A 144,179-nucleotide genomic window follows, 5' to 3' on the forward strand; every position below is an offset into this window, starting at 1 on the left:
CTCTAGCGTCGATTCATGGCACAAATACTACAGTCAAACATATTATTTTGTGCATCATTGGTTTAAACCAAAGACAAGTGTACAAAATTTCAGTGCTCTATCTCAATTGATTAGGAAGATAGCGTGATTGCAACAAACGGACGTATATTTTACGCTGATCAATAAAATATATACTTTGGTGGGTCTAAAATGATTATTTAGATGTGTTACAAAAGGAATGACAAACTAAATATAACCTCCATCTTATGGAAAAGGACATAAAAAACAACATCTTCGTTATTTTGAGCTGTTCAAACAGCTGTTCTATAGAGCTTTGATGCTATATTTTATTTTTAATCACTACGCAAATGGTTGCATTGCCTTATATGTACAAATGTGTAGTTAACCAAAAATTATCCGATTTTTTATAATGCGGGTAAAAAAGTAGAAAGAAAAACAAAGTAAAAAAGTACTATAATTGCAAAAAGCTAAATAAATGGAAATTTGCGGCTAACTACGAACCATGATACAATAAAAAGGTAGCATTATCAGCCCAGCTGATGGTAACATAATTTGTCAATTGCATTGAATTTATGTCAAATTTTGACATCTTATGTTACCAAAAACGGCAGTTGCTGCTACCTTCTTATGGTATCATGCTACGAACAAAAGAATGCTAAAATAGTTGCAAAAATGGTTACCATTCATCTTACCTATGTAAATGTGTGCCCGCGCATCCCTTTAATTATTCTCAAGAACCTATTATTTCAAATTTATTAACTTATGTCGGGACGGCGCGAACGCCATTCCCGGCTAACAAAAATTACACGCACGAGTTATTCACATTAGGAATAATCGCGGAGGTCAACTCAACCGAAAGTGCAATGGCCAAGCCTCACTCCGGGGGAACCGCCTTCATGATCACGGTAACCCCTACGCCAGGTAAGTATGCTTTGCTTAGCCACAGCTAAACTACTTAGCCATCAACAAATACAAAGTGAATAAGAAATCTTTGGTACGGTGGACATCAACATTTGACGTAAATTTGACATTGAAATACAATTTTTAAAATAACTGCAAAGCAAATGACGGCAAACAAATACCCTGATAGAATTATTCCGTGAACAAATCTTTTTTTGAGGGCAAAATTGTGTATTGTTGGGGTAGGTAGAAAAAAATAAAGAAACAACCACTAAAATTTAGTGACTGGCAAGAATTTGGTTATGGTACATGAAATAATTTAAAAATTAAGCTACATTGTTTTATTAATAAATGCACTAAATGCTAGAAAATATTTTTTCGCCTAGCATCAAGTACATAGTATATTCTTCTTCATAATCTCTCAAATAAAACGCTTGCCACTTAATTTTGTCACCATTTTAATTTAAATGCAAGCGTTTTATTTGAGAGATTCCATCACAAAGAAGAATATACAACTTGATGCTAAGCGAAAAGTTATTTTCTGGCGTTCAGTGCATTTATAAATAAAACACTGTTGCTTATTTTTTAATTATTTTTTTTAACTTTTTAGTAAATAAAAATTTGTTACCACTGAGAACCCCATAACCAAATTACAGCCAATGTTGGCCGAAAGTGTAGATAAAAACTTTAAAATGCCTGATATCGGGTACCGATATATGGGGGCTATACCAAAACCTGGACCTATGTCCACAATTGTTGGTGGGTAAGATTCTGTACCATTGGAAACTCCAAATGCCAAGTTACAACCAATTCGGGCTGAGAATGAAGATAAAATTCTCAAAATACCTGAAATCGGGTGGTACCGTAATATGGGGGCTATAGAAAAAAATGGACCCATATTGGTGTCACAATCATGTATTGTCATCCATATCTGAAAAGTGTGCAAAGCTTTAGTTCAATTGGTCAACTGCAACTGTGTTAAAAATGAGTTACTAGATTTATACTAAACAGAACCTGCAAGAAGCTACTATATTTTACTACGATAACATTTTTTCCTTTATGTTATCGGAAAAAGTAGTAAAAATTAGTAGATTCTTGTAGTTGTGGAACAGACCAAAAGGAAAAAATGTTTTCGTAGTAAAAAACAGCAGCTTCTTCCAGGTTCTGGAACAGGCAAAATACGGGCAAAATGTGCCTCATCGAAATAATGGTTTTAGACCCCAAGTATGTTTGGACGAAATGTGTTTCAGACAATTTGGAGTTGATTTAGCCATGTCTGTCTGTCTGGCTGGAGCGCACGATTACTCTCGAACGGATCAACCGATTCGGTCCAAAATTTGGCTTTCGTAATATTCTGTCCAAACGTAGTTTAAGTTCGAAGATCGGTTATATCGGTCCACTCCCTCCGGTACCTCCCCCACAAAAGTTCGGAAATGTTCGGAAAATTTGTGCGCACGATAACTCTTAAAGGAAGTATCCGATTTGGTCCGTAATTTGCACATCGTGAAATTTCTACCAGACTTAGATGAGGTTCAAATATGGACTCAATCGGTCCACTCCTTCGTGTACCTCCCACACAAAATTTCAGAAAAGTTCGGTTTAGGACCTGCTCTCGAATCGCTTTGATTTTTGTTGATGCAACTTGCATTCGCTGCCTCAATTACAACATTAAAGTTTTTTCAGGGGTAAGTCCATACTCCTTTAGAAAACAGCTCAAAAGTTGTAAGAAAAAACCCCTAGTGGCTGGAGTGCTCGAACCGAATACTGCGTTCGAATATTAGATGAAATTCGAAGGTGGTGCTTATAGGTCCACTTCTTCCGATACCTCTCGCACAAAAGTTCAAAAATATTCGCTAAAAGGGTACGCGCGATTTCTCATTGACGTAGCAACCGATTTGGTCCAAACTTTGGATCTCTAAATATTTTCGAAACTTACTTTATGTTCAAATTTGGGCCCTATCTGTCCAATCCTTGTGGTACCACCCACACAAATGTTCAACATTTTTGTGTGGGTAAGGGTCTGTTCGAGGATCCTTTGGACATTTTTACCGAAGGTTTTCCTAGTGGCCCTGTTTACAGCGTTATTATGTTTTTCGTATGCTTGTGTGATAAAAAGCCCTATCTATCGTTATGCCCGCAAATTTTTGAGCTGGGTTTTACTTATTTTCTATAGCCCCCATATATCGGTACCACCCAATTTCTGGTGTTTTGAGGGTTTTTTTCTTCAGTTCTTGTCCGAATTGGCTGTAACTTGACATTTCGAATTACCAATTGTACAGAAACTCCCGCACCAAAAATTTTGGGCATGGGTCAGATTTTGGTGTAGCCCCCATACCACTCGATTTCAGGCATTTTAAAGTTTTTATCTACATTTTCGGCCACAATTGACTGTAATTTGTTTATGGCCTTCTCATGGATCAAAAAAATGTATTTACTAAAAAGTTAAAAATAAAAAATAATTAAAAAATTAAGTTTCAGTGTTTTATTTATAAATGCACTTAAAACTAGAAAATAATTTGTCGCTTAGCCTCAATAAGTATATTCTTCCTTATGATGGAGTCTCTCAAATAAAACGCTTGCATTTAAATTAAAAATGGTGGCAAAATTAAATGGCAATTTCTATCCCTAGGATAGAAAGATAGAAGACCGTTTACAGGATTTCTAAATATATGAAGCCTTCCAGAGGCATCCTACAAATGGAATTACAAAAGAAGATCTGTTTTCAGCTCTTCCATATGTAGAATATCTTCTTTAGATATAATACCATATACATACTCTATTAATATAAAACAAGTTCTATAGAGTTCCATTACAGAACTCCTATGGATGGAAACCCTCCTACATATTCTGTTCACTGTATTACCACGACCTACATTTTATTCCACAGAGTCGTAATATTCATTGTTACCTTTCATATAAAGTTTGGTGGGTTTGAATTGATAGCAAATTGTAAAATTTGTTTCCATACGTCGTATGCTTCTCAGAATCTATGCTAAGGTTTTGAGTAGAAATTAAATAAAATCTCTGCTTAGAATTTATTGGTATCATGGGCAACAACTGAAATCTTGTTTTTGAGATCAAAATTATAATAAAAAAAGAATGACTGGGTCATTGTTAAATAAACGACGACGACGACGATAAAGAAGAAGATACCGGAAACTCGTACTTGAAACTTCTTAAAAATCGATTTTTATTTCACGTCATCTTCTTCTACGTTTTTTTCTTAAGATTTATTTTTGATGATGTTTTATTATTCTTGTCAATCACTGAGAAACCCCCAATAATAAAAAATAGCAAAGAAAAAGAAACCCTACCGCACTGATTAATTATGATATTTTATTTATGATTCGGCTTTGTAACCGTTTTATGATTTTAAATGAAGCTTGATGTCGTTGACGCCGGTTGTTCGCACACACGAAATCTCTGTGTAGGTTCGTGTGAATGTTTGGTTATCAGGTGGTACGCATGCACATCGGCCGCTCAAAACATGCTGGGTCCAACGTACGGATCGATGGCGGTTGTCGTTTGCTTTGCTTTCAATCTCGTTTCGTTATGCTAATTTCTTTGACTTCGAATCATTATAAAAACATACATACATACAGACGCAGAAGAGACAAAGAAGCAAAAATGTGCTGTTATTTTCCATCAAAGGTCAAGTTCATTTCCGCGTTATCACCATTTGCTATCCAATGGTCTTTCGCTAATTTCTATTAGAAACAGTTTAAAGAAACTGGTAACAATATTTGGACCTACGTGAACCTAAACAGCATGCTCAAAACAAAACCAAAACAAATGTTTGTTGTTGTTTTATATATAGATTTTTTTTTGATTTATTGCTATGGTGACTTTGTTGTAAAAGATGTTTTGATTGTATTAGCTTTATTTAGCTTTTATTGATGTTATGACAGACCACTTTAAATGAAGACGTCATTTTGAAGTTCACATACAATGTGTAATTCTTGATTGACTGATTAGTTCTAAAGGAGTTTATATTCATGCAGACAGACTAGGGTTGTATAAGTCTAGTTCATTTGAACGACCTAGTTCTTTTTTTAGTTCAATGGACTCGCGTTTGTTTGTATTAAGAAATTGCGTATACGTAACATCACACGTTAGTTTGTGTGACGTTACTCACACTTTTTTTGAACTAGAACAGTAAACTATGCACTAGATTTATATAACTCGAATGCAGACATCAAGTTCCTGTGATTGTTTCGAATATTAAGAGCCAATTAATCGTCTGTGAATGGAGTGTGATCAGCGTTGCCCACAGTTTTTGATCGGAAATCGTCAACAAATTTTGGAAAATCGTCAACATGGTGCAAAATTAGGTTTGGTTACCGTTTAATGCGAGTTTTTCGCTGACAGTTTAGTCAATGAGACTGACAACATAAAGTATACAACCCACAGCAATAAATCTAAACCAATCTCACTTGGATACCGCTATAAAAACTGCTTTCTGAAGATGATAGTTTTCCCTATGCTTATCGAGTTTGCAGTAATGCAGCAAGGTAAAGCTGGGTAAAAATTGTCAGTTTTGAATGACAGCTTAGCTCAAATATCGCTTGCTTGACAGTGTGAACGTCCACGTTTGTCGGTTCACGTACATTTTGGTTGTTTGGCAGTCGGAAATCGATAAAAACTTTAATTCAAGACCGACTCACCGCTTACAGTGGCAGAGTAGGGAGTATTTTACCTCGAAAACTTTTCAAGGGTGATTTTCATCCATTAACAATTCGATTCTGATGTAAATCGTGATGAGGCAAAAACTATGAAAATACCTGTATTCCAGATGTGTTTTTAAATCTGGAAATTGCTCTAAAACATTAAAAAAGCTCATAAAATTTTCCTTAAAATCGTTCGTGAAATTTTGTTCAAAATATTGTTATCTTCGTTCATTTCATGCAATTCTGACTTACATGAAAAATCGTCATTTTGGACCATAAAATCGTCATTTTTCAATTTTGGGCCAAAAAATCGTCTAAATGACGATAAATCGTCGGCAACACTGAGTGTGATGCATATACATATGTAAGTCAAATTTTGTTTGCGGAATTCAGATGGTTTCCGATTTTCGTCATTTTGATGGTCGCGATCAAAGTTCGCATTTTTAGGTTTTCACGATTTTGCTTGGAAACGGCAAGTCCTATCGAAATGGGACTAAAGAAAATATTGTAGTGGATTTTCAATGCTACAACATTTTCTTTAGTTTCATTTCGATAAGGCTCGCCGATGAACTTGATCGCGACCATCAAAATGTCGGAAATCGAGTGGCACATTATATAGGGGCTTCAAAACGTGGATTTTACCGAACATTCTCAGCGGGAAAATTGTGTAACCCAAACCTCCCGAAAATCGGGAGGTACCTTCTATGGGTTTACCGATAATTCTTTGCAGGAATGCTATATGTCCCCAACGAAGACAAAATACCGAAAATCGGGAGCAACCGTCCTCTGGGGGCTATATGAAGGCGTTGACCTAAATTGGCAAATTTGATGTAGAATGTTTAATACCCCAACGAAAACTAAATACCAAATTTCAACCACAACCTTCAAAATACCGAAAATCGAGAGGTATCGTTTTATATATATAGACGTGGAAATATTTTTTGGTGGGGGTGGGACAAGTTTATTTGAGGGTGGGGTAAGAGTTCGTTCAACTTTCTCGAATGCAAGAAGAGTTTCACTCGCGAGTGAAATTCGAGCGAATTAGAGCGAGTATTCGGAGCTCTGAAATATACCGACAAATTTCAGGTGGAATGTTGTATACCCCAACGAAGACTAAATACCAAATTTCAACCAATTCAATGGTATATTGAGTTCACAACCTCCAAAATACCGAAAATCGGGAGTTATCGTTCTATGGGGGCTATGAAGGCGTTGATCTATACTGACAAATTTCAGTTTTAAAGTTTTATACCACCAACGAAGACTGAATACCACATTTCAGCCACAACAACACAAAAAACACAACTTTCAAAATACCGAAAGTCGGGAGGTACCGTAATATGGGCTACATGGTAGCGTGAGACTATACCGTTAAATTTCAAATGGAAAGGTTTATGCCCTCAACGAATACTAAATACCAATGTTCATACATTTACACAATAAAAATAATGTGTTCTTACGCGTGTCTTGTAGTACTCAGCTATGCTTCCCAGATGTGTGTACATCACATCTTCTCATTTTATAAAAGAACAGCGTCGCCCAATTAAAAGTCTGCATGGTTATATATTTTTACACATGTATACATAAGGGCTATGAATTTTTTATAACCTCATATTCCATTATCATATTTGGATAAGATTTTACCTAAGATTAGATAAAAACTTAATTATAAGGTGATTCGATAACAATTATAAACAGCGTTAAGTTCGGACAGGCCAAACTTGTCATACCCTCCACCACGAGTTGTATTGAAGTAAAATGGAACAATTAGTTTCCCTCGTTTATGAAGAAAACTAAATGCCACATTTCAGCAAGTTCGGTAAAACAATGTGGCTAACCTTCAAAATACCGAAGTTGAGGAGGTGCCGTTCCATGGGCGCTATATCAAAAGTCTATCTACGAGGGCAGTTCGGAAACTTCTTAGCCTATCAAAGAAAGAGAATAGTTAGTTTTTCAAAAATATTTTTATTTTTCAATATAATCTCCTGAAACTTCAATACACTTAGTCCAACGCTTTTCTAGCAATTCTATCCCTTGATTAAAATAGTTTTTCTCAAGGTCTTCAAAATAGTGGTTTACAACTGTAATTGCATCTTCATTTGAGGTAAAACGCTTACCAGCAGGGAATTTTTTTAGATTTGGGAACAAGTAAAAGTCACTGGGAGCTAAATCAGGAGAATAAGGTGGGTGGTCAAGCAACTCGTACTTTAATTCGTTGATTTTAGCCATTGTTAAAACACTCTTGTCCGCTGGTGCGTTGTCTTGATGAAAGATTTTTTTTTGTTGTAAGCCAGGACGTTTTTCTCGAATTTGTACATTTAATTGATCCAAAAGGTTGCAATAGTACTCTAAATTTATTGTTTTACCCTTTTGCAGATAGTCAATCAATAAAATACCTTTGAGGTCCCAAAAAACCGTTGCCATAACCTTACCAGCCGATTGAATTGTTTTTGCCTTCCTCCAGCTTCAGTCCACTGTTTGGATTGCTCTTGTCCATGTCTCATCAACAGTTATGAAACGACGCTTAAAATCCATTTTATTTCGCTTAAAACGATCCAAAGAAGCTTGAGAAATGTTCATTCTTATGCGTTTTTGATCGACTGTTAACAAATGCGACACCCATCTTGCAGAAAGCTTTTTCATCTGTAGTTCTTCATACAAAATTAAATGGACTCGATCATTTGAGATGCCCATGATATTAGCAATTTCACGCACTTTTATTCGTCTATCATTTAATACCATATCGTGCACTTTGGCTACAATTTCTGTTGTTGTTGCTGTTTTTGGACGTCCACTGCGTGGTTCATCTTCAATGCTTGTACGACCACGTTTAAATTCAGCAATCCAATTTTTTACTGTTGCATATGAAGGAGCACTTTCACCTAACACATTCACCATATCATTATGAATTTCTTGTCCCGATAAACTTTTTTTATGTAAATATTTAATGACAGCACGAATTTCTAATTTTTCCATTGTAAAAAAATTGCGGATGCGTCTTTTTTGAACACCTGTTTCTATATGAAGGAGTTGCCAGATCGAAACAAAATTTAACATGTGTTCATAACAGAGATGGATGTTTCCAAAACACTTAACTTTTTTCTGTTTATAACGCGCTTTTTGTGCTAGGCTAAGACGTTTCCGAACTGCCCTCGTACTGACAATTTTTCGCAGGGAGGTGGTTTACTATGCATTAAAAACTCGTGGCACCGGATTACAGCAAATTCGGTTGAAAAATGTGTTGGTAACAGTAAAATACTTTAATTCAGAATGATTCATTACATGCAACCACGCAACCTAAGGCCCCAATATTTTACTTAGAGTGTTTTTAGGCCACTATGACCCATTGAAAACAATTTCAGTTCGATATATTATTTAGAAGTATTTTTGTCACACCTTCCCATGTAAATGCCACCACTGTGGGTTCGCCTTAACTAACTTTAAATGAAAGGTGCTTACACCTGAGAGAAATGAGAAAAATCCAAAAAGGACAAAAAATCGCCGGAGGGATTTTGAAATAAATCGCGGTCAAAGTTCACATTTTTAAGGTTTTTTAGGTTTTCACGATTTAGCTTGGAAACGGCAAGTCCTATCGAAATGGGACTAAAGAAACGATTGTAGAGGATTTTCAATGCTTCTTAAGTCCATTTCGACAAGGCTTGCCGCTTCCAAGCAAAATCCTTAAAACCTAAAAAATATAAAAATGTGAACTTTGACCGCCACCATAAAAATGACGAAAATCGAGCGGCACATTATATAGGGGCTTCAAAACGTGGATCTTTACCGAACATTCTTAGCGGGAAAATTTTGTACCCCAAACCTCCCGAAAATCTATGGGGTAATTCATTGCAGGAATGCTGTACGTCCCCAACGAAGGTAACATACCGAATTTTACATATTCCTGTAGTATAATCTGACTAAAACCCTCGAAATACCGAAAATTGGGAGTTACCGTTCTGTGGGGGCTAAACGTGAAACTATACTGACAAATTTCTGGGGGAAAGTTTTTTGGTCCAAAAGAGAACTACGCTTCTCTGGGTGCAATATGAATACGTGGACCTATACTGAGAATTCTGTTCTGGAATATTTTATACACAACCTTCTAAATAACGAAAATCGGAAGCAACCGTCCTCTGGGGGCTATATGAATGCGTTGACCTATATAGACAAGTTTGATGTAGAATGTTTAATACCCCAACGAACACTAACCCACTGTTTTTGTAACTATTTTTTGTTCGTTCGTCTGTATTCGTAATAATTTGGGCATCCATAGCTCAGCCCCTAGATGACATACAGACCGTTCTATATATAGTTAAGAATTCCTCATTCAAAAATCATCGTTCCACATTTGCGCTAAGGCGTGTAAATAGATCTACAAAATTTTGACAATTCGTGTGAGAACAATGATTTTTTTTACAAAAACAGGGGGTAAATACCAAATTTCAACTACAACCTTCAAAATACCGAAAATCGAGAGGTACCATTTTATGGGGGCTATATATAGACGTCGACCTATACCGACAAATTTCAGGTGGAAAGTTGTATATTAAGGCCACAGCCTCCAAAATACCGAAAATCGGAAGGTACCGTTCTATGGGGGCTACACGCAGAGAAAAAATATGTTTGATCCAACAATATTCCAAGAGCAAAATATGTATTGTTAACATATTGTTGGATTCCTCATGTAGTATTGTAAATCCAAAAATAGTTTGTGTCAACTGAACAATATTTCTCTCTTTTCTTCGAAAATTTGTTTCTCTTCTCTCGCTATTCGATGCCGTGTTGAAAAAACAATTTTGGTGAGTTGTGGTGTTGTTTGTATGACATGCTGCCTTTACCTTTGTTTTTGTGTGTATGTACTTGTGAGACTCTTGTTTTTATTTGTTTCTGTTTTGTTTCATTCTTCTTTCCTTTTCATGTTTGTTATGGTGTTTAATTATTCCTTATGTTGTGGTGGGTTCTTGTGGCTTTTTGTTTGTCTTTGTTGTCAGCCAATGCAGCAAACCATGTATTGTGTTCATCAATGATTGCAATATTATACGCGCCATTTATATCCAAGTTATGCGAAAAGTGTATATGAGAAGTATATGCACTCAAATCAAAAATTTCTGGGCTGGTTTTCTGTATTGATAATACTTTTTGTAAACAAAATTAGATTATGATAGTTCCTACAATCGGTATTGTTAACGATTTTAACAATATTGCGGAAATTCGAAAGTTGTTTTTGTTTTCTATGTTTGGAACAAAAGATGGTATTTTTGGATTTGGATTACAATGTTTGAACAAAACAAATACATTTTTGGAACCAAAACATATATTTTTGTTCCAACAAAAGCGAAAAATATTTTTTCTCTGCGTGTATGAAGGCGTTGATCTATACCGACAAATTTCAGTTGGAAAGTTTTATACCACCAACGAAGACTGAATACCACATTTCAGCCATTTCGGTGGGATATACATATGTGTACGTGGACCTATATCCAAAAATTTCAGGTGGAAAGTTGTATACCCCAGCGAAAACTAAATGCCAAATTTCAATCATTTCGTTTGAATATTGAGGACACAACCTTCAAAATACCGAAAGTCTGGAGGTACCGTAATATTGGGCTATATGGAAGCGTGGGACGATACCGTCAAATTTCAAATGGAAAGTTTTAAGCCCTAAACGAAGACTAAATACCAAATACCACAGATCATAGTCCTTAAACCGTTTGCGGTTTGGGATTTTCTTCTTTTACTTCGTTCTTTGATAGTAGAATGTTTTTTTCTAGGGGAGGGTTACTGACCCGACTCCCAATCCCAAGTGTTTATCATTCTTAAGGGTGAACGGGCGGCACATGTTAGCTCACTACCTTTAAAGTGTGTTAAAAGCAGCTCCCAAGTTGACACCACGGGGAGCTCAGTGTAGACTAGAGATAAGAGAGGGACCAAATTAAGTCCTGGACTTTGCCATGTTGAAGCCGGCCAGGACCGTAGCTTGGTAACATTCATCCCCTTCGTTCCCACACAAAGCTTACAACTGCAAAATGCAACTACAAAAATGGATGTCTTGTTTGATTGCTGCTATAATACCTGCGAAGGAAGGCGTTCCCTTCCCTTTACGAGAATGGTCAAAAGGGTTCATTCTGGATTTCTTTAGTTCTTTTATAGTAGTTGGGTTTTTTCTTAGCGACGCACTCGTGTTCTCAGTGAATGTTCATACATTTACACAATAAAAATAATGTGTTCTACCCCCCGCCCCCGTCATTTTGATTTTGTGTATTTCGTACTTTTAACGTTCTCATAGATCAATGTATATATTAAAAAGACGCCAAAGACGCGCCCTTTCCAGCCATAAGTCATACATCCTCTGAAATTTATTTCTTGGCTTTCCGCCACTGGCCCAATCATAATACTGCAGGCGTGACTCGTAGTACCCAGCTATGCTGCCCAGATGCGTGTACATCACATCTTTATACAAGAACAGTTTCGCACAATTAAAAGTCAGCATGGTTAGACATTTGTACACACGTATGCATTAGGGTTATGACTTTTTTACAACCTCACATCCCTGTATCATATTTGGATAAGATTTTACCTAAGATTAGACATAAACTTAATTATATGTTGATTCGATAACAATTAAAAACAGGGTTAATTTCGGCCAGGCCAAACTTGTCATACCCTCCACCACGAGTTGTATTGAAGTAAAATGGAACAATTAGTTTCCTTTCGTTTATGAAGCAAACTAAATACCAAACTTCAGCAAGTTCGGTAAAGCAATGTGGCTAACCTTCAAAATACCGAAATCCGAGAGGTACCGTTCCATGGGTGCTATATCAAAACGTCGATCTATACCTACACATTTCTGGGGGAAAGTTTTTAGACTCAAAGATGACTAAATTCTAAATTTCCGATATTTCGGTAAAACCTTCAAAATACCGAAAATCAAGAGGTACGCTTCGATGGGGGATACAGGAACACGCGAACCTATACTGATAATTCTCTTCTGGAATATTTTATAACCGCATTGAAGGCTAAATAACACATTTCAGTCTTTCGGCGGTATATTGACGTCACAACATTTGAAATACCAGAAGTAGAGAGGTACCGTTCTATGGGGGCTATTCGGTTTGATAATGAGGCTAAAACCTTCAAAATACCGAAAATCGGGTGGTACCGTTCTATGGGGACTATACTAATGCGTAAATATATATCGACAAATTTCACATGGAACTGGGAGAAAGTTTTATACCCCCAACGAAGACAATGTACCAAATTTCAGCCATTTCGGTGTGATAATGAGATTAAAACCTTCAAAATACGGAAAATCGGGAGGTACCGTACTATGGGGGCTATATGAAGGCGTGGACCTATAGCGATAAATTTAATATGGAACGTGTAAATGAATACTAAATACTAAATTTCAGCCATTTCGGTGTGATAATGAGGTTAAACCCTTCGAAATACCGAAAATCGGGTGTTACCGTTTTATGGGGGCTCTACTAAGGCGTGGACCTACACCGATAAATTTCATACCCTTAAATGAAGACCAAATACCAAATTTCAGCCTTTTCGGTGGATTATTCAGGCCATAACCTTTAAAATACCGGAATAGGGAGGTACCGTTCTATGGGGGCTATACCAAGGCGTGGACCTATCTGGGGGAATGTTTTATACCCCCAACGAAGAATAAATTTTCAGTCATTTCAGTGTGATAATGAGGCAAAAAATGCCGAAAATCGGGTGGTACCGTTCTATGGGGGCTATATCAAAACGTGGACCGATATAGCCTATTTCCAAACATCCTAGGAGTAGTAGAAACTTCTATACCAAATTACAAAGCTCTATCTTAAAAATTACGAGCAGTATCTTGATTTTAACAGACGGACATGGTTATATCGACATAGAGTTTTACCTTGGTCAAGAATATATACACTTTATAGGGTCTCCGGTGAATATTCGATGTGTTACAAACTGAATGAACTAGTATGAATACTTTTTATTCAAAAAATGATTTTCTGTAGCAAAAATGGATAAAGTTTTGCCTATTAATGACTATTCAATTTAAGTATTAAAGCAGGCCACGCACAAACCACTTTGGAAAAAATGAAAAAGTACTATGAAATGGAAAAACAAATGATTTCATTTTCTTTATTATGTATTTTGTTGGGCTTTTCGTGGTCAGATTGCTTTATGACAATAAAAACGAGTTTTATTTCATTTTCTGCTCGACGTTTCGCTGGCTTTTTTCCAGCTTTTTCAAGAGCTTTTTATTGAAAATCTGGTAACAATTTAGGAGGAAATTTTAAAATTTTACATTATTTTTCACTTTAATTTTTTAACTTACATTATTTATTTTTCATAATTATCTATTATTATTAATATTAAAAACTGGACTGAATCTTCAGTATTCCATTGCAATAACGTAACGACACCTGTGATTTAGCTTTAATTTTTACTGTGATTTATTTATTTATTTTAATTATTTATTTTTATTATATTAATTATGTGTTGTGGAGTCCAGTTTTGAATATTAATAATAATAGATGATTATGATAAATAAATATTGTAAGTTAAAAAATTAAATTGCAATAGAAAAATAATGTAATTAAAATTTTAAAATTTCCTCCTAAATTGTTACCAGATTTTCAATAAAAAGCTCTTGAAAAAGCTGGAAAAAAGCCAGCGAAACGTCGAGCAGAAAATGAAATAAAACTCGTTTTTATTGTCATAAAGCAATCAGACCACGAAAAGCCCAACAAAATACATAATAAAGAAAATAAAAAATTACATTGGTCAAAAATATTAAACAGAAACAAATGATTTCATGTTGCACGAATGAACTTTTGCCTATTGTTGACTATAATAACTTTTATTCCATTTAAATATTGAAACATTTTAATTGATATGGTATATGGAATAAAATTATATGTGATATAAAATGATATATATGAATGTAATAATATGATGATAAATTTAGTGAAAAACAAAATGTTATACCATTTTGGTTGGGTCGTGTGTCTCCAAAGATTATTTTCAGTTATATATCGCTTATAGGGACTTTAAAAGTTTCATTAAAATATGATGCAGGGCTACGAGGTTGTAAAAAAGCCATAACCCTAATGCATACACTACATACTTACATATCGTCACCATAAATGCCGGAAGACGTAACCCACAAAACAAAAACTTTACCGGAGAATCAAAAAACGTTATAAAATGAAAAACAGTTTTATGGAATATCAATCTTAAGAGGGCGAGTATTTTGGAGTATTATCAATCATGTACGAATGGGTGTAAATAATGAATCTAAAACCGCGAAAACGCTTGGTTTTGGGATCCGTCATTACAGCAATATCTGCAATATTATCCCATTTTCCGAAATGCCATTTCATGAATAGGATCGTTATTTTTAAACGTAGAAGCTTGAAATTTTGCCAGATCATGTATTTTAGCTTGATGTATCAGATTCCATCAAAAAGCGAAATTCGATTTTCATGTGGGTTACGTCTTCGGGCATTTATGGTGACGATATGTAGATATGCGGTTGGCTATTACGAAATAATTTTGAAATATTTAATTAACATTTAGAATATAAAACGAAAACTATTTTTAACAATATTTCACGTACATTTTGCTCGACAATATGTTTATCACCAACGTGGCATCGCTGCCATGACGTCGAATTCAAAACAGACAATCTTTTTATTCGAAATTGTATATCAGACGTACGACATTAATTAAAAATTAATTGTTTTTTTAGAAAAAATTGGACGCACTTTATAAAGCCTATGCTTTTAGAATAAACAAACAAAAAGAACATGGAAATATTTTAGGCCAAGCCTGGACAATAAATAATTCAAGACATCAAATGTCTTTGTCGGATATAACAATTGATTTTATTGATAATGTTTTTTTTTTATTATGTGACAACACAATTAACTTACCAATAAAAATGTTGTTTTACAACAAAATAATTTAAATGGCTTAGAATTTACCATTTTATGCTGAAACCATAAATATGTATACATATATATACATACATATATCTTGCATCTATGGTTTTATTTCCACAATTTTACATGGCTGAAGCCGAGGTTCGCCTTTTTATAACATGCGAATTTAGTTAGATTGAATGTTATACAACTTGAATTTTTTATTTAATAAAGTTGACGGGTTTTAAAAACTGACTTATTAGTGGCCCTAAAATTTAATTTAATTAATGACTGCGACAAGATATTCGAATACCAGGACAAGCCGTGCAAATTTTCAAAAGGATGTAAGACCAGACTATAAAATGGATTAAGGGGTTATTTTGCAGGCGTTTGTGTGGGAGATATCAGAAACAGTGGATCATTAATTCCAAACAGTTTAAACTTACAACACGATACGAGAAATGGTCTTGAATATGATTTAATCCCAAATGTGATGAACTTTTATATGGAGACTAAACTTACAACACGATACGAGAAATGGTCTTGAATATGATTTAATCCCAAATGTGATGAACTTTTATATGGAGAGTGCCCATCATTGAATTTGAACTAAGTTTAAAAAAAAATATACCGATATGCAGCGTTTGGACAACCCAGAGTGGTTCAAAATCGTTTATCCTGGTCAAAACTCTGTAACTTTTGAACGGAGGGAGATATTTCAGCTTTTCGATGCATAAAAAACATTCGAAATCGCTGCAGTAGTTGCGGAGGAATTAAAGGTCAAAAAAGTTTGAGGATTTTTTTTATATTTTGCATCAATATGCTAGTGTTTTTGAGTTTTTCATATGTTCTAACAATTTAAAAAATATCAAACACCAATAAACATATCTTAAAAACACAAAAATAAAACATTTGTGTTGAAAAAAAGTTTTTGAAACAATTTTTAATTTTTTTTTCAAAAAAATTAATTTCCGGTATTAAAAAAATACTCTTTGGGTTTTCCTAAAACTCATTAACTCTTATAAAAACTCATATACTAAAAAATGTCCATTTGTGTAAAAAAGCTATAAATTAAATGGGAAAGGGCATAGAAAAACACAAATTTTTACAAATGTAAATTCAAAAAAAAAAAAAAAAAATTAAAAAATTAAAAAAGTGTTAAACGGACGAAACGGGACGGGTACAAAAGTATATATGGGCTGAAAGATGACATTCTCTGGCATCATTCTGTGAAAACGGAACATTATTCCATTGGAATTTCAGTAAAATTTAGTACCCGAGGAAAAATAAAATAGCTCACTTCGTGTAAACGCTACGGTAATTTATTGAAACGGTTTTTAAAGACAATAATAATAATAATGAACACAATATTTTTTATAGTTTCCGAGAAATAGGTATTTCTTTAAACTTTCAAAAATGACGTATTTTCCAAAATTGCGAAAAAAATTGTCGTCTTTAGAAGCACGCCACGCCCACACCTTCCAATATGTTGACCTAAGTTTTTGGTTTGCTTAGTTTCAATGTGTTTACTATTGAATCCCATATAGAAATTAACAATCGGAACAACAACAACCAGAATAAACGTAGCAAACAAAGTGCGAACAGACACAACACGGATGTTGGACATCGGTAAGCTGCACAACAAATAGCCACAGCATATTCCAATCAACTGGCCCAACTGCTTAATCAAAGTACTCCTCGTCCCGATAACATATCAGGACAATGGCAAAACATTGCCCACTCCATGCAAACAGCCGCAAAATCAGTACTTGGATACCAGGAGTGTCGTGCTGCTACCGAAGAGAAAAATGCGGCTACTTTACAATCCGTAGCAACGCGTAGCGCACGAGAGAGATATCGGGGGAAAAGGAGAGAGGGGAAACGTCTTTTCCGCAGGAAAAAGAGAGAGATGGAAAAGCGGGAGTGTGAAAAAATTGAGATGTACAGGAACCAGAATGAAGTCCGAAAATTCTACCAAAAAGTCAATCATCAAAGTGATGGCTTTGGCACAGGCACATCCTCCTGTAAGACCAGCAAGGTAATTTGGTAACTGATACAGATAGTGTACTCAGGATATGCAAAGTACATTTTTTAAAACTTTTGTTATCCAATAGCAGCGAAGACGATGAAGATACCACAGACCCAATCCTAGAAGATGGCATTGAATGTATACCGCCCAGCCAAGATGAGGTAAAGACAGCAATAAATCGGATGAAGAATAATAAGGCAGCAGAAGCCGATGGCTTACCAGCCGTGCTGTTCAAAACTGGAGGCGACACGCTGATAAGGTGTATTCATCAGCTAGTTAGCACAATCTGGCAGGAAGAACGAGTACCCGACGATTGAAACCTGAGTATCCTGTGCCCCGTCCACAAGAAGTGAGATACGACTGTATGCTCTAACTATAGGGGGGACTAGGGGCATAAGTCTACTCCCTATTGCCTACAATATCGTGTCAGGGATATTGTGCGAACGACTAAAGCCTATGGCCAACGAGATAATTGGACAATACCAATGCGGCTTTAGACCTGGCAAGTCCACCATTCACCAGATATTTACCCTGCGGCAAATCCGGGAGAAGACCCAAGAGATGCAGATCGACACCTACCACCTTTTTGTCGATTATAAATCAGCCTTCGACAGCCCGCTGCGTTCAAAGGTATTCCAAGCCATATATGAATTTTGTATCCCCGCAAAGCTCATCCGGCTTTGTAAAATGACTTTAACTGACACGAGGTCCTCAGTTAAAAGAAAGAAAGAACCTCTCCGAAGAGTTTTGTACCAAAAGAAGTTTCAGACAAGGAGACAGCCTTTCGTGTGACCTATTCAACATTTTTCTGGAAAAGGTAATACGAGATGCAAATGTCGAAAGAAATGGCACAATTTACACCAATAGCCACATGTTACTTTCTTATGCTGATGACATAGACATCATGGGACGATCATTTTAGTCATTCTCATTCTCATTTTAGTACAAAAAGTTGACATTAACTGTACATGGGCAATGTACCGTTATCAAGAAATCAACATTTAAATTTGATAAAAAAAATCAAAATTCTTAATATTTAGTAGAGCAGATCTTTTGATTGCCACCTATTGCCAACTTGGCTCCTGTTTTCCGTTAATTGGACATCTCTTCCAAATCAAAATGTGTAAAAACATTCTGCCCATCCCTGCAACCTTCTGAGATATATGGGTTCAGATTTTATATAGCCCCCATATATATCTTTTCCAGATTTTGCTATAACTTGGTCAATTTTAATCGAATAGCCTTCAAATTTGGCTCCTGAGTAGTTTGACCGATTTTAGCAAAAATCGGTTCAGATTTGGATATAGTCCCTATATATATCTTTCCCCGATTTTGCTATAATTCGCTCAATTTTTGATGAATAGCCTTCAAATTTAACATGGGATTCCCCAGGCCCCTGTTCAGTTTTACCATTGACCTGGGTTGATGAATGTTTGCACAAGTACTTATGAGGGCACAGGAAACATCCCATGTTAAATTTGAAGGTTATTTTTCAAAAATTGGCCGATTTATAGCAAAATCGGTGAAAGATATATATGGAGGCTATATCCAAATCTGTACCGATTTTTGCGAAATCAAATCAAAATCGGTAAAACTGAACACGGGCCTGGGGAAACGTCCCATGTAAAATTTGAAGACTATTCATCAAAAATTGAGGGATTTATAGCAAAATCGGGGAAATATATATATATATATATATATATATATATATATATATATATATATATATATATATATATATATATATATATATACATATATACTAGCGGACCCGGCGAACTTCGTCTCGCTATTAAGGAATAAAATTTCATACAAAAACTCAATTTTCGATTTTTCCAATTTTCCGACTTTTCCAAAGAGATTTTCCAAAATTTTCTTCCGTAAAGACCTTCTCCTCGAAAATACGAATAACTGACAAAAAATTTTACAGAAATCGGCCTAGCCGTTCTCATTTTATGAATTACTATACATTTTTTACACCATTTTTATATATATAGATATATACATATATATATATATATATATATATATATATATATATATATATATATATATATATATATATATATATATATATATATATAGGAGCTATATCCAAACCTGAACCGATTTTTACGAATATCGGTAAAACTACTCAGGAGCCTAAGAAAATATCACATACTAAATTTGAAGGCTATTCGATTAAAATTGACCGAGTTATAGCAAAATCGGCGAAAGATATATATGGGAGCTATATCCAAATCTGAACCGATATGGACCAAAGTTGATATTTTTCATTCCTGTGCCCTCATAAGTACTTGTGCAAAAATTTATCAACCTAGGTCAACGCCTTCTATTTTTGTCCACATTTGTATGGAAGCGGCAACACTGTGCGTCGTATGAACCACGAGCTGTATCTGCTATACAACGACATCAATATAGTTAAACGTATCGAGATGCACGATTGCGTTGGCTAGGCCATATAATAAGAATGATCGATGATGAACCCGCTAAAAGGCGTATAAATTCGAGCCACATGGCGGTGCACGCAGAATTGGCAGGCCAAAGAGTAGATGGCGCAAACAAGTGGATGAAGAGATGACAAGGCGCGGTATTCCAGAAAGCGAAGCACTAAATAGAGAGACTTGGAGATCTTTTCTTAGTTCGGTTTATAGAACAAATGTTCTGTAATGGGCCAGCTAAGTAAGTAAGTAGTGGAAAGCAATAATCGATTTTTCAATTTTAGTTTAAAATTAAAAATGCCATTTTTCGGTCTGACGATTATTTCAGTTGTCCCAAAACTCGACTTTCGACTTTTTAATAACCCCAGCAAATGGATTATTCGTCGATTTTCGAGTTTTCTTTTGAAACTATAAAACCGCCAAAACTGTAAAACCCAGTTTATCTTTGGACGGCTCGTAGCATAATTTGTATTGAATTTCACGTATATGGACTTAAAAAAATTGACAAAATGGCGGTGTTAAGTGTTCGGTTGGCATCCCACGTGTTTTAATTATCAAGGATTTATTCCTAAATATACGATTTTTTCGCAGAAGAGGACTTCGTAGCTCATATGTTCTATAAGCGACCTTTTAATCAAAGTTGTATTAATTTACTAAACGCAAATAATCGCCAAACTTTTGAAATATCGTTTTTTTGGAAAACTGGTAGACCCAGTCTACATACTTATGACCTCAAGGCAATTTCCAATTTAGTTGCCTTGAGAAATACGGGAGCCATTAACTCTTAAATTTGAAAAAAAAGTAAAACCGACAAGTCAAAAATCTGTGGGAAAACTCGAAAATAGATCACAAGATAATCGATTATGAGATTTTCCTTTCAGACAAAAGTCGACTACGATTTTTAAACTCGATTAATCGAAAGTCGACTTATCTATCCCTAAACAGCACTTTATATGCGATGGGTAGGAAAAAGTATGCATCTGTATGTAGTTGGTACATACCATCTCTTTTCTTGTGCACGGGACATAGCAGACTGAGGTTTGAGTTCGACAGGCAACCCATCAGATTCTGCTGCGTTATTGTTTTTCAGCCGACTATTGCTGGCTTGACCTCACTTTGGCTAGGTGACAAACACTCAATGCCGTTATATGAGATTGGTTCTGGGATATCTTCATTGCCGCCCATATTCGATTCCATGAGCTTGATGAAATGCTCCTCCCAGATCCTCAGTATGCTGTCTGTATCAGTTACCAGGTTTCCCTATTCATCTTTGCAGGTGAAGGTGCCTTCACCATACCCTTTATTCTGGTATTTTACACTATGGTAAAATGTTCAGTCTTCATTCTAAGTTTTTCTTGTTCCTCCTTTTTTTTTCCTGAAAATACGCTCTTCTTTCTCCTCTTCTCCGACAATTTTCCTTGGTGCTTCGTGTTGCTAGTGACTGTGACGGCTTGCAAATTAATTTTCGAGACAACGGTGATTGCACCACCGATTAAGAAAAACGATATATTTCCAAATGTCCTTAAATAGCGAGGTTCAACGGTCCATCAGCCTAGAAAAATTAAAACATATAAGTCTCAATAAGCGAGAGAATTCGACATAACCATTTTTTTTTAACTTTTATTATTAGATCGCTTTAGAATAAAGACAGGGGACATGGACGATAATAAATCCTAAACAGCATCAATGAGCGAAAAATGCGACAAAGTCCGTAAGAGAAAAGAAATAAAATAAATATAAAATCCTCCTCTCTTTGACAATGGACCGAAGAAGTGAGGTAGAAAATACCTATTTTTGAATTGTCAAGCAGTTCGAATGTCGTGCGTAGCTTTTAGACCATTTTCTCAGGAAGTATGGAGTTGCCACTGAAAAAACTTGCACCATCGTAATGAGGCCAGCGAATACAAGCTGCTGCAAAAAAATCAAAGCGAATCGGAAAAAGGTCTTAAATAGCACTTTCTCAAAACTGATGGGATAGTACATATTCGAACCTGATATATGTTTGGTAGATATATATGTTGTTGTTAGGCGGAATCGAAGAACACTCCAAATTATCTGCATAAAATCTTGTTTAATAGAGCTCATAATATTAGAACCAATAACATATAATAAAATAAATGGCTAAACTATTCTTCATGAAAATTTTATAGACCGTTAAATTGTGAAATATTGTTTTCTATTGTGATTGTGTTTTTCTTCTCAGAAACAGCGAACTATTTTTATTTCCCAACAAAAGTTTAGCTTCAAAATACCATACAAATGAAACTTGAACTCGTATGGTAATTAACTGTCAGAAATTTATTAAAAATAAATTTATAGCATATTTTTATCATTTACATTTTTTGATAATAAAATTAATAATGTTGTCATAAAGTAAATCATATTATTCTTAACGGATGAATTCTGACCATTGTCCCCAGAACACTAAGTATGAACTTGTTTGACAAAACAAAACATTGGTAATTTGTCACTCAATCTTCAAGTGACTTAAGGTGTAATTTAATGACAGCTTAATAAAATTCAAGTTGATATTAAATTTTATTGCAACTATTTCAAAGCTTCTTTGCACTCTCCAATCCGTTTATGAAAACAAAAACAAAGAATTATTAGGAATGACTTTGCCAGAAATAAATTCAGAATCAAATTCACAAAAAAAAGCGTGTCTTGCAATAGGAGGAGATGGTGAGGCACTTTTTATACCCTACACCACTATGTGGGGAGGGTATTATAAGTTGGTTTTGGCCAAAAAGTTTGTAACGCATCGAAATAATGGTCTTAGACCCATACATATATATATCAAAATGAATGTCTCGACGAGCTGAGTCGATCTGGCTATGTGTGTCCGTCCGTCCGTCCGTCCGTCCGTCCGTCCGTCCGTCTGTCCGTCTGTCCGTCTGTCCATCTAAACCTTGTAATCACGCTACAGGTCGCAATTTTGATCGGATCGTCACGAAATTTTGCATGTTGATAGGGGTCCCGGAGGGGAAGAAGCCTATTGATTTTGGTGATGGTCGGATAATATTTAGGGGTCGGAAAGGGCAAAAAACTTAGGTGGATAAAATGACAACGTTTTTTTCCAAAGCGAATATCTCAGCTTCTATACGGGGTATACCAAAAGCAAAACCTGACAATGAAAGAAGAAAATATCACCTTTCAAATGATGTAAAGCAGGTGCTCGTAGGTAATCAAACAACGAAGATATAACAATAGTAGCAAATAAAACCCCAATTTTCATTTTTGCGATTTTAACTATATTGACGAATATCACAGCTTTGGTTGAAAACTTTCCAAAAGCAAAGTCTGACTATGAAAGTAGAAGATCTAGTCTTTACAATGATGCAAACTAGGTCGGCTTAGGTAACCAAATAACGGAGATATCGCAATAGTCATACAATAGTAATACATCCCATTTTTCTATTTTTTTGTAAATCACGCTACAGGTCGCAATTTTAATCGGATCGTCACGAAAACTTGAGGGTTAATGGGAGTCTCACAGATGAAGAAGCCTATTGATTTTGGTGTTGGTCGGATAATAATTAGGGGTCGGAATGGGAAACACTTATTTGGAGAAAAGTCAACATTTTATTTTAAAACCAATATCTCTGTTTCTTTAAGAGGTATATCAAAAGCAAAACCTGGCAAGGAAAGTAGAAAATATCACCTTTACAACGATGTAAAATAGGTTGTCGTAGGTGGTCAAATAGCAGAGATATGGCAATAGTCGATAATGCATCCCATTTGCCGATTTTCTTGTAATCACGCTACAGGTCGCAATTTTGATCGGATCGTCACGAAATTTTGGGGGTTAATGGGGGTCCCAAAGAGAAAGAAGCCTATTGATTTTGATGATGGTCGGATAATATTCAGGGGTCGGAATGGGCAAACACTTATTTGGAGAAAGGTCAACGTTTTATTTCAAAGCCAATATCTCTGTTTATTTAAGAGGTACATCTAAAGCAAAACCTGGCAAGGAAAGTAGAAAATATCACCTTTACAAGGATGTAAAGCAGGTTGTCTTAGGTGGTCAAATAGCAGAGTCGATAATGCGTCCTATTTTCCAATTTTTTTGTAATCACGGTTTTTTTTGTAATCGGTCGCAATTTTCATCGGATCGTCACGAATTTTTTGGGAGTTGATGCGGGTCCCACAGAGGAAGAAGCCTATTTAGTTTGGTGATGGTCGGATAATATTCAGGAGTCGGAATAAGCGAAAAGCTTATGTGGAGAAATGTCAACGTTTTTTTATGCGAATATCTCCGCTTGTAGTATTCCAAAAGGAATACCCCTCAATGGCAGAAGAAAAGATCTCGTTTATATTGATGCAAAGTATGTTGGCGTAAGTGAGCAAACCGAGATATTGCAAAATTCAGTAATATACCCAATATTTCCATTTTTTGTAATCACGCTACAAGTTGGAATTTTGATCGGATAGTGGCAAAATTTTTGGGGGTAGATGGGGGCCCCACGGAGGAAGAAGCCTATTGATTTTGGTGATAGTCGGATAATATTTAGGGGTCGGAATGGGGAAAAACTCATTTGGAGACAAATTCAAAGTCTTTTTCTTTGTGAATATATCGGCTTCTAGTAGGGGTATTCCAACGGCAAAGCCTGTCTATGGAAGAAGAAAATATTACCTTTACATTGGTGTAAAGCAGGTTGGCGAAGGTGGTCAAACAAGGGAGATACCACAATAGTCGGTAATGCATCCAATTCTTCCATTTTTTTGCAATCAAGCTACAGGTCGTAATTTTGATCGGATGGTCACGTAATTTGGGTTGCTTATGGGGGTCCCAGAGAGAAAGAGGCATATTATTTTTGGTGGTAGTCGGATTATATTCCTTAAAAGAAATGTTTACCAGTGAAAAGCTTATGCACAGGGGTAGTGGTGTAGGGTATCACATGGTCGGCTCCGTCCCGACTATAGCCTTTGCTCACTTGTTAATGATTACTTTAGTAGTTTTTTTTTTTTTACAATACCTTGCTCACAATCGTATCATAAAACAGTTTTATTTAAACTAGTTTACATTATAGTGCAAAATGTCAAAGAAGCCGACAGTTTACATGTCTCATTTGCACATTTTTCAATGCCTACACAGAAAATAAAATATTTTTAATACCAGAAATCATCAAATGCTAAAGATAGTTTGAAGATCCATGGCCAGACAGAATTTTACATTGGCTGCAGGCGTAGTAAACAATCATGAATGTTGATTTATGTACATAATTTGGTTCGAACTTTTTATATCTTTTAACATGCAAAAAGTTCCCTTTGTGAGGAGGGTATTATAAATTGTTGTTGGCTCTAATTATTTTGGGAGTTATGGAGCGATTAAATATGCATCCCCAAAAACTAAATGGCATAAGCTTCAATGTGATCGTAATATCTTATAAAGGGTGATCCAACTAAAGGCACTTTTTCAATAGACTTTTTTTGACTGATCGCGTGAAATAGACTCTTAATTATAGCGATTTGGCCAAAATTCCGTATTGGACTCATGCTAAATGGTCCGATATAGACGATTATATTCAATTTCAACAATAAATAACTTATTTCATAACGATTTTCTATGATTATGGAAAACATAAAAGAAAAAAGTGTAATGAAAATCTTGAATGCAATCGGTGAGAAAACTATTTTAACGGTAGGTGAAAAGTGATAGCGCATTTCTTAATACTTTTCCATGCTCTACATAGCTACGTGGTGGTATTTTTGATATTTGCAAAAATGCAGAAAAGTTTTATTTCTTCAGTGGTTCGAATTTCCAGGTCAAAAATCCACTTTTTTTAAATTTTTTGAAATTACATGGGTAAAAATGTTTTTTCATACCGTTTCCCATATAAATTATAAATTTTTTAAATAAATTGCCATTTTTTAATATATGAGCTTTTATAAGAGTTATATGAGCTTTATGAAAATCTAAGTATTTATTTTAATTTTGGAAAAAAATTAAATTTGTTGAAAAAAAATTTTTGAAAAAAATTGTTAACTTTAAATTTTTAATTTTGACCTAGAATTCCTCTGCAACTACTAGACCGAATTCGAATGTTTTTAATGCATCTAAAAGCTGATTATGTTTTCTGTAGAACAAAAAAAAAAAAAAAAATGAAAATATCTCAACCCTATCAAAGTTACAGAGTTTTGACCAGGAAAAACGATTCTGAACCACTGTGCGACGCACAGTGTTACCGCGTGGACAAAAATCAAAAAATGTGATGTTAACTTTTACATATCTTTATGTCTTTTTCTTACAGTAAACACATCCGATACAAGGAATTTGAAAGAATTTTGTCGATATGTGCATCCATAATGAAGTTATAGCACTTTAAATATGAAACATATTTCCCAGGTAATCTAAGGCGATAATCATATGAAAATTGGACGACATTTAATTTTGATCGAATAGCCTTAAAATTTAGTATGTGTTATCTTCTTAGCCTCCTGAGTAGCTACACCAATTTTTACAACAATCGGTTCAGATTTAGATATAGCCCTTATACATATCTTTCCCCGATTTCGCTATAACTCGGTCAATTTTAATAGAATAGCCTTCAAATTTAATATGTGATATTTTCTTAAGCTCCCGAGTAGTTTCACCGATTTTAGCAAAAATCGGTTCAGATTTGGATATAGCCCCTATATATATCTTTCCCCGATTTTGCTATAATTCGCTCAATTTGTAATGAATAGCCTTCAAATTTAACATGGGATTCCTCAGGCCCCTGTTCAGTTTTACCGTTGACCTGGGTTGATGAATATTTGCACAAGTACTCATCCCATGTTAAATTTGAAGGTAATTTTTCCAAAATTGGCCGATTTATAGCAAAATCGGTGAAAAATATATATGGAGGCTATATCCAAATCTGTACCGATATTTGCGAAATCAAATAAAAAATCGGTAAAACTGAACAGCGGCCTGGGGAAACGTCTCATGTTATATTTGAAGACTATTCATCAAAAATTGAGCGATTTATAGCAAAATCGGGGAAATATATATAAGTGCTATATCCAAACCTGAATCGATTTTTACGAAAATCGATGAAACTACTCAGTAGCTTAAGAAAATATCACATATTAAATTTGAAGGCTATTCGATTAAAATTGACCGAGTTATAGCAAAACCGGGGAAAGATATATATGGGGGCTATATCCAAATCTGAACCGATATGGACCAAAGTTGATATTTTTCATTCCTGTGCCCTCATAAATTCATCGCCCTAGGTCAACGCCTTCTATTTTTCTCCACATTTGGGTGGAAGCGCCAACACTGTGCGACGTCAATAACGACATACTAATCTTTCTTCTACGATGAGAACTAGAAAACTATCTGGCCTAGGCAACTCGCAGTGTCGCCAGGTGTCATTTGATATTTTTTTAAGTGTGACAGTTTTTAGCCTAAACGTACTCAGGTCAGTTTGACATACGACAATGTGTTGGAATTTGGATACGACAATGTGTTGGAATGGAATTTACTTGTGAACATTTACGTCCGATCATTTTTTAGAACTTTCGATGTGGGTAATCACGGCAAGAGTGCATCGATCAAATTAAATCTTTTTATTTTTATTTGAAAATTTTGCCTATTAGGCGAAGGTCATTTTTTATTAATTTTTGTTAGTGTTCAGAACCAAACTCATAACTTTCAAAGGCTACGCTAAGCGTTTGTCATGAAAGCCATACAAAGATTTGAACAAAAAATTCAACTTTGTAAAAAAAAACTTGCATTTGAAAGAGGAAATAAGTTAGAGGATAGCGAAGCCGCCCCACAGTCGATGTGTCTGAGGAGCCTTCCTAAACCAAAGGCGAAACATGCATGTCACACAGTGGTGATTGTGTGGGTTCGTATCGTCGGCTTTCCTTTTTCAAAAAGCATCTTGGTCAGTAAGCTCGTCTCTAACGAGAAATTAATTAAAAAAATCTTTTTATGTCGATAAAGGACCATCCTATAGCACTAAAAAAAACTGGTTTAATGAATTCAATCGTGGCCGACACTAGCCAAATAACGAAGGTCGTGAGGGTCGCCCAAAATCGGACGTTGTGTCAAAAAAATTCGCGCGTGAATGGATAATGCAAGATCGCCTGTCATATACCGTGAGATAGAGGCAACCTTGAGTATTTCTTTCACCAACTAACATTTGATATTGCATGAACACCTGGCCTAGGAGCCCGAAATAAAACAGGAATCGACCGTTTGGGTTTTCGAAAGCGAGCTAAATCCAAATAAAAGTTGTTCATGGAAGAAGACCTTCGAAGCAAATGGTCGTCTGTATCATCGGCAAAACTGATCGTGTGGCGACTATACGGTTTGAGAAATGTAGGACGGTTAATTCTGAGTGTTAAGTTACAATTTGGAACGTGGAATGCGCTGTACAGCCCTTTCTGGGGATCCAACGACTTCATTTGATTGCAGCATATCAAGATAAAGAGGCGTGATCAAAGATTGTTGTCGCCAGAAGCTGCTGTACAACCGTTCAAAAACCATGTCTTGGAGGGGTCTCAATCAAGCCACGGTAAACAACCCAACACATTGTCGAATGTCAAACTGTCCTGAGTACGCTAAGGATAAAAACTGTCAAACGTTCCAAAAAATGACAAAGGACGCCTGGCGACACTGCGTGTTGCCTTGGCCAGAAAGTTTTCTAGTGCCCCTCGTATCATTTTAATTTCTAATTAGGGACCAAATAGAACTCCAATTTGTTGAACAGTTGTCGTTAAAATTGATGTTGGACAACTGGTAAACTGATGTTCATCATCTTTACTACTGTCGACAATAAGGAGATCGCCCTGTAGGATTCACCTCAGCTGGCATCCTTGACTGGCTTCAGCGGGACCACCCTGTCAACTTTTCAGGGTTCTAGTTCTATATAGGTAACTAACGATGGTTTGACAACACTTGTTAAATTCTCAACCCCGGATCCAGATGCTTAAGCATTGACATTGAGATTCTGCAACATCGCTCATCGTTAATTGTGGTGGTACCTCCTCGCCTTGGAGATCTTTTTTTATCCGGCGTAGCACACTTCTCTTCTAATCAGCTTTTTCATAGATCAGAAAAGTACGGCGGTCAGAGGTTGTGAAGTCGGGTTTACGGAGACTATAATCGGAAAATAATCTGAGCCAAGGGAAATGACTGGTTGCCATGACAAGTCATTTATCAGATCGGTGTCACAATTTTGATGTCTGGCTAGCTCTGGCAATTTCCTCTTAGCCTCATAGGAGCGTTTTCATTCAAAATATGGAGATATCAATGTGCTCGGCCACCGCTGTACCCCTGTCATTGCCTATGACAGAATACCAAAGCTCAGTGTGAGCATTGAAGAAGAGTTGTGCCAATTGAACTATATTGAACGACCTAGTTCACTATCTAGTGCAATAGACACCCGTCGTTTGTATGAACAAACTGCGTATATGTATAACACACGTTAGTTTGTAGTTTGTGTTTTTGAACGTTTTTGTCGAACTCTACATTGAAGTCCCCTATTGCCATCCTGTAGCGAACTAATGTCGGGCATATAACCCAAGGCACATCTATTCATCGACGGTATGTACACATTTAGCAACTCTACCTCGGCGATCCCACACTTTACTGCTACCTCAATATATTCCATGTATGGGTCAATAGAGTCAAGCTTGAGCGAGATAGGTCTGTACCTCCTACTCCGCTCCTAATGCGATCCTGCCGCAAAACGTTGTAAGCATCGCAACGTTGCAAACTACATGTGATGGTTCGAATTCGAATCATAAAGCCGTAACAATTGAATTGCTGCTCTGGCGCATCAAAATAACTCTTATCGAAGTAGTCTTGCAGGCGACTAAGACTTGATCAGCCTCTGAAGTGCCACCCATTTTCTACATCCATTACATTTCGTCGAAGTTGACATATGGTGGATGCGGTTCTGGCAAACGGAACATATTCATAACCCGGGGTTCTTCTTTATCCCGACACAGACCAAAAGAGCTAGGAATAGGCATTCAGCGATATATTGTCATGGGAACCATGGTGAAAAAAGTATACGAATACAAACACATAATTGTTGAGGTAACGGCCCCTAGTCGAAGATTCTTCCGAGTCAATCCGGTGCATAGAACCGAGCGCCGTGAGATTGCACATTATGACAATGCTGATCGGAAATTCATTTTTTTCAGTGGGTCTTCAATCATTTAAGAGCTTTTGGGTAGTCATTCAGAGTTACAGATAGTTCTTCGAATTCATCAGCGGGGCACATTGGATCACTGAACGAAAGATCAACCCATGAGTAAGAAATAAATGAAAAGATTTTACGCAACCAGTCCTGGGTTTCAGGCAACAGAATAAAATAATAGGTTGAATGGGTTTTCTTAATCACATTTTTAAACAAAATATTCAGGTAGCTCCCTCGGAAAAGTTCAACATTTTTGCTTAAGTGCAGTATATGGGCTGCAGTTGTTTATAAATTTGAACCGAAAGTATGTCTTGTGGTTCTGTTTACAGCGATATAATGCGTTTCCACTCTTCCTGGCATAAGCTCTAAAAACAATCCGCAGTGACCAACTAATAAGCCTGACAATCGAGACGAGTGATTGACATTGGATCAACCTTTGCGCATCGTAATATTTCTTTAACACTTACATCATGTTCTAATAGGAACTATGTATGTATATCGGTCTACTCATTCAAAATTTGTCGGAAATGTGCTGCGAGTCCTCAATTTGTTCCTATATTTACACCTCGTAATCGTTCTTCCAAATTTAAGTCAAATTCAAAGACGGACTTCTTTCGGTACCTCTCCCATAGAAGGCTTAAAACAAACCATACTGGGTTTGCTTGGGTTTGTCATAGGCTGATGGTTTATATCACTCGGCAAAACCTACTGATATTATTTTACTTGTTTTCTTTAACTATTGTCACTCGTAGAAGTATATTTTTCTGAAAAACTCTTCGAAAAATCCACTTTTTCCATCAACTCCCCTTTTCATAAACAGATACTATATTTTAGTTTTCTATTACACTGCCAATGACCCAGACAATACAATTTCTGTTGTGGCTAAAATCATATTCAATTTGTCACAATTACTAATTTGAACTTCAATACAACTACACAAACACTAAAACAAAACCAATACCAAAGCCAATAATAAAGAAAAGTTTTCAGTAATTTCAATGTGGCAATGCCACAATATCCGTAACCGGTTTTATGCTCACAAACGTTGGGGCAAATGTTAACGACGACGACCACGAGAGCAACAACATCAGCAGCAATGCTTGAGATGAGAGCGCAATTTGAGCGCATGTGTGCTGCTTCCAACGGGCAGACAACTACAACGACAGCAGACAGCATCATCACAGCGTTCAAGACCAACAAAATTCCAAAAAAAAAAAAATCGCTCTAAAGAAATGTTAAAGACTTCTTTTAAATTTTTATGCAATCGCTGAGCGGTGGTTAGTTGACATTCGACCAGCATAAACGAAGCAACAACAGTCACGTCGTGCTAGTTGTTTCGTATGATAGCACGAAATTTCAAATAGAAAAGTAACGAATAAGAAATTTTTGAAAAAAAACAATTACGGACCGTGGAAAAAAATAACGAATTAAATTGAAAAACTATTGAAAAATTGAAAACAAAATTAAGTGACAACAAGGCAAAATTATCAAATAAGAGTGTTTTTTTGGGAATAAAAAATAAAACTAAACAAAAATGTCTTCCCGTGTAATAAGTTCGTTAATGGCTGAGAGTTTTCTGCTCTCAAAAACCGTTAAATACATTTCCGGCTATTCACCAATAACCGTGTTCCTAGTCGCTGCCATCGCCATCATAACTGTGGTCTATAATCGGCGACGTGCCCGTTTGGTGCGTTTGATAGAAAAAATACCCGGACCAAAAGCAATGCCCCTGCTGGGCAATGCCGTGGAGATGAGTGTCGATCACGATGGTAAATATCGAGTGAATGTTGATTATTTCAAAATAATAGTAAAACAGCAAATCGTACATTGCAAATGACCTCATTACTAAAGTGTTGAGAAAGTGTAGAGAGTACCATGAAAAATTAAAATTTATCGAACGAAATATAAAATTTGTGACGTTATGAACAAAGTTTTTTGACCCCTACGTTGTGGTGAATTTTCGATATAAATTGAATGATTAAATAATCGCTCAACAGGGCCAAAAGGTGTAAACTATTTTAACCCTGAATTATTCGGTGTTTTGTGATTGAATTTCCCTTCCTCTTGCTCAAATGTCTTTAATTTCGGATAAGATTTGAAGCGGACCGCACCGCACTACATAAATGAAAGTGTTAATTAATTACTTAAATTTGTATCACTTTTTTGTGATTTGTAATACAACAACAACGCATTAAATCCGAGGAATAGTGGTAAATTGTTACTACACAATAGGGGATTATGGATTAAGTTTTGTTTGTAAAAAATAACAAAAATGTGAAAACAAATCATCTTTGTTGGGAGTGCGTGATGAATGATGAACTATTTCATAGATTAGTAATTGCGAAACATTTTTCCTAAGTTCTGGACAAAATACCGTGATGGCAAGAATATATGTTCTCATTTAAATAAGAAAGATAAGAATTGATAATACCCAGCATTACAAATCGACGTGTGAATCCATTACTATAACAAGGACGTGTCAGCAGAAATAAGTAGTTATTTTGTTTGCCACCAAAAATCTACGAATAAGTAGTGCAATAAATAGCTATGACTTTTAGTCGCCAAAGAGTTTACTTGTCGACTTTTAGTGACCTAAAAATAACTAAATATTTCTGGTGACATGACGTTTTAAAAATAATGAGTTAGTCGATTTGAGTTTTTTGCTGGGTAATAAATCCAGATCAAACATGCCCTTTTCTTAACTTTACTATGAATATTGTTACAATTTAAAGACAAAAACGATCATTCCCAAATCCTTTAATAATCATTTATTATCCTTTGGCATTTCTAAGCTCCCAAAAGTCAAATATGTGCCTTGGGGACTACCCTAACAATTAAAACAGAAATCTCAATTTAGCTTAAATCCTATGAAAGTATTCTGCTCTTATATAATAAAATTGTTCCACAGACATCCCAGAAGGGACAAGAGAGACTTGTCTCATATCAATGAGTGCACCCCGATTCATATTAGCTTAATGAAATGTGACCTACTTTTATAGCCGAGTTCGAAAGGAGTGTCTTACGACGCCACTTATGCAGAATTTCTTCGTGACTGAAATAATCAGGAAATATCGCCAACATTACACTGAGGATTATTTTTGCCACAGTTGAAAATTTTTATTGTATTTTATTTAATTTATTTTATTGAACCACGGTGGCATCCATTTAGTACTCCTTAATACTTGGAACTTTCTGAGTCCGAAAGGTACCAATTACGGATATACTATTCAGCTATTTTTGTTATAAGTAATTCCGATCTCTATCAAAGGTGCAAGCCAAAGCCAATAACAAGCATCATAAAAAGGTGAAAATGGAAGTGGATAGGGCACACATTGAGGAAAAATAAAGATGAACTATGTTGTCAGTCCCCAGATAGGAATCCTCAAGGTAGCAGAAATAACAAAGACCTAAAAACTTCTGGAAAATCATGGAAAAAACCATCGGAAAATCATGGAGCGAAATAAAAGCAATAGCAAATGACAGATCAGCCTGGATGATTTTGGTAGAGGACTCCTCAAGCAGTCAAGCGGAAAAGAAGAAAATTCGAATACTTTAATAATTTTCCAAAAAAATAGAATCCATTGAATCTGGGTGCTCCTGAAGTCTTTAAAAATCCGTATTTTAATCCTCCTAAAAACTTTGGAATTTCTAAAACTGAAACAAATTTTATTGGCGCTATCTCAAACCGTTTTATAAAACAAAATCTAAGTTTTTCGATGAAATCCTCCAAAAGGCTGCTTTTCTTGTTTTGTTCCTCCTCACGGTGCGACTTAACTAATTTTAAATGAAAGGTGCTTACACCTGGGAAGTTTTTGTGGATTCTGAAACTATAAAAGATGAGAAAAATCAAAAAACAAAAAAAAAAAAAAAAATCGCGGTCAAAGTTCAAATTTTTAGTGCTTTGTTATGTTTTCACGATTTTGCTGGAAAACCGCATGCCCTATCGAAATGGGAAATCTTGTAGCAGTGAAATTTCTCTACAAGATTGGTCATTATGACTTTTTCCTAGGTTTGACAATTTTTGAGATATAGAAGTTCTAATTAGGACAATGCACTGACAGTATCGCCTCCGTATAAAACAATGTCATGAAGAGTGCACCTTAACTAACTTTGAATGAAAACCGCTTACATCTGGGAAGTTTTTGCGAATTCTGAAACAGCAATGTTCATAGATGAGAAAAATCCAAAAACAAGAAAAATCACTGGACGGATTTGTCATCAATCTTGTAGAGAATTTTCACTGCTACAAGATGTTATCTAATCCCATTTCGATAGGGCTTGCGGTTTCCGAGCAAAATCGTGAAAACATAATAAAGCACTAAACATTTGAACTTTAAACGCGATTTATTTGAAAATCATTGTAGTTTAAGAATCCGCAAAAACTTCCCAGGTGTAAGCACCTTTCATTTAAAATTAGTTAAGGCGTACCGTGTCCTGAGATAGCCAAATGCATTCTTTTGAATTTTTTCCACATTTTTTTTTTTATTTTGTATCAACTTGACCCATTGAAATTTTAAAAAATTTACTATTGTTGTACTCCTTAAAAAATCCATGATCTTCCTCGAAAAGACATAAGGAGACTTCGCTTGTTTCGATCAGTGCAGCCGATTTTATGTTTATCTACTTTTTTAAACGAAGCCGAACCTGGTGTCGGGCATTTTAAATGACACACTTTGATACGATGACATTGTATTTCATCGAAATTATGGTTTTAGGGTCCAGCTATGGTCAGATGAAATCAGTTTCAGATAAGTTGGATTTGATTTAGCCATGTCCGTCCATCTGTATGACGCGCACGATAACCCTCGAACGGATCAAGCGATTTGATTCAAAATTTGGTAATCGTAATATTTTGTCCAAACTTAGATCAAGTTCAAAGATACTCATTTTCGGTCAACTCCCTCCTGTACCACCCTACAAATTTTCAACATTCGCTAAAATGTTGCAAACGATAACTCTCGGATTTGGTCAAAAATTTGTCCCGACATAGATCAGGTTCCAATATGGACTATATCGGTCTACTCCTTCGGGAACCTCCCACAATATTTTATCAAAGTGCAGTTTATGGATATTTTAGGGACTTTACAACAGTACATTTTCTTTATTGGGGGCAAGGATAATGGTCAAAAGCTCTAAAAAAACCTGGGCAGCACCAAATAAAATTTCTGATATCATGTACTGGACAACACCTTCGGCTACCCCCTTTTAAAAGTTCAAATTTTTTGCATAAGTGAAGTTTAAGTGCTCTTGGAGTACCGTTTTGGAATTTACACTGAAACTACTCCTCTTGGTTCTGTTTACAGCGATATGTTTTTTATTCGCTTTCTGTCATAATGGTCCAAACGGTTGAAATAATCCAACCTTTGTACATCGAAATATTTCTCTCAAACTTAAACCAAGTTCAGAGGTAGACAATATCGGACAACTCCTTCAGCTACCTCCCTCGCAAAAGATTTAAATTTCCGTTTATATTCAATTTAAGGGTGGTTCGAGAATATTTTTTTCGCGGGCAAGCTTATATTTCCAAGTTTTCTAAGTTACCGTAAGAATGACTCCCAAAATTAGATCCACATTTAAAAGGACGTCATTCCTTCAGGTACTTCCTCCCCAAAAGATCAACACATTCAAGCATTAAGAAAATTTGGAATCGATTTAGCATGTCCATCCGTCTGTCTGGTTGGAGCGCCCGGATCAAGCGATTCTGTCCAAAATTTGGTTTTGTCCAAACTTAGATAAAGTTCGAAGATGGGCCATATCGGCTCACTCCTTCGGGTACCTCCACCACAAAAGTTCAAAATGGTGCGCACGATAAATCTCGAAAGAATTAACCGATTTGGTTCATTCTTTGTACATCATAATATTTCTACAAGACATAGATCAGCTTGGAATATCGGTCCACTTATTTCGGGTACCTCCCACACAAAATGTCAAACATTTTGGGAAAAGTGCAGTTGAAGACCTGCCCTCGAATTGTTTTTATTTTTCTTGAAACATGTTGTTTTCGGGGCCCCTATTACAACTGAACAAGTTTTTTAGGGGCAAGTCCATACTTCCTGAGTAAGCCGAGCCCGAAAATTAAAAAAAACCCTACAGCCGCCATGTAACTAGGGTTGCGTAGTTGATCCATTCATGGAGTCCGACTTCGGAGTCAACTTTTTTCACGACTCCAGATTCCAGAGTCGACTCGGAGGGTAATTTTCAATACCACTCAAAATGAATAAAATATGTACAAGTTTCCAATTTTTCCTCTATGTTGGCTTTTTCATAAGATATTTGAAACAATTCGGCTTGATAAGAATTCTGTGACGAATTTAAAATATGTAACTTAAAACTCTGTATTTAATTCAACAGACATACTGACATGGCAATATAGACATAGCAATTGATTATGGTGGAGCTCTAATGATAGTAAATATCCTATGACTCATCCTCTAACTGAGTATAATATAGTTTTTGCCTACATATTTTCATAGTTTTCTTATAATATGAATAAACGGGTCAATAAAATGTTTTGTTCGAATAATTTTTATATACGTATAATTCAAACCCTGTGTTAGCGACGGCGGCGCACGACAACTTTCGAACCGAATACTGCGTTGGTAATATTTCTCCGAGACGTAGAAAAAGTTTGAAGATGGTGCTTATCGGTCGACTTCTTCCAGAACCTCCCCCACAAAGGTTCCACATTTTTCACCAAAATGGTACTCGCGCTATATCTGTTGAATGAAGCAACCGGTTTGTCCCAAGCTCTGGATCACGTAGTATTGCGCCCAAACTTATGTAGTTTAAGTTAGAGAACGGGCCATATTGGTTCACTCCTTCCAGTACTTGTCCCACGAAAGTTTAAAATTTTTTGCTGAAATGGTACGCGATATATTTTTTGAACGGAGCAACCGATTTGGTCTTTACTCTGGTTCTCGCAATATTTTATCCAAACTCTTTTCAAAATGTTGGTCATATCGGTGATTTTCTAGGTTTTTTTTACCTCACAAAAGTTAAACATTTTTGTTTAAATGCAGTGGAGGATTCTTTGGAAATTTTTACCGAAGTTTCTCTTTGTGTTTACAACGATATTATGTTTCTCGTGGACAAGTCCATACTTCCACATATAATGGTGCAAAAGCTTTAATCTATACTGCGACGAACTAAAATGACTGGTGGGCGCGATATCTATTGAAAGGAATGACTCCCAAAGTAAGATCTACTACACTGGACTATGTCGGTCCATTCCATCCAAATCCATATATTTTCTGAAAGCCCCCTAAATACACATTTTGGGGTAAGGATTTTGGTGGTGTAGCCGATATTCGATCTGTCCATAGATAAAAGTTTCAATTTACACAGGCTGAGGGTAGGTATTAGGGTTATTACTTTTCGAAATTTTTTCTCAAAAATAATTTCCTGTAGCACGGATGAATAAACGTTTGCCTATTAATCACTAAAATCACGTTTATTCCCTTAAAATATAAAAGTTCCCGCACAAATCGATTTAAAAAAAATATATTTTTGAAAAAAATGTATGAGAGGAATTTTTTTTTCAAAAATTATTTTTTATTGCACGACTGAATAAACTTAAGCCTATTTATAACTAAAATAGCGCTTGTTTCATTTAAATATTGAAAAAGGTCATGCACAAACCACTTTAAACTAATTTTGAGTTTTTTTTTTAATAATATTTTTGAAAAAGCTTTTACGACACTTTTATGATGCTTAGAATTAAAGAAAATGATTGAAAAACGAATATTGTGTCAATTTGGTTATCTCGTGTGGCTCTAAAGTTTATTTACAATTATATATACATCTGCTCACAGTGACTTCAAAAATTGCCCATAATTCTGATAAATTCAAATTTTAAAATCATTTTGTGCGTGAGGTTTTCTCGCCGAATAATCTTATAACTAAGTTTTTTATGTAATCGTATGTAGAAACTCATCACTTTATGATACAGGGATATGAGTTTGTAAAAATGTCATAAACCTAGTAGGTATATTTGTGTCGCAAAGCCGACTGATACTCTTTACTTGTTTGCTTCACCCAATTTACGTTGCGGTCTCTAATTTTGTCTGCATGTGGGATTTCTCGTGCCGAGAATACATATATCATCTGCGCAATCTGAACAAAATATATTTCCCCACAATTATCCCTAAAGCGGAGACTTTTCTCATATTAATGAAAAGTGACCACTTTTTTATCGGCAAGTCCGAACGGTACACAGTGGTTCAGAATCGTTTTTCCGGGTCAAAATTCTGTAAATTCTCAACGGGTAAATATATTTTCATAATTGAATTAATTTTTTAATTAATTAATTGAATTAATCGAGCTAACATGGCCTAAGGACTTTTGTATTGAAAAACGAATTCTAGCGAAATACCACACACTCAAACATTACGCTGCGATCGTTTCGCTGGTGGTTTTATTAGCCAGCTCATCAGGCGTATTTAAGTGTTAATTGCTAGAAGACAAAGGCTGATTTTGATAACTTCTATTTATACTACCATTTTTACAAATTTGAAGATATGAAGTATTTTTGAAGTCTTTTTCTTTATCAAGTCACCCTAGTGTCTTGTCTAGGAATCATTTTCTCAATACATACACATTAATTTTGGTCGACAGATAATACAACTCCTCATAACGGTACATTCGAATTTTAGGTATTTTGGCTGCATTTTTGTCCGAACATTTGACATAGGCCAAAAATTGTCGACATAGGTCCATATTTTGATAAAGCCCCCCACATCACGGTCCCTCTAGATTTAAAGTATTTTTGAAGATATTAGTGAATCATATGAAATTTGGAATTTCTGAAAAAATGTGGGCATAGGTCCTCGTTTTGCTATGGTCCCATAAAACGTTAACAAATATTTAAAACCTACTCCTTCAAAAATTGTGGACAAAGATCGGCCGATTTCAATTATTTTTAGGTTTTTTAGCTGACTGCGTTAGGGATTCCCAGTGATAAAAAAAAAACTTCTCCACGTAAAATTGTGGTCATTGGTACTTTCCTAACACAAAGAAAATGATTTTTCCTTTATTAAGTTAGTTAAAGTTCCATTAGTTCTGAATATTTTGTGGTGGAGGGTATAAAAAGTTCGGTCCGGTTGAACTCAGCACTTTTTAAGAAAAATTGGTATCTTAGGAAAATTTGTTTTTTTTTTCATTTATTCTACGATTTTTATTATGTTCCCGAGTTTTGCCATTATGTATTTCATTAAAATGTGTCCGTCCTCTTTAATATCACCGTAATACAATGGTTGGCATGCCCACTTTTCACACCGATTGTCTCGGTTCGAGTCTTATGGAAAATATTTTAAATTTTTTCTGCGGTGGCTATAAAACTCCCACACCTATATCACAGTATTTCGGCCATAAAAAAACTTATCATTAGGTGGTGTTGTACTTTGTGCAATGCTCTTTTCGGACTTAGCGATTAGGAGGAAATCTTGAATCGAGCTGCACTCACTGGCATGAGAAAATTCCGAGTATTGTTATACCTTATCAAAGTATTAGAATTTATATATCTAATAGTAAATGATATATAAATTCTAATACTTTGATAAGGTATTACAATACTCGGAATTTTCTCATGCCAGTGAGTGCAGCTCGATTCAAGATCTCCTCCTAATCGCCAAGAAAGAAAATATTAATAAAAAATAAATTAATATTTTCATGACAATTAAACAGGCTTTTGGTGTGCGTTTTAACTGTCAGTCATGCATATCAATATTGTTTTTTATAATTTTAACACATAAAAACAATAATAATATTGTTATTAATAATACAATAGCATTGTTTTAATGATTTGAATAAAAAAATTGTTTTACATTTAAACAAACGTCAACACAAAACGCTAAACATTTATACAGCATTTATTTTTTCACACGCATAACCCCTGGAAGGGAAGGCAATTAAACTTCATAAAATTATACAACAAAATTATAAAATAGTAATAAAAACACACAATATTGTTGAAAAATAAATCAACAACACAAAAATAAGTCACCCTAATCGGCGGCAAAATTATAATTTCTGCATGTTCAAGAAATTATATTTCAATTATTAATATGTTTGGTTTTTATCTTCCATTTTCAATCTTCGCCATAATTTTCTCAGGTAGTTGTAATTATTATTGTTGTTGTTGGTAATAAGACAAAACAATTTTAACACATTTATGAACGTGTGTGTATGAAATTGAAGATGTACAAATAATTAGTTAGATTAATTTAATATTAGTAATTAGTAAAATTATTGTTGGAGACCTTCGTGTCAAGAAAAATGTCATAGGCACTGATGTACATATGTATGTCAAAGGAAATATTTAAAGTTTTCACTTTAATTAAAAACAATGATATGAAATTATTATTTTGAGATGAAGATGACAGTTTCCGTTATCATGATTAAAATCTTAAATCGTATTGTAATTTATTTTGGTCAGTTTTTAAATTCATATTTTATTATTAAAACATGATGATGAGATGGGGTTTCTTGAAGTAATGAAGAAGAATGTATTATGTACTATGAAAATATTTCAAATCGAGTGTTGTGGTTTTAGACCCCACATACAAGTTTCAGACAATTTTGAGTCGACGTGTCCATTCGACTGTCTGTCTAGTTTGAGGGCACACTAACACTCGAATGGATTACCCGATTTGGTTCTAACTTTGTAGAACCTTATATTTCTTCCAAATGTAGTTTTTGTTCGGCGATGGATCATATCGGTTCACATTTCGATATAGTTCCTACATAACTGTAACTTCGGATTTCTAGTATTTTAAAGATTTTAGTCACTTTTTCTGTTCGAAGCAGTTGTAATTATGGCATAGGTCAATTCTTTCCTATATAGTAGCAATTGCCGATTTCACGATGGTTTAGCCACGATTTCCAACTGAATTATTTGTAATTTGACATTTTGAGTTCTATAGAATTTATTAGCAAAGGTCTAGATTTGTTCTAGGTCTAGATTTATTTCGTATGTTTCAGAAAGTCCTATATGTTTTCGGCAGGTAAATATTTCCCAAAAAGCCACAAAATTCTGAAAACCCCCAAAAATGTTAAAAAAGTTGAAAAATAAACAATTGGCTTTAGCGACAGCTGTGACTGTGACAATAACAGGAGTGGTGGACCTAAACGTAATATGAACATATCCCTAATTTCAAAAACAAATATCACCTTCGTAGGTGACAAAAAAAGGTTTAGAAATTTCCGGCGTAAATTTTTAGGGGTTTGTGTGGGGTAAAAAAAAACAAGTAAAAATGTATCAGTCTGTTTAATTTGAAATTATTCGCAAAAAATTTTTTTTTATTTAGGGGGTTTTCAAAATTTTGGTCGTATGAACCGACAAAAATGTGGATTAGTATTAATGTTCAAAAGTGTTCCGGAGGAGGTACTTAAAGGAATGGACCGACATACACTTTATGGAAGTGGATCTTATTTTGGGAGTAATTTCTCTTCGATAGATATCGCGCCGACTTGTCATTTTAGTGGGTCATCGTATAACTTTTGGACCAGTTTGCAGAAAACATAATATCGCTGTTAACAGGACCACAACGAACAGCATCGTGCTCTCCAGCCACAACATATGGTGTCATAGAGGTTTTTTTACAACTTTCCGGCTGTTTTCTCAAGAAGTATGGACGTGTCCCTGAAAAATGTCTACCGTCGTAATTGCGGCAGCAAATGCAAGTTGGAGGGCCTTATCGAAAAGAGTTGTATCAAGGAGTGACCCTAAATATTGGGACATTTCGGAGTCCGTATCTCAGGGTGTATTAGCTTTCCTTAACAAAAAAGTATAGCACGATCGGAGAAGTGGTCTTAAACTGGATTAAGGCGCAAAAATGTTGAACATTTGTGTACATTTTTGAACTGGATCTAATTTTGAGAGTCATTCATAGGAGTCAGAATCATAGGAAATATATATAAAAATGGTGTAAAAAATGTATAGTAATTCATAAAATGAGAACGGCTAGGCCGATTTCTGTAAAATTTATTGTCAGTTATTCGTATTTTCGAGGAGAAGGTCTTTACGGAAGAAAATTTTGGAAAATCTCTCTGGAAAAGTCGGAAAATTGGAAAAATCAAAAATTGAGTTTTTGTATGAAATTTTATTCCTTAATAGCGAGACGAAGTTCGCCGGGTCCGCTAGTAGGAAATATATTTGACGAAGATTTCAAAACAATACTCTAACGGCCCATAAACTGCACTTAAGCGATAGGTTTAAAAAAATTGGAGGTAGGAATCCGAAGATTTTATCCGATATAGACCGTCTTGGAATATAATGTACATACGTTTGGAAGAAATTTTACGATGTGCAAAGTTAGTTTGTGCTGCTAGGATTTTAGTCCCTTTGGGACATTATCCCTAGGAGTATGGAGTTGTCTCCAAAACTGTGTCATTTTAACCGGAGCCGCGAGGACAACCTGCTGCAAAAAAAAAAAAAATGAAGGAGTAAACCGATAAATTCCATATTCGAACCAGTAGTCCGATTCTCTAACTCATTTTTCGAGTTACCGGCAAAAATCGGTGAAATTAAAATGTTTTTTTTTTGAAAATTTTGCTTTTTTAGGCGAAAATCAGTTTTAGTATTAATTTTTAATTAATTTCTCGTTGGAAATCGAGCTTAATGATCAATAATGCATCTGAAAAAGGAAAGCCGACGACTCGAACCCACACACCCACCACTATGTGACATTACATGTTTCGCCTTTGATAAAGAAGGCTCGTCAGACATATCGGATGTGGGAAGGCTTCTCTATCATCTAACTTTTACTCTTTTAAATGCTGATTTCATAAAATTATTTATATACGAAATTATGTCAGTAGCAGTTAGGAGAAGTTTTACCATACTACGGTATTCGACGAAGACAGTTTGTATACATAATAATTATTTACATTTTTCAATATAAACATGTAAATATGAATTTTATAATTTTCAAAATAGTCTGTCTTAATCCCATAGTCGTTGTTTGAATATTATCCATTAGTTCATTCCGAAATGATTGAACTCCTTAAAACCAAAGAAATCCCAGCATACACTTATACCCCAAAACAACTTAAACGTACCAGATTGATTTTGAGGGGACTTCATTACAAAACAACCTTAACTGATATAAAGAGTGACATTGAGTTTCTAGTTCCAAATGTTAAAAAATTTTCAACTGAATATTCTAAAAAAAATAATATTGATACTGGACTTTATTTAATTACACTTTTACCTGGAAAATCTGTAGATGAGCTGAGAGCTCAACGATATATTTGTACCCAATGGGAAACCCCAAAGTCAAATCTGAGGGTTGTCCAATGTTGGCGTTGCCAACAATGGGGTCACATCTCAAAAAATTGTAGCAGATCATATGTCTGTGTTAAATGTGATCAAAAACATGCACCAAAAGATTGCAAATTCCTTTCAAATGATGAAAATAAACCTTATTGTGCAAACTGCAAGCAATTTGGGCATCCCTCAAATTATCGAGGTTGTAATGCATACAAGGAGTACTTGAAGAAAAATAGCAAATTAGAACCGCAGCTAAAGAAAAAAAGACAATAGCTTTCAAAAATGTGTCTAATGTTTTAAGCGGTTTCACTGTTATTAACCCAAATAGAACATTCGCTAACTGTTTTGAAGATTCTCAGCAGATTCGATCTAAACCTACAATCATAGAGGAGTTTATGAAAATTGCTAGGGATATTTGCCAGGGTGAAGTATAGAATAGAAACTTTTCTTAGGTCTTATAGAACACTTTCCAAGGAACAAGCAAAAGGTCAATGTTTAGAACTTTTAGAGGAAATCAAGCGTCAATATGGTCCATAATTCGCTAAATTTTCTATCTTTTAATGTACGATCACTCATTGAGTGGAGTCGGCGAATAGAACTATCCAAGATTTTATATGCAAATAAAATTGTTTTCGCATTTATACAAGAGACTCACTTACGAGATGCTCATAGAGTTTCTTTAGAAAATTACACTTTCATTAGGGACAATAGCTCTCAGGGCGTAGCAGTTGTCTTAAAAAAATTCTATAAATTCAGAAGAATTTTCATAAATGATTTTGTTTTTCCAAACCTCTTTTTAAGTATAAGTATCGTTTTAAATGGTATTGAACAAAACATTTTAATTGGTTCAAGCTATATACCATGCATTGCTGATCGCACTCAGTATATTGCTAGTTTGTCATCTTTAAACAATGCTTCCCGAAATTACTACGGTTTAATAATTGGTGGTGATTTTAATTCCAGACATTTGTCTTGGGGCGATTCAATGAACAATTCGAATGGCAACATCTTAAGCGCGTGGCTTCAACAATCGTCGATAGAATTTTTGAGATTGTCAGATTCGTCCCGTCTTTCCCGAATGGAGCGTCATTCCTTGACCACTTTATAGTAAGCACAAAATTAGTAGATCCCATTTCTCATAATTTTCAAATTAGTACCTTACCAACCTTTTCTGATCATTTCCCCCTAAGATTAAACATACATTTTCATCTTTATCTATAGTCGTAAATCCTCCCAACTGTTACACCTTCTATAAAAATACAAACTGGGATATGTTTAGAGTAGATGTTCAAAATGATTTGCTGAATACCTTTCCTGATCCAAAAAGGAATCTTTCAAACTCTGAGATTGATTTTCACATAGACAATATGTCGGAGGCGATAAATAATGAGCATTCCAGACACTCAGAGATTAAAAGTATGTGTAAAAAAATTATAGTTTCTGATTCAATAAGGAACCTATTCAAGTTGAAGTATACTTGGCAGAGGGATTTAAAAAGGCTTTTTAACAGGACTAGAGATAGATCAGATTCAAATTATCGCTTATTATGAAAGCAGATACAACTTTTAGGAATTATTATTAAAAGACAAGTTGAAATTTAACAATCTATGTTTTTTTTTCGGATAGGCTTAAGAAAATAAAACCGGGTCCAAGGGCACATAAACAGGTCTATAACATTATTGGTTACAAAAGGAAGGCTGGTATAAATAAATTATCAGAAAATGGAGTTTTAATTGAGAATAACGCAGTTGCATGTGATAAATTCAAACAATATTTTGGTAACATTTACAATCATTTAAATGTAAATGAATCTCTTCAAAACATGGAACATTTAGTTCTTAATGCAGTTTCAAATAATGCCAACATACTTTCATTTAACGAAATGGAATCGTCTTTAAACGTAATGGAAAATCCTAGACTGACAACTATGGATGAAGTAATCAGCCATTGCAAAGAGATTAACAACAAAAAATCGTTTGGGTTGGATAACATATCTAACTTTATAATAAAAAAAAAACTTCCTGCTAAAGCATTTGAGTACCTACCCATATTATTTAATAACTGTTTGAATAACGCATATTTCCCTGATAGATGGAAAATTTCTAAAATCATTCCAGTTATAAAAAAGCCGAACAATTCAGATATTAATAGTTTAAGACCAATTTCTTTGCTTTCCAATTTTGGAAAATTATTTGAAAGAATAATTCGTGTTAAGATGGACCACGGCTTAAATACATCTTATATACTTCAGTTCGGTTTTAAAAGAGGTCACTCTATGACAGATGCACTACTTAAATTTCAAAATGATATAGTATGTAATTTGCATGAAAGGAAATGCACTGTAGCTCTTTCACTTGATGTAGAAAAGGCATTTGATCATGCATCGCACTTAGGAATATTATATAAAATGGTTCAACTTAATTTTGATCCCATTATTATAAAATTGTTCCATAGCTTGTTCTCAAATAGAAAATTTTGCGTACAATTTCAACACGAAATTTCCGAGCTCGGAGACGTTAGATGTGGAGTCCCTCAAGGATCAATTTTATCACCCCACCCTATAGTATATTTATGTACGATTTTCCACATACTGCGGTCTTCTTTAGGCAGACGATTCATTGTTGTATGCACACGATGAATCGCCACATACGGCACTTTACAAAGGCGATGTGATTGACATCGGTCCAATCTTTACCATTCGCAATATTTCGTTCACACTACTACTGATACCTCCCACAAGAAATTTTTCGCAAATGTCCTCCCGCCCTGTGGAAAAGAACATTAATGGAACCGAATTAGGACAAAATATTCAAAAAATCCTTATTATATTTGACTGAATAACGTAGCTTCAGTCAAAATGATACTTCAATCACATCAAATAAAGATTTTGGCTATTTTCTCGAGCATAGTAGGGGGTTAATCATAGGGATAGGGAATGGAAAGCAATAATCTATTTTTCGACTTTTCGATTTTAGTCTAAAACTAAAAAATCCTCTTTCAGTTGTCTTAAAACTCGACTTTCGACTCTTTCATAACCGCAGAAAATCGATTATAATTGACTATTCGAGTTTTCTTTTGATATTGTAAAACCGTCAAAACTGCAAAAACGCCAAGTCAACAATTTATGGGCAAACTTGAAAATCGATCATGCGATTTTTCCTCCCGAAAAAAGTCGACTACGATTTTCCGACTTTTGACTGTAAAAGTCCATTAATCGAAAGTCGACTTACCAATACCTAGATAATCAAAAATAAGTCTGTCTGGTTACTTTCCAAGCAAGAATTGCCCAGCAAGAACTTTCTCAGAGAGTAAGGGGTTTTTATTCTTTTTTGCTAGAAAATTGTAAAAAGTAAACAGACACCTTCCCGGCAAAAACCAGCAAGCAATCAGCTGGCTTGCCAAAACAGAACAATTTGTCCACCAATAAAGGAAGCAAACATGTTGTATTTTATTAAAAATAAAAAGAAAATGAAACAGAAAAGTATTTTTCCACTTTACAAATTTGTTCTGCATAAAACAATACAATTAGACTATGTTATTTCCACAATAATATTGTTTTTAATTTTCACAATTATAAATCAACAAAAAACTAAAAACAAATGATTGACTGTTTTCAGGAAGAAGAAGACTTGCTAGTTCTTGCTAGAAGAAATTTGTCCAGCACGAATTTGCAAACTCTCAGTGAAAGAACTGTCAAAATGTCTCTCTCGAATCGCTCTCTTTTGCTGTTTTTTTTTGTGTTAACAGACGACTTCCAGCAACAATTGGTACAAGTTGTTACAAATTTTAGGGTAACCATACAGACCTAATGTCAGCACGCTATAATATAATACACTCAACCCAAAAGGAACTTTGACCACTCAAATATTGACTTCCATTTTGTGTCACGGTGTATGTAATCAGTAGGATTTCCCATAGAATACCACAGGATTTTCCAAAAGAGTGCAATTGGTCCTTTAATAGAAGACAAAAACTACTTCTCTTAGAAGGCAGGATGAGAAGTCTAGTAAACTTTTACGAGAAGACCAGCAGGTCTTTTTGGTGTAACTGTAATTCGATTGATACACCATTCACTGACAAGTTTTTCTATAGCTTTCTTTTAAAATAAATAATCATTTTTGGATAAATGTCTATAAACGTAGGAAAAATGTTTGCCGGAGTCGGAATCGAGTTTTTTTCACGACTCCGACACGAGCAAAATTTGCTAGACTCTGACTCCGAAACCCTGGTTATAACAGTTGTATGGTAAAAAGTCCGTTAAGTTTTGTATCCGGAATAAAAACTTAAAATGGGTTTTTCTCGAAATGGCATTTTTGAAATCGGTGTTCACTTTAGCTCGAACAAAAATGAATCAAACTTCTTTTCTTTTTGTGGCCTTTTTAAGTACATAAAATCCTTGCCTTTAAATGCGGGTTTTTGTATTGATCGTTCGCAGCAGAAATACTCATTACAAAACCCCCTGTTAACCTATTATTTTAAAAAGGACATGTCGCGCCAAATATGGTATTTATTTGATGTCCATTTAAATAAATAGATTAATAATTAGTCACGAATTTTAGTTACTTCTTATTTAACTACTTATTTAAGTGGCCAAACATAAATAGTTATAATATTGGGTTTTGTAATAAGTATTTTTGCTGGGTTATATGATCAAAGATTCTGCTGTTAGGCTTTACACTTATAACTCGTTTAAGTGCATTATCTCGATTTATCTGACATATATTGTATGAAAATGACAACTTAAATGAGACTAGATTTGCAAAATCCAGCATAGTCTAAATGGGTAATTATAAAACGTCGGTTTAAAATCGTCAAAATTGTTTTAAACGTCTTGCCCTTAATTCTTGGTACTCATGACAGTCATGGCATAGCCTTGACTTTAATGAAGATCTTCTGAATTAATTGAGATTGATGTTTAGATTCTCGCAAAAGAAGACAGTCTTCTTTCATAGATTTCTAGATAGTCTTCTATCACATGTCGTAAATTAAAAAAAAACAAATCAGTTGATTAGAACATTATAAAGTTAAACCTTAAACAATACGACCTCAAGCACAAATAACCACAAAGAATAGAAGAAATAGAATACAATACGAACATTGTGAAATAATGAAAATATTCTATAAAATCACATAATAAACAATCGACAACAATGAGAATCCCACCTAAGGGCCGCAAAAACAATAAACCAGTCATTGTGAATTTGAAGTTTAAAATTCGGCCTTAAACTTAATGTTTGTTTTTAATCCACAAACACTATGAATATTTTACACGATTCTCATAAAATCAATGTTACATTGGAAAACCCGCACCATTTTAAGCTTGCATAATGGAATTAGACCACAAAAACAAAAATTTGTTAGATTATTTTACATCAAAAGAAGAACACATAATTTGATAAACAAACAAAAAACTTGTTGATGTAATTATTGTGGTTTTCATTATTTAAATAAATTGAAAACAATGGCAAACAAATTTCATTTAACCCCAATTCAACTCGATCAAGGTATTGATTGATAATGGACCAATCACACCATGCTGCTTATTGACTTGCTGCTGTTGGTGCGATGCTGCAGACTTTGTCTGCATCGTTTGTTTAAAATTGTGAATACGAAAAAAAAAATGCGGAAATATAATTCTTTTTTATGATAAATGTTTGAATACTTATTGAGAATTTGTTGGGTCTGCAATGGAATTCTTTAGCTTAATGTTTGTTTTTCGATTTCTTTGTTTCTTTATTTATCTCATCATATCTCTCCCTCTGTTTCATTCATCGATCATAAAACAATAAAAACAACGAAAATCCCCGATTGAGGAAGTTTAAATGACCGTTATTAAACGTGTGATAATTTTATTTTAATATGTATGTATGTTTGTTTTTTCGTCCCATTAAGATCTAAATATTTGTTTTTGTTTTGATTTTGTTTTTTCTACTTCTTCTTCTTCTTCATAACCGTTGTCTGTGTTTTGTCTGTGATTTTTGTATTTTTATTTTCGATACATTCTTCTATTTCCGCTTAGCATTAAATTAAAGTGAGTGTAAAGACCGGACATTAGCGCCAAGTTCTGTCATAAATCTAATAAATAATTAAATCTTCACAAAAAAATAGTTCGATTCTTGTTAATGAAGATCATGGCCCAATGTTTAGCATAAAATTTTGCCATGTCATTATTGGCCAATGAAGACATCTGTATGAGGAAATACATTGTTTGCTAACGAACATAAAATTACCAAGAAGAGCACGGATAGGCTTATTTTACGCATGCGCATGTTTTTTTTAGTTGTAGATTAAAAAGCCATGGTTAGAGATGTTTTACAATTTTGTGATCTATGGGACATAAAATGATATCTCTATGGTACGCATGTATATGGATAATCAGCTGAATTGATCTGCAACCTTAAATAACTGTGGAATAGGTATATTGTAGAAGGTTGGTGAGGAGAGGTAAGGCCAAGACTATGGAACTATAAAAATGTGACAATATAATGTAAAGAAAAAGGTCTGGATGAAGGTAGCTACATATCAAATTATAGGTCACATTTTGCTTCAACTTTGCAGGTCATCCATAGATACGACCCAGATGACGGTAATAAAAATCCAGCACACATTTTTGGGAGCCACATGAGGCTTTTACATTACCAATTATTAAATTATAATTACAATAATATAATTGTTCCTTATTGTTCCTAATTGTCCTCTCATACCAATGAGTCCACTCCGATTCATATTAGTCCGATCGGCGTGTCTTAAAACACCACTTGTAGAGAAGTTTTACATGAATGAAATACTTATGAAATGTCGTCATCATTACAATGACGTGGATTTTGTCACCGTTGAACATTTGATATGGTCTGGGAATCACGTTCAAGGCGAGTGTAAATTAGGGTTATGATTTCTTTCACAAAAATGATTTCCTGTAGCAAGAATGAATGAACTTCTGCCTATTAAGGACTAAAATAACGTTTATTCTATGTATTTAAGTATTATAACAGGTCAAGCAAATTACACTATTTTTTTTTTTGAAAAAAAGGATTCTTTCTCAAAAAAATATTTCCTGCAGCACGAATGAATGACCTTTTACCTATTACTGACTATAATAATTTGTATTCCATTAAAATATTGAAAAAAGGACCCGCACAAACCATTTTTCATTAACATAATATATAAGAAATAAAAGTATACATGATATAAAATGATATATGTAGTATATGTTTCGCCTTCATATAGCCTACATAGAACGGTACCTCCGGATTTTCGGTATTTTGAACGTTGTGGCCTCAATATTCCACCGAATTGGCTGAAATTTGGTATTTAGTCTTCGCCCGACATTTGTCCGATCCACGCCTTCATGTAGCGCCCATAGAACTGTACCTCCCGAATTTCGGTATTTTGAAAGTTAGTCACATTGTTTTACCGAAATTGGTGGAATTTGGTATTTAGTCTTCTTCAGAACGAAAGGAAACTAATTGTTCAGTTTTACTTTAATACAAATCGTGGTGGAGGGTATAACCGTGCCGTGCCGAACTTAATGCCGTTCTTACTTGTTTACAATTATAATTAAGATTTTATCTAATCTTAGGTAAAAACTAATCAAAATATCATAGAAGTTTACGAGGTTGTAAAAAGTCATAACTCTAGTATACACACTTTGATACGATGAAAATGTGCCTTACCGAAATAATGGTTTTAGAACCAAATTGGCTATATCGATCAACTCCTTTGAGTACCTACCCTACCTACTGTCGGGTACGTCCCAAACAAAATTAGTCCTCGCGGCTGATATTACGACTATATAATAAGCAAATTATGTTGTAATAGGAATTCTGGGTTATTTGACATTTTCTCACCTTGTGAAAACTGATTTAAGTCTTGTTAGTCCAGATTTATTGCTGTGGCGGAATATCTGGAGAGTCTCAATAACATAATAATCTGCAAAAAACCATGTTAAACGGCAAAAAACTTAATTTAGAACACATTTTGATTACTTTTCAAATTTAATTTGATGATTTTTGACAAAAAAAAAAAAAAAATGGTTGCATATTTTGTGCATATGCAAAAAAATAAAAAATATGAGCCTGTCATTGCATTCAGTTTTTTTCAAAACGAATTTTGGTCCAATCAGAATTTTCGTATCTTTATTAATAAAAAATTTGCAAATATGCAAAATCCGATGTCTATTGATAAGAAGGCCAACAGGGGTTCTATAATTGCTATTCCTGTGGTGATCTATATGAGAAAGAGGTGAAAACGAGACTGAGAATTTACCTGATGGTCTTTTATAAAAACACCGAGTGATCCCTATAAAAAGACCAATGGCCTTCTATAAGAAAACCAAGCGATTTTCGATAGGAAGGCCAAGTGTTTTACTGTAAGAAGACCGGTTGGTCTACTTATAGAGGGTCATCCTTGTCTTGTTATAGAAGACCACTTGGCCTTCTTTCAGAGAACCACTTCTTATAAAGGACACTTGTTCTTCTTTCAGAAGACATATCTGGTTTTGGTCCTCTTATAGAGCACCATTCGGTCTTCTTATGGTTTTCACATAAATGACCACATTATCTTCTTATAGAAGACTACTTTGTCTTCTTATAGAATACTTATACATAACCAAAGGGTTATCTTATCCAATCGACGGGTCTCCCTAGAGAAAACCGATTAATATTGGTATGGAGCACCAGTAGATCTGGAAAACCATTGGTGGAGAACTGTAGTCTTCTTATGAAAATCCTGTAAGTCTTCTTATAGAAGTTAACGCGGTATTTTAATAGAAGATCACATCTTATACAAGACAATACAGATCACAAATTATTCTCCTTATAGAAGACAAATTCTTATAGAAGATCATTTATTCATTTATTGTTACTCCGCGGACCCCTGTTTAAACCAAGTCTACGGCTTCTAGGCCGATGTACATATATGTATACCTTAATTGAAAAATAAAACTACCTTTCGACTCCAGCTTGAGACAAATATTCAGACATCGACTTTGACGACTACTACTCGAATCTGCATCCCTGATTTAAAAAGAGATTACTCCCATTAGATTGGTGACTTTTTTCAACCTCGTATCCTTGTATCATATTTTGATGAGTTTTTATTTAAGATTATATAAAATCTTACATTAAGTTGACTAGATTAAAAACTAACACACAAATGATTTGAACTTTTTTTATTTATTAGCATTTATTAGCGAAGTCACTGTAAGATATATAACTGAACACAAGCTTCAGAACCACATACAAATACATTAAATATGATCATCAAATTCACGTTGTCATTGAAGAGGATGAATCTCAGTGAGGGGTTGTCCTTCTTGAGTCAGGAGTTGTATAAGTCTTGTATAACTTTGATCGCTCACTCACAGCACTGGTTGCTTCGGACAATGTTGATTGGTGATTGATCGTTTTTTTCCATTGGATCATCAAGCACTTGAAAGATTTTGGATAGTTATTCAGAGCTACAGATAGTTTTTTAAAATCTTCAGCGCGGAATAGTTAACTACTGAATCACTGCTCAGCCCATGAGTATGAAATCTATGAACAGATTTTATACAACGTGTTCCGGGAATCAGACCAAAAAATGGCATCAGAGTTCCAGCGCGAAATAATGTTTTCTGCTGATGTTTGGGGCCTTTTGTGTCTCCAAGATTTTTTTGTTTCAAAAATAAAAATCAAATGTTACTAAAATTTATTTTTATATAATCGTACAATAGGAATTTACTTTTTACTTTTTGGTTGTAAAATAGATCGACTTTTCAAACCATTCATTCTTAAAAGTTCTGTGGAAGTCGTAAGAAGTGTGAATTTGTAAATAAAACAAGTAGGAAAAGCGTTAAGTTCGGTCGGGCCGAACTTTTTATACCCTCCACCCCAAATTTCAGCCATTTCGGTGGATTAATGTGGCCACAACCTTCAAAATACCGAAAATCGGAAAGTACCGTTCTATGGGGGCTAAATGATGGCGTGGACCTATACCTACAAATTTCTGGGGGAAAGTTCTATACCCCAACGAAGACTAAATACCAAGTTTCAGCCATCTCGGTGTGATAAGGAGGCCAAAACCTTCAAAATACCGAAAATCGGGAGATATCGTCCTATGGGGGCTATATCAAAACGTGGACCTATATAAACATTTTATAGTTGAAATATTTCTTAGCCTTTGAAAATACATAGTTACAACCGATTCTGTTGTCAAATGGCACTAATACATTCAAAATATATTAAAAAATGACGCGTACTTTATATGGGGCGTTATATGGGGGCTATACCAACTTTGGTAGGAATGTTTTTGGCCTCTGGAGACACAAAATACAAAGTTACAACCAATTCGGTGGTAAAATGAGACAAATATCTTAAAAATTCCTTAAAACGACGACGCGTCACGCGTCATTTTGTATGGGGGCTATACGAAAGCGTAGGTCCACATAGCCCGCTTTCAATAAAAAAAATCTTACATACAAATAATCGATTTTCCCAAAATTTCATCCACCTACGTCAATCCGTTCGGACGCTAGAGTGATTTCCACAGACGGACAGACATTGCTATATCGATGTAGAATGGCACGCTGATCAAGAATAATATAGTTTGTTTTTGGAATGACAAACTTAATATACCCCCATCCTATGATGGAGGGTATAAAAAGAAAAGAAAAACTATGAATTGCGTATTGGAGTGCATTAGATGTTAGTATGTTTATAAGATAATTGAACCCAGCAAAAAGTTTGCATCCGCGGATGTAGTTGAATCACTACAAGTGTACAGTACAAGCGCCGTTGGAGTACATCTTTTTCTATGAATTCACTTAAGAATTTTACAAGAGACCGCGCAGCTAGGATGTACTCGTTTTTCCTTCCACAGCACACAGCAAGGATGCACTCCTTTTTCGATCCAAATCACAGCTTTCGATGTAGTGTTTTAGAAAGAAATTAAAGGCACTCTTCTGATTGTGTTTTTAATCAATCTAAAGATGCAATACAAATGCAAGCCATTGCGAAATATCCCAGAATAAATAATTTTCATTTTTTATTTGTTTAAAACAAGAATATTAAGAACTTTATTACATTAGCACAAATTATAAGAATTATCCATTAAATTTGATCGCAACTGAATCTACTTCCTCCTCCTCCTCTGCATTTTATACAATCCCAACTGGTTTTTGGTTCATCATCCAAATCATCCAAAATGCTAACGCTGGATAGGGATCAACCAACTGTTTTTTGTAGGGATTTCTAAAGCAACTGCTTATAAAATGTATCGAACGGAGTGCATTTTTCATAATTCTGTCGGACTACATCGAAAGATGTTGTGAAATCATAACTCCAATTGAACAACTTCCAATTTTTTTGCTGGGAAATATTATAATAAACAAGTAAAAAAGTATCAGTCGGCTTTGCCGACAGAGATATACCCTCAGCTTGTGTATATTGAAACATTTTTTTGGGCGTTTGAACCGACAAAAATGTTGATTAGGATTAAAGATCAAAAGTTTTGCGGAGGAGATACTAAAAGGAATGGATCGACATTCAGCGTTATGGAAGTGGATCTCCAGGCACAACATATGGTGCAATAGGGGGTTTTTACACTCTTCGGGCAGTTTGCTCAAGAAGTATGGACTTGCCCCTAAAAAAACTTTTACCATCGTAATTGAGGCAGCGAAAGCAAGTTGATTCAATAAAAATCAAAGTGATTCGGTATTAGGTCTTAAAGTGAACTTATCAGAAATTTTGTGTGGGAGGTACCGGACGGAGTGGACAAATATAGTCCATATTTGAACCTGATCTATATCTGGTAGATATATTAGGATGTGTAAAGTATAGACAAATTCGGCCACTCCCTTCAAGAGTTACCGAACGAACAATTTTTCCGAACATTTTTGAACTTTTGTGGGGGAGGTACCTGAAGGAGTAGACCGATATGGCTTATCTTCAAACTTAAACTATGTATAGACAAAATATTACTGAGGCCATATTTTGGACCGAATCGGAAGATCCGTTCGAGAGTTATCTTGCGCTCCAACCACCACACACGGTGTCATAGGGGTTTTTTTTTGCAAATTTCAGGCTATTTTGTCAGGAAGTTTGGACTTGCCCCTGATGAAACTTGTACCGTCGTATGGAGGGCAGTGAATACAAGTTGCTAAAACAAAAATCGAAGCGATTCGAGAGATGGCCCTAAACTGAACTTTTCTGAAATTTTGTGTGGGAGGTACCCGAAGGTGTGGACCTATTGATATCATATTGGAACCTCACATTACTCTGGTAGAAAGTTTACGCTATACAAAGTATGGACCAAATCGGTCACTCCCTTCAAGCTTTCCGAACATTTTCGAACTTTTGTGGGGGAGGTACCGGAAGGAGTGGACCGATGTAGCTCATCTTCGAACTTAAACTAAGTTTGGGCAAAATATTACGAAACCCAAAATTTGAACCGAATCGGTTCATCCGTTCGAGAGTTATCGTGCGCTCCAGCCAGCAGGACAGACAGACAGACGGACGGACGGACATGTCTAGATCGACTCCAAATTGTCTGAAACACATTTCGTCCAAGCATACTTGGGGTCTAAAACCATTATTTCGATGAGGCACATTTTCATCGTATCAAAGTGTATATTAGGGATATAACTTTTTGCACTTTTTTACAAATATCAAAAATACCACCACATAGCCGTGTAGAGCATGAAAAACTATTATGAAATACGGTGTCAATTTTTCTCTACCGCGAAAAAAGTTTCCGCACCAAATGCATTGAAGTTCTGTAATGCATTTTTTAATTTTATCTGTCATAACAACATATTTGCTTTTCATTAATTTTTTTATTTTTTTGTAATCTAATTTAAAATCATTATCAAAGCGTTCTGGACCAATTTGTTCTCAAATCGCGCCATTTCGGACCATATTAGGATTTTTTAACACTATTGCAATTTTTGGTTTTTCTTTAAAAACTCGTGAATTTTATGTTTATATATTTTTAACCTATCGGACAAGAGAATATGGGATCATTTGCAAAGAATTCGCGAAAGTTACAGGCTGTTTTTGTTGACTTTGCCTGTGAGAATTGTATTTTTTTCTATAAATATTTATTCAAACAAAGCAAATTTAAAATTATAAGTAGAAAAAGCATCAAAAGGGTTTTAGTAATCAAAGTTGGTGCGGAGACTTTTTTCACCGAATCGATCTTAGAAACGCGTTTTCATTATTAGGACAAAATTCCCCACATGGTACTGGTGTTGCATTTTTGTAGAAAACAAATACGAATCTCACAAGCAAAGTCAACAAAAACAGCCTGTAACTTTCGCGTATTCGATGCAAATGACCCCATATTCTCTTGTCCGATAGGTTAAAAATATATAAACATAAAATTCACGAGTTTATAAAGAAAAACCAAAAAATGGAATAGTGTCAAAAAATCCTAATATGGCCCGAAATGGCGCGATTTGAGAACAAATTGGTCCAGAACGCTTTGATAATGATTTTAAATTAGATTACAAAAAAATAAAAAATTTAATGAAAAGCAAATATGTTGTTATGACAGATAAAATTAAAAAATGCTTTACAGAACTTCAATGCATTTGGTGCGGAAACTTTTTTCGCGGTAGAGAAAAATTGACACCGTATTTCATAATAGTTTTTCATGCTCTACACGGCTATGTGGTGGTATTTTTTTGGTTATAGCCCTAGTGTATATACCCTCCAGAGGGTATAAGAACATATATTATGAACTGATAATAAATTGAAAAAGCCATCAGATTTTTTTAAATTTCTCTAATGGCTTCTTGACCAATGGGTGACTAGTCCAGATTTGTATGGAACTAAAACTGCTGTGTCGACTATGAAGTCCGACTTTCCATAAGGACAACAAGTAAGAAAGTATCAGTCAGCTATGTCGACAAATATGAAGCAAACACAATACTTCTCACGGAAAAACTTTGTCGTCTTAACTAGTGCCGCAAACACAACATGTTGCCAAAAATTGAAAAACTGCACTCTTTCCGAAATAGTGGTCCGATGTGGTCCAATAAGATATACAACGTTTGGACCAAATCGATTTCTCCTTTCGAGGGTTATCTTACCTACTACACAGTTTAGTTTGTGCCGGCAGGTCTTTCTGAAGTTTGTGAGCCATTATCACGGGAAGTATGGACTTGTCCCCGAAAATTGCGCCGTCATAACAGGGCCTGAAAGTAAAACTTTTTGGAAAAAATATCAAAACGATTCGTGACGAGCTGTTATACTGCACTTTTCCCAAATGTTGTGTGAGAGGTACCCAAAGGACGATATTGTCCATACTCCGACCTGATACATAACTAGATGAAATAATACGACGTGCAAAGATTGGACCAATCAGAAACTCCCAGAGAGAGTAATATTGCGGATTTACAATTTTAGTTGGTACCTTCTAGGTTTCTTGGAACTTTTAGGCCATTATCTCAAGAAGTATGCACTTGCCTCCGAAAAAATTGTACCGCCGTAAGAGGGCCGCAAGGACAACCTGGTGAAAATATTTAACGATCCGAGAACAGCTCTTAAACTTCACTTTCCCGAATTTTGTTTGCGAGGTACCCGAAGGAGTGAACTGATATAGTCCACAGTTGAACCCGACCTATGCCTGGAAGTAATATTACCATATGCAAAGTTATAACCAATTCAGATACTCCCATCGAGAGTTATAGTGCGCTCCATTTTAGCGAAAATTTTTGAACTTTTGTGGCGAAGGTACCCGAAGGATTGTACCGATATGGATCATCTTCGAACTTAAACTAAGTATGGACAAAATATTACGAAGGTAAAATGTTGTACCCGATCGGTTGCTTCGTTCGATAGTTATCGTTCGCACCAGCCAGACAGACAGACGGACGGACATGGCTTAATCGATACTTGGGGTCTAAACCCATTATTTCGATTAGGTACATTTTTGGTCGTATCAAAGTGTGAGGGTATAGTGAAGCCTATAGAGTGGATAATCGAATACGGGTCTGCCTCTAAATGCAGTTCTTCATAAGAATTCTATACAAAACATAACTTCACATAAAACTGAGCTTAGATAAAGGCTTCTAGTTTGGAAGCCCCTCTAAAAAAGGGTCACTAAGGCATATTTTTTAAGAAGACCCTTGAGAGAAGACCACGTAGTTTCTGCAGAAGGTCAAGAATTTTCTTAAAAAAAAGCCAAATAGGATTTTTAAACAGATAGTATTTTATAAAGCAACAATGAGGCGACCTTCCAGAAAAAGCGCTTCGTGGGCTTTAATACATACTATTTTACAATTATGTACTTTAAATGAATTTCGTAAAGAAGATTTTAACAATGATTACTCATTTTCTAGAGTAATTTTTTTTTTCTAATAAATATTTCTTAAGTTTATTAATTCGCTAATAATTATTTTCTTTTCATTTTAGGTAAGTTTCAACACAAACATATAAAGATGGTCCATGTAAGTTAGATTTAATTTGGACAAATACCATTACACAAACCTGAAAAGCTGTTTTCATTGCTGGGACCCGTGAAACAGCCTTTGAACTTGAAGTCGTATAGATATCGTTAGCTTAAGGCTATGTTATTTCAAACTGAACAGCCATTGTTCTCCTAAATTACAATTCATTAAGGCTCTGATGAAAATCTTTAACAAATCTCACGTAATTTAGGTGCGCTTCATAGTTGATAGTTTGATATACGGTAGATTCATTTATGACAGTTATTGTTTCCGCACCCAAAAAACTTGTTCTCTTCTTCTTATTCGCGTTTTTGTACTCAGGGCACATAATAAGATCTATGCTACGTTTCTGGTATGAAATAAGAATTATTTTCTGTTAATTTAATTTTTTGTTCTTTTGTTTGATACAACTGACGATCGACCGATCATTGAGTACCTCATCTGAACGTTAATGCGCCTCTGCTAGTGTCGGCCAGCCATTCGAAGTCATTAAGATTCTTAATTGCAAATTGGTAATTTTGATCAAATTATCTGACTGGCATTGAGAATGAGGTGCTAGCGCATGGCTGCGCGAATAAACATTGAATGTATGTAGTGCGACAAATTACTTAGTATTTGCACCAATGACGTACAGAAATTAACAATACAGCATAAATTGGAAAGAAGTGGGTTGTTGTGTCGGCAATGACCATATTGAAGATTAGTGACGATCCTTATGAAATATCATTATGACTATTATAGCAATGGACGGCCATGAAAGAACTAGAGCTACATGTATCCTTATAGAAGTCCAATTGTTATTCTTACAAAGGATTAGCATATGTCCCTGGAAGAATGGGCCAATAGATCTTCTCAAGGCCAACTAATCTTCTTTTCGATGAAAAAGAGATCATCTTATAGAAGACTAGTATTTGCTCTTCTAATAGAAGTCCAGTAGGTAATTTTTATAGAAGATTTCAATACAAGACAAACAAGTATATTAATGGGAGACGAAGAAGGTTTTCTAAAATGTGACCTAAAGATCTTCTAATAGAAGACAAAGGAGCTTCCTAGCAGCATATCAAGCGGTCTCCTTGTGGGATAACTGGGGGTTTCCTAGTAGGAGACCGACTGGTCTTCTATTGGAAATCAAGAGGTCCCCTAGTAGGAGACCAAGAGTTCTTCTAATAGAAAATCAAGAAGAGTTATAATAGGAGATCAATATGTTTTCTAATAGGAGACCAAGAGGTCTTCTTATGGGAGATCAAGAGGTCTTCTAACATAATACCAGAAAAAGTAAGATATCAATAGGTCTTCTAATAGGAGACCATTAGGTCTTCTCATAGTGGACCAAGAGATCTTCTGATAGAAGATCACGATGTCTTTTAATGGGACACGGAGAAGACTTCTAATAAGAGACCAAGAAGGCTCCTTATAGGAGATCAAAGAGTCTACTGGTAGGAGATCTGGAGGTTTACTTGAAGGAGATCATGAGGGCTTCTAATAGGGTACCATGAGGTCTTCTAATAGCAGATTAAGAGGTCTTCTAGTAGGAGACCAAGAGATTTTTTAATAGGAGGTCTCCTTGTAGTAGATCAGGACGACTTCTAATAGCAGATTGAAAGATCTCTTAGTGGGAGATCAAGAGGTCTTTTAAAAGGATAACAAGAGGTCTTCTGATAGGTGAATAATAGGTCTTCTGATAGGAGAACAATAGGTCTTCTTATATGAGATCAAAATGTATTCGTATAGGAGACCTAGAGGTCTTCTTATAGCAGATCTAGAGGTTTTCTTATAGAAGAACAAGAGGTCTCCTAATGGGAGACCAAGAAATCTTATAATAGGGGACCAAGATGTCTTCTAAAAGAGGACCAAGGGATTGTCTTATAGGAAACCAAGAGGTATTCTAATGGGAACCTAAGAGGTCTTCTTTTAGAAGATCAAGAGGTCCTCTAGTAACAGACCCATGAGTCTTCTAGTGGGAGATCAGGAGTTCTTCTAATAGGCTTTCGAGAAATCTGTTGGTAGGAGATGAAGAGGTCTTGTAATACAGGAGATCAAGAGGACTTCTAATAGGAGACTAAGAGGTCTCCTAGGTGGAAACCTAGAGGTCTTCTAATAGAAGACAAAGAGGTCTTCTATAGAAGACCAAGAGGTCTTCTAATATATGCCCCAGAGGTCTTCTAATATATGACCCAGAGGTCTTCTAATAGGGACCCAAGGGATTGTCTGATAGAAGATCAAAAGGTCTTCTTATGGGAGAACAAGAGGACTTCTGATAGGAGACCAATAGGTGTTCTTATAGGATACAAGTAGGTCTTCTAATAGGAGGACAAGAGATCTTCTGATAAAAGATCAAAGTGTCTTTTAAAGTGAGACCAAGAATATCCTTATAGGAGATCAAGGGGTCTCCCAGTAGTAGACCAATATGTCTTCTAATAGGAGATCAGGACGTTTCCATGCAGGAGATCATGATGTCTCCTAGTAGGAGACCAAGAGATATTTTTAATAGGAGACCAGAGGGTCTCCCTGTAATAGATCAGAAGGTATTCTAATAGCAGATCGAAAGGTCTTTTAGTGGGAGATCAAGAGGTCTTCTAAAAGTGATTAAAAGGTTTTCTAATTGTATACCCAGAGTTATTCTGATAGGAGACCAAGGGGTCTTCTAACAGGAGACCAAAGGGTCTTCTAACAGGAGACCAAAGGGTCTTCTAACAGGAGACCAAAGGGTCTTCTAACAGGAGACCAAAATGTCTCCCAGTAGGAGATCAAGAGGTCGTCTAATTTGAAACCAAAAGGCCATTTAATAGTAGACCAAAATGCCTTTTTATAGCATAGCAGACCAAGAGGTCATTTAATAGGAGACCAGGAGGCCTTCTAATAGGAGAACAAGAGACATTCTAATAGAATACGAAGAGGTCTTCTAATCGGAGACCAAGAGGTCTTCTAATAGGCCAATAGGTATCCTACTAGGAGATCAAGAGGTCTTCTAAAAGGTGGCCAAGAGGACACCTAGTATGATGTCATGAGGTCTTCTAAAAGCTGACCATGAGGTCTACAATGGGAGTTTAAGTTAGTCTTTTAATTGGGACCAGTGCACAGTGGAAAAAAGTACCGATTTAGCACGCCAAAAGTACAAATCTATGTTTTATTGCATGTTTGCCGATAAATTCGATATGAACAACTATAAATTGACAATTTTACTTCATTTATTAATATATTTGGTAAATTTGTATTTTTACCGTAGAATGGTACCTATCGATTTTCGATATTTTAAAGATTTCTACCACATTATCCAATCTAACCGCCTAGGATTTGCTATTTAGTCTCCGTGGGGGTTATGCATACACTCCTATAAACATTTTCGGTATAGGTCCACGTTTTCATATAGCCCCCATAGACCGGTACCACCGATTTCGGTAATTTTTGAGGTTTTAGCCACATTATCCAACCGAAATAGCTGAAAGTTGACATTTAGTCTTCGTTGGTGGTATAAAGTATTCCGACGGAGAATTTTGGGCACAGGTACACGCATTGATATGGCCCCCATAGAAAGGTACCGCCCTAATTTCAGTATTTTTACATAAAAAATACTATTAATAAAAATAGTAATAAAATAAAATGTTGCAGTTTGTTGCAGCTAAAATTTTACAAATTGGTTAGGAACTATGTGTACTAAAAATAAAATAAAAAATCTGCGCGCCATCCCTCGACACTCCTTAGTAATAGCTTTAACAAAGTGCACAATTTGGAAAAAAATCGGACGTCACATGTTTTAAGTGTAAAATCCGAGTTGCAATAAATAACATATTATATTCAACATTTTTTAAATCACCTGCTTCACGAAATGTCAAATTCAGTAAATCTTTAAAATTACTTTGTAGGAAGAGTGCATGCGACGATCATAAATTTACTACTAAACTATATTATGAAAACTACTTCAAAAAATGTCAACCAAAAATGGACCGTTATTCCGCTTAGACTGATGCAAAATAAATTATTTTAAATGCCGTTGCATTCTGTGGACATCTTAGATTAATACTGCAATAATAGTTTTTAAATTTGCGTATGTGATTTTTTTTACTTTTGGCGCGCTAGATCGGTATTTTTTTCCACTGTGCAGTGGTCTTCTAATATGAAGCCAAGAGTTCTTCTAATACGATACCAAGAGGGCTTTTAATAGGAGACCAAGAAGTCTCCTAGAAACAGATCAAGTGTTCTTCTAATAAGAGACCAGGGTATCTTCTAATAGGAGACCAAGAGGTCTTTCAATAGGAGGCCAACATGTACATATTATAAAAGGAGACCAAGTTGTTTTCTAATAAGAGAACAATAGGTCTTCTAATAGCAGACCAAACCAAGTGGCCTTCCAATGGGAGACCAATAAATCTTTTTCTGGCTTATTAATAGAAGAGCTGCAGGAAATTAATAGACAAATCAGTCAAATAATAGAAGACCAAAAGGTTTTCTAATACCAGACCAATTTCGCTTATTATGGAAACCTGAGGTCTTCTAATAGGAAACCTATGAACTTCATATAAAAACAATTGTAGTTCTCAACAAGTAAAAAAAGTATCAGTCTCGGCTTTGCCGACAGAGATATACCCTCAGCCTGTGTATATTGAAACAATTTTTTTCCCAAAATACGTATGTATTTGGGGCGTTTAAACCGACAAAAATGTTGATTAGGATTAAAGATCAAAAGTTTTGCGGAGGTGATACTGAAAGGAATGGATCGACATTGACCGTTATGGAAGTGGATCTCTAGCAACAATATATGGTGACATAGGGGGGTTTTACATTCTTCGGGCTGTGTGCTCAAGAAGTATGGAAGTATGGCAGCGTATGCAAGTTTCTTCAACAAAAATCAAAGTGCTTCGATTGCAGGTCTTAAAGTGAACTTATCCAAAATTTTGTGTGGGAGGTACCGGACTGAGTGGACAAATATAGTACATTTTCGAACCTGACCTATACCTGGTAGATATATTAGGATGCGTAAAGTATGGACCAAATCGGTCACTCCCATCAAGAGGTATCGTGCGCACAAATTTTCCGAAAATTTTTGAACTTTTGTGGGTGAGGTACCTGAAGGAGTGGACCGATATGGCTTATTTTCAAACTAAAACTATGTTTGGACAAAATATTACTAAGGCCAAATTTTGGACCGAATCGGCAGATCCGTTCGAGAGTTATCTTGCGCTCCAACCACCTCACACTGTGTCATAGGGTTTTTTTGCTACTTTCAGGCTATTTTCTCAGAAAGTATGGACTTGCCCCTGGTGAAACTTGTACCGTCGTATGGAGGGCAGTGAATACAAGTTGCTAAAACAAAAATCAAAGCGATTCGAGAGATGGCCCTAAACTGAACTTTTCCCAAATTTTGTGTGGGAGGTACCCGAAGGAGTGGACCTATTGAGACCGTATTGGAACCTCATATTACTCTGGTAGAAAGTTTATGCTATACAAAGTATGGACCAAATCGGTCACTCCCTTCAAGAGTTATCGTGCGCACAAACTTTCCGAACATTTTCGAACTTTTGTGGGGGAGGTACCGGAAGGAGTGGACCGATGTAGCTCATCTTCGAACTTAAACTAAGTTTGGGCAAAATATTACGAAAGCCAAAATTTGAACCGAATCGGTTCATCCGTTCGAGAGTTATCGTGCGCTCCAGCCAGCAGGACAGACAGACAGACGGACGGACATGGCTAGATCGAATCCAAATTGTCTGAAACACATTTCGTCCAAACATACTTGGGGTCTAAAACCATTATTTCGATGAGGCACATTTTCATTGTATCAAAGTGTATATGGCGAATAACAAAATTCCCTTACAATTCCATTTGAAAAAAATTAAAACATTTTTTTACGAGCACATCTACGATTTTTGGTACAGAGGTAAAGGAAAAAAATCCGGTTTCAAATCTGCTCGCGTTCACGAAATTGGCCAATGCGCGCAAAAGTTATAGCGGTTTTTATTCTCATATAAAGAAAAAATATTTAAAAATATATTTTTTGTTGTTATGAGAAAATGTATGCATAAATCGTTAACAGCAGTCCATATCTATTCGTAGATGTTTAAATAGTTAGTAAATTTATTATTATTTTCGCGGAAAGTCAACAAATAATAAAAAAATTTTGAAGTAAATCCAAATTATCCTGTCCCAGAATCCGTACAAACCCTCAAAAAATAAATTAAAGAATATATGCGGAATCTAGACAATGCGTAGAAAAATATGATACCAAATTTATAGAGATTGGGTACATAAATTGCATATTATAGCAACAACAAAAGAGAAAAACTTATTGTTGGAAAATATTGTTGCAAATATTTTTTTTGGTTTGATTCTAAAAATTAGAAAAAAATATTTGGGAGTTCTCCAACTATTTTGCTAAAATCCCATAGAATAATGAATGTATACAGTTAAAACTTCATCAAAACATATGGTTTACCATCGCGAGAGTTTAACTGATTACTGTGATAACGTATAAGGGTAGGAAATTAAGAGTAATATTGAAATTACAATCATTCAATTAATATTATAATTAAAAAGCCTGTTATTCGCGAATTAGTTAAAGTCGGTTGATGCGCATCCGTTTTTGGATACAGCGAATCAATCTCTGTCAAAATTTATGCATATTTCGATGTTTCACTCAGGGGCCATTGTGTGCCACCAGTTGCATCATACACTGCAAAAAACCAAAGTCGCGCAATGTGCATACGATTTTGATGCGCATCCGGTTTCGTCAGCGCCTATCAAAAATACGTCCAAATATACCAATTTTAATTAGATTCTTCAAGAACCGCGGATGTGCCTCCACATTCTATTTTTGGTGAAAAACCCATATTACACGCGAATCTCTGTAATTTATGACACGCGTTTTCGCAAATATTATAATCGCGTATAAAGGATTCCATTTACGTAAAAAAATTTCAAGAAAATCGCGGTTTAGTACGCGGATTTGTCGAAATAATTTTTTGCTGCTTTTCCTATTTTCTGGGTATCTATATCCGCGGTTTTAGTGGATGGATTCGATCGCGGAAGGTCTCATTAGATCCGTCGCGTAAAAAAACTAAATTCACGAGGGGTACAAAGGAAATTGAATGGCACTTGTAAATTTTAAACGCAAAAAATAGGTTTTTTTAAAAAAAATCACGCATCAAATATTGGCCTTTAGACTCCAATTACTACGATGCTGTAAGGAGCACACTCATGAGATATGCATTAAACGACGTAGAATCACGAGTTTTATAATCCTAATGTGAGTTTTGAATATTATCTTGTTGCGCGTCCGAATTATTAAAACAATTCAAAAAACCCCGAAATTCCGGCTTCAAAATGTCAGCATCAATTTGAGGTGGATGCAGTGGATATATCGAAAAATGATACACTAGTATCATATTGCCCATGAAGTATTCTTTGAGTCTTTCTTTGGGCATATGTCTATAAAATGTAAGGTTAAGCCTAAAATCGGAAGGGAGCATAAAAAAACTTGTTGGCTTCAACCCATTTTTACCTATTTTTCTACATTGATGCCAACACAGCTTCCACGTAAATTAATTTTAATGGTCGACCTTATGGGATTCCTCCTAAAACACTTCAGTTTAAAGAATGTATATCATACTATATAGAATATGTTAACAGTTCGCGAATTCTGAAAGGGTGAAACTCGGATTCATCGATTGTAAAAAATTTTTGTTTTTCGCCATATACCCTCCTTAGCCTAAAGGCTGAGGGTATAAAGAAGATCAACAATTCTCTTCATGGAATATTGAAAACTCTTCTTGAAAGGCCAATAGTTTTTCATAGTCTCCATAGATGAAAAGTGGTCTTCTAGAAGAAGACATTTGCTTATTAAACAAATATGTAATGGAAAAATTTAAAACTTCTAATCAAGTTACAAGTTAACGATACATTAAATACCAGTTTTAAGACATAATTATAAACTAACCAAGAAAATATCTGTAATCTATGGTCAAGACGAAAATGAAACTTGTTTTTGGCCAATAACAGTCGCAACAGCATTATTCAAATATCTTTTTGATTACATTTGATTTTCAATCAACGCATTCAAGGTCAAATTGAAACGGTGCAATGATCTTGCTTCGTAATTTCGATGTAACATAAATTACAAACATACATATGTATGTACATACATATTAGAAGGCTCCACAGGCAAAACATGCCACAACACACCTAGTCATTAAATGGTGTAATTAAATGCCCGCCAACACATAATAATTTGGACACGTACATACATACATACATACAGACGTATATGATTTATTTGATTGATTAGTGACATGAAGTTGGTTAACTGGAATTGGCCTGCGGGAATTCTGAAAATAATTGGGAGGGTATTTTGTCGGGATCACAAATGAGCCCAGCTATTATATTGTTGAAATAATGAGCCTAAGCATTGTATTACATTACTGATGACCCGATTACAAACTCTTTTTTGTCATGATCCATAACACTGACTCGCCGAAAACTATCCCCAAAAAATGCATTATTATCGTTGTTTGTATTTGTAATTCTGTCCCAATATCCTCCTGTCATTAGGCATTAAAATCAATTACCAAGCATTTTCAATAGATAAACATCGGAGTTTTATTTTGTTCAAATAAAAAGTTGTTCAATACCATAACACAAATATACTTACACATGTATTTTAAACTTGCGTGTATTGGTGATCTTCAAAAAGCGATGCGATCGATGAGCATTAACACACGTTCGACATACCACAGAATGACAAACATTATTTGTTCCCAGCTGATTGCTGCTGATCAATAGCAAGTAGTTCGAACGATGTTATCGATGCTGCTGTTTAAATGTTTTGTTGTTGTTGTAAGTTAACAATGTTTAAACAGTCAATAACTTATTTTATGGAGGGTACGTAGAGTACAGTGGTATGGAAGTTGAAATATTTTGTAAACAAAAAAAATTAGAGGCTAGTCTGATTGAAATCTCAACGTTCCCTGACATAAAGAAATCCTGCAGTATTTTTTTCTGGTATGCAATGCCGTAAAAATCTTTAATAGAATGAACATAAACTTCTATAAGAAGATCTACACATGTCTATTACCTCTAGAACTTCTGCTAATACTTGCTTACTTATTAAGATGATTCTAAGGGGAGCATTCGCTCTATAAGTCAAACCAAGAATAGTCTAAAAACGGTCTTCTAATGGAAGGGGCTTCTAATGGCAGACAAAAAGTCTGCTAAGATGAGACTAAAGGGTCTTACTATAGGAGACCAAAAGCCTTCTAATGAGTGAGCAAGAAGTCTTCTAATGTCTGACCAAGAGGACTTCTAATAGGAGACCAGTCGCTATCGAGGTGCTGGATAAATTGTCGGCAAAAAATGCGTGCGCACATCTTGGGATCTGTCATAGCCCCGCCGTTATATGGCGACCAGCAGGTATATGGCGAGCGGCTGCATCAGTGACGATGTTTCGGAAATTCCTTTCTGTTACCCGAACATCAGACGAATTGGGCAGTTCTCTGAAGCATTGGTTAGAGAATTCTCTGAATAGTTGCCATGGTTAATGAAAGTACGGCGCACATAGGTTATGAAGTCGGATAGGGAGATGGTCCGACTCAACGGGCTGCCAAGTCACGTCGTTCGTCAGACCAGGGGACATGACGGATATGTCAGGCGAACAATGACATTCTCCTGTAATCCTCGTGAGCGCTTCCTCGTTCACAGTGCAGAATGTGGAACTATATATTCGCTCAGTCAACTCTATGCCCCTCTCGTCATTCCCTACTGTTGAATGCCTTAGCTCATGATGCGCATTGAAATCCTCTAGGACCAGCCGATTATCACCGTCCAACAGTGTCCTGATGACTAGCGAATAACGCGGATCCTAGCTATTAATCGGCGGAAAATGAAATCGCAATACGTGGCACTGCTGGAGAGATTGCGGGGTAGTCTCATAATCCGACGACGATGACGAAGACTCACTGGGGATCACGTTGACGCAACACGAAGCAATATAATCTCTATCGTAATACTCCTTCAGGAAGGTCAGGCCTGAACAGTTCATGAAATGCACCCATCCACGGCACACGTGGCATGTCAGCGACACCGACCTACGGCGAATGAGGCGCTGACAAACGCTGCAAAACCATGATGCGGGGTTACCTTCTATCGCGGCACGGACTAAAAGAATCCGGAGCAGGCATTCCGGTACATATCCCTCCCAAAATAAAAACCAGTAAGGAAAGGATTAAAGTCGGGAGGGACCGACTATATGATACCCTACACCACTGTGAATATGTAAACTATAAATCGGAGCTATATCCAGATCTTCCAGACCGAATTCAGTCACACATTCCAAATATCATTGAAATCGGACTTATATAGCGTGTTTGGAGCAGCAAATACGCGAAATCGGCCGAAAATATATATGGGTGCTATATCCAAATCTGAACCGATTTCGATATTATTTTGGCACATTTATTTCTAGACTGAATTCAGTCACACATTCCAAATTTCATCGAAATCGGAAATATATAGCGTGTTTAATACAGAAAATACGTGAAATCGGCCGAAAATATATATGGGAGCTATATGCAAATCTGAACCGATTTCTATATAATTTGGCACACTTATTTCTAGACCAAATTCAGTCAAATATTCCAAATCGGGCGAACATATATATGGGAGCTATATCCAAATCTGAACCGATTTCGATATAATTTGGCACATTTATTTTTATACCAAATTCAGTCACACATTCCAAATTTCATCGAAATCGGACATATATAGTGTGTGTGGTACAGAAAATACGTGAAAGCGGCCGATAATATATATGGGAGCTATATTCAAATCTGACCCGATTTCTATATAATTTGGCACACTTATTTGTAGACCGAATTCAGTCACACATTCTCAATTTCATCAAAATTGGACGTATATAGCGTGTTTGGTGCAGCAAATACGTGAAATCGGGCGAAAATATATATGGGAGCTATATCCAAATCTGAACCGATTTTCACCAAAAGCAATAGCGTTCTTCCTATGGCTAAAAAAGTTGTAGTCCCCAATTTAAAGCTGAATCGGACAAAAAATGCGACCTGTACGTTGCGAACAAAAATACGTGGACAGACGGACAGACGGACGGACATGCATAAATCGACTCAAAAAGTGATTATATGTATATCCCCAAAAGGAACTATGGGTCCATTTCGTTTCCTTTTGTATGTTACATACAAATGCACAAAGACATAATACCCCTTACCACTAGGGATATAACTTTTTGCACTTTTTTGCAAATATCAAAAATACCACCACATAGCCGTGTAGAGCATGGAAAACTATTATGAAATACGGTGTCAATTTTTCTCTATTGCGAAAAAAGTTTCCGCACCAAATGCATTGAAGTTCAGTAATGCATTTTTTAATTTTAGCTGTTATGGCAACATATTTGCTTTCAGTTAAATTTTTTATTTTTTTGTAATCTAATTTAAAATCATTACCGAAGCGTTCTGGACCAATTTGTTCTCAAATCGCGCCATTTCGGAGCATTTTAGGAATTTTTGACGCTATTGCAATTTTTGTTTTTTCTTTATAAACTCGTGAATTTTATGTTTATATTTATTGTACCTATCGGACAAGAGAATATGGTGCCATTTGCAACAAATTCGCGAAAGTTACAGGCTGTTTTTGTTGACTTTGCCTTTTTTGTTCCGGTAGGTACAAAAAATATAAACATAAAATTAACGAGTTTATAAAGAAAAACCAAAAATTGCAATAGTGTCAAAAATTCTAATATGCTCCGAAATGGCGCGATTTGAGAGCAAATTGGTCCAGAACGCTTTGGTAATGATTTTAAATTAGATTACAAAAAAATAAAAAATTTAATTAAAAGCAAATATGTTGTCATAACAGCTAAAATTAAAAAATGCATTACTGAACTTCAATGCATTTGGTGCGGAAACTTTTTTCGCGATAGAGAAAAATTGACGCCGTATTTCATAATAGTTTTCCATGCTCTACACGGCTATGTGGTGGTATTTTTTTGGTTATAGCCCTACTTACCACTGTGTGGTGTTGGGTATAATAAAGTCGAACACGAATATTTAGTTGCTGGGGTGACGGCACCTGGCCGAGATGTTGTGGGGTGTTCTGTCTATCATATGGTGATTAGGATGGCTCTCACCCTACGTGGCTTGGACTTCTTATTCCTGAATTCCATGTACGCCTAGCGTCCACAAATATATTGATTATACATCTTTTCAAAGTTGGCCGAAGGGTAGTCCGCCACAAACAACGTGCTGTGCTTGACAGTATCGAAAGCTTTTGATACGTCGAGCGCCACCATCACTGTTCTATCTCAACTGAGTAGCTATTTCTGTTGCTGGGGAGATGTAAAGAGAGTCTTTGCTACAACAAAAACGAAATCGGTCAGTATGATTCACCTTTGCAGGCATTTTAGCCTGTCATCTTTGCCTGACTTCAGTAGCGGGACCACCCTGCCCATTTTCCAGACTTCGGCAACGAATTGGATAGCCAGCTATTTCAGCATTACCATGGAGATTCCATCAATGCTTTACATGGTTTAGCGTTCCTGATGGCAGCACAATCCATTGTAAATTGTGGTGGTTCCTTCTCGACAGGAAGAGATCTAATGCGACGTAGTAATCCTCTCTTTGCCCTGTCACTCCTGGAGTGCTCGACAAACTGTTGATTAAAATAACTTGCGCACCTCTTCGAATCAGTCAGCGTAACGTTGCCAAACGTGACTGAGGTCCAAATTCCTTCTTTCCAGGGTTCGAGATCGGCTTCAATGTTGCAACTCTTCAGATGATTTAGTCATTTATTCCGCTTATGCTCACCGACCAACCTGTTACTTTCAGTGTCAGACCCCATTACTCTGGGGTTGCTAATCACGTCGCCTTTGCTGGGAATTTGGTCTCACTTCGTGTATTCGACCAGTGGGCATATCTCGAGCGGCAGCAGTTGTGATGATGTCTCGAAACGTCCTCTCTGCTATCCGAACATCAGAAGGATGGGGTAGATCTCTGATGCGGTGATTAGTGAACTCTCTGAAACTAGGCCAATTAGCTTTCCCATAATTAGTGAAAGTGCGGCGTTCAGAGGTGATGAAATCGGGCGTTCTCTTCATGGACACAATTATGGAGAGATGGTCTGACCCAAGAGAAACGCCGAGTTCTCAGGTGCCGTCATTTGTCGGACGAGGTGAAACGATGTTATTTCTGACGAACTGTGACATTCCTGATAATTCTGGTAGGGGCGTCCTTATTGAACGAGCGAAGCGTTGTGCTATCTATCTGCTCCGTCAGCACTATATCCTCTGGTCATTTCCTAGTACCGAAAGCCACAACTCATGAGGAGCATAAAAGTCCTCCAAGACGAGACGCTATGACCTTCCAAAAGCGTGCTAATGTTGGGCCTATAACCTGCACTATTGCTATTTATCGACGGAATGTATACGTTAAGCAGCTTTACCTTGGCAGTTCTACACCTGACTGCTAATAATTGTTCCACAAACATCCTATACGGGACAAGGGAGACTTCTCTCGTATCAATGAGTGCACCCCGATTCATATTAGCTTAATGATAAGGGACCTACTGTTTAGTGCCGAGTCCGAACGGAGTGTCCTAAGACACCTCTTGTAGAGAAGTTTTACAGGACCTTTAGCGTGCAAGGCGGGTGTGCATACCATTGCACCACGGTGGCACACCTGACAGCTACTCCTCTACATTCCATGTACGGGTCGGTCAGTAGACCCATGCTCAACAGAGATAGGTCTGTTTAATACAGGTTGGTGCAATAGGACAGCCAATCCCCCACCTCCACTTCTGGTACGATCCTTCCTCAGTACGTTGTAACTAACACAACGCTGTACGCGTGCACCGCCACGACTCGTAAAATCCACTATTTCCTCGATCTTGCCTCGGAGTCCATTGCAATTAAATTGGAAAATTGCAAAAAGGATGCATTGTCTGGGACTGCGAAGTAGTCTCGTATTCTGACGAAGACGCACAGTGTATATTTTAAAATTTGTCTGTTCGACAGATAACACAATCAGTTTTCGGATGCGTCAAATACGATCAAATTCTGTCTAGTAGTTGCTGAGGTATTCAAGGTCAAAGTAAACATTTTGCATTTTTTTTCATATTTTGCATAAATTTTTTTATATGTTCCATTCTATTAAAAAAGATCCAATAAAAAATATAGAAAAATACAAAAAAAAATATTTTTTGTAAAAAAAATTAAAAATATTTTTCGTAAAAAAAAGATTTTAAATATTTTTTATTTTTCAAAAATTTGTTTTTCAAAAAATTTGTTTAAAAATTAAAAAAAAATCTTCCTTGGGTAAAAAGAATGACCATTTGTGTAAAAAAGCTATAATTAATATAGGAAACGATATGAAAAAACACACATTTTATCCATGTTATTTTAATTAATTTAAGCAATTGTAAGCGGACGGAACTGTGAGTGTGCAACAGTAAATAATTGCTGAAAGAGGACACTCTCAGGTACCCTTCTGCGCACGCGAAACTTTGTTCCATGCTGTTTCCTAAAAGTTCTAGTCCACTAAAGTTCGAATTTCACTAAAATTTAGCACCACTTCGTGTAAACGCTACGGTTATTTAATAAAACTGTTTTTAAAGGCATATTTGTTATTGTTTCCCCGAAATTGCTATTTCTTTCTCCAGAATTTGGCAAAAATTACGTATTTTCCAAAATTGGGAAAAAATTGCTGTTTTTAGGAGTGCGCACACCTTTCAATATTTTGGCCCAATTTTTTGGTTTCGTTAGTTTCAACATGTTTACTATCGAATCGAATATAAAAATTAGCAATCGGTGATGACAAAAATTGGGGTTTTGGCCAGAAAAATCGATTTCTGAACCATTGTGCGACGAACTAGGGGCTGGTTTCATGTGTTCACATGAACGAGTCCAGAGCAACCCCTGAACAACATTGAAGAAATACAAATTTTCATCAGACCCAAAAGCGATCCTTAAAATTGGTGTTGATCTCTTCAACTACTTCATACCACCTAACGATTAATTTCGTAGAGTATGCGTGCGTAACAACACTTTGCTTTGTACTTTCATCTTTATTAATGGCCCGCGGGGATGCAAAACAAAAGAAGACAACAATGAAAAATTAGTCGAAAATACCGGGTGCAAATTATTTATTAACGCATGCATACCAAGATTTTGTTTAACAACATAAACAACATTTACCATGGAAAAAATACATTTGAGACACCTGTAAATGAAATGTTTGGACATAGAAATTTAAGGTACGTGTAGGTATATACGTATATACTCGAATATGTACAACATACATATGTACATATGAATGGCTCCAACATAGGTACAAGAAAGCAACTACAATAAAATATTTGATGAATTCATTACATAAACTACAAAAGGCATACACACAAACATACCACCCATACTTACACCATTTTATACTTCCGAAGCAAACAAAAGATGGAGCAAAAGAAACGGAAACTTCACTTGATGGTTCATGTCATCTCACCCATTATCATTTGAGTGGACGGCTCAATAGTTCGTCTGTCTATAAGTTTGTCCATTTAAATTTATGTACTTGTAATAGGTTCTCTGTATGTAGTCGAGAAACTGAAGCTACTAGTTCGATGGAAGCTTGTCTTTATGGCTTTGTTACAGATTAAAACAATGACGAAGCATCAGTTTGTATGAAGTCTAAACAAAGTCTCTATAAAAATAATCTTAAAAAGCAGACAGTCATTCCTATTGCAGGTATCGTAATACGAGTAACATCCATATGCGAGTGTATGCGTGTGGACTTATGATTTGTATATTTGTTTAAATGTGTCTGGCTTCCACCGGTAATAGTAGTAAAATAAACGTCAGATCGCAAAGACCAAAACAAATAACACGATCAGATGATAAATTGTGTTAACGCTGGTATTCAAAACTTTAAAAGGCAACAAAGAATTTGAACCTATTTATTTATAGTTTACCCCATTTGAAACCACACTTCCGAACCTTTGCGGAAAATTGAAACTTATATATTTCATGCCCTATGTGACGACATTGTTATTGTAACCTCAAACCTGTCGGTTTTTACCAAACATTTGTTAGTATGTACGCATCTTTCTCTATCCGGCCCGTTAAGATTTTGTAATTTTCTTATTTTTATTTTGAAGTTAGCGTGCAAAAAAGCCGGTTTGTAAAGCCTGGCATTTCAAAATATTTTATTTCATATAATTTCAAAATATGCTAATATTTCAATTTCGTTTACAGACATTTGTTTTTAAACAGAAACTAATGTTTATTTTAGGTCTAGTTTTGTTAGTATAATTAGGCCTATTTAAAATGTTTAATTTAAATCAATTTAAACTGTTTATTAGTCATATATGTACACATTGGCAAATTTGTTTAATCCGGTCGGTTATGCTAATAATTCGGAAATGTTGTCAACGATTTGATGAGTAAAATGATGCACAGTGAATCAGAGGAGTTTTTTACGGGATCGGTTCAAATGTTCAGGAATTGCATATCAAAAATTTCGAAACGAATCGGTATTACCTTAATTTTGTAGTAATTATGTTTATAAAGCTTTGGGCCTGTAGATCATAAAACAATGGCATTTTGTTGCAGAAATTTGCAGACGTGACTGCTTTGGTCCATACAATGAAGCAGTTCCTCCATAGCAGAATTCGATAATGCATATTCTGGTATGATGTTTGTGCGGTGCCGAGAGAGATGAAGTAATTAAATACATCAAAATCGTACTTACCAATTCCACAATTGCTCCGAGTATAGTGGGCGCTATTAACATGATAAGACAATTACTGCCAGACACACTTAACATGATTAATTTGATTAGGTCAAGAATGTGCCTCATCGAAAAAATGTTTTTAGACCAAAGGATGTTTGGACGAAATCCGTTTCAGACAATTTGGAGTCAATTTAGCTCTGTCCATCTGGCTGCTCTTATGGCTGGTGCGCCCCATAACTCTAGAACGTATCAACCGATTTGCTCCAAGCTTTGAAGCAAATTCATACTTTTTCAGAAAAATGTCCCAATAGCTCTCAAAATCATTCCGATAACAATTAAAACAAGCAAAAAATGTATCAGTCGGCTTGGCCTCAAACCTAAAGAAAAAAGTAACTCGTTTGGAGAAAATCGGTTTCTCCCTTCAAGGGTTATCTTACCTACTACCGAGTTTAGTTGGTGCCGCCAGGCTTTTTGGAGCTTTTGGACCATTATCTCAAGAAGAAAGGACTTGAAAGCGAATACAATTTGCTACAACAAATACAACAGCCGATTCGGCTGATCCGTTCGAAAGCAATCGTGCGCTCCAGCCGCTACACATGGTGCCACAGAGACTTTGTTACACCTTAGGGACCATTTTTTCAGGAAGTATGGACTTGCCTCTGAATAAACGTGTGCTGTCGTAATGGGGACAGCAAATAGAAGTTACTACAAAATAGCACGCCTTAAACTGCACTTTTCCCATTTTTTTGAGAGGTACTGAAAGGAGTGAACCAATATAGTCCGTATTCGAACCTGATATATGTCCCGTAGAGATATTACAATATGAATAGTAAGGACCAAATCGGTTTTGAAATTTTGTGGAGCAGGTATCTGAAGGAGTGGACCGATATTGCTTATCTTCAAACTTAAACTAAGTTTGGAAAAAAATATTACGAAGGTCAAACTTTGGCAGATCCGTTCGAAAGCTATCTTGCATTCCAACCACTACACACGGTGTCATAGGGTTTTTTTTTCAACTTTCAGGCTATTTTCTCAGGATATTCACCGTCAACGCAGATTGTTCCATAGATCTTTCGAAGAATTTTTCTCTCAAACACACCAAGCACTGCCTTGTCTGCTTGCGCAAGTACACAGCTCGTGGTTTATACGACGTCGATATTCACCGTCAACGCAGATTGGTCCATAGATCTTTCGAAGAATTTTTCTCTCAAACACACCAAGCACTGCCTTGTCTGCTTGCGCAAGTACACAGGCTTCGGAACCATACATCAGCACGGGTAGTATCACGTGTTTTGTAAAGCGTTGATTTTGCTTGACGAGATGTGTGCGCTCCAGCCGCTACACATGGTGCCACAGAGACTTTGTTACACCTTAGGGACCATTTTTTCAGGAAGTATGGACTTGCCTCTGAATAAACGTGTGCTGTCGTAATGGGGACAGCAAATAGAAGTTACTACAAAATAGCACGCCTTAAACTGCACTTTTCCCATTTTTTTGAGAGGTACTGAAAGGAGTGAACCAATATAGTCCGTATTCGAACCTGATATATGTCCCGTAGAGATATTACAATATGAATAGTAAGGACCAAATCGGTTTTGAAATTTTGTGGAGCAGGTATCTGAAGGAGTGGACCGATATTGCTTATCTTCAAACTTAAACTAAGTTTGGAAAAAAATATTACGAAGGTCAAACTTTGGCAGATCCGTTCGAAAGCTATCTTGCATTCCAACCACTACACACGGTGTCATAGGGTTTTTTTTTCAACTTTCAGGCTATTTTCTCAGGAAGTATGGACTTGCCCCTGATGAAATTTATACCGTCGTATAGGGACCAGCGAATACAATTGCTACAACAAAAATCAAAGTGATTCGAGAGCAGGTCCTAAGCTAAACTTTTCCGAAATTTTGTGTGGGAGGTATGTATGGACCAAATCGGTAACTAACTTCAAGAGCTATTATGCGCACAAATTTTCCGAACATTTTTGAACTTTTGTGTGTGAGGTACCGGAACGAGTGGACCCATAGAATCCGTCTTCTAACTTAAACTTTCTGGTATGCCGCGCCTTTTCATCTCTTCATCTGCTTGTTTGCTCCATCTAAGATTAGTCCTGCCAATTCTGCGTACACCGCCATTTTTAGCGGGTTCATCGTCGCTCATTCGTACGATATGGCCAAGCCAACGCAATAGTTGCATCTCGATACGTTTATCTATACGGATGTCGTTGTATAGCAGATACAGCTCGTGGTTTATACGATGTCGATATTCACCGTCAACGCAGATTGTTCCATAGATCTTTCGAAGAATTTTTCTCTCAAACACACCAAGCACTGCCTTGTCTGCTTGCGCAAGTACACAGCTCGTGGTTTATACGACGTCGATATTCACCGTCAACGCAGATTGGTCCATAGATCTTTCGAAGAATTTTTCTCTCAAACACACCAAGCACTGCCTTGTCTGCTTGCGCAAGTACACAGGCTTCGGAACCATACATCAGCACGGGTAGTATCACGTGTTTTGTAAAGCGTTGATTTTGCTTGACGAGATGTGGTTTGTTCTTAAACTGCTTACTTAAGCCAAAATAGCATCTATTGGCCAATATAATTCTTCTTTTCATTTCACAACTGATTTTGTTTGTGTCGAAGTCGAATTATAGGAACCAATGTCAACAGTTGATGCTATCTCTATGGACGCATTGTACGTCGACACCATCAACCTGGTCTTCTCGCCGTTTACCGCCAGACCCACTTTAGCAGATTCCCTTTCGACTTTTGCAAAGGTACCAGCTACTTCCTTTACCGATCGACCCATGATGTCAATGTCATCGGCATATGCAAGTAGCATATGGCTGTTTGTATATATTGTGCCGCTTCTTTTGACCTTCGCAGAGTAGATGGCCCATTGGGTCGTCTACTGTAGAGTAGGTGGCCCATGGGGTTTTCTACTGTAGAGTAGATGGTTCCTTGGGTCGTCTACTGTAGAGTAGATGGTTCCTTGGGTCGTCTACTGTAGAGTAGATGGCCCATTGGGACGTCTACTGTAGAGTAGATGGACCATTGGGTTGTCCACTGTAGAGTAGATGGACCATTGGGTTGTCTACTGCAGAGTAGATGGACCATTGGGTCGTCTACTGTAGAGTAGATGGCCCATTGGGTCATCTAATGTAGAGTAGATGGTTCCTTGGGTCGTCTACTGTAGAGTAGATGGTTCCTTGGGTCATCTAATGTAGAGTAGATGGCCCATTGGGTCGTCTACTGTAGAGTAGATGGTTCATTGGGTCGTCTATTGTAGGGCAGTTGACCCATTGGGCCCATTGGGTCGTCTACTGTAGAATAGATGGCCCATTGGGTCGTCTACTGTAGAGTAGATGACCCATTGGGTCGTCTACTGTAGAGTAGATGACCCATTGGGTCGTCTACTGTAGAGTAGATGACCCATTGGGTCGTCTACTGTAGAGTAGATGACCCATTGGGTCGTCTACTGTAGAGTAGATGACCCATTGGGTCGTCTACTGTAGATTAGATGGACCATTGGGTTGTCTACTGTAGAGTAGATGGACCATTGGGTTGTCTACTGCAGAGTAGATGGACTATTGGGTCGTCTACTGTAGAGTAGATGGCCCATTGGATCGTCTACTGTAGAGTAGATGACCCATTGGATCGTCTACTGTAGAGTAGATGGCCCATTGGGTCGTCTACTGTGGAGTAGATAGTCCATTGGGGCGTCTACTGTAGTGTAGATGGCCCATTGGGTCGTCTACTGTTAAGTAGATGGCCCATTGGGTCGTCTACTGTAGAGTAGATGGCCCATTGGATCGTTGTACAATTTTAAAATGCCTATGAAATCTTGTAGCAAAGTTTTGTAAATTAGATTTCTCCAAATCCCGAATATGTCACTGGCTAGTATAAAAATATGCCATTGGAAGTTAGAACAGTCTTACACAAAAATCTCTTCAGGTTGTAACAGAATTCCATTGTACACCTCAATTAAAGTCTTTCGAACACGTGTTTGTACTTCAAGCAAACTTAAGAAAAAATTACGCTCTTGGCTATTGGCATAGCCCTGAGGCGCCTCAAATTCTAAGCGATAAAGATCTTTTAGCGTGTAAAGTTAATTATTTGACAGTTTAAAAGAGAATTAAAGTTTACAATAAATTGGACAGAAAATGAAGCAAACTGTTTGTTTGGTAGTTTGTTTATTTTTATTGCCCATTGAACAATTTCATGGGTATTGACATTCACTGTGGTATATAGACGAGACATGTTGACACTGCTTCAATTTGCGGTCAATGATTTGTAACGAAATTGGGCAAAATAATCAACAGATTTTGGTAAAGCGAGTATTCACTGGCTTAGTTATTTTAAAGTGAGAAAAAAAATTAAAAACGTAACAAAATTAGGCAGTTGTTTAAAAAAAATTAAAACGAAAGACTTAGAACACAAACTTGAAAGACATTTAGTGCGGTTTTTAGCAACGTTTGTATGTAAGCGCGATGCAGCAACAACTATTACCACAAATGGAGTTCAAGGCAAACATGACCACCAAAACCACAAACCATGTCTTGTGGTTAAAATTCTTAAATTTTCAAGCCATATTTGTAGCCATAATTTGAAGAAAAACAAAATTACATACATACATATATTGTAAGAAGGGAATTAAAGAAACGTTTCAATCAAACTGGAATATGTTCCACCACCCGTTTTCCTCTCTAATACATACGTTTTTGAATTTTATTTAAATGCACTTGAGCTTTTTTATTTATTCTTGTTTTTTTTTTTTTGAACACTTGAAATAAAGTTCTTAAGTTGAGGCAATGACATCACAAAAACTGCAAAAAAAAAAACAAAAAACACCTAAAATAATAAACAAATTCATATTTTGTTGGTAATTTTATTGTTAAATCACCACCTCGCACACAGGGGGCCATAAGCCAAGCGGCTGTTTTAAACCAAGGTCATCATCATAATATTTTGGCACTACTTTATGGCTTAGAATTTTTGTGTGAGATTCGTCTCAAATGCGGGAACCCGTCAGCTGCAGTTAAACAATTGTTCGTTTTGTCTAAAACTATCGGCTGTAATTGAAGTTTTTGCAATGTTTTGGCGACTGTTGCTGCTTTGTGATTGGTAATAACCTGAATATCAGTTGTAGTTTCTTCTAAAAGCTGAGAACATTTGTTATCTTCTTGTTGTTGTTGCTGCTGTTGTTTGTCTAATGACATTTTAATTTTTCTTTTCACACATTTTGATCGGAAATTGCTTGGAAACTGTGTTTAGTCATTCTGCCGGAATTTTTATTTTGTTTGCTTGATTGCGGTGTTGCCTCTAGAATGAAATTAGCCAAGGTATGGGTGAAGATTTTTCACAAGAGATATTAATTATGGGAAAATGTTGTGGATCTTCATGCAAAAAAAAAAAAAAAAAATTATTATGCATCAACTTATCAGCAATTTAGATGGTGGTAAGCAAAGTTATTAGTAGGTGGATTTTTACCATAGACCTTGACACATTCGATAGAGTATAAAGTTTAATATACATATGTACATTAGTATGACCAAAACAAACGAAGTCAGCCTCGAAATTTTTTTCCATCGGTTAACGTTAACCATATCCGTCGATCACCCTTTAAAATAATAAAGGTAACATGCTTTTTGGGGGATGGAAAATAAATTTTCGGTATGAAATCGCTTTGTGATTATATTAAGAACGCAACAGGAAATAGGTAAAGTTTCTGAGTTATGTCGTGATGAATTTTGTGATTGTCTCTCTATAATGCGTGAGAAAAGGGGTTCATATCTCTGTTTGGCCTTATTTTAGCTTAACTTTTATGATTCGTGTCTTCAGTCAAATTGCATGGTGAATATTTTTGTGTAACATTTCGTCCTTCTAATTCAAATCCTTCCATGCCCTTTTTGTCCTTTTTTCCTTGAACCATAGTGTCACAATTTGATATTTTTTAACGTTCAAAAATTCTACAAAAATTTTGCTACGAAGATTTTAGGTACGGTTCGAAAGAAAACTAATCGTTATTGTCACAAAAAGTTTTATATATTCTAAATACGATGGAAATGTAAGCCAAATTTACGATTTGGGATTTAACTATTTTTGTTTTGCTGGAAAAACAAACTAATGACCATCAGTGTTCATGGCGGAGTCATATATTTACCTTACAGCAAATGCGATCGAATCTGGCGAATAGGTGTAATGAAATGAGACACGATCTAGATAGCCCCGTCGAAAAAGACGTGCTGAATTTTGGTGGAGAGCTAGTGTTTACCACTAGAAGCAACGTCCTTAAAGTCCCCATCGATCCCACGTAGGCAAAAAAAGTTATTCGGGGTCAAATGTCATTTTTAGAGGCATTGTTCATTTTTTTATTTTTCTCAAAAACGGTAAGACTTAGCAAATATCAGCTAAAGTAAAAGTTGTAGATTTAACAATAGTGTACAAAAATGGTCTTTACGATATTTAAAAAAGACCCACAATTTTTGAGATATCGCGATCTAAAAGTCAGCGTAAGTACCACACTATCTGTTAGATATTTCCATAAGCTTTCAAACGACATCCACTTTGCAGTAATGGGTTCAGTAGAACTAACCCGGTTTTAAATCTGGCCTTTCGGGTCAAATAACCGGCGAACCGGATCCACCACTCATGAAAATTATATTTTTCCATAATCAGCGCAATCATTGCAACAAACCCTACCTTCGGACAAAAATTCAAAAAAATCGAAGAGTTTTCGTTGGGGTCGTTCCCATTGGGCTTTCGATTACACATGTGGGTTAAATGGGCTACTTTTGCATAAAATGCCTCTAACATGGAATAACTCTACTAAACACGCTCCGATTTTGTTGGATTTTTATACCCTCAGCATTTATGCTAACGAGGGTATATACACTTTCATACGGGCAAAATGTGCCTCATCGAAATAATGGTTTTAGACCCCAAGTATGTTTGGACGAAATGTGTTTCAGACAATTTGGAATCGATTTAGCAATGTCCGTCCGTCTGTCTGTCTGTCTGGCTGGTGCGCACGATAACTCTCGAACGGATGAACCGATTTGGTCCAAAAGTTGGCTATCGCAATATTTTGTCCAAACTTAGTTTATGTTCGAAGATGGGTTATATCGGTCCTCTCCTTCCGGTACCTCCCCCCCACGTTTTTTCAGGGGCGAGTCCATATATCTTGGGAAAACAGGTCGAAAGGTGTTTAAAACCCCTATGTCACCATATGTGACGGATTCAGGTCACCTAAAGACCATAGGTGAAAGTTTCACTTCACATTGGCTGAGGGTATATATCTGTCGGCAAAGCCGACTGACACCTTTTTACTTGTTTTTTAAAAGATAGGCATAATTTCGCTCTTCAAGGAAACATACATTTGTTGGGGGGCAGACCCGGTTACTTCGGTTATTTTAGCCGGTTCTTCTGAATATGTGCATATTTCCCTTATATGTGCATAAAAATTATGTATTTTTTAGAACAGCTATATCTCAAGAATGGTTCCTTCTAGGAAAAATACAAAGACCAAACTTGTAGATAATTTTTCTATCTACGATATTTACTTTAGTCACATCTTGATTAGATCAACCGTTTTTAAAAAATAAATCCGAAAACCTAAAAAACCCTTAAAATGTTCCCTTTGACCCTGAATAACTTTTTTTGCTTCTAATGGCAAACCCTAGCTCTCCACCAAAATTCAGCTTTGTGGAATTTTTGCTATTTCAATGTCTATTTTGACTGGGCTATAGAAGTTTGGGTTTATAGTAAACCACAGAATTAAGACACTGTCAATTGATTAACGCCACACAGTTGTTCACTGGTCAAAATTCTGTAACTTTTTAACGGAAAGAGATATTTTGATAATTCTTTTTTTGTTCGACATTTAACACAATCAGATTTCCGATGATTAAAAATGAGTGTTTATGTGTTTTTCATTTCAATGGCCAAATTCCAAAGAAAAAAATACTAAAAAGAAGTATTTTTTAAAATTTGTTAAAAAATTGCAAAAATACTTCTTGGGTTTTCATAACACACATTTTTACCTATGTAATTTCAATAAATTTAAAAAAAGTGTTAAAAGGACGGAATGTAACGGGTACGAAAGTATATACGGGCTGAAAGAGGACACTCTTGGGCATCTTTCTGTGAATACCGAACCTTATTCCATATTATTCCCTAAAAGTTCTACTCTACTAAAGTTGGAATTTAGTACCTGAGGAAAAATAAAATAGCTCACTACGTGTCAATGCTACGGTAATTTATTAAAACGTTTCTTAAAGGCAACAATTCTAACTACCTTATAAAAAATAATGGACACAATATCTCTTATAGTTTCCGAGAAAAAAAAAACTATTTCTTTCTCCGGAAATTTGCAAAAATTATGTTTTTTACAAAATGGGAAAAATTTGTCGTCGCGCCCACACCTTCCGATATTTGCCCTATTTTTTTGATTTTCTTAGTATCAATATGATTACTGTCGAATCCCATACAGTAATTAACAATCGGGGTAAATTCGAGTAAAAGCCAAGTTCATAATTGCATATATATGCGAAGGTGTTACGGCCGAAGACAAATATTAACACTATAAACGACTCGTGAGTGGCTTTAATTTAAAGCAAAACATGAAAGGAAGGTTGTTTGTCGCTCTAATATACAAAAGTTTGGTTTTCATGATGAAACATGTAGTAATGTATTCTGGTCTCAAGCTCCATCCCGGCGGATGAAAGAGCCCATGCCCTCAACGAAGACAAGGACGAACAGACTAAAGATATATTTTACGAGCGATTTTAATGCTAACATTGGATAGGAGAATATCTTTGGTCTAACAGTCGGAAAATTCAGTCAAGCTGATAGACTTCGCAGCAACAAAACACATGGTAGTTAGCAGCACCAGATTTAAGTATCTCGATATTCATGAGGGCATCTGGCTGTTACCAGATCAGAAAACAAGAAACCAAATTGATCACGTTGTGATAGATGAACCATATTCATTGAGCGTGTTGGCTGTACGATCGTTCCGAGGAACAAACTCGGATCACTACCTTGTTGTCGCAAAGGTACGTACCCATCTAAACCAGACGTGACCAAAAAGAGAACAGTCCAAAATGTGAATGTATTCAAACTATTGGCAACTTATGACTGTGTGTTAGTGTGTTTTTATGCACGCACGCTACAAAACAAAAACAAATCAAAACATTGTCTCTTTTTCGTACGCTCTTTCTATGCATTCGGTTCATATGTGTGTAAATTGCCGAAAAACTTCGGTGTCAAAGAAGAACACATTTGATCTAAACATGGCAAATAAAGTACGAACAGAAACAACATGGAAGTTGATGATCGGTAAGCTGCAAACAGATAACCACGGCATATTCCACTCAAATAGCCAAATTGCTCAATGAAAGCACCCCTCGTCCCAATAAACTATCAGCACAGTGGCAGATAATTGACGACTCCATTCAGGTATAAGAGAGATATGGAAAAGCGGGAGTGTGAATAAATCTAGATGTAAAGGAGCATGAATGATGTTCGAAAAACCAAAGTGTTGGTTTTGGTACAGACACATCTTCCTGTAGAAACGAGCAGGGAAATCTGGTAACAGATCCGGATAAGGAAATACCATTTTCGAGACTACAGGTATCCAATACTAGCAAAGGCGACAAAGATATCACAGATCCAGTGCCAGAAGATGATATTGAGTGTATACCGCCCAACCAAGATGATGTACAGACAGCTGTAAACATGCTGAAGTATAATAAGGCCGCAGAAGTCGATGGCTTACCAGCTGAGCTGTTTAAAACTGGATGCGACACAGGTGTATGCATCAGATAGTTAGCACCACCCAACACGAAGAACGCGTATTCGATTGGAACGTCAGCATCCTATTGCATATAAAATAGTGTCTGTGAACGACTAAAGCCTATAATCAATGAAATAATTGTCCCATATCAGTGCGGCTTTAGACTTGGCATAACCACCATTGACCATATATTTACCTTGAGACAAAGACACAAGAGTTGTTGATCTGTACTTTTCTAAGATGGCTTTGTGAGATTACATTAACTGATACTGACACTCTCCGAAGAGTTTAATACCAAAAGAGGTTTCAGATAGGATACAGCCTTTCGTGTGGCTTATTCAACATTCTGCTGGAAAAGGATTACGAGGTGCAGATGTTAAAAGAAATCACACAATTTACAGCAATAGCCACATTTTACTTGTTTATGCTAACGATATGGACACCTTGTGTGTAAAGTGGATCTGGTAGTAAACGATGATAAAACCAAGTTGATGGTTGGCGTAACACGCCAAAGACTTCGTTTACCTCGCACCGTCGCACAGTGTCACTACCGTGGCCAAAATGGTCAAAACCAAGTACTTCGGAATACAAATTTATTGATGACAATTGATAGTAAACATTTCAATTTGAAGGAATTTGAACTATGGTATTGATTTGTTAAGTAGTTTTGTCCATGTAAAGGTTCAAATCCAATAATTGTTGGAAATATGAATTTTTGTCTATATTTAACTAAAATTAATAAATTTTATTATGCTCCAATATTTTAATATTTAAAGTAATTTATCGTTCTAAAATAAATGTTTACAGTTGCTTTGGATGTAGTAAACGTGGATTTACTTTTGTTTGGAACTAAATAGTGATCATATGGTGTTTACAGCTACCCAAGTCTGTAGTACTTAGTACATCGATTTTGTGAACCAAGTTTGAAAATTAGAAACAAATTGTATAAAAGTGTATATCGATATTTTTTGCTGTTTGAGTTGTGAATGGTGAGTACTTCAAATGTATGATGGTGCCAGCTGCAGATGTTTGCAGACGAACATGTTATATCTCGTTTTCAGTGACCACCTCATTAGGGACCCAGCAAACCAAATGTCGTCCGAATTTTGTTCCGATTTCGTTACGATGTCGCACAGAGGGGAAACATAGGCCTAAAGTTGCTCAAAACTCAAAATATGAAAATCGTTTATTATGCAAAAAAATTTGATAAACGGCAACCAGACTCTTTTCTACATTTGCTATAACCATCCTCGACTTTGTAAGATTAACCAATTCAATGCAGCAGTCGATTGAACTCAGCCATACTGAAAACAAAAAGTAAATTTTCGAAAACTAAGAAATTAGGTGAACATTAAAATGACATTATTTTCGCGAACATTTATATTTTTCAAGATTTATTGTTTTTGTACAGTCTCCGAACAAGATTAGCATTTAAAATTTTCAGATTGATTTTACATCTTTGCTCTTTAATAATGGTGATACATATCCTCTTTATGAAAATTTTTTATGATAATTTTTAAGATTATTACAATTTCAATAGTGAAAAAGTCTATTTCCCCGTCGTTTCCCGACCATAGTTTCTTCTAATGATTTATGCGCTTGAGTCTCAAATATCAGATTCAATCATAAAAAATTGCGCATATTTGCGCCATTCCGAAAAATCTAATTTTTCTCAACTAAAATATGAAATATTTTTATATGGAATTGCAAGGTTTACTCACACTAAATTTTGTTCCGCCGTATAACCGGGACTCTTATTTATCAGACTAAACCAACACCTATCAAATATGTTTGCATTATTCAGAAACATTCACGACTTTTCTCATGTGGATTGAGAAAAATTTAATTTAAGTAAGTTTCAAAAAATAAAATTTGGAATGAAATATATGCATATAAATCTGTACCGATTTGTTTGAAAATTGGCTCAATGTTTTTTTAGGCTAGTTCAGGTTGCATGTGTCAAGTTTCAGTGATTTTGGTGCATTTTTATCTCACATCAGACGCGAATATATATGGAAGCTGCATCCAAATCTGGACCGATTTTCATTATTTTCTATAGGATTAATCCTTGTACAGAAGATATGCTTTGTGCAAAATTTTATATCAATACGACTATAAATGAGCTTTCTAGGGCTTTTGATCAAATTTTAACACAAATTTCCCCTCTGTGTGTCGGTACGATTGGTTTGCCTGGGAGTTAAGCCCTTTTTATATAAATGTTTTGCGGTGTCCACTACAGCTCGAAAACGAATGTACCTAACATCTTATATTTTTGTGGGATTATTAAGTACCTAATAATCTTGCGTTTGGACGAGAGACATTTAAAAATATCATTTTTTTTTTTAAAAGATGGTGAGCATCCAAACTAAAAATTAGATTTTTTACAAAAATGTGCCGTTTTTCAGCACTAATCGGTCAAAAAACGTTCTTAAAGTAAAATGCTCGTAAAAAAGACATGAGTTGGATGCATTCAATAAGCCCATAAAAATTTCAGTCATTTCGCGTGGATATGGAAGCCACAACCTTCAAAATACCGAAAATGGGGAGGTACGGTTATATGGCTGCTATATGAAGACGAGGACCTACACCGACAGATTTCAGGTGGAAAGTTATATACCCGCAACTAAGACTAAGTACCAATTTTCAGCCACTTCGCTGTGATAATGTGGCTAAAACCTCCAAAATACCGAAAATCGGGACGTATCGTTCTATGGGGGCTATATCAAAACGTAGACATACACCCACAATTCCCTCTTGGAATGGTGTTGGCCAACAGATGCTACTTTGGGCTAAGTAAGCAGTCTCCTCAAACAAAGCTAACTCTCTACAAATTACTGCTACTACCCGTGCTAATGTATGGTTCCGAATAGCGACGTCTTATGAACCACGAGCTATATAGCCTATATAGCCGTTAAATTGTGTCACAATTTTTAATTTTAATGCAAACGTTTTATTTTATAGATTCCATCATGAAGAATATATTACTTGATACTAAGCGAAAATTTATTGTCTAGCTTTTAGTGCATTTATTAATAAAACACTCTAGCTTAATTTTTTTAATTATTTTTTATTTTTAGCATTTTAGTAAATGCAATTTTGTTCAACACTGAGAACCCCGTAACCAAATTACAGCCAATGTTGGCCGATAATGTAGATAAAAACTTTAACATGCCTGAAATCGGGTGATATCGTTATATGGGGGCTATACCAAAACCTGAACCTATGTCCACAATTTTTGGTGGTGGGGGAACGGAGCTAAAGATAAGAAAGTGTTATACAAAGCCATCCTGGACTTAGTTACAGCAAGTATAAAAGAAAAAATTGGACTGAAAAGGAAAGATGAAACACGTATTTTCAAGAGAAAACACAAAGTAGAAGAAAAACGAGGACGTGAACAACTGGGGATATAGAGAATTCAAAATGGCTATCGAAATATTTATCAGAAAATTAAACACCAGTCCGATGGAAAACTAAGACGAAAACTTTTACAAAGGACGAGTAACATATCGTATGGCTTACATTTCCATGGAAAACTACTCTTAAAGTGGTATTATGGTTGTAAATTGCTCGATACTCAGATAGACTCGATGGTAAAAATTTAGTATTGTGTAGAGTTGTGTAATCTAGTTCCTAGATTGGTGGTCCAGGGACACGTTCACACCACGAATTAGAGCCATTAGCTAAAGATAAATCACGGTGCTATGATAAATCTAATTCCGTAACAATATTTTTTTTCAATTTAATAATAATAATCAAATAAATAAACACGGTGTGCCTTAACAAATTTAAATGGAAGGTGCTTACACCTCGGAAGTTTTTGCTGATTCTGAAACTACAATGCTCATAGATGAGAAATATCAAGAAACAAAAAAGAAATCGCCGGAGGGATTTTAAAATAAATCGCGATTTAAGTTCACATTTTTAGGGGTTCTTAAGCTTTGCACGATTTTGCTAAATGGGCCTAAGGAAAGTGTTATAGCTGTGAAAATTCTCCACAATATTGGCCTTTATGATATTTTCGTAGGTTTTACCGTTTTTGAGATATAGAATTTCAAATTGAGACAATGCACTGACTGTATCGCCTCCTTATAAAACAATGTCATTACTGCAATTTCCCAAATTAAACGTATATATCTTGAAAATGGTACAACCTAGAAAAAATAAATCATCCAATCTTGTAGAGAATTTTCACAGCTTCACTATTTGCTTTAGTTCCATTTTGATATGACTTGCGGTTTCCAAGCAAAATCTTGAAGACTTAAGATAAAAACCTAAAAATTTCAACTGAACCTCTATATCTCAAAATGGTAAAACCTACGAAAAAACCTAAAGGTCAGTCTTATAGAGAATTTTCACAGCTACAACATTTTCTACAGACTCATTTCGATACGACTTGCGGTTTCCAAGCAAAATCGTGAAAACCTAAAAATCCCTAAAATTGTGAATTTTGATCGCGATTTATTTAAAAATCCCTCCGGCGATTTTTTCAACTTTTTTATTTTTCTTATCTATGAACATTGCTGTTTCAGAATCCGCAAAAACATCCCATGTGTAAGCGGTTTCCATTAAAAGTTAGTTAAGGGGTACTGTGCATAAAATTGTTTTATAAGGGGACGATACAGTCAGTGCATTGTCCCAATTTGAACATCCATATCTCAAAAACGGTAAAACCTACGAAAATATCATAAAGGCCAATCTTATGGAGAATTTTCTCTGCTACAACATTTTCTTTAGACCCATTTACATAGAACTCGCGGTTTCCAAGCTAAATCGTGAAAACCTAAAGAACCTCTATGAGCATTGTAGTTTCAGAATCAGCAAAAACTTCCGAGGTGTAAGCACCTTCCATTTTAATTTGTTAAGGCACACCGTGTAAAACATTTTCTCTACCTGTAAGACAATTTGATACTTGTTTTGTCAGAATGAAGCAATTTACACCTTTACTTATAACTTATTTTTTCTAATTTGTTAAGCTTCTAAATATTACGTTATCTGTGTTGGTGAAGAAGGCTATCTAATCAAAAAATTAAAAATATGGCCTGAGGCTAATTCATCATTCATCGGCATTTACGGAAGTTTTACAAAAATATGTTTTTTTCTAGATTAATTTGCATATATTATTCTGATCATTGTTTTCTTTTTCTTCTTGACTAAAATTAATTTATTAAATGACTGATAAATAACCAAAATATTTGACGGCTTTGGAAATTCTTTTTTTTACGGCGTGACATTTAAACATTAAACATCTTTACAAATGCCAATATATAAATTATGCAAATATTTTCTTAATTTCGCATATGCGAAATAAGATTTTAACAATGTTTTACGTTTCAAAGAAAGGCCTAATGAAACTGGTTTGGTTATTAATGGCCCATAATCTGTTATTTAAATGACTATAATCAATTATAAATAAATTATTATTTTCCCCGTTAACAAAAATATTCTTTGTCTTTTTTAGAGTTATTCTCCCGTCTTACTGGCTCCCAACGTATGTGGGGCACACGCATTGGCATGAATAAGGCCTGGCAGGGACAAACACCATATGTAATGTTATTTGATCCTGAAACAGTTGAGGTAAGGATGTTATTTAATGAAATAAGAAACAAGATGTGCATATATAAGTTATGATCTTTCACATTAACACCATGTGTTGTCATTATACGAAGAGACTTAAATTTCTTAATTCAAAGTGTTGGGCCAATCATGCCATTAGTCTATTTAACAATATCTACGATCACCTCAACAATACAAATATTTAGGAGACAGCTTTTTGATATAGTGTTGGTGAGTTTAGTTTATGTGATTTTATCTTTGAAATTTTTACTTGCACTAGCATTATTGTTTGTAATGTTTGCAATTCTTCTTTATGGTTCTTTGGCTAAGTGAAATGTGCAAGTGCTTTTTATTTACCTTTATATTCAACACTTGTTGAATATATTCAATGTAGTATATGTAATGATTATTGGACGTGTACATCTTCAATATAGCATACATACTGCAGACATTTCCGCTTTAGTTCCCAAGGGCACATATACACAAATAAAAATATTTCATGAATTTTTATATATTTCGTTCATGATGTAGTTTTTTCATACTGTACAGGTACCTCACATAACATACATGTCGAGTATCTTATATCCTTCCGAAAGCCACTATTTTTTCAAAAATATGTAAGATTATCATAAGATGCAAAATCACTTTCCTATTTTTCCCTACATTCCCATTATTTGCTCTAATATTTCCTCGCTTGTTTGGTAAATGCTCTCAACTTTGTTATCTTTTTCTTTTGAATGGTCTCATTGTGTCACCATCACATTGAAACTGTATCAAAAAAACCACAACACAACAATCTAAACGCTTTACGCAAAACTACCACCGTCGTCAAACACCTACAGTGCGTTTGTTGTCGAAAAAACAAAGTGATTGGTTGTACGATATAGTTCGCAACTACATTTTTTTAATTTCTTTAATATAAAGACAACATCTAATATGTGAACCTAGTGCTGATAGACTCAACATGTATGTACATATGATTCATATTGCTCTGCTATGCTCACAAGACGATAACAACTACAGTGTGAAAATCATTAAAAGAAACGGTAAATTACAATAAAACTAAATAATAAAAGCATTATAAAAAACAGCAGAACTTGTCTCTGGTTTGGTTGGTGTGGTGGTTGGTTAGTCAATAAAAACAAAACAGCATCCCAAAATGTTTTTTTTTTAATCTTTCAGAAGAAACCAGTATTTTTTGCTTTATGAAAGACGTTCATGAAATGTAGAAATTTGAACATTGGCAAGACTTTATGAACACTATTCTTAAAATGCAGTAATTTTTTTGTGTACGCACATGTCATGTACGAGGGCTGCACGAAAACTATCTGGACTATGCAACACCGCGTGTTGCCAGGCGCCATTTGAATTTATTTTGGACAGTTTGACAGTTTTTAGACTATACGTACTCAGGACAGTTTATCATACAGTGACTTGAAAAAATCATTATGCAAAAAAATGGAATTTACTTGTGAACATTTTCGTCCGATAATTTTTCACAACTTTCGACCTGGATAATCACGGCAAGAGAGCATCGAACAAATTAAATCTTTGTATGTTGATAAAGGGACATCATATAGAACTATGAAAAACTGGTTTAATGAATTCAGTCGTGGCCGACACCAGCCAAAAAACGAAGGTCGTGAGGGTCGCACAAAATCGGCCGTTGTGTTAGAAAAAAATTAAGCTGTGCGTGAACGGATAATGCAAGATCGCCATGCTATATACCGTGAAATAGAGGCATCCTTGTGTATTTCTTCCACTAACTAACATTTTATATTGCATGAACACCTGACCCCAAAAATGGATTAGTCTCGTTAGATCCAGAAAAATTTGACAGTCGCTCAACTATATTGCTTCAGAAATGTAGGACGGTTAATTATGAGGGGTACACTACATTTTGTTTGTCAGAAGTCTCCTGAGAAATTCGAAAAACGAACAAGAGAAGGCGAATCATTCTGTATCATGACAACTCGAGCTCTCACATTCAAACCAGCGCCTGATTTACCGGACAAAACGAGGAATTGATGGGTCACCCGTCGTACAGCCCTGACTGGGGATCCAATGACTTTATTTGATTCCAGCATATGAAGAAAAAAGGCGTGGTCAACGATTTTCGGAGCTAGAAGATGCTGCAAAAGCGTTCAAAAACCATGTTTTGGAGGTGTCTAAATCAGAGTGGGAAAATGGATTCATCAATTTGTTTGAGCGCATGAGAAAGCGTATAAATCATGTTGGAGACTACTTAAGAAAACAATAAAACTATTTTTGATGGTAAATATTCGCGTTTTCATTGATAGGAAAGACAGTTATCGTTCAGCCCACGTAAGAGGACTCAAAAGCTCACCGATTGTTGTTTCATCTGCGCCTTTGCTTGGGGCGCATACCGTCGAGTGGCTCATATTAAAATGCCTCTCTGGTGGGGGCATCTTTATCCACTCTACTCACATGGTCCAGCCAATGCAATCGTTGTTGTTCGATATGTTTTACTATGACGATGTAGGTCGGCTGGTATAGCTCGTGGTTCATACGTCGTCGGTATTCACCGTCAACGCATATTGGTGCATACATTTTTCAAAGAATTTTTCTCTTAAACACACCTAGTTTTCCTCATATGCTTTCGCAATACCCATGATTCAGTTCCATACATAAGTAATTTGCACAAACCGTCTTGTCTCCTTTTTTGTGTAAACAACATAGCAGACTGAGGTTCCAATCGTTGGGTATGCATTCTTCCAGCCAAGTATTGCTTATCAATATTTCAATCTTGAACAGTTCGGCGGGAAGTCCATCAGCTCCTGCTGCTTTATTGTTTCTCAGTCGATTAATTGCTATCATAACTTCGCTTTGGCTAGGTGGTAGACATTCAATGTCGTTGTTTGCGATTGGTTCTGGGGTATCTTCATCGCCGTCTATATTCGAAACTAAGAGCTTCATGAAATGTTCCTTCCAGATCCTCAAGTACGCTACCTGTATTAGTTACCAGATTCGCTTTATCATCTGTGCGGGAGAATGTTTATTTATTTATTTAATTTGATAATTTGATAATACCTACACAACAAGATATAATTCTTATAATTACAGTGCAGGTTTATAATATTAAGTTAAAGTCCTTTTTAAGGTATTGAAAAAATTATAAAATGGAAAAATATTGACAAATTAAAATATAAGTATAGCGAAAAAAAAATTAAACATAATGGTAATAACTAATGTTTTCATTTGAAAAGGAAAAAAATTATTGAAATTATTAATAGTACTGACAGTGATATCATTAAAAATTATTGAAAATGATTAAAAATTTAATTACTAAGGAAAGTGAAAAGCCTTTTCTTAAAAACTAACGCGTTGCTGATGACTTGAATGTTGTTAGGTAGGGTATTCCAAAGACGTATGGTACTGATATAAAACTGTCATTCAGAAACTAGACTTCTTCGTCTGAATGGAGCCATTTTCTTGCCTCTTCTTGATCGAGTAAATCTCAGTCTATCGTAAAGATAATTCGGTTTTGGTGTCACAACGATTTTATGTAAAAATAGTAAAGATCTAAAATTGAGTAGAGTATCGAAACTGCAACCATAAAGGGAACGCGAAAATTGAGAAATATGCTCAGTTCTTTTTACCCCATTCACATACCGTATAATATTGTTAAATTCTACGTTCAATTTGCGTTTGGATGAAGTGTCACAATTGGCAAAAAGTTCACATCCATACATTAAAACAGGAATCAAGAATGTTTTTGCCAACAAAATGCGTATTTTGATGGGTGTGAAAGAGTGCGTTATCCATAACGTTAATGATTTGTTAAAAATCGCGCCCAAATTTTTGGCGTGGGAAACAACATCAATTTTTTTTATGGTTTATAACGATTCTCAAGTCACCAACTTCTTATTTTTGTGGATAACCAAACATTTAGATTTTTGTGGATTCAGTACCAAACCATTTGCTGCTACCCACTTATAAATTTTCGCACAATACCCTTCATTCTTGGTGTTTTACATTCTGGTAAAATGTTCGGACTTCATTCTGACTCCTGAACATCTCGAGTTTCTCACACTCACGTTTTTCTTGCTCTTTCCTTTTTTCTCCTGAAAATACGCTCCTGCTCTCTCCTCTTCTCCCGTTAATTTTCCTTGGCACTTATTGTTGCTACTGGATTCAGGGTTGCTCTGTACGTCGCGTTCTTCTCTTCAGAAGTTTTACGACACTCCTGATCGTACTATAGATTTTTAGATGGTGATTTTGTTACTCAAGTATGGATTTTGCGGTAATCTGAAGAGAGTGGGCTATTCTTTGCCACTGTCCTTCCATATTGTCGGGACAAGGAGTGCCGTCTCCCAGCATGTGGGTCAGTTGAGCGAAGTAGGCTTGTGCCATCGCAACATTAAGACGAGTTCGTACCTTGGTTGCATCCGAATCGATGTTCGCTCTTCGAATCGAACAAACTGGACGTGTGTCTTGCGTCTATCACAGCATGATTAATCTGGTTTCTTCTTTTCCCATCAGGGGATATCCACGTGGCCTTGTATATGTCGTGGTGTTGGAACCTGGTGCTGCTCACTACCATGTTCTTTGCAGCTGCAAAATCGATCGGCCTTAATCCGCTGTCGGATTCCTTCCACACAGATAAAAATATTTCAAGAATTTTTACATATTTTCGTTCGTGATGTAGCTTTTTCACACTGTACAGGCACCTCACAAAAGATACATGTGCAGTTTCTTATATCTATCCAAAAACCACAATTTTTTCAAAAATATGTAAGATTTTCATGATTTTCCCCACTTTGCTCTCATATTTGCTATCTTGTTCGTTAAATCCTCTCAACATTGTTCTCTTTTCCTTTTGAATGGTCTCGTCGTATCACCAACGCACCATACCTCAACTACCACTGGTGGTCGCCACAAGTATTGTTACTTAACTGACAAGCCAAACAACTACAGTGCGTTTGGTGTCGAAAAGTTCGCATCTACAATTTTTATACCCTCAGCCTTTAGGCTAAGGAGGGTATATACACTTTGATACGATGAAAATGTGCCTCATCGAAATAATGGTTTTAGACCCCAAGTATGTTTGGACGAAATGTGTTTCAGACAATTTGGAGTCGATCTAGCCATGTCCGTCCGTCTGTCTGTCTGTCTGTCTGTCTGTCTGTCCTGCTGGCTGGAGCGCACGATAACTCTCGAAAGGATGAACCGATTCGGTTCAAATTTTGGCTTTCGTAATATTTTGCCCAAACTTAGTTTAAGTTCGAAGATGGGCTATATCGGTCCACTCCTTCCGGTACCTCCCCCACAAAAGTTCGAAAATGTTCGGAAATTTTGTGCGCACGATAACTCTTAAAGGGCGTAATCGATTTGGTTCATACTTTGCCCATCGTGAAATATGTACCAGACTTAGATGAGGTTCCAATATGGACTCAATAGGTCTACTCATTCGGGTACCTCCCACACAAAATTTCGGATAAGTTCAGTTTAGGACCTGCTCTCGAATCGCTTTGATTTTTGTTTTAGCAACTTGTATTCACTGCCCCCCATACGACGGTACAAGTTTCATCAGGGGCAAGTCCAAACTTCCTGAAAGTTTCACAAAAGCCCTATGACACCGTGTGAGGTGGTTGGAGCGCAAGATAACTCTCCAACGGATCTGCTGATTGGGCCTTAGGAATATTTTGTCCAAACATAGTTTAAGTTCGAAGATAAGCTATATCGGTCCACTCCTTCAGGTACCTCCCCCACAAAATTTCAAAAATGTTCGGAACAATTTTCGTACGGTTACTTTTGAAGGGAGTGGCCGAATTGGTCCATACTTTACACATCTTATTATATCTACCAGATATAGATCAGGTTCAAATCTGGACTATATTTGTCCACTTCATCCAGTACCTCCCAAACAAAATTTCGGATAAGTTCACTTTAAGACCTGCTATCGAATCACTTTGATTTTTGTTGAAGCAACTTGCATTCGCTGCCTCAATTACGACAGTAAAAGTTTTTCAGGGGCAAAACCACACTTCTTAAGCAGACAGCCCAAAGGGAGTAAAACCCCCCTATGGCACCATATGCTGTGGCTGGAGATCGACTTCCATAATGGCCAATGTCGATAAATTCCTTTAAGTAATTCCCCCGCAAAACTTCTGCTCTTTAATCTTATCAACATTTTTGTCGGTTCATACGTTCAAAATTTTTAAAACCCTCTAAATACATACGTTTTTTTGGAAAAAAATTGTTTCAATATACACAGGCTGAGGGTATATCTCTGTCGGCCAAGCCGACTGATACTTTTTTTACTTGTTTTAATTTCTTTTATATAAAGGCAACATCTAATATCTCAACCTAGTGCTGATAGACTCAACATGTATGTACATATGGTTCGTGTTGTTCATGGCAGTCGTCATATGATACCATAATTCCAATACCTAGCTCATGTTTCGTTTCATGGCAGCAAAATAAAGTGCGTAATCGTTTCTGATCTTTACGTCTGCCCGATTCCATCGCACATCCTGTAGGGCTAAAATATCAGCTTTGTACATAACAAGTAGATTCGCCAGTGCGCAAACTGCTCCTACTCTGTAAAGAGTCATGATATTACATATGCAGATTCGCAGATAGCCCTTAGAACGTTTGCGGGGGTCGCAACTTTAGAGGGTTTGTTTTTCTTCTTTTTCTTTGTTTTTTTTTTTTTTATAGTAGGCTGTGTTTTGACAGAGTGCGTTACAAGCCCAACCCAAGTTTTAGCCCATAAGAACGGTTGTCTATTTTATTAACATTCCAGTAGTTCACCAATGTTTCACGAGTTCACCTAGGAATCATTAATTCACTCATGGTTCAGTAGTTCACCCATGTTTCACTAGTTCGTAAGCTTACCAAATGTTCACCCGCTCGATTAGTATTCAAGCCTTAACCCATTGGGGCCCGATGTTGCCTGTGGGCAAGTTTGCATGTTTGTGTATGCGTATTTTCCTCACCGTTTGAGATATTCATATACACTAAGTGGGTGTCGGTAGGTTGATTTCAGAAGAATAAAAAAATGGAAATTACTTTTAAATAAATAGATAGACTGGCGATGTTATGCTTACTTTAGTATAAGTAGTCGAGTAAAAATTTGGACATGAAATCGTTCATTTACGCAAAGAGTGGCACATCTCAAAAAATCCTGTTTCGAGAAAAACGCGTTTTATGTTGGCGATTGAAATTTGACTTCCCAACTTAAAAAGAGTATTACACAAAAACTAAAATAAATATTTGGACCATAACAGCTAGCCAGATATCAGTGCTACATTTCTGTGCAAGATCAGGCATGGTTAGAAGTGTTTTAGTGCTTCATAAACTCAAAAAACATTTGTGTTGAATTATGCGAAACTCGTAGTAAATGAAATGTAACTCGTCGAGTCGTAGAGATACACTGTGCAACATTTTTAAGGTAATCTTGTGCAAACAATTTGAGCTGAAGATTTTTTGAAAGTAAAGACCCAAACGACAAAAACCCTAGTTGGGTTTTGTTGTGTCAGATCCAGCTTGGATTTTATGGCCCCATCTAAACATGGTTAAATACATATTGACTTTTTAAAGCAATTCTGGACTGATGAGGTTTCAGAGATACCTATGTGAATTTTCATTTGGCCTCTGAAGCAAATTTGTAGATAAGGGCAAGAATAACATATTTGGACAAATAATGAAGTCGAAAAACTACATTTATAGCCTCAATTTTTATAAAATATCCAAAATTGCCATACATTTTATACATTTCGCACCATATCTCCAAAACTGTTAATTTTTTCTTAATGATTTCTTTTGGAAAAATATTCACTGGAATGTAATACACAACTCTTCGGAACATGTCATTGTTGTAGAATGCCACTATCACGTTGTTTTCAGAATATTTTTCAACGACCATTTAATAAATATGTCAATAATGTGGTGAAATCCGAAATGCGAGAATAAACTATTGGTGTGAACTGTGTTTGAAATACGTGTTGTAAAAGATATGATGCAAAATACCGCTGAAACAACATGAGGTAAGCATTTTAGAGTTTCAGACTGTTCTGAAGAATTGCTGAGAACTTTATTTTTGCAAAATGTTACTTGGTTCAACTCCCCATAGCTTAACTGATACTGACCACAATTTTAGCAATTATGTATGTAAAATTTTCTATATTCTATCGATTTTGATGCCCTCGATGGAGTTTTTCTTATGTGGTCTCTTCAAAGGATAAGTTCAACTAGTTTAGGACTACAATATTGCCAAAGACAGCAAAGCGGATAAATGCAAAAAACTGTAGTTTTAGCCCGGTTTAGATGAGCCCATAAAACCCGAACTGGATCTGACGGGACAAAACCCTGCTAGGGTTTTTGTAGTCTCAATATGTACTCTCAAAAAATGCATACTAAAAGTTGTTTGCATGTTAGTGATATCAGTTGCAATCAGTAGTTATAATTTTTTGAAATTTGGAAGTTGCCTGTGGGCAACATTGGGCCATTGTGGTAATAAAGTGGTTACATTAGTGGAAGTCGAAAATGCTGGTTATTGGTATTTAATTAAATACAAAGGATCATGGGGATATTCGGACTTGTTAAAATTGTTGTATTTATATTAATATTCTAAGATTGGACTTGAATTAAGAGGAGATTGACACATTTTTTAGTGAATATACATAACACATATTATGAATTTGCGAATATCTGTTTAAATATCGATGATGATAATTTTATGTATTGGAAGAAGACCAATATTATCAGGTTTAGAGTCTGCACACAAAATAGAAAATATTTTTCAAAGGCTTTTTCTCTGAAAAATATCAATAATACCATTTCAAATCATATGAACACCACCATATACGTCAAAATTTGTTAATTCGTGAACTATATATGATAAAAATAGGGCAATTTTCCATTCCATTTCCATCAATTTTCCTCTAGAATTAATCAAACTCATCAGTTTATGCTTTTCCATATCATGAATAATAACAAATATACCGATAATACAAAGACTTAAGAAACAACCTTTGTTAATTTTTATAACCACAATGGCCCGACGTTGCCCACAGGCAACATTTGGTAACTCCCGAACCACGAGGAATTTTTAAGTTTTTTTTTCGCAGGGGACTTATTTTTGCGACTACTAATCATAATGAATATGAAAAATAGTTTTATCTCTACGAAAAAAAGTCCGGGGTTCAAAGGGTTAATCACAGAACGTCGTATGTTCGAGCCCCCGTCAAGACAATATAAAATGTCAAGTAGTGGTCGGCGGCTTGCAGTTCCTCAGTGTTTCAGTTCGGCCCGCATTAAATCCAATATCTACAGAATTACATTTTACATTATCAGTTTATCGCTGAGAGAGGGTGTTGAGAGATGCTTTAGCTCTCCAGCGAAATGTTCCATGCCAAAGATGCTATTCAAGTATGTGTGCAAGGGATTTGCGTTTTTAGCATTCTCACCCATTCTTTTTACCAGAGCTTTATAAATTGAAACAAGATCCAATGAAACCATGGCATCACATGGAACCATTTCGATAACATTTTTCTGGGTCTCTCTTCGACAAAGTAACAGTTGTCGAACATAAATCTCTTCCAAGTAAATGTACACTTAATCTAATATCGGGCGTGAATTAAGCATTTATTTTTTTATATAATCAAATGTTTTCATTTTCTGTTTCTTTCAGCCCATTCTCAACAGCCAGAAATTCATTGACAAAAGTGGTGATTATGAATATTTGCAACCTTGGTTGGGTACTGGTCTTTTGACAAGCTTCGGTCGCAAATGGCATTCAAGAAGAAAGGTGAGTAAAGAAAATGTGGAAACCTAATTGCAGAAAGCAATTTTCATTTTCATCTTTATTTTCTCCTTTTCCTACGACAATAGATTTTAACACCAGCTTTCCATTTCAAAATTTTGGATGATTTCATTGATGTTTTCAACGAGCAAAGTGCCATCTTGACACGTAAATTGGAGCGTGAATTGAACAAAGAATCATTTAATATTTTCCCCTATGTAACCTTGTGTACCCTGGATATTGTCTGTGGTAAGTGACAAAAAATGAAAATCATGGCAATAATATTACTAACGAAAAGAAAAAGTAATTACAACTGAAATGGTGATCATCATCAGCTGCAAATGATCATTATACGGTGATGATATATTACCGTATCGTACTTGTTGTAATGCCTAATTGTTTGTTGGCCATTAACATTTCGACAAAAAATGTATTTTTATTTGATTATTTTTTGGTTATTTCAGAAACCGCTATGGGTCGCAGCATTTATGCCCAAAGTAACAGTGAATCGGATTATGTTAAAGCTGTTTATGGGTAAGTAGTATTTGTATCATTACCAAGGGGTTGGTCATAAAATCTGCTACGCAACTAATTAAAGTCATAAACTTGCGTCTGGAACATTTAGTATCGTTTTTCAACACTCTATGCATGTAATTGTGATTTTAGTTTATTGTACGAGTATTTATTTGTTTCCGGTTAGTCTGAGAGGAAATATTTATCTATTTTAGACTTTTTGTTTTGTTTTTCTTATCACCTGTGGGAATTTTTCTTGTTTTTTCCTCAATGATCAAGGGTAATTTGTTGTCGTTTGTTTTCAAGGTTAATTTGAAATAAATGGAAATTAAAATAAATAAAAAGGGTATTAAGTTTGGGTACTAACGTGTGGCGCAATGGTTAACATTTCCGCCTTGCACATAAAAGTTCGTGAGTTATTTTAATCGGCTCTTGGTGCACAATATTGGCTAATATTTATTTGACATTTAAGGCAAGTAAAACTATTCTACAATTGATGTTGTGTATACATAGTTCTGTTGCGCCGATAAGGAGGTAAAATGCCAAAACAATGGATACTAAACTAATTTTAAGTACATTGTCTTGTAACTACCAGTAGATAAGAATGTCTTAAATTAACAGTGAGGTGACTGAAACGGAACATATGGTACATATTTAGAATATATTCAGGAAGATTCGGCACTGTGCCGATTCATGGGAACATGATTTTTTATACATGCAAAAGGAAATTGAATATCACAACGTGTTAGCGTTCAAAACCATACTCATAAATTCCGAAGGCTGCGCTGAAAAGCGTTTGACATGGAAGCCATACAGATTGAAACGGAACAGGTAAGAACGGCGTTAAGTTCGGCCGGGCCGAACTTGTTATACTAAAATGGAACAATTAGTTTCCTTTTGTTTACGAAGAAGACTAAATTCCAAATTTCAGCAATTTCGGTAAAACAATGTGGCTAAACCTTCAAAATACCGAAATTCTGGAGGTGCCAAAGTTTTTAGTCTCAAAGAAGACTAAATACCAAGTTTCCCTATATTTCGGTAAGATAATGTGGCTAAATCTTATAAATACCGAAAATTAAGAGGTACGCTTCTATAGGGATGTAGAAAAACGTAGATCTATACTGATAATTCTCTTCAGGAATATTTTATAACCCCATGGAAGACTAAATAACAAATGTCAGTCTTTCGGTGGGATGTTTACGTCACAACATTCAGAATTACGAAAATCGGGAGGAACAGTTCTATAGGACGTGGGCCTATACCGACTAACTTCAGCCATTTCGGTAGGTTGTTGTGGCCACAACCTTCAAAATACCGAAAATCGGGAGGTACCATTCTATGGGGGCTATTTTATACCACCAACGAAGACTAAATACCAAATTTCAGCTATTTCGGTGTAATATTGAGGTCACAACCTCCAAAATACCGAAAATCGGGAGGTATCGTTCTATTGGGGCTATATTAAGGCGTGGACATATACCGACAAATTTCATATGGAAAGTTTTTTAAACCCAAAGAAGACTAAATACCAAATTTCAGCCATTTCGGTGGATTATTGTGGCCACAACCTTCAAAATACCGAAAATCCGGAGGTACCGTTATATGGGGGCTATATGAAGGCGTGGACCTATATCGACAAATTTCTGGGGGAAAGTTTTATACACCCAACGAAGACTCAGTACCAAATTTAAGCCATTTCGGAGTGATAATAAGGCTAAAACCTTAAAAACACCAAACAACGGAATGACAAATTTAATTATACCCCCCATATTATTTATTTACACTTTGTCTTGATCAGAAATGTGCTTCATTGAAATAATGGATTTAGACTCCAGAACTGTTAAAACCAAATCCGTTCATCTGTCCGTCCGTATGCAGGTCCAAACATTGTAAACGTAACTCCTTCCGGCAACGCTGATTGGAAATTCATATTTTTTCCAGTGGGTCTTCAAGTATTTGAGAGCTTTTGGGTAGTTATTCAGATCTACAGATAATTCTTAACAATCTTCAGCCAGTAAGAATGATCAGTCCACGAGTAAGAAATGAATGACCAGCGTCAGCGTTGCAGGGTGTATAGCAGATGTTTGCGAGCTGCTTTAATTTTACAAAAGGTATTTCACTCCTCTCAGTGATCTGACGGAATAAAAACTTAATGTCATCTCTGCGGCCGCCTGTGGCAATTTCTCTTATTTTCGTAGGAGCGTTTTCGTTCACAGTGCAAAACGTAGAGCTCCAAATTTGCTATCATTGTCTAGGAGGGAATACCAACGCCCATGATGCGCATTGAGGTCCCCTAGCACCAGACGGTTATTGCCCTTCAAAAGCGAACTACTAGTTGGCATATAACTCGATAGCATGGACCTACCTGGACAGACTAGTGTAAAAGGAAGGACAAGTCCTTTCTAAGCAACGTTGCGAACTACAGATAACAGTAAGTTTAATTTCTTGAATCGCGGCGACCATGATATTTCTTCGATCGATAAAGTCTGTTTGGCAGGGCAGTGCGAGCACCGCCCTCGATCCTTTCTTGTCCTATAGGACGGCTGCATCATCCCGAGCGTAATAGAACAAAAACTACTCTGGTTTGTCGTGACAGCTGACATTCCTCAGCTGCGGTAGATGGGGAATGTTCTCCGAGGACCGCATTCACACGATAGTTGTTTATGTCATCTGCGACTGCATGTGTGAATGCTATTTAAACCTTCTTGACAGGTTTGCTGATCTAGGGATTCTCTCTTGTAACGTTAGACCTCTCTCTAGATCATGAATATCTCTTTGTAGACCCTGACATCCCTAGGAGAGGAAGAGTGGTCTTGGGGGTTTGTCTTATCAACCATACGGTGGCTAGGATTATGTTATATACTGGAAGACATGAGGGGCGCCCTGTTGTAATTCTCAGGGCGGAGTTCTGATAGCTCGGAATATTTTTTTTATCGCATTGCATTTATATTCGCGGACCATACTGGCGCCGCATAGCTTCCCGTTATATGTGGTTAACGAGGTTTCTTTATCTGAATCCTACTGCCAGCTAGGTACTTGAGGACCTTGTCCCTCATCTCATATTGTCGCAGAAAGCTGTGGCATGCTGTCGAATGTGACCCTTAGAATTTTTGGGTAGTTTTTGGTCCGAATCCTGCTACCACCAACCAAGACATTCAACTTAGTTCTCACTTCTGCGTCCATGTGTTCAACAGAGCGGACGTAGATTTAGCGGCGGATATTTGCATATTACTCGCTTGAAAAAGGTGGTAAGATCAGTCAAATAAAAGTTTAGCCTTTCACAAATGACATCAGGGAAGGTACGCCAAGATTGTACAATCATCCGCATACGTTACGATCTCAATGCCATTTGGAAGGGTGAAATAAATGAGGTTAAAGTAGAGGTAGATTAAACAGTTCCGGACATGTCACCTCACCTTGGGGAACTCCCTCTAATACCCCGGTTACACTTAACCGGATTAACCCAGTGGGTTTGGATTTAAAATGTCAATTCTATAGCGCAAATGTCAAATCCTCTCGAAGTGGGTTAATCCGGCTAAAAACTCTAGTGTAACCGTACTATTATACTCTATGGGGCTTGTACTTCCTGTTTCTGAATTCCACGTACGTCATAGAACTGATTATCTAACGTTTCACACTTGGCCGGAGGGTAGTCTGATCCATGTCCTCAAACAGCGTGGAGTGCTTGGCAGTATCAAAGGCTTTTGATAAGTCAAGCGCCACCATCACTGTTCTATCACACGGCTTGCTCTAGTTAAGTCCTCGATTAATATGTGTGGAGATGGCGTGAAATGCTGTTGTCGTGCTGTGCTACACACGGATTCATGCGGATGATCGGCATCTGTATACCTATTTCTGACGCTGGGGAGGACTAAAGCCCCAAAAGTCTTTACTACGGAGGACAAAAGCGAAATCAGTTTGTACGATTCGCTTTTGTTGGCATCATTGCCTGGCTTCAGTAGCGTGGCCTCCCTGTCCACTTTAGTGAGATACTCGACTCTTGGCACAACGCTTAGGATGATTTAGCGTTCCTGATGACATTCGCAACATCATCCATTGTAAATTGTGGTAATTCATCCTCTGCAGGTAGAGATCTGATGCGACGTAATACTCGTCCCTTTCTACCGCTCGGTGAGCAGTCACTTCAGCAAAAGAGGCCGAGTGATTGTCCGGCCGACGTTCCAACATCCTTTAAGCAGTTAGATGTGGGTCCTCGGAAGATCTTACCCTCTTAACGCATTCCTGCGCAGATGTCTTCGATTTGCCACCCTGCTTTGAGGTCGATGGCCGTCCAACGTACCAGTCACTTGCCTCCTCACTGTACCAACGCTTATCACAGCATCAGAAAGGCAAGACTTACCAGGTACTGACGATCCTACAGAGGTCTGTGCGCCAGTCCTCTGCACAATCGAAGTGGTCAAACTGTCAATTGACATAAAATCTACGGATTAGTCAGAGTAACGTCGCCAAACGTGACTGGGGTGCTATCTTACTTTTTTCCAGGGTTCGAAAGTGAATTTTGTTGTGAATGTTGCAACTGTTTAGATCATTTAACCGCTTCTTCCGCTTGTTCCGCACCGACAAACCTGTTATCTTCCTGTGTAAGCTCCCTGACTTTGGGGTCACTAGGGTTGGCACGATGAAGCTCATCAAGCCCATTTGCTGCTAATCCCGTCGCATGTGCTAGGAAATTTCGTCTCATTTCGGGTATTCGACCAGCAGGTATATGGCGAGCGGTTGCAGCAGTGATGATGTCTCGGAACGACCTTTCTGGTATCCGAACATCTAGGAAATTAGGCACATTTGCTTTCTCATGATTGATGAAAGGGCGGCGTTCGGAGGTGATGAAATTAACCGGTCTGCTGATGGAGATAATTATGGAGAGATGGTCTGATTTAAGAGAAACGACGCTCTGCAAAGCGTAGAGATATCAATCTGCTCAGCCGGCACTATATCCCACGATGAGCATTAAAGCCTCCCAAGACCAAACGGTTATGACCCTCAAAGCCGACTAATGCTGGGCCTATAACCTGGAGAACAGTCATTTATCGACGAGATGTATACGTTTAGCAAACTTTACCTCAGCAGTTCCACCCCTGACTGCTACCCCCATACATTCCAATTAAGGGTCATTAGAGCAAGGCTTAAGCGAGATAGGTATGTACGTAGGTCAGTACGTTGTAACCATCAGAACGCTGTAAGCTGCAGTTGTTGTTGAGCTTGGTTTCCTGCACTGCCGCGACCGTGATATTCTTCCGACTCTTGAAATCCACTATTTCATAGATCTGCGAGTCCATTGTTATTAAAATGCAAAAGCGATGCATTTTCAGGGATTGGAACAGCAACGGTATCAAGTGCTGCGTGTGCGGGAAGTAAAGCGTGCTTACCAAGTACTCCTTCACTCGAGCAGCTTCCTTGTAGATACCCATGGGATTTCAATGAGGAAAGCTTGTGGCTGTTTTGTGGGACGATAGCTTTGAGCTTATAACAAGGCTTGCTGTTGTTGTAGCAACACACACCAAACAAATGTAGCGTGTCGTGTGGTCCCAATCCAAATGTCAAACAAGTGTTGGGTATCGTCAATTTGGCCCGATACGAATTGAGACGGCTGCATCATCCGGATCTTAACAGGGGTAAACCAATCGTGTTGGTCTTGGCAGCTGGCTGCGATGGAGGGGGGTTGTCCCCAAGTACGGGATTCACACTGTATCCCTGTACTGTCTTTAGGACCTTACAAGGCTTTTCGAGGCTTGTTGCAATGCCTGTTGGGTTATGCTTATTTATGTTATAGCTGAGTAATGCTGTATTGTTATCATCCCCAGGACTATCTCTATGTTGACGGATGAGCCCGTGCTACTTTCGGACAATCAGATATCGAAATTTACAATTTTTCGAATTAAACTTGTGTACCTATTGAGACCCGCTATACTAAAATAAGACAATTCCGAAAATGTGACAAAAAAACCCTCGAACTAAACAAAATATGCGGTAGCATTATATGGACTGTCGTCATAATAAATCGTGGCTCTATATCGTAAATTCTCTGTTGGAATATTTTATACCTCTACGAAGACCAAAAACCAAATTTAAGCCATTTCGGTTTGATGTGTTAATAACCTTCAAAATACCGGAAATCGGACTGTACTGTACTATCTGATTTTATACTGACAATTCTCTTTAGACACTTTTTATACAATTAGCGTAGACTAAATGACAAACTAATGTGGCTAGAACCTTTAAATCCGAATATAGGGCGATGCAGTTCCATGAGTACTATATCAAAACGGGGACCGATATAATCCATTTTCAATACCAAATATCCTAGAACTAATAGAAATGTCTGTACCAAATTATACGACTATATTTTAAATATCCCGAGTTGTATCTTATTTTCAACAGACAGACGGACGAAATTATATAGAATTGGAAAATCTGTGTTGATCAAAAGTAACATAACATAATTCTAATTTATTTTTCTTTAACATCCACTCACGCTCTGTCTTCCTCCTCTCCCACACAGCATTGGTGAAATTGTTCAAACACGTCAATCGAAATTGTGGTTACATCCCGACTTGATTTTCAACATGACCGCTGATGCTAAACGTCACACCAGTTACATTAACACCCTACACGGATTCTCCAATAAAGTGATTCGTGAACGTAAAGCTGAATTACGTGAGAATATGAATAACAACAATTATGACAGTGTTGCCGATGCTTACGATGATTTGGGTAAAAAGAAACGTTTGGCTTTCTTGGATTTATTGATTGAATACTCTCAAGAGGGTACCAAGCTCAGTAATTCGGATATTCGTGAAGAAGTCGATACATTTATGTTTGAAGGACACGACACAACTTCGGCTGCCATTTCATGGACCCTTTTCTTGTTGGGTTCCCATCCAGAATATCAAGAACGTGTGGTGGAAGAATTGGAATCGATTTTCGGTGATGATCGTGATACTCCAGCCACAATGAAAAATCTTATGGACATGCGTTATTTGGAATGTTGTATTAAGGATGCTTTGCGTTTGTTCCCCTCTGTGCCAATGATGGGTCGTTCCATAAATGAAGATGTTCAGATTGGTAAGTATTTGAATTTTCTTTAGAGCAATCAGCCATAATTAAATAAATTTTGTGTTTCTCCAGGTGATTACACCATTCCTGCCGGCACCACCGCCATCATTATGACCTACATGCTGCATCGCAATCCCCGCGTCTTCCCAAAACCTGAACAATTCAACCCCGACAATTTCTTGCCTGAAAATTGTGCTGGTCGCCACCCATTTGCCTATATACCCTTCAGTGCTGGACCCCGTAATTGCATCGGCCAAAAGTTTGCCATTCTCGAAGAGAAGGCCGTCATCTCAACAGTATTGCGTAATTATAAAATTGAAGCTGTCGATCGTCGTGAAGATTTAACTTTGTTGGGTGAATTGATTTTGCGACCCAAGGATGGTTTGCGTGTTAAAATTACCAGACGAGAATAAGCGAATCGAACGAATTGACGGCCAGTGTTGCCGTTTGTTGTTGCCTATTCTGAGATTATCTTGCCACTTTGATTTGAAGGAAATAAGCAGAGAAAATATTTTTTTAATAGTTAATTTTAAGTTTGTAAATAGTTGTCTATCTATGTTTGTAGAACTTTAAGTTGGCCCCTCCTACACCCATTTTAGGATTTTTTTTGCATCTCATTTATAATTTTATCTGTTGTTACGATAAGAGATTGATAATGAGATGAGATCTATCTATTCGCCCTTCATCGTGAAATGGGGAAACTCTGCCGTAGATGTTTATACCAAAATTTATTTTATTTTTTTTAGTATATAAGTTGAAATTTTGTTATCAAGTATCTGTTACTATAAGGTATTCTATAATAAAAAAGTATTGAAAATTAAAAAACAGTTTTTTTATTTTTAGTAACACTGAAGTAGCCGTAAGTACTTTTTATAGAGAAGAGTTCTTCTAGATTTCTTCCGCAGTTAGAAGAACTCAGGAGCCCTCTTACAGATTGCATACTTTTGTGACAAATGTGTACGAGACTGTTTTGCGAGTCCGGCTCTAGCTAGAAAACGAATGGAAAGGTCCGCATCTAATTTTTGTGAAAGGAGGGAATTTAAAAAAAATGGACTGCCAAAGCCAAAATTTCGATTTTAATAAAAAAGATGGGCTGTTTTTATACCCTCAGTCTTTAGGCTGATACTGTCAAAAATGTCTGGCCTTCGGTCTATCTGGCTGGCTGATGCGCATTATAACTCTGGAACGGATCAAACGATCTGATTCAAATTTTGCATCTAGTAAAAGTTTATCTAAACTTGAATCAGGTTCGAAAAGGGCCATACCGGTCGACTGCTTCGGGTATATCATTCGCAAAAATGCACAATTTTTTGATAAAATGGTGAGCACGACAACTATTGAAGGGAGTAACCGTTTTTGCTTCTATGACGTCGGAACAAGTCCAAACTTCTTGGAATAATTACCCAAAAGTTGGCTGCCCAGACCAACTAAAATGACAAATGAAAACGTAATCCCACGGCGCACAGTGGTTGCACTTACATGGGAAGGTGTGACAAAAATACTTCTTTATAATTTATCGAACTGAAATTTTTAACAATGAGTCCTCGTGGCCTAAAAACAGTGAAACAAAAAATATTGGAGTCCTAGGTACACGTTTTCGCGTGGTTTCCATATAACGAATCATCCTGAATTGTTGTACTTTACTGTTACGGAAACATTGTTCAACCGAATTCGCTGTAATCCGGTACTAGGTGTTCTTATAGCATAGTAAAACTCACCGAGAAAAAATTGTTAATATTGGTCCATGATTTGCTATACTCCTTACAGGATTTCTATCTCCATTTAATGTATATTATTATATTAACGAACTTTTCAAACGGAATATGCTTTAAAAGTGAACTCAGAGTTTAGAACATCACCTGATAAAGAAATGTGATATCGGTCCACTTTTGGCCACAGCTTCCAAATAAGGTTGCCATCCACTTTCTGTGCTTTATAGGATTAAATCACCTTTTTTTTGCAGAATTACCTATAATATATAAATTCAGCACCTAAAAACCGAGTTAGACTTTTGGTCACAACTGCCAAAACCGCAAATTTCTGCAAAAAGTCTAAACAGTTTTAAAATCTACAGACCCTAGGCTTCAATTTGGTAGTAGTGGCGATTCTTGCGTATACTTGGAAAGTAACTAAATCTTTAAAGAAATCCATACATCTATATTAAATATTTCCATTTTGTCCAATATTATAACCAAAATATTTGGCAACCCTTGCAATTTAGAGAAAATTTTATAAGAAGAAAAACGAACCCTAGGCAATCTACTAAATGATTCAACTTAAGTTAAGGAGTAAGTAAAGCGTGAATAGTCCTTGGTTTCAGAAACCCGCTTTTAATATAACTATTTTATCTCATTTTTTAATACAGTTTTTTATCCAAAATTGGTCATGTTTGTAAGACTTTTTCTCCTAAAGAACCGTGAAAAATGGAAAAACAAAGTTGAGTTTCGAAAAATTTAGAATGTTTGGAAGCGATTGGCATTTTTAAAATCTTAAAATGATGTCATGAATTTTTTGATTTTTGTCGTTGGGCGCATCCACTGTGCGGCGGCGGGTATTATGCGTTATTTGGAACCACACAACACCCGTGTTCCGGCCAGCGGCTGCCTACTCCGTGTACATATGTTTGTATTTCTATCGTTTTTCTATGTTGAAAGTAGCATATCCCGGAATGGCGGCTCCGGATTTCTTTTTGTGCTTGCGGGGAAGAAGGAAACTGAGGGCCAATATGGATATGCTCGGTTTATCAGATCCGCATCCACCACAATCAAGCTTCAGTGCGATTCAATAAATGCAGAGAGTGTGTTGATCTCAGAAGTTGATATGAACTCTTCTATGTGAGGGACTACGACCCTATGTTGGTGCATGCTGCGTAAGCACAGCCCCCAGTGAGTTATCATGGTTACACTGTGCGACAACAACAAGAAAATGACAAGGAAAACTGAGTAGATTATGAAAGTAGAGCTGAAAATATGAGACACGTGTATTGGCGTTATTAAAGTTTACATCGGAAAGTAACCAAGGTAGGCGCGGCAAGTTCCGCCCATTTCTAGTTTTTTTTTTCGAAATATTTGAGTTAGGATATCTTGGAATAAATATTTACATATAGTGTCCCTTCACAATAATAAAATATTTAAAGTGTCCCTTCACAAATACTGTTTAAGTTAGAATTGATCACATTGTTTTATTTGGCCCTATGAATCGCATAGGCATATTCGTTGAAATCTCCTCATTCCCATTTATTACACCCCTGTAATAGTATGAGAGATTTCAACGAATATTCACTTGACAACCGCCCTTTTGAAGCATCTATGCAGATGTCAACACACAACATAATAAAAACAAAACAAAGAAACAAAAAGAAAAAGAATCGATCGACAGCTTGACTTGCAAGCAACACCCGCGCTTTATCGTAAGCTTCGCGTACATATCGTTGTACAAAAGGTAATATTGTTTACCATCAATAAACACACGGCAATCGAGCCAAACCTATTTACTAAAACTATCGTGTTTTATTTTCTATTTCTTTTTATATCGACGGCCAAACGTACGCATTGGGCGTACTGGCTCCATTGGGGAGTCTTGCTGCACTTGTTTTCCCCCAAGTCCCTATAGTGCGGACTAAACATTCGGTCGCTTCGGGCCGAATAAACAAATACAATCTGGATAAACTTTGTAAAATATGGTCCTAACCCTATATCAAAAAAGGGCTGCTAAGAATGTTATATGTTATGGTTACAGATTTCTTTTATTCAGAGACTCATAGTGAAATTAGATTTGGAACATTTCTTTAACGATATTCCCAACAAGTAAAAAAGTGTCAGTCGGCTTTGCCGACAGAGGTATACCCTCAGCCAATGTGAATTGAAACTTTCATCTACGGACAGATAGAATGTATTTAGCGCCTCTTAAGAATTTTGTGTTCCTTTTTCAACATTTGAACTTGCCGACAAAAATGTGAATTAGGAATTAACACAAATGTTGAACTTTTGTGGGGGAGGTACCCTTAGGGAGGACCGATATGGGCCATTTTAGAAGTTAAACTAAATTTTGACAAAATATTAGGATATCCAAAGTTTGGACCAAATTGGTTGCGCCATTCAAGTGATATCGTCCTAACATTTTAGTGACATATTTTAAATATTGGGAAGAAGTACTGGAAGTTGGGGACCGGTATTGCCCCATGAAACTAAGTTTGGAAAAAATATGACGAAGACCAAATGTTGCACCAAATCGGTAGAACAGTTCGAGATCCACATATGGTGACATAAGGCTCTTTACACCTTTTGGGATGTTTTCCTAAGAAATATGGACCTGCCTTGAAAAAACTTTTACCGTCGTAATGGAGGTAGCGAATGCAAATAGCTTCAACAAAATCAACGTGATTCGAGAGCAGGTCTTAAAGTGAACTTATCCGAAATTTTGTGTGGGAGGTACCCAAAGGAGTGGACAAATATAGTCCATGTTCGAACCTGATCTATATCTGGTAGATATATTAGGATGTGCAGAGTATGGATTACATCAGTCACTCCCTTCAAGAGTTATCGTGGGCATATTTTTTCCGAAGATTTTTGAATTTGTGTGAGGGAGGTACCTGAAGGAGTGGACCGACATGGTTTATCTTCGAACTTAAACTATGTTTGGACAAAATATTACGAAGGCCAAATTTTGGACCGAATTGGCAGATCCGTTCGAGATTTATCTTGCGCTCCAACCACTACACACGGTGTCATAGGGGTTGTTTGTAACTTTCAAGCTATTTTCTCCGGAAGTATGGACTTGCCGCTAATGAAACTTGTACCGTCGTATGGGAGCAGTGAATACAAGTTGCTGAAACAAAAATCAAAGCGATTCGAGAGATGGCCCTAAACTGAACTTTTCCAAAATTTTGTGTGGGAGTTACCCGAAGGAGTGGACCGATTGAATCCATATTGAAACCTTATTTAAGTCTGGTACAAATTTCACGATGTACAAAGTATGGACCAAATCGGTTACTCCCTTCAAGAGTTATCGTGCGCACAAATTCTCCGAAAATTTACGGACTTTTGTGTGGGAGGTACCGGAAGGAGTGAACCGATATAGCGCATCTTCGAACTTAAACTAAGTTTGGGCAAAATATTACGAAAGCCTAAAATTTGAACCGAATCGGTTCATCCCTTCGAGAGTTATAGTGCGCTCCAGCCAGCCAGGCAGGCAGACAGACGGACGGACATTGCTCAATCGACTCCAAATTGTCTAAAACACATTTCAAATTGTCTAAATACACTTTCATACCCGTATGAAAGTGTATATACCCTCGTTAGCATAAATGCTGAGCGTATAAAAAAGGGAAGCAAAACTAATTTTCAGAGCTTTCAGAACGAAAATTGTTTCAAAATAAGTGTATTGTTGCTCGGTATTTAGACATCTAAAGGGAAGCAACTGACCATTGTTTTAAAAAGGCTGGTGTTCTTAGTACAGCTATAGAAGATGCTGATATAGAAATACAAAAATATTGTATCAATACGTATTGAAGATGTTACGATTGAAGACCATGATAATGTTGATTGCGATCCTTTAATTAAGAATTATCCCTTTCTGGAGTCTGGAAACAATGTTCATATTTTTTCCTCCATCGCAAATTGTAAAGACTTTGCTAAATCAAAAACAATTTAAAATAAAAATGCAATTTATGTTTATTCATATACTCACGTTTGCGTCTTTATTACTCATGTATGTAGGTAAAGTTAACCGTTTTGCCTTGGTTTCTCTATAACGAATTTTTTCTATAAAGAAGTAATTCTTCGGTCCCCAAGTGCTATGTTATAGAGAAGTTCGACTGTATTTTGTTTTACGATTCACGATTGCACATAATCCTTTTGACCCTTTGTTGGTGTGTGGCAAATATCTTCTTAAAAGATTCATGATTCACAAAGCTCTACTTGAAACTCAAACAAGAAAATTGAAAAAAGAACATTTTCAGCTAAGGTTATAACAATCTTGTGAAAAACAAACAAACAAAAATCATACATTTAAAAACTGACCGAAATAAATGCAAATCACATTAAAAATAAATTTATTACAAATATAATTGCTCCTTAAGATATGCAATAGAAGTTCTTAAATAAAACTTGTCGAAATTTGTCGTCGAAATGTTCAGGGTTGTATTTTACCACAACCACAACCAAGCCAAGACATGAACATTGACAACTAAACCCCCATTGCACAAACTGAAGCGTGTAGTTTATGACTTCACCGCTAGGTGCTGTTTTTAAAAGTATTGCTTCCACATTTCTATATCAATGGTTGTTTGCGTTTCGCTCAAAGGATGTCTGTAGTGGGCCATTCCGCAACTATAAAATTTGTGCCAATTACTCTTTGTTTTATTAACATCAACAAATCAATCTTTATGCATTAATGTTATTTATTGAATTTATGCTTATGTTTCAAAAATGTTTTAATAAATAAACAAGTGAGCAAAGGCTATAGTCGGGACGGGGCCGACCATGTGATACCCTACACCACTACCCCTGTGCATAAGCTTTTCACTGTTAAACATTTCTTTTAGGGAATATAAACCGACTACCACCAAAAATAATATGCCTCATTGTCTCTGGGACCCCCATAAGCAACCAAAATTTCGTGACCATCCGATCAAAATTACAACCTGTAGCTTGATTGCAAAAAAATGAAAGAATTGGATGCATTACCGACTAGTGTGGTATCTCCCTTGTTTGACCACCTTCGCCAACCTGCTTTACACCAATGTAAAGGTAATATTTTCTTCTTCCATTGACAGGCTTTGTCGTTGGAATGCCCCTACTAGAAGCCAATATATTCACAAAGAATAAAACTTTGAATTTGTCTCAAAATGAGTTTTTCCCCATTCCGACCCCTAAATATTATCCGGCTATCACCAAAATAGGCTTCTTCCTAAATTGCGACCTGTAGCGTGATTACAAACAAATCGGAAAATGGGATGTATTACCGACTATTGCGATATCTCTGTTGTTTGAGCAGCTACGACAACCTACTTTACATCGTTGTAAAGGTGATATTTTCTACTTTCCTTGCCAGGTTTTGCTTTTGATATACCTCTTAAAGAAACAGAGATATTGGCTTTGAAATAAAACGTAGACCTTTTCTCCAAATAAGTTTTTGCCCATTCCGACCCTTGAATATTATCCGACCATCATTAAAATCAGTAGGCTTCTTCCTCTGTGGGACCCCCATTAACCCCCAAACTTTCGTGACGATCCGATCAAAATTGCGACCTGTGGCGTGATTACAAAAAAATCGGAAATGGGATGCATTATCGACTATTGCCATATCTCTGCTATTTGACCACCTATGACAACCTAATTTACATCGTTGTAAAGGTGATATTTTCTACTTTCCTTGCCAGATTTTGCTTTTGATATATCTCTTAAAGAAACAGAGATATTGGCTTTTAAATAAAACGTTGACCTTTCTCCAAATAAGTGTTTGCCCATTCCGACCCCTGAATATTATCCGACCATCATCAAAATCAATAGGCTTCTTTCTTTTTGGGACCCCCATTAACCCCCAAAATTTCGTGACCATCCGATCAAAATTGCTACCTGTAGCGTGATTACAAAAAAATCGGAAAATGGGATGCATTATCGACTATTGCCATATCTTTGACCACCTACGACAACCTACTTTACACCGTTGTAAAGGTGATATTTTCTACTTTCCTTGCCAGATATTGTTTTTGATATACCTCTTAAAGAAACAGAGATATTGGCTTTGAAATAAAGTGTTGACTTTTCCCCAAATAAGTGTTTGCCCATTCCGACCCCTAAATATTATCCGACCATCACCAAAATCAATATGCTTCTTCATCTGTGAGACCCCCATTAACCCTGAAATTTTCGTTACGATCCGATCAATATTGCGACCTGTAGCGTGATTTCCAAAAAATAGAAAAATGGGATGTATTACCAACCGTGCCACCGTGGTGCAATGGTATGCACGCCCGCCTTGCACGCAGAAGGTCGGGGGTTCGATTCCCTGGCCAGGCAACATCAAACATTTTTCAACGGTGGCAAAATACCCCTCAGTAATGTTGGCGACATTTCCTGAGTATTTCAGCCTTGAAAAACTTCTCCATAAGTGGTGTCTTAAGACACGCCGTTCGGACTCGGCGATAAGCAGTAGGTCCCATATCATTGAGCTAAATATGAATCGGGGTGCACTCATTGATATGAGAGAAGTCTCCCTTGTCCCGTATGGGATATTGTGGAATAATGTTTTTGTTGTTTTATTACCGACTATTGCGATATCTCCGTTATTTGGTTACCTACGCCGACCTAGTTTGCATCATTGTAAAGACGGGATCTTCTTCTTTCATAGTCAGTTGTTTGATCACCTACGAGCACCTACTTTACATCATTAGAAAGATGATATTTTCTGCTTTCATTGTCAGGTTTTGCTTTTGGTATACCCCATATAGAAGCTGAGATATTGGCTTTGGAAAAAAACGACCCCTAAATATTATCCGACCATCACCAAAATCAATAGGCTTTTTCCCCTCCGGCACCCCCATCAACATGCAAAATTTCGTGACGATCCGATCAAAATTGCGGCCTGTAGCGTGATTACAAGGTTTAGATGGACAGACGGACGGACTGAAGGACGGACACACATAGCCAGATCGACTCAGCTCGTCGAGAAATTCATTTTGATATATATAAGTATGGGTCTACGACCATTATTTCGATGCGTTACAAACTTTTTGGCCAAAACCAACTTATAATACCCTCCCCACATCGTGGTGTAGGGTATAAAAACAACAAGGCAAATGCAATATTAGCCCTCTCTTAAATAACATACAGTCGAAATCGCTTATAACGTCGTCGTTTATAACGTCATATCGCTTATAACGAAGAAATTCAAAAATCTCGAATTTCTGTTCTTTATATTTCACCCATCGTAATCGTGCTTATAGCGTCATATCGGTTGTAACGTCGGATTTTTGTAAAATATTTTAATTTTGCTATCGGTTAGAACTTCGAACCATACGAGGAAGAAAAATTTTTCTGAATATTTGTATGTATTTTTGTTTGCACAACATGTTCGAAGACGAGGTTAGACATCTGAATAACGACTGTCAAGTCAATTAAGCTTGACTTTGCAATGCTAGACCAATGAGTAATAAAATCATTAAAATCGCATTACCGGGATCGACAGATATCCACTATCCTGGCAAGAATAGAAAAGGATGAAAGTACGAAATTAAATGTGTTGGATAATAATAGGTAAGCCCTCGACAAATTTAGGATTTTCTGTCATTGTTAATTGTTTTCATTAATGGTCCTTTAAACGATTCTAAAGGCATTCGTCTCCATCCTCATTTCTCCCAACACGTAGAAGATATGCTTAATGACGACATAATATTGGAAGGTGTAGATGAAGGCAACTCTAGGCAATTCAATTACTGCGAGTGGTACAGGCATGCCTAACAGTAGAAACTCTTTAAAAATGTATTTACTCAGAATGTGTTTTTTTTAAACCCTTTCAAAACTGAGATCTGAGTTAAATTTAAACTTTTGAATTCCAAAAAAGCCAAAACTAAAACAACAGGCCATTTTAAATAAAACCAAATCCCATATTAACGTCATATGTCTGCTGAACAATGAATTTAATGTCCTTATTTTTATTATTTTGTTTTTAAGTATTTATTATTTATGTATATTGAATGAAAAAGTTAAAATTTGAATTTATATATGTATTAAAATTAAAATGATCATATCTTTTGCGCGCAACGGTCAAGGTTATTTACAAAAACATATTTGGAATGAAGATTTTTTCTTTTTATTTATGTATCAAAAATCATTCACGTAGCATCAAAAAAGGTTTTGGTTTTATTTTAAAATGGAAAACTCAAGTTTAAAAATGTTTACCCCTATGAATTCTTTGTAATTTGTTTGTGGTCTTGAAAATTTTGAACACAGTTCGGTATAAAATTTTTGACTTTATAAATTGTTTCTATCGGTTTCTACATTAGAATAATTTTAGAGCTCTAAGCATAGATTTTCGTCATATTCCACGACCCTAATACACATTTTCTGTCCAATATTTGTTGGGACGGCCTTTATTTTTAATTATACATAGATTTTTGTAACAGTTTACCACATCTGCCAAATGATTTGTATAAATTCTTAGGTTGGTTCTATCGTGGTGAGCCATTCAATTCATATATGAAACACAGCGATTCCTAGGTATTACAAATTTCGACTACTATGTCCTCTATATGTTCACAAAAATATAACGGTCTTTGAGGCAAAATTGGTTGGTTATATTCAGATAAACTGTCCCCATTCGAACCTATGTCGTATAGGTATGTCGTATAGGTCTGGTAAAATTATTACCAAGTGCAAAGTTTGAACCAAATTGGTTACTCCCCTCCGAGAGTTATCGTGCCCGAAGAACTGTTTAAACAAAATATTATGAGCTGTAAACTTTGGACCAAATCGGTTAATCTTTTCGAGAGTTATCGTGCGCACCAGTCAGCCAGACAGAGCGAGGGCTAAATCGACTCCAAATAGTCTAAAACCGATTTCGTCCAAACCTTGACATACTAGGGTGATGACCTCTCGACTTTTTGTTTAAAGTTGATTCATTGAAGGAACTTTTTGGCATCACTAAGGGAAAAGGCGAATGATTGTGAAAGAGGATCAGAACCTCTACAAACTGCAAAAGCAAAGGCCGCGTTGGCTACTCCAGCTGCAAACCGGCATTGGAAGTGATTATGTTCAGCTCAGCTATTCCTAATTACAGATAGTCATTGGGAGGATTACAATGCAGTATCAACGAGAAAATGGAAGCATAACCCTTTGTTTTAAGCTTAAAGCTGTGGAGCTACAAAGCAGCAACGGTGTACACTAGCTTTCCTCTGAGGTCTTGAAATCCCGACCTCATGTCAGTCAGAAATCCACAAAAAAGCAGCTCGGGTGAAAGAGTAGTTGCTAAGCATGCTTCATCTGAAGAAGTGGAGCATGCACTTTGGCGATAAACAGAGTTTAGAATATCAGATAGTTGTCCTCAATAATGAATGTTTACAAATTAATTTGTCTTAATTTGGGATAGCTCATGCAATCGCAAAAGGACTCTAGAACGTTCTGGATGCGTTCAACTTATGGGAATCAATTGTGATGACTGCTGCCGATATAACATACATATAACATAGCTAATGACAGCCGTTGTAGTTCGACTGCAGCAAATGTTCTAAGATAAGGGTCACCCACGCCCAAGTTCAGCATCATGTGCTGGATCGCGTTCTTGGCACTGTCATGCAAGATGAGCCCCATGTGTCTACTAAATCAAAAAAACATCGAGCACTTCATTGTGCAGGATTTTATGAGTAATTATACTCAATTGAAAGCAGCCTTCACCAATTTTAAAACTGAGACTGAGTAAGCAGGGGGCTGCAGAAATGGATTTTCCCTTCCGTCACTTCGCTGAGGGGAGTGAGGTCCCTTTGAAAAGTTTGGTCTGATCATTGGTTAAGTAATCAATTGTGCTGCGCTGCAGATTTCAAAGAACTATATGTAGCCCTGAAAATGTTCTAATATCTCTAAAAACCCAAAACAAGTGAAGTATTTGGTCAAAACCTCGCCAATTGTAATATATATTTTTTCAAAAGTACGTCAAGTTTCAAGGATAGTCCGGTCAAAATAGACATGCGTATAAGGGGGAAATAGCAAAAATTCCCACAAAGCTGAATTTTGGTGGAGAGCTAGGGTTGGCCATTAGAAGCAACGTCCTAAAAGCCCCCATCGATCCCATGTGTGCAAAACAAGTTATTCGGGGTCAAAGGTCATTTTTGGAGGCATTATTCAGTTTTTTAATTTTTCTCAAAAACGGTAATACTTAGCAAAAGCCCGCTAAAGTAAAAGTTGTAGAATCAATAATTGTCTACAAGATTGGTCTTTATGATTCTTAAAAAAGACTTACCATTTGCGAGATATCTCGATCTAAAGGTCAAATAAAAAATTAGCCGCGTAAGTACATTATGAGGCAAACCGGTTAAAGTAACGACACTATGTGTTAGATACTTCCGTAAGCTTTCAAACGATATCCACTTTGCAGTAATCGGTTCAGTAGAACCGGGTCTAACCCGGTTTTTAAATTTGGCCTTTCGGGTCTAATAGCCGGCGAACCGGATCCGCAACCGTTGAAAATTATACATTTCCGTAATCAGCGCAACAAACCCTACCTTCGGACAAAACTTGAAAAAAATCGGAGAGTTTACGTTGGGGTCGTTCCCGATGGGCTTTCGATTATACATGTGGGTTAAATGGGCTATTTTTGCATAAAATGACTCTAACATTGAATAACTCTACTAAACACACTCCGATTTTGTTGGAATTTTTTTAGAAGATAGCTATAATTTCGTTCTTCAGGAAAATATATATTTTTTGGGGAACAGACCCGATTACTTCGCTTATTTTAGCCGGTTCGTCTGGATATGTGCATATTTCCCTTATAAGTGCATAAAAATCATGTGTTTTTTAGAACAGCTATATCTCAAGAATGGTTCCTACTAAGAAATAAGAAAAAATTATAAGGGTCAAACTTGTAGATAATTTTTCTGTCTACAATATTTACTTTAGTCACTTTTTGATTAGATCAACCGTTTTCAAAAAATAAATCCGAAACCCTAAAAACCCTTAAATTTTGACCTTTGACCCCGAATAACTTGTTTTGCACACATGGGATCGATGGGGACTTTTAGGACGTTGCTTCTAACGGCAAACCCTATCTCTCCACCAAAATCCAGCTTTGTGGGAATTTTTGCTATTTCAATGTCTATTTTGACCGGACTAATAGTCCTAGTCATCTTGACTACAATGTCATAATATTTGCAACGAAAAGTCAATACCTCCCGATATATGTGCCCGAAATATTCTAATATTTAAAGACTTTTTCACCGGATCGTCCAAAAACATGGGTTTTTATTATAGAACAATATTGTTATAATGCACAAACATACATGTACATCTACGTTTGCAACAATGTTCGCAAACTTTTTTGAGGTCAAATTATTAACGCTAGGCGCCTCTATTATCATATCGATATATATGTTTAAGCGCGTTTGTTTATTCATAAATGAGGTTTGATGATATCTAGGACATACACCTAATGCCATAATTGTTTATTCCATAAGCAGTCTCGGAGCCAGTGATTCGTAGTGAATCGATGCACTTTAAAATTAGCAAATTGGCGTCACATAAATGAGAACAACTGATTTGTTTTGCCAGTGCTGTCGGAGTGCATCTGGAGTATAACAAGTCAGAATAGAACACCACCATTTTTGCTGCCACTTCACTCCGGCGGTTGGTTGGTTGCAGCTAGTTGAACAATGTGGCGCCATAGATTAAGTGGGCCTTACAGTGATTATGGCATCGATATTTCATATTGAAATAAGCCAATATTTCAAATACAATAAAAAAACAGAAAACAAGAATAAACCAATTGAACATTTTCAATATGTCGATATGGGGGGTCTGTGAATGAAGCTTTTGAATTTTCGCAGACATTGCAAGAGACAGACAATGTAAACGAATGCAGCAACAAATCAATGGGCAATCAATTAACAAAATGGTTAGAATGGTTGCTAATCGGAACGGAGGGACAACAACGAATGATTGTGGCAAAAATAAAGAATAAACAAAAATCTTATGAATTGAATGCATTTTAAATCCCACTAAAATATCGAAGTCACTATAATTTAATACCTCATGTGGAATTCTGAGGCTTAATTTTTATTCACACGCATATTGTTGTTAAAAAAACTAAGACAATGGCAAATTGATAGGTAAAGGTGTGCCAGGGTGACGTAGGGGATGAATGATACCAAGCAACGGTCTTGACCGGCTTAAGCATTGCAAAGCCCAAGATCTATCTTGGTCTCACTTTCATCTCCAGCGGACATTAACCTCACCGTAGTGTCACCTGGGGAGCTGCCTTTAACGCCCGTTAAAGGTAGTGAGCTAACATGTGCCGCTCGTTTACCCATAAGAACGATAAAAAATTGGGTTGTGCGTTGGGCTAGTAACTCACCCCGTCAAAAAACAGCCTACTATGAAAAAACAAAGAAAAAAAGAAAAACAGGCCCCTCTAAAGTTGAAAACCCCCACAAACTTTTTATGGACCATTACCTGCGAATCTGCACCTGGAATGTCAGGACTCTTTGCAGAGTAGGTGCAGTTTGCGCACTGGAGGATGTACTTGATAAGTACAAAGCTGATATTATCGCATTACAGGAAGTGCGATGGAATCGGACAAACGTAAAGAACAGAAATGAGTACGCAATATATTATAGCTGCCATGAAACGAAATATGAGCTAGGTGTTCGATTTATGGTAAACAGAAGATTTAAAAACCTCGTCTCCAGTTTCACTCCGATTGAAGAGCGAATTGTCACAATCCGTATAAATGCAAGGTTTTTTAACATCAGTCTCATCTGCGCCCATGCCCCGACCGATGAGAAAGATGAGCAGACCAAAGATATATTCTACGAACCCCTAGAGAGAGTATATAACCGCTGCCCTGGGCATGACATTAAGATTGTTCTAGGGGATTTTAAAGCTAAAATTGGAAGGAAAAATATATGTGGTCCCAAGGTCGCCAAGTTCAGCCTTCATGAGGTAACATCCGACAGCTAATTGAGGGTGATCGATTTTGCAAACACAAGGTTACTTGGATATCCCCTGATGGGAAAACAAGAAACCAGATTGATCATGTTGTGATAGACGGAAGACACTCGTCTAGTGTGTTAGAGGTGCAAACATCGATTCGGACCATTTCCTTGTAGCAGCCAAGGTGCGCACCTCGTCTTAATGTTGCGTCAAAAGTGCGATCTAACACAGGAGGGATGCTGAATGTCGAGAAGCTGCAAAGGCAACAGATAGTACAATCCAACTCCGCTCAACTGACCCGCATGCTGGAAGATGGCACTCCTTGTCCCGATAATGTGGAAGCGTAGTGCCAAAGAATAGCCCTCTCTCTCCAAACTGCCGCAAAATCTATACTAGGGTACCAAAAACCATCACCTAAAAATGTATGGTAAAGCTACTGAAGTGAAGATCGCAGCAAACGGAGCAACGGTGCAGTCAGTAGTAACACGAAGTGCGAAGGAAAGTTATGGGGAGAAGAGGAGAGAGGAGAAGCGTATTTTCAGGAGAAAAAAGAAGGAATAAGAAAAGCGTGAGCGTGAGAAACTCGAGATGTTCAGGAGTCAGAATGAAGTCCGAAAAATTTTCCAGGGTGTAAAACACCAGGTTGCGGGATATGGTGCAGGTACATTATCCTGCAAAGATGATGAAGGGAATCTGGTAACTGATACAGATAGCGTACTGAGGAAGCATTTTATGCAGCTCTTAGTATCGAATATGGGTGGAGATGAAGATACCACAGAATCAATCGCAAACGACGACGTTAAATGTCCACCACCTAGCCAAACCGAGGTCATGAAAGCAATTATTTAGCTGAAAAACAATAAAGCATCCGGGGCTGTCGGGCGGTTTTAGACCTGGTAAATCGACAATTGACCAAATCAAATTACAGTGTACCAGACACTGATACTACCCGTACTTATGTATGGATCTGAAGCATGGGTACTTGCGAAAGCAGTTAGAGAGAAAAATTCTTCGAATGATTTATAGACCAATATGCGTTGATGGTGAATATCGACGTCGCACAGTGGTTCAGAATTGTCTTTCCTGGTCAAAACTCTGCAACTTTTGAAGGGATCGAGATATTTCCATAATTCCTTTTTTGTAGGACAGATAACATAATCAGCTCTCCGATGCACAAAAACATCAAATTCGGTCTATTAGCTGCAGAGGAATTAAAGGTCAAAGTTAAAAATTTGAGTTTTTGCATCAAAATGTTTTTGCATCAAAATGTGAGTGTTTTTGAATATTTCATAAGTTCTAACTATTTAAACAAGGTCAAACGACTGAAAGAGGACACCCTCAGGCAATATTCTGTGCAAACGGAACTTTGTTCCAAGCTGTCCCCAAAAATTTCTAATCCACTAAATTTGGAATTTCACTAAAATTTAGTACCTGAGAAAAAAATACAATAGCTCACTTCGCGTAAACAGATCTTAAAGACAACAATCCTACCTACCTAAAAAACAACGAACACAATATATGTTATAGTTTCAGAGAAGTAGCTATTTCTTTCTTCAGAAATTTGCAAAAATGACGTATTTTCCAAAATTGCGAAAACATGTTCGTCTTTAGAAGCACGCCATGCCCACACCTTCCAATATTTAGACCTATTTTTTGGGTTCCTTAGTTTCAATATGTTTACTATCTAATCCCATATAGAAATTAAGAATCGGCGACCACAAAAAATTGGGTTTTTGGCCAGGAAATCGATTTCTGAACCACTGTGCGTCATATGAAGCACGAGCAATACCAGCCGAACGACATCGATATAGTAAAACGTATTGAACAACAACGATTCCGTTGGCTGGGCCACGTCAGCAGGATGGATAATGATGCCCCCGCCAGAAAGGCATTTGAATACGAGCCACTCGATGGTATACGCCCCAAGGAAAGGCCAAAACTCCATGAAGAAGATATCACAAAACATGGCATCCAAAATTGGAGAAGTAAAGCAAAAGATCGGTGCGTTTGGAAATTTATTCTTAGTTCAGCTTATGTAACAAGACTAAACATATAAGTTAGTAAAGTGCCAGACATAAATCCGAAAATCATTTCGCCCATTTTGGTTTCGACTTTTAGAGTAGTTTTCAGAAAATATTTTTTACGTGTCTTCTGTCTTATAAATCCTTTTACTGCTACTTTTTCCAGAATGATATTTAATATGTCTATTATCTAAACATGATTTCTCTCTACAGGACTTATGCTTATAAAAACCGACTAAATATTCGCTATAAATAAAATACTCTCCCTCTTAAAGATTTTATATTTAAAGGAAACGCTTTAAAAATGTTCTGTATATGAAGAAATCTTTAAATGTCTTATATTAAGCCTACCGTTAAGAGGTATTTTATTGCAAACCGTTAAGAAGTCTTTCATTCCCATAGAAAGTCTTCTATCTTCACTAAAGCTCATTAAACCGTTAAAAGGTCTTCTATACTTATAAAGGACCATTTAGCGGTTTTCTATTCCCATAGGAGGCAGTTTAAAAGTCTTCTATCTCAATAGAAGACCGTTAAGAAGTTTTACATATCTATAGAACACCGTCAAGAGGTCTGCTCTCTTCCGAAGGCTATTCAGAGGCCATTTATTTCCATAGAATAAAGCGTAAAAGTCTTCTATTTCCCTAAAATACAGTTTGAAACTCTTCTATCTCCATAGAAAGCTGTTAATAGGTCTTATATTTTCAAAGACGACAGTTTAACGGTATTATATTTCTGTAGAATACCGTTTAAAAGGTCTTCTATTCCCATAGAAGACCACTTAAAGGCCTTCTATAATCATAGAGGCCGTTTAAAGGACTTTCATCTTCAAAGAAGACTGCTTAAAGGCTTCTGTCCCAATACAGGGCCGTTTAAAGGTCTTCTATACCCACAAAGGACGTGTAAAAGTCTTCTATCTCCGTAGAAGACCGTTCAAAGGCTTTCTATCCCCATAGAAGACCGCTTAAAGATCGTCTATCATCATAGAAGACCATTTAAAGGGGGTTCTATCCACATAAAAGCCAGTTTAAATGTCTTCTATCCCAATAAAACTTCGTTTAAAGGTTTTCTATACCCATAGAAGACAGCATAAATGTCTTCTATTTTCATAAAAGGCCGTTTGAAAATCATCAATAAGCTTAGAGGCCGTGTTAAAGTCTTCTATCCGTTTTATGATATTCTTACCACATAGAGACCGATTAAAGGTCTTCTGTATTCATAGAAGGCCGTTAATAGGTTGTTGTTGTTGTACCAGCCTCTAAATGTACGTATGTGTCTTCATTTTATTGATTCGGCTCTGACTCCAACTCTAAGTTCAGAAAGGACGCCGCCTGTATGGGCAGTTGAAAAAGTGCAGCGTTTTATGCGGACCGGTGCCGCATGTTGGGCAGATGTTCTGCTTTGTGCCATCAATCTTGGCCCAATAAGAATTAAGCAGGCTACAGGAACCAGATCTTATTTGCGCCAACACAACTCTCGTTTTCCTTGGCACCTGTTGTTCTTCCGCTGCCACGGATGATGGGTGATTTTCGAGGACAGCATTTACACGATAGGCTCATAAAGCCTCAGCAACTGTATCAGTGTGTGCCTGATAAGCTTGTTGATCTAGAGGTTCTCTTTTGTATTTTCATATTCCTCGCGTGGGAGAACTCAACAAGATCAATGAGGTAGGCTTTTAGCCTGACACAAATGCTATCAACTGAGAGACCTGACGTCATGGCCGTTCAATCATTCGCGTACGTAATTAACTAAATGCCGTCGGGAGTTCTTAGAATTGCAGAAAGGTAAAGGTTAATCAGTTCCGGAGATATCAGCCCTACTTGGGGAACTTCCGGTTTCACTCTACGGGGTTTGGACTTCTTGTTTCTGAATTCCACATATAATTGGAGACCACACAAGAAGTTGGTGACCCAGCGTTTCAAACGAGACCGGAGGGTAGTATTCTTCACACCTATGATGTAAAACCACGGAACGGGTTACCCTCAATCCCGACACGAACCAAAGGAATCCGAAGGAGGCATTCCAGGACATACCGATCCCAACATAAAAATAAATGCGAACACCAACATGTAGTTGCTGGGGTGACGGCCCCTGGACGAGGAGATGTCAATCCGGTACAAAGAATCGGCCGTCGCGGGATTGATCAACCGTTAACTGGTCTTCTTTTTCCATGGAAAATCATTACATACATACATACATATGTTTCCACAACATCCCCGAAGGGACAAGGGAGACTTCTCTCATATCAATGAGTGCACGCCGATTCATATTGGCTCAATGATATGGGACTTACTTTTTATTGCCGAGTCCGAACGGTGGCCCCCAAAAAAACCATTAAGCGGAATTCTATTTTCATAGAAGCCCGTTCAATGATCTTCTATCTCCAAGAAGGTCTTCTCCTTCCATAGAAAACCGACTTAAAGCTTTCTAAACCCATAGAGGCCGTTTAAAAGTATTCTATCCCCATAGGAGACCGTTTAAAGTCTAAAGACTTGGGTACACAAGCTGCCTCACCTGGTTGCTTTGCATTCCTGCTGCATTTCTGACATAACAAAAATAAAAGAATGAGCAACGACATAGAACTGTAAAGACTGGAAAAGATGCATAATGCACAAATGTTTATGAAACAAAGTATATAAACATTTTACCAACAACAGGGGTATGTTAATGATAAAAACTCCATTAAAGCGCAATTCGGCTTATGCAAATTGTAGGAAAGCAAAAAGTTTGACTCAGGATTGTATTCCATAGGAGTTTCCAGTTCATTGAGTATGAACTTGGCGGTTAAAAACGCCTGAAATTGTTAACTACTTAACAGAATGTAGTTATGATATCGTAACAATAGAGCTTAACTCCATCTATTGACAAATGTTAACAATTGAGTTTTCCAATCTTTATGTATTTAAATATTTGGAATGAGGAAGAAAAGGGCAACCTATTTCGAAATTGGCTCGCCCTTCTTTTCTTTTATTTTATGTTATGTCAGAAATGAAGCAGGAGAGCAAGGCAACCAGACGAGGAAGCTTAATTACCCAGGCCTTAATATCCCCATTAAAAGACCGTTTATGTGTCTTCAGACCCCATAGAAGACCGTTTCAGGCCTTTGAGAAGACCGCTTAAACAGCCTATATTGGGGCAAAAGACCTTTAACAGACTTCTATCTCCATAGAAGGTAGTTAGCGGGTCTTATATTTCAATAGAAGACCGTTAATAGGTCTTCTCTTTCAGTAGGATACTGTCTTAAGAGGTCTTCTATTTTCATAGAAGACTGCTTAAAGTCTTCTATCTCCATAGAGGCCGTTTAAAGGTCTTCTCTCCTCATAAAAGACCGTTAAGGGGATTTATATTTTCCTAGAAGACCGTTCAAGAGTCTTTTTTAAATAGGAGACCATTAAGAGGTCTTCATTTTTATAGCAGACTTTTATCTCCATAGAAGCCAGTTAAGTCTATCTTCACAAGAGACTACGAGGAGGTCTTCTACCTCCAGAGTAGAGCAACTTTAATGGAAGCATATTCTACAATTTTTATCTACAGAAGACATTTTTTTATAGGAAAATATATATTTCCCTAATTATTTATTTTCAAAATGTTAATAACATGTTAATAACACATCGAATTGATTGATGCATTTGTTTGTGTTAGACTGTGTCTTTGTTGATTCTGGCAAAAGTAGCAAAAAGTCGGATGACATGATGGCGCAGCAATTTCAAATTGCAATTTCTAAACACCAATCAGAAATATTCAGTAAATGATGTCATTCCGTCATCATGTGCCTACTTTTGTTACCCATCCACATTGGCTAAAATTTATTGCACTTTCGTGTGACGGTGTGTGTGTGCGTTTGTGTTGTGATTTAATCGCCCCATTGCCTTGATTTGTTACATTTTATTGCCGATATTTAAACTCCATCAATCGTTGTCAAATGATGTTGATTCAATTGTTAAATGGCATTTCCCCGTAATAACACATCATAAATAATAATTTTTATATTTATTTCTAATAAACGTACAATTGCACTGCGGAATGATGGGATTATACAATATGGGTCACGGATCCGGCAGTTTGATGAATGATTCTTTAACCTCAGGTATTGTTAAGCTTAAAGCACTTTGGAACTAGCGTAAGGTGTCCTTATGGCACTCTTAACCTTGTTTTATGGAATAAATAGATAACCAATCAGGAAATGTAGACGGACAACGAAGAGCCTGGACAGTAATCATGATTTGATATACACCGTGGGATATTGTTTTATTGATGTATTAGAAACTGTTACCTGCAAACTCCTTTCAATACTGCACTGCTTTTTTCTATCATTTTATATATGGACAATATATTTGAAAATTTAACATAGTTGAAGCCAAGGGTTACCCTTCTATATCCCACGAATTGTGGCTGTATATTATAGAAAAATACATCTTTATGTATAAAATAAAATGTTTTTAGGCTTGGCAAAAAATATTGGCCCTAAAAGTTTTTATGCGTGGAAGCTGTGGCTATATTTATGTTAAAAATGGGTTGAAGCTAACGTGTCTTTTTTGTTTTCTCCCGATTTGTGATTAAACCACAGTTTTCACGATATTCCTGTCAAAATAAAAGTAGAAGCCAACTAAATAAAGATAATCTCACCAATGTATAGCTTTTCAAAATCTGATCTACGTCTACCATTAAATTATAATGACATTTTGAAACCAGATTTTTAGTGTTTTTTTAAATGTTCTTCTAATTTTGTTCCGCAAATAGGTTTTCCAAAAAAATCATGTATAGGATTGTAGAGCTCGCGATTCTGAGTTATTTTATATATGTGTCGTAAATGTAGTCTACACAGCTTCACAGAAATCTGTATCCAAGTTAGAGTTGGGTAACATAGTTCCTAGTTCCTTGTACTAGTTCCAAAACGTATGAGTAACATCATGAAATATAACGTGTGATAGTAAGTATACGCAGTTTGTTCAAAGAAAATATGTGGGCCATTGGAACTGCGAAGTGAACTAGATAGTTCCATATAGTTCCTTTGGCACAACTCTAATCCAAGTACGACAATTTTCGGCGAACATTGATCTAAAAATTGTATTTTTCGGGACTAATTTTTATACCCTCAGCCTTTAGGCTAGAAAGGGTATATACACTTTCATATGGGCAAAATGTGCCGCATCGAAATAAATACTTGGGGTTTTAGACCCCAAGTATGTTTGGACGAAATGTGTTTCAGACAATTTGGAGTCGATTGAGCAATGTCCGTCCGTCTGTCTGTCTGGCTGGCTGGAGCGCACGATAACTCTCGAACGGATCAACCGATTAAGTCCAAAATTTGGCTTTTGTAACATTTTCTCCAAACTTAGTTTAAGTTCGAAGATGGGTTATATCGGTCCACTCCTTCCGGTACCTTCCCCACAAAAGTTCGAAAATGTTCGGAAAATTTGTACGTACGATAACTCTTAAAGGCAGTAAACGATTTGGTCCATACTTTGCAATTGGTGAAATATCTAAAAGACTTAGATGTGGTTCCAATATGGACTTAATCGGTCCACTCCTTCTGGTACCTCTCGCACTAAATTTCGGATAAGTTCAGTTTAGGACCTGCTCTCGAATCGCTCTGATTTTTGTTTTAGCAACTTGTATTTACCGCCCCCTACACAACGGTAAAAGTTTCATCAGGGGCAAGTCCATACTTCCTGAGAAAATAGCCTGAAAGTTGCAAAAAAACCCTATGACTCCGCGTGAGGTGGTTGGAGCGCAAGATAACTCTGGAACGGATCTGCCGATTCGGTCCAAAATTTGTCCTTAGTAATATTTTGTACAAACATAGTTTAAGTTTGAAGATAAGCCATATCGGTCCACTCCTTCAGGTACCTCCCCCACAAAAGTTCAAAAATGTTCGGAAAAATTGTTCGTACGGTAACTCTTGAAGGGAGTGGCCGAATTGGTCTATACTTTACACATCCTAATATATCTACCAGATATAGATCAGGTTCAAATATGGACTATATTTGTCCACTCTATCCGGTACCTCCCACACAAAATTTCGGATAAGTTCACTTTAAGACCTGATATCGAATCACTTTAATTTTTGTTGAAGCAACTTGCATTCGCTGCCTCATTTACGATGTTAAAAGTTTTTTTAGGGGCAAGTCCATACTTCTTGAGCAAACAGCCCGAAGAGTGTAAAAATCCCCTGTGGCACCATATGTTGCGGCTGGAGATCCACTTCCATAACGGTCAATGTCGATCCATTCCTTTTAGTATCTCCTCCGCAAAACTTTTGATCATTAATCCTAATCATCATTTTTGTCTGTTCAAACGCCCAACATTTTTAAAACCCCCTAAATACATACGTATTTTGGGAAAAAATTGTTTCAATATACACATGCTTAGGGTATATCTCTGTCGGCAAAGCCGACTGATACTTTTTTACTTGTTTTCGTGGAAGCTGTGTTGGCATCAATGTAGAAAAATGGGTAAAAATGGGTTGAAGCCAACAAGCTTTTTTATGTTCCCATGCGATTTCTGGCTTAACCTTACATTTTATAGACCTATTCCCAAAGAATGAATCACAGAATACTCCATGGGCAATAAGATAGCTGTGTATGATTTTTCGATATATCCACTGCATCCACCTAAAATTGATGCTGACATTTTGAAGTCGGATGATGATTTTACGTCGTTTGATGCATATCTCATGAGTGTGCTCCTTACAGTACCCTAGTAATTGGAGTCGAAAGGCCAACATTTCATGCGTGAATTTTCTTACAAAACATATTTTTTGCGTGTAAAATTTACAACTGTCATTCAATTTCCTTTGAAACCCGCGTGAATTTAGTTTTTTTACGCGACGGTTCTAATGAAGCCTTCCGCGATCGAATTCATCTACTAAAACCGCGGATATAGATACCTTGAAAATCGGAAAATTAGCAAAAATATATTTTGACAAATCCGCGTACTAAACCGCGATTTTCTTTAAATTTTTTTACATAAGTGGAATCCTTTACTCGCGGTTATAATATTTGCGAAAACACGTGTCATAAAAAAACGGAGATACGCGAGTAATATGGGTATTTCGCCAAAAATTTAATGTGGAGGCACATCCGCGGTTTTTGAAGAATCTATTTGAAATAGGTGTATACTGACGTATTTTTGATGGGCGCTGATGAAACCGGATGCGCATCAAAATCGTATGCACATTGCGCGACTTTTACCAACTTTAAGGTTTTTTGCAGTGCATGATGCAACTGGCGGCACACAATGGCCGCTGACTGAAACATCGAAATATGCATAAATATTGAAAGAGATTGATTCGCTTTATCCAAAATCGGATGCGCATCAACCGACTTTAACTAATTTGCGAGTTACAGGCTTTTTAATTTTCATATCTTTTAAATGATAGTAATTTCAATATTACTCTTAATTTCCTACACTTATAAGTAATCACAGTAAGCAGTTAAGCTTTCACGATGGTAAACCATATATTTTGATAAAGTTTTAGCAGAATACTTTAATTTATTTTATTTATCCAAATAGTTGGATAACTCTCAAATATTTTTTTTCTAATTTTTTTCAAAGAAACCAAAAAATATATTTGTAACAATATTTTCCAACAATGAGTTGTTTCTCTTTTGTTGTTGTTATAATATGCAATTTATAAAGCCAATGTTTAAAATTTTGGTTTCACATTTTTTTACGCGTTGTCTAGTTTCTGTACGTATTTTTAATTTAGTTTTTAGAGGTTTATACGGACTCTGAGTTAGTATAATTTGAATTTATTGCCAGATTTTTTTAATTTTTTTGATTTTCCGCGAAAATAAAAACACATTTTGGAAATTTTGGTGCATCTACGGATGGTTATCAAATGCTGTTACTGATATATGCTTACATTTACTCAATACAAAAAATAAGAAATTTTAAAATATTTTTTCTTTATAAGAGGATAAAAACCGCTATAACTTTTGCGCGCATCGGCCAATTTCGTGAACGCGAGCAGATTTGAAAAAAGATTTTTTTTCTTTAAGTCTATACCAAAAATCGTAGATGTGCTCGCGAAAATTTTTTTTTAATTTTTTTCAAATGGAATTGCAAAGGAATTTTGTTATTTGCCATATACACTTTGATACGAATAAAAATGTGCCTCGTTGAAATAATGGTTTTAGATCCCAATTCGTTTTAGACAATTTTGAGTCAATTTAGCTGGTGAGCACGTTAACTGTTGAACGAAACAACTGATTTAGTCCAAAATTTGGTACTCGTAATATTTTGCCACCGTGGTGCAATGGTATGCACACCCGCCTTGCACACATAAGGTCGTGGGTTCGATTCCCCTCAGTAATGTTGGCGACATTTCCTGAGTATTTCAGCCATGTAAAACTTCTCTATAAAAGTGGTGTCTTAGACACGCCGTTCGGACTCGGCAATTAACTGTAGGTCCCATATCATTGAGCTAATATGAATCGGGGTGCACTCATTGATATGAGAGAAGTCTCCCTTGTCCCTTATGGGATTTTTGTGGAACAATAATTATATTATATTATTATTATAATATTTTTTCCAAAAGTTCAACATTATTCCCTAAAATGGTTCGCACGATAAATCTTATACATATCAAAAGCTAGAATATGGACTCCTTCAGGTTCAATTTAAACATTTTTTAAACATTTTTTTGCATCACGTTGTCCTCGCTGTCCTGTCATGAAGTCCATACTTCATGAGATTAAGGTCCATGTGAGATGCAATAGATACCGGGAGTCGGTGCATCTCAGTTGTTGTTCAGAACTTGTTTATGCGAGGGACTACGACAGGGACTATGTTGATGTCCCCTCAACCGCAGCCGCTTACAGAGCACTTAACACCAGTCATTGCTGTTCTAATCCCTAAAATTCCATTTTGTCATTTAATTGCAATCGACTCCATGTAAGATAGAGAAAATATTGGATTTAGCCATCTCCCCATAATTGACTCCATAAGCAGACCGCCGATTTCATCATAGTTCACTAAACACCGCTTCAGAGATCTTCCCAATCCTTCTAATGTTCGGAGAGCAAAAAGGACATTCCGAAATATTATCACTGCTGCAGCCGCTCGCCATATACCTGTTGATCGAGTACTCGAAGTGTGACTAAATTTGCCAGCAGAGGCGACGGGATTAGCAAATGAGGGTGATTAGCTTCGTCGTGCCAACCCCAGTGACAACAGAGTCAGGGAGCACGGTTAATTCATTCTGAAACCATAGAAAGATGGAAGATAGGACTTTAGTCACGTTTGGCGACGTTACGCTGACTGGTTCGAATAGGTGCACAAATTATTTTAATCGACAGTTTGTCAAGCGTCCCGGGAGTGACATGGCGAATAGGAATGTACTACGTCGCATTAGATCTTTTTCTGTCGAGGATGAACCACCCCAATTTACAATGGATGATGTTGCGAATGTCATGAAGAACGCTAAATTGTCCAAAGCGTTGGGCCCTGACGAAATCTCCATTGTAATGCTGAAACACCTGTATGAGCCGGTAGTGGAGTATTTCACTAAAGTTCTCAAATTGTTGCTAGGCACCCACATTGTTCCCGAAGTGTTGAAAATGAGCTGGGTGGTCCCACTACTGAAGCAGACCGATTTCGCTTTTGTCGCCCGTAGCAAAGATACTTGAGGATTTAAATCCTCCCCAGTTGCGCAGCAAAAGCTCTGCATGCCATCTCCACACATATTATTAGAGGACTCAATAAGAGCAAGCCGTGTGTTAGATGGTGATGGTGGCGCTCGACTTATCAAAAGCCTTTGATACTGTCAAGTACTCCACGCTGTTTGAGAACATCGAGCAGAGTACCCTCCAGCCATATTTGAAACGTTGAATAATCAATTATATGTGTGGACGCCAGTCGTACCTGGAATTCAGAAACTAGAAGTTCCTCAATGTGGGATGATGCCTCCGGAACTGTTTAACCTCTACCTCTCCCCTACAGACAGCGTTGAGATCGTAACGAATGCGGATGATTGTATGATCTTGACGTCAGGTACCTTTCCTGATGTAATTGGTGAAAGGCTGGACTCCTATTTGAAAAAATACAAACCTGCCAGATTGAGAACTGCAATACAGTGCCTCATAAGGTCTACAGTCGACTATCTACATGAGGAGACAAAGATTCTTTCAGTACAGCAACACAATGGCTTTCGTTGCAGTACTTGCTCGGGTGTTATCGTGAGAGTCATCTTAATCACAGTATGGTTGATAGGACTCCATCCAGGCATATCAGAAGAGATCTTCATGGTCAAGAAAGAGAGGTCCAACGTTACAAGGTTTAAATAACATTCGCATAGATGCAGTCGCAGATGTCATAAACAACTATAGTGTGAATGCGGTTTTCGTAGGACATCACACATCTATCCCAACTGAGGAGCCTCACCTGCCACGACAAACCGAAGTAGTTTTGGCTCAACAACGCTCGGGATGGTGCAGCCGCCTAAATATCTACAGACAGGGATTGATGACCTGCCAAACCTACTCATCTAACTCCAGTAGCTTCGCAGCCACCTTCATAGAACTGTAGATAGACCCAGCCGTTTTCGAGCTAGAAAGGACACCGCAAAAAGCCTTTGATACTGTCAAGCACTCCACGCTGTTTGAGAACATCGAGCAGAGCACCCTCCAGCCATGTTTGAAACTTTGAATAATTAATTATATGTGTGGACGCCAGTTGTACGTGGAATTCAGGAACAATAAGTTCTACAAGGTGGGGTGATATCTCCGGAACTGTTTAACCTCTACCGCTGCTGTATTCCACCACCCCCTCCAGACGGCGTTGAGGTCGTAACGTATGGGGATGATTGTATGATTTTGGCGACAGGTAGCTTCCCTGATGTCATTTGTAAAAGGCTAAACTCAAATTTGACTGATCTTGTCATCTTTTTCCACGCGAGGAATATGCAAATATCCGCCACTAATCTACGCTCTGTTCACCACATGGACGGCAGAGGTGATAAAAGAGTTAAATGTCATGATCGATGGTAGCAAAATACCAACCACAAATTACCCTAAAATTCTAGGGACTTCAAAGCTATCTGCGACAAGCTGAAATGTAGGAAAAAAGGTCCTCAAATATCTAGTAGGCAGCACTTAGAGTGCAGTAAAAAACTTTTTTTGACCACATATAAAGCGTGGTCCGCGATCGAAAACTATTCAAACCTGTCAGAATGCCTCCCTGAGAACTGCAACAGGCACCCTCAACTCTTCAGAGGACTATCTGCATAGAATGACAAAGACTCATTCAGTACAGCAAAACAATTGTATGCTTTTTTTGCTACACTTGCTCGGGTGTTACCGTGAGAGCCATCCTAATCACAGTAATTTGACATGACCTCCACCAGGCATGTCAGGAGGGGTCTTCATGATCTAGAAAGAGAGGTGCAACGTAACAAGAGAGAACTCCTAGATCTACAGCATCCCTGTTCTTTGTTATTGTTGAGGTTACGAAGTATTTCGGCAAATCACACACACACACGACACGAACGCCAAGAAAGAGCGGACAAGAGAGAGCAAATGTTTTGACTTGTTGACCTGTCATAAATTGCCAATGTTTTTAATACATTCACATTTTTGTCTGCACTCTTCTTAGTCGGCAATGATCTACAGCCTAAATAGTATTCGCAGACACTCTAAATTATTTGTTGAAAATTGCAATGAAAATCACTGGAATTTTTGGTTGCTTTTTCAGGAGGTGCGTAATAATTAACAAATTTATGGAAATGCGTAATTTTAAACACAAATTATTGCAAAAACAGTAGTTTCAACAGAATATGCTTAAAAGTAAACACAAACTGGTTAATTTACAATATAAAGTGTTGCAAAAGTTGTAATTGCAATAGAAAGTGCTTGAAATTAAACACAATATTTATTATACAGGCAGAAGAACAACAAAAAACACGTGTTAGTTGCTCGTGGTTCTTTGTTCGAAGCTAACGAAAGATTTTGAAGATATTGTTTTGTGCTTTAAACTCCAAAAAGTTGTAAAATATGTTTAGTGTCATAAATAATTTTAATTGAAGTTTAGAAGCCTGCAACCAGAATTTATATATAACTAGCTGAACCCGGTGCGCTTTGCTACCCCGACTTAGATAAAATATAATGGAATGCTTTTTTAATATTTTAACGTATAAATATAGGAGATATGAAGGCGTTCTCTACCCATTCAGGGCTGTTTTGGAGCTACTATGGTATTTTTGTATGTTTCAGGAGGTAACACTCCTCCTAAAGCCTTTTCGACTATAAGTATTCCTACGGTAATTATATACTCTTACAGTAATAATTTCTCTTTATTTGTACAGATTGGATTTGGAGTGAATAAAATTAGAATAGAACCAGGTTTGAGAACTTAGGTTTGAGGATATTTCTAATTTATTTTATTAATGGGACTTATTATTTCCAGGTCATATACATATTAACATATTGTGATATCTTAAATTACTCTTAGGATAACTCCCACTCGTATTCATAATTTTTACTCAAACAATGATTTAGTTATATCATATTAAAACATTATTCTTAAGAAGTCTTTCAAAGATATAATATTTAAAGCTGCAGCCTTGGTCAATTCCTTCTCAGCTATAAGTACTTGTGTATATAATGATGACTTCTAAGTATCTTCAAAATTTCATTGAAATTTGACATACGTAACAAAAACATGAAGATATATATGGGAGCTATGTTCCGATCTGAACAGATCTCGATATCATTTTGCACATTTATTTTTACACCAAATCCCGTCTCACATTCCAAATTTCATTGAAATTGGATATAAATAGCGTGTTTCGTACATAAAATACAGGAAATCGACCGAACATACATATGTATATCGTCACCATAAATGCCGGAAGACGTAACCCACAAAAATAAAACTTTACAGGAGAAGCAAAAAACGTTATAAAATTAAAACGGTGTTATAAAATATCGAACATTTTTAGTATCGTGTTTTAAGACAGAGGAGAAATATATTTTTGGAAAAAAATTAATTTTTTTCCAGAATGTTATAAGCTGTGTGGGTTACGTCTTTTGGTATTGTATTTTTCTGAAATTCTAAATGACGTAACCCACAATTTATTGAGTATACATTTGAAGAAACTAGTATAAATGAAAAATAATAAACAAATTAGAACTGGTTTATTGGCCTACGCGGTTAAGCGAACTTTAAACTAGCAATCTGACGGTGTTGGGTTCAATTCCCGGGCTTGACGTTGATATTTCAATGGACCACAATTAGGAGAACTGTCTATTCCAACCATCACTATAATTACTTATAATTTCAATTGTATTAGACAATATTAAATCTGGAATATTATATTTATTGTTGTATGTATTTAAGTCAATTTATGGACAAAATATAGTTCATATAAATTAAGTGATCTGTAACAGTTTAAATGTAACTTTGATTTGTCATAAGGAATGTTGTCATAAAAGTAATGACAATCACTTGGAATTAAGCGTTTTAAGTCTTGCAGGTGTTGAAATTTCTTTTTTTGAAACTTTTAGCCTTTTGTGTGTACATCTGAGAAGGATCCACTGCCTCAAAATTTCCGGAACTTCTCTATGGTAGAATCTGGTAGTCGTCTTTGATATCAGTATTAAAAAAGATTATACTGCTAGGATTAAAAGCAAGTGCTCGCAGTGACTGTAGGATCTCCTGTCTTTTTGTATAAGTAAACCAATACAGTAAATTTGCGTTTTTTCTCTGGACCTATTTGATTACTACAATCAGTTGATCTCTATTAAACCATGGGTTGGTTGACAAGACCATCTTTTGCAAACTTACAGCCGAATCGTATCCGTCTTTAAAGAATACATCTTTGTACTAGAACGACGTGAATTTGGAGCATATACACGTTTTCGTATCAACGCCTCAAATTTTGAATATTTCCGTTCGTTCTTTCTCTTGGAAAAATGAACAATATTGAGACGAGCATTGCCTTCCGAATAACCACTTCCTTTTGTCCGGTTAACATATTATTTTCCATATGTGCGTTTTAGATGTTTATTTAAATGAGGGCAAAGGTCTTCTGTCATCATCTTCAATTATTTCAATTATAGATTTTTTCTGTAAGACCAGTAAAAACCGTCTAAAGTCAAAGTTATTGCTTTAAAAATTAACTAAAAAATGGTCTTTGTGATTTTTGAAAAAAAAGCTACTATTCTTGAGATATCGTCACCTAAGAGTCAGATTACACATATGGAGAAATAAGCCGAGGCAAAACTGTTAAGCTGAAAACACATGCAACGTTTGAGTAAAGTTTTGCGTTGGGCGTTGAGAAAAAAACAACAACAGGGCGACGCCGATACCAAAATCCAGCGTTTATCTGTTTGTCGGCTTATATTTCAAATGAATTTGAATTTTTCGGCATCATGCCCAACAGTGTAAAAACGGCCAAAATGACACAAAACTCTACCCAAACGTTGTATGTGTTTTCAGCTTTAAAGTAACTACACCATGTGATTGGTATTTCCATAAGCTTTCATACAATACCCATTTTGTAGAAATCGGTTCAGTAGAACCGGGTTTTGAACCTGGACTTTCGGGTCAAATAACCGGTTAAAAGAATCCGCCCCCCTGGAAATTATACATTAACTCAATAAGCCCTCCCTCTGGCATTATAATTGCTGCAAAAATCAAAGAATACATTGTTTGTACTGCTGTTTAGTTTTGAAATAATGTGGGTTACGCCTTTTGTGTTCTATGAAAATTACAGTATGCTGTTACGTCTATGGGCATTTCTTGAATAGGATCGTTATTTTTAAACGGAGAAGCTTGAAATTTTGCCAGAGCATGTATTTTAGCTTAATATATCAGATTCCATCAAAAAACGAATTTCGATTTCCATGTCGGTTACGTCTTCCGGCATTTATGGTGACGATATATGGGAGCTATATCCAAATCTGAACCCATTTCGATATAATTTGGCACATTTATGTCTAGACCAAACTGCGTTAGACATTCCAAATTTTCGGCGAGATTGGACATACGAGTACATAGTATGCTTGGTGCATAAAATACAGGAAATCGGCCCAAAATATATATGGGAGCTATATCCAAATCTCAACCGATTTCGATATAATTTGGCATATTTATGTCTACACCAAATTCCGTCAGACATTCCAAATTTCAGTGAAATTGGACATACAGGAAATCGGCCGAAAATATATATAGGGGCAATATCCAAATATGAACCGATTTCGATATAATTTGGCACATTCATTTCTAGACCAAATTCCGTCACACATTCCAAATTTCATAAATAAATAGCGTATTTGGTGCATAAAATACAGCAAATCGACCGAAAATATATATGGGAGCTATATCCAAATCTGAACCGATTTCGATACAATTTTGCACAATTATGTCTACACCAAATTCCGTCAGACATTCCAAATTTCAGTGAAATTGGACATACATAGCGTGTTTGGTGCATAAATTACAGGAAATCGGCCGAAAATATATATAGGGACAATATCGAAATATTAACCGATTTCGATATAATTTGGCACATTTGTTTCTAGACCAAATTCCGTTACACATTCCAAATTTCAGCGAAATTGGACATATGGTAACATGGGGCGCCTACGCCACTGGGGCGGCTACGCCAGCGCAGATTTTTTCGCAAAATACAATTACAGAAAAAATCCGTTAAAGGCCAAATTGTGAGTTTAATGAAGATCTATCATCTCCCAAAAGTTGGCAGTTGTGTCATAGGTATGATAGCGGACGCACGCGGTTTTGTGTTTTCAGGGTATTGGGAAAAATAATTATGGTAGGTATTTTTTGTGATACCTTCTTTACCTTCTGTGATATTAAAAACTCATTTTATACCGTTAGAAGACAACTACTGAAGAATATAAATCCCAATAATTCGCAAGAAGAAAGCAATTGTAAATGTCAATATATCTATATTATGAAATATACAAGGGGTGGGGCGCCTACGCCATGATAGGGGCGTTTTGGGTTAATGTTAGAAATTTGTCATGTTTAACTTAAATTCTTTATACCATAGATTTACCACACTATAATGTGAAGTTAAAATCAAATATTATCCTAAACGTATCTTGTTTTAGTTATATTATGATTTTTGTACCTAAATTCAAGGTACCTACTTCAATTAAACGCTAGAATCGGTTACTTTTTGTGAATTTTAAAATCATTTTTGATTATTCAATAGAAAACAAGTTCCTTTTTTGCATAATGTTGATATTTAAGGAAGAAGTATGGTAAATGACAGTTTTAGAGTCCATTGGAGAATGTTCAATATCGATGGCGAAGCTGCTCCATGGGTGGGGAGGCTTCGCCACCTTTTAGACATTTTGTAAATTCTCGAAAATAACATTTTAAAAACAAAATTATAACCATTTATATATCAAAACTTATAGTCAAAATATGCTAATATTTTCACCAATAATAATATTTGAAAAAACTTTAACGGTGTCGGTATGGGAACATTTTGAACAAAAACGTGGCGAAGGCGCCCCATGTTACCATATATGTATGTAATAATACGATGATAAAATTAGTGAGAAACGAACGGTTATGTCATTTTGGTTATGTCGAAAGGTTTTTTCATCGAATCACTTTATAATTAAGATTTTATGTAATCTTAGATAAAAACTCATCAAAATATCACATAGGGATACGAGGTTGTAAGAAATGCATAACCCTAGTGACTATTCAGAGGAAAATCTATATGTAGACTTGGGTTATAACTTTTTGCACTTTTTTGCAAATATCAAAAATACCACCATATAGCCGTGTAGAGCATGGAAAACTATTATGAATTGCATTTGAAAAACGATCAGTTCTAGGACAGAGAAGCCATTACATAGTCGATACGTCCAAAGATTTGCTTTACCACCAATGAAACCAGGTAACGTAATTTGGTGACTATGTGGGTTCGAGTCCTTGGCTTTCCTTTTTCACTTGCAAATAATTTCCGATCATCAAGCTTAACTCTAAACGAGAAAATTAATAAAAAAGCAAATATGTTGTCATAACAGCTAAAATTAAAAAATGCATTACTGAACTTTAATGCATTTGGTGTGGAAACTTTTTTCGCGATAGAGAAAAATTGACGCCGTATTTCACAATAGTTTTCCATGCTCTACACGGCTATGTGGTGGTATTTTTTTGGTTATGGACCTAATGTAGACTGGTAGTTTTCTTGGAAAACATGTTAAAAAATGTTTTTGGTGGGAACCTTCTAATTTGTTGGGTGAATCGGATGTTGTCAACTGAAGGAATGCGCCACTTCACTTGGATGTAACCACAAATAGAAAGGAGTTAGATTCGTGGGCGATGACAGGCAGTTTAATTGAGGGCTTAATGGCTCGTAAGGACTTTAATGGTAACAAGGGCAACAGTTTAGAGAAGCGGAAATAATGCGTTCTCTGTAGGGGTAAAGAATGCTACTGTAACCGAAATTTCTGGAGAAGTTGGTTTAGGACTTTTATTACTTCAGAGACCGCCTGCTTAGGCAGGGTGCTCAAGGAGTTCGTGGTTTTGATGTCACGATAGCACCTGGATTCCTTACGGATGCGTCTATTTTCAATTTGTTTTACATGCTACTTTTGCTGCGATCTTAAAATGTGTTGCACGGACCGTTGATCTAATTGGATTTCTGAGAATTGGATGTCACCAGGATTGTATTGCAAAAGATTTAAATTGTTTGGACTACCTTTAGTTTAAGCCACAAATAAAACTTACATTTACACTGTGCAGCATTTTTAAGGTAATCTTGTACAAACAATTTGAACTGAGGATTTTTTGAAAGTACAGACCTAAACTGCAAAAACCCTAGTTGGGTTTTGTTGTGTCAGATCCAGCTTGGATTTATGGCTCCATCTAAACATCGTTAAATATTGACTTTTTAAAGCAATTCGCTGCTATATCTCTGACACCAATGCGAATCTTCTTCTGACCTCTGAAGCAAATTTGTAGATAAGGGCAAGCGAAAAAAAATATGGAAAAGTAATGGTCTCGAATAACAACATTTATTGCCTCAAATTTTATAACATATCTAAAAATTAAAATTAATTTGTACCATATCTCCAAAACTGTTACATTTTTCTTAATATTTTCTTTTGGAATGTAATACGCAACTCTTCAGAACATGCCATTGTTGTAAAACGTCTCTGTAACGTTGTTTTTAGTATATTTTTCAGGAACAATTTAGTAAATATGTCAATAATGTAAACAGTGCCTGAAATAAGTGTTATAAAAGATATGATACAAAATACAGTTGAAACAGCATGAAATAAGCATTTTAGAGTTTCAGAATGTTCTGAAGAATTGCTGAGACCATTATTTGGAAGATTTTTGCAACAGGTTACTGGTTCAACTCCCAATAGTTTAGCTGATAATGATCAGAATTCCAGATATTATGTACAATTTGCTATATTTTATCGACTGTGATGATCTAGATGGAGTTTTTCTTATGTGATCTGATTAACAGATAAGTTCTACTTATGGCTACAACATTGCTAACGACAGCAAGGCCAACTTCCTACTCGCTGCTGAGATAAAGGCCCGATAAATGCAAAAAATAATGTAGTTTTAGCCCGGTTTAGATGATGTCATAAAATCCGAACTGGATCGGACAGGACAAAACCCCATTAGGGTTTTTGTAGTCTCAATATGTACTTTCAAAATATGCATACTAGACGTTGTTTGCATTTTCAGTGTTGCATAGTGTTATAGACACATAGCGTGTATGTTTTCTTAACATAAATACATAGTATAATAGTATCCATAAATAGTATCTTAGGATAATACTTATTTAAAGCACGTGATTTAATAAGGACAATCTCCAAAAACATTTCCCACAAAAGCATTCCCTTTAAGGTTAATTCATGGCAAATATTGCATTAACAAGAAAAACACATACCTATTTACTATTACTCGCTACAAATATTTGGCCAATAACACACACAAATAATACAAATTCAACAAAATATACATACCGACAGATATTGGTACTTAACCACCGCCCAGCCCAGGACGACATCAACAGATTATGAAACCTTTTAAGAGGATTAACAAATTTGAATGATTTTTGTTATTGTTGTTGTCCATTGTCCTTTGTTTTTCGTCAAAACACTTTGTGCGACATAGCCACTTGAACATGACCGCCAAGCCACTCGTACAGCCACTTCATCAGTTGTGACAAAGTTTTTTTGTTCTTCTTTTGCCTATTATTGTTTCCGTTTCCCATAGCATTCGAAATGTGGTGCACTCTACTTCAGCAGAAGTTTGTTCTTTTTGGCAGTAGCGAATTTCAAATGATT

General features: G+C 36.4%; 1 protein-coding gene and 1 non-coding gene across 2 annotated transcripts; one reads left to right on the plus strand and one right to left on the minus strand.

Annotated features, from left to right (window-relative positions):
- Window positions 1-764: 764 nt before the first annotated feature.
- LOC141391592 (U1 spliceosomal RNA) lies at window positions 765-929 on the minus strand. Its single transcript, XR_012409680.1, has one exon. It is a non-coding gene; the product is annotated as a U1 spliceosomal RNA (small nuclear RNA).
- A 30,244-nt stretch (window positions 930-31,173) lies between these two features.
- On the plus strand, window positions 31,174-109,049 carry Cyp4c3 (Cytochrome P450 4c3). The gene is made up of 7 exons (XM_073960069.1): window positions 31,174-31,862; window positions 90,774-90,889; window positions 100,527-100,643; window positions 100,727-100,886; window positions 101,102-101,171; window positions 107,671-108,233; window positions 108,297-109,049. Exons 1-7 carry the CDS (start codon window positions 31,628-31,630, stop codon window positions 108,635-108,637), a joined length of 1,602 nt encoding a protein of 533 aa, XP_073816170.1. The 5' UTR covers window positions 31,174-31,627; the 3' UTR covers window positions 108,638-109,049.
- The last annotated feature ends 35,130 nt before the right edge of the window (window positions 109,050-144,179 follow it).

This window comes from Musca autumnalis, unplaced genomic scaffold (assembly GCF_047663935.1).
Source record: "Musca autumnalis isolate F117 unplaced genomic scaffold, ASM4766393v1 scaffold_1, whole genome shotgun sequence".
In the NCBI taxonomy this organism is placed as follows: domain Eukaryota; kingdom Metazoa; phylum Arthropoda; class Insecta; order Diptera; family Muscidae; genus Musca; species Musca autumnalis.

Coding starts and splice junctions, on each gene's coding strand:
- Cyp4c3 (XM_073960069.1), top strand. CDS start 31,628: ATGTCTTCCCGTGTAATAAGTTCGTTAATGGCTGAGAGTTTTCTGCTC. Junction 90,890..100,526: donor TTGATCCTGAAACAGTTGAG/GTAAGGATGTTA, acceptor TGTTTCTTTCAG/CCCATTCTCAACAGCCAGAA. Junction 100,887..101,101: donor TACCCTGGATATTGTCTGTG/GTAAGTGACAAA, acceptor TGGTTATTTCAG/AAACCGCTATGGGTCGCAGC.